At 49.6% G+C, this 143,709-nt stretch overlaps 6 protein-coding genes across 14 annotated transcripts in view; 3 read left to right on the top strand and 3 right to left on the bottom strand.

The window, feature by feature from the left end:
• LOC144719944 (uncharacterized) overlaps positions 1-13,445 on the top strand; it is a 20,518-nt gene extending 7,073 nt beyond the window's left edge. For 2 of the 5 annotated variants that reach the window (XM_078596310.1, XM_078596312.1), the window contains exons 2-8: positions 1,084-1,270; positions 2,635-2,663; positions 2,870-3,190; positions 3,844-3,910; positions 6,362-6,469; positions 7,560-7,643; positions 8,761-13,445. In XM_078596310.1, the coding sequence (XP_078452436.1) occupies positions 1,145-1,270; positions 2,635-2,663; positions 2,870-3,190; positions 3,844-3,910; positions 6,362-6,469; positions 7,560-7,643; positions 8,761-10,479 (2,454 nt within the window). In that variant the 5' untranslated portion in view covers positions 1,084-1,144 and the 3' untranslated portion in view covers positions 10,480-13,445. The other 3 variants (XM_078596311.1, XM_078596309.1, XM_078596308.1) reach the window with 3 other exon arrangements.
• Positions 13,446-19,902: 6,457 nt separating this feature from the next.
• On the top strand, positions 19,903-30,722 carry WARS1 (tryptophanyl-tRNA synthetase 1). The gene is made up of 11 exons (XM_078596307.1): positions 19,903-20,062; positions 21,288-21,421; positions 22,410-22,653; positions 22,994-23,102; positions 23,367-23,486; positions 24,434-24,616; positions 25,437-25,537; positions 25,975-26,087; positions 26,629-26,802; positions 27,582-27,722; positions 29,061-30,722. Exons 1-11 carry the CDS (start codon positions 19,918-19,920, stop codon positions 29,217-29,219), a joined length of 1,623 nt encoding a protein of 540 aa, XP_078452433.1. The 5' UTR covers positions 19,903-19,917; the 3' UTR covers positions 29,220-30,722.
• A 12,854-nt stretch (positions 30,723-43,576) lies between these two features.
• SLC25A29 (solute carrier family 25 member 29) lies at positions 43,577-56,985 on the top strand. 2 transcript variants are annotated; one of them, XM_078596305.1, is made up of 4 exons: positions 43,577-44,246; positions 51,758-51,801; positions 54,634-54,717; positions 56,159-56,985. In XM_078596305.1, the coding sequence occupies exons 1-4, from the start codon at positions 44,207-44,209 to the stop codon at positions 56,915-56,917; spliced, it is 927 nt and encodes a 308-aa protein (XP_078452431.1). In that variant the 5' UTR covers positions 43,577-44,206; the 3' UTR covers positions 56,918-56,985. The 2 variants fall into 2 exon arrangements, with proteins under 2 accessions (XP_078452431.1, XP_078452432.1); XM_078596306.1 differs by lacking the exons at positions 43,577-44,246; positions 51,758-51,801 and adding an exon at positions 51,808-52,365.
• Positions 56,986-71,730: 14,745 nt separating this feature from the next.
• Positions 71,731-101,397, bottom strand: CMTR1 (cap methyltransferase 1). Of its 3 annotated transcripts, none has more exons than XM_078596302.1 (23): positions 100,846-101,396; positions 98,157-98,305; positions 97,243-97,401; positions 95,545-95,637; positions 93,446-93,517; positions 92,409-92,503; positions 92,002-92,074; positions 91,579-91,777; positions 89,716-89,834; positions 87,883-87,979; positions 87,285-87,417; positions 86,685-86,864; positions 85,663-85,719; positions 84,880-84,937; positions 84,667-84,735; positions 81,911-82,045; positions 80,045-80,170; positions 78,285-78,376; positions 76,918-76,986; positions 75,631-75,678; positions 74,041-74,153; positions 73,441-73,549; positions 71,731-72,790 (listed from the first exon to the last, which is right to left on the bottom strand). In XM_078596302.1, the coding sequence occupies exons 1-23, from the start codon at positions 101,057-101,059 to the stop codon at positions 72,655-72,657; spliced, it is 2,595 nt and encodes an 864-aa protein (XP_078452428.1). In that variant the 5' UTR covers positions 101,060-101,396; the 3' UTR covers positions 71,731-72,654. The 3 variants fall into 3 exon arrangements, with proteins under 3 accessions (XP_078452428.1, XP_078452429.1, XP_078452430.1); XM_078596303.1 differs by having other exon boundaries at positions 81,911-82,042; positions 100,846-101,395; XM_078596304.1 differs by lacking the exon at positions 75,631-75,678 and having other exon boundaries at positions 100,846-101,397.
• A 2,280-nt stretch (positions 101,398-103,677) lies between these two features.
• LOC144719939 (alpha-1,6-mannosyl-glycoprotein 2-beta-N-acetylglucosaminyltransferase-like) lies at positions 103,678-109,855 on the bottom strand. 2 transcript variants are annotated; one of them, XM_078596301.1, is made up of 2 exons: positions 109,781-109,855; positions 103,678-105,671 (listed from the first exon to the last, which is right to left on the bottom strand). In XM_078596301.1, exon 2 carries the CDS (start codon positions 105,463-105,465, stop codon positions 104,140-104,142), a length of 1,326 nt encoding a protein of 441 aa, XP_078452427.1. In that variant the 5' UTR covers positions 105,466-105,671; positions 109,781-109,855; the 3' UTR covers positions 103,678-104,139. The 2 variants fall into 2 exon arrangements, with proteins under 2 accessions (XP_078452427.1, XP_078452426.1); XM_078596300.1 differs by having other exon boundaries at positions 109,698-109,840.
• Positions 109,856-120,744: 10,889 nt separating this feature from the next.
• Positions 120,745-141,028, bottom strand: LOC144719938 (cytosolic 5'-nucleotidase 1A-like). Its single transcript, XM_078596299.1, has 6 exons — positions 140,545-141,028; positions 133,752-133,919; positions 127,026-127,155; positions 124,015-124,137; positions 122,982-123,172; positions 120,745-122,594 (listed from the first exon to the last, which is right to left on the bottom strand). Exons 1-6 carry the CDS (start codon positions 140,755-140,757, stop codon positions 122,235-122,237), a joined length of 1,185 nt encoding a protein of 394 aa, XP_078452425.1. The 5' UTR covers positions 140,758-141,028; the 3' UTR covers positions 120,745-122,234.
• Positions 141,029-143,709: the final 2,681 nt, after the last annotated feature.

Here is a 143,709-nt window from a genome sequence, read left to right as displayed (position 1 = left end):
TTTAAAAAGAAACTGATGAAAATGAGACGAAAGGTGGGAGATAAGCGGATGGCTAAAACACACACGATCTCACGCTCACTAGAACGTCAGCACATGAATGCAAACATACTTATTTTTTTTTATAAAACAACCAGTGCCTTTAAATGCAGTGCCTGTAGAACATCCTCCACCAATACACTGTAAGACATTGAGGTTCCTCATCCCTTGGTCGAAACTGTAAACCTTTTGAGCAGTGGAAGAAACCACCCGAGCCATCTTGCACGGGTTGCCTTATTTTAATCACCCGGGTTTGCCCAGATGGGGTGTAAAGTTCACGAGAAGTTGACTTGTGGAATCTGTAGTCGTGTCTCTGTGCCAAAGGTCCTTTGACGTGTGCACAATTAGTGGGGCATTTGTGACCATACTACCGCAATCGCGCAGAGCAGAGCGCACCAGTCATCATCAGAACTCTAGACAGGCAGCCCGAAACTTAGACAGAACTTGCTTGTTGTAATTCCAGACTCATAACCAGATGCTTGGAAGGAATGGCCTTCTTGATCGTGGGATTTAATGCTCTTTTGTAAAGGTGGCGGGCATTGTGGCGTCTCTGAGTGACGTTTTTTTTACTGAGCGGAGTTTTTTTAATTTGCGGAGGTATTTACTTTCTTATCCTTGCTACGAAGATCACTGCATATATCAAAATATTGCGTTTCTAGGAATCGCTGACTTTAACGCAAGTGGAGAGTAAGGTAAGCTGTGGAGTTGTGCTTGCTGTTCACAAAAAATAAAAATGCTACTATTTTCATGTTCTGTAGTAGCACATTATATCAGAAGTTCGGCAAATACCCTGCAGTTAATCTCCTTTGCATGTTCTGTTTTATTCACAAAGGAATACAAATTTGAGGATAAATCTAAATCTGTTGACCGCGGTGACCGTTTGATGAAACTGGTTATTGGCAGGCCCAGTGAATTTGTGCGGATTTTGCGTATGCCTGGCTGGCTGGGAGCACGTCACGGGAAACTTATCATCGACCACACACTATTCCGGACGGATAATTGCTCAATGCGATTAATGTTACGAGTGCGCTTGTGCCCCGTGGGTAGGAACCACCGAATAACGCTGCCACCCACCGGGGGGCCACAGGAGCACTGGAGCGGACGGGCCATGGCTATGAATAGCGGTGTCGCGGCACGCAAGCCGTACAGGAAGGCGCCTCCCGAGCACCGCGAGTCGCGCCCGCCGGGAGCCAGGCACCTCGCTGAGCCCGCCATGACACGATATAAGTCAGAGGTAATCAAAGAGGTATCAGGGCAGATTCTGAGTTCAGTTCCGCAGACTGGTAATTTGTTGGGGAGGGAGGGCGTGGTGTCTGAGTTAGACAGCGGTGAGGGTACGACGACGTGGGAAAGGCAGTCTTCTTCAGGGGAGGACAGGGCGACCGGACGGAGGGGAGCCCGAGCGGGAGACCGAAGCTGGGGGCATATTTCAAGCAAGGATATGGCAGAATCGCATCTTGCCTCTGCACGGAAGCTGCTTGCAAACCGGAGAGCCAAGTCGGCTGACTTCAGAGACATTTCGAGCGCTACGACGTGCAGCGACAGCTCGTCCGATTGGAGTGCGGGAGCCAATACCAAGTCGGCAAAGCTTTACAGCCGGCAGCAAAAGTTGCACAAGCTGCAGAAGCAGATGGCTGGTTCAGACGCGGTCCTCTACAAGTCGTCCATCGGCGCTGGCTCGCAGATGCGACGGTCGAGGACGTTGCAGCCTCTAAAGTTTTCGGCGGTCGTAGATGAAATCTCATCGCAAGTTTTAAGTCCGGTGACACTGAACAGCTATGGCATACGCAGAGCTGCGAGGGAGGTGGTCGTAGAGGTGAGGAAAGCGTTAGGGGCGAGGGAGCGGGACGGGAAGCACGAAAGTGCGCAGGCGAGCGATCGGCAAGAGAGGCAAGACGGGCACGGGGTGCACGGCGCCGGCAAGGAAATGACGCACAGTTCACAAGCGACAAGCTCGCACGGTAGGAGGAAGTGTGCGGCCACCCCGCTCGGTCTTACGAAGGATAAGCTGGAGGGCATGGCCATCGCCAGTTCGTCGAGGCGTGAGTTCGCCCATCACTCGCCGCACGATGACACGCACACGGACACGGGTTCCCAGTGCAGCGAGGACATAGGCTGCAGCAGGAGCAGAAGCAGGGACAGGCGTCGCTGGGATGGCAGCCGCGCGGAGCAAGCGGCGCACACGCACGGGGGACGCAGCCAGGGCTGGGAGGGTGTGGGGACCGCTGATGCGGTGCGCCGAGAGGGAGCGAGTAGCGTTGAAAGCCCAAAGGTAATTTACGCCGAGGTGGTGCGGAAGGAGCGTGGCAGTGATGCGAAGAGAGCGCAGCAGACAAGAGCCTGCGAGGCTGCAGGAAGGGGGGATGGGGGGTGGCTTCAAGATGGTACCAACGTTTTCGGTGCAAGCTCTGTGGACCCACCGTTAACTCTGGGCCCGTCCAGGAACTTTCAACTCTTTCAGTCCAAAAAGGTATTGGACTAAATAGTTTTTTTACCCATATCGCTTATTGTTATTGCTGGTGTTTTGACCAGGACTGTGGGATTGTTCAGCGTTTGACATTGCAATAATGAATTGTTTTTGTGTTGCTTTCTGTGCAGGAGGTGCTTCCAGATTCTCATAAATCCAGGTACTCATTTACCTCCAGTTTCCACTAACAGCAAGTGTTTGCCGCACGCACTGTGCCACATGTTTGTTCAGCGGTGCACGCGCTGTTTTCACGAGTCAGGCTTGTTCAGCCGGCGCATGCACATCGTCACGTAGGCAGGACAGACATTCTTAGGAGAGAGCATGCATCACCCACCGCCTTCCCTGGCTGCTCTCGCGCCCCCACAGGCCACAGCACGAGGAGCACGTGAGCCTTCCGGTGCCTCACTCGGAGAGACCGGGCGACGGGCCACACCTCGCACAGAGCGCCGAACTCGGGAGGCCCGGAGAGTCGCATGGTCCAGAGAGGGCCGCTTTGCCGGGGCTGGGCCATCCGGGCCTGCCCGTCAGGGTCAGTCCCGACACCGCAGCAGTTTCGAGGGATGGGCTTGGCGGGGAGCAGACGGGGCCAAGGAGGGAGGCAGACAGACGGGCAGCACAGCCAGGCCTGGAGGCCGAGCTGGGTCAGGCATGGGAGGAGATCCGACGCCTCCAGGATATGTACGGCAGGTGTGTTGCACGGGCATTACAAGCACGCGTGTGGGCACGACACGCACCGATCCGTGCACAAAATCACAACGCTACAAAGTGCTATTAGCGAGCATCTTTTCAGACCAGGGCGGCACACAATGGGGAGGTATGGTAAGCACCATGCCCAGTCACCTAGATTTCCCCAGTGCTGATGTTTAACACATTGGTATCGGTGTATGAATGCAGGCAATGTTCGTGACATTGTTTTCCGCATATTGAGGCTTGCCTATTTTGATGTAACTGCTGTACAGAAATAAACTACTTGGTAATTTTACCGATAACGAATGTCTTAAGCCTCACATGTGTATGGGCAAGTGCTGTTAGTGACCGCCTACCACTAGCTGGGCTCAGTGCAAGAAGAGGCGCTGTAGTCGGCACAAAACATACCTGGCTGCTTTTGTCTCCCAATTATGATACTGACTACCTTACCGGGGATGATTTTGGGTTGAGGCCTCTGAGGATTGCCCAGACCAGATTTAGATTCCGATTGTCACTTGTGCCGTGTTCCGTGACCAAGGCTGGCGCTCAGGTTGCCATCATTGTAATGCAGTGCGTGAATCACTTCCGTCGTCATGTGAGGACCGACCGCACGCTCGTCCTCAAGAGGGTTGTGTTTTGTCCGTCTTTCTCAGAATGCAAAGCAGTTACTTGTTCTCCCAGAAGACTAACCAAGACCTGGAGGAAAAATTGCAAAAACTGGTGAGCTTCTCCTCTCTCCGTGTTCGTCAACTTGTATAAATGCACACACATGCACTAGGCTCTTGCTAAAAAGGGCATCATGTGTTATAAGGGGTGTCACAGTGGTGAGATGTTAACTACCTCGCCTGGTATACAGGAGGTCGTGGGTTCAATCCCAACCCTGATGCCTATTTGGAGTTTGCATGTTCTCCCCGTGGTCGAGTGGGTTTTTCTCCGGATCCTCCGATTTTTGCCTCCACATTGAGAACATGAGTCTTTAGCTGCTGTACATTTCCACGTGATACGCCTCTTTGTTAAGCTATCATTTATGGCCAAGTCGCTTAAAAAAGAGCTATACAGTATAGCGCAGTGGGCCTTACCTGGTAAAATTTAAAAAAATGTTTAGTTTAGTAACAAATAAACGAAACGTCATCTTCATTGTTACCATTCATGCATGCATTGATTGATAATGCTGCAATTAATATTTAACATGCATCTGTGCATCTCATCATGTCTGTTTCTTATGGGAGGTGCCACTAATTTCCTGATTTTACGGATGGTGTATTCACAAATGCATTTATAAATATTGTACAACTCCTAATGATAAAAAAAAAATCTTGTTAGCACGCTGCCAGCGCAGCAACAGACGGCGCCTCCCGCTCGTTGTGTGCCCACCTTAACGCACTGACAAGGGAACGGCAAATAAAGTTACGTGCGCAACAAGGGCAAGGCAAGTCGCTGCCTTGGCAGTTGAGCCCTCGCCATCCAATGTAAAGTGTCCCGATAGGACGGTGTGACCCATCAATTATTTAAAGCTGCCACTGTACACTTCATGGCAGAGTCATTCTTTTTTTATTTAGTTCCCCACGGTGATGAACAATCTGTGCCGTCTCTGCCTCTCTCCCCACCTCTGCTTCTCGGCAGGCTTCTCTCTGCTACAAGTGGTATAATGCAGCTGAGTGTTTTCTAACGTTCAACTTCACATTTCTCAAGCTATGCACCCCCACCCGCTTTTCCACCGCCAATCCCCCCCCTCCTCCTCCCCCTCCCCCGCCTATCCGCTCGCCCGGAGTGTCATGCGTGTACATTTGGACGCTCGAGCTGCAAGCTGCACTTTCACTCTGGGACGCTTTTGGTTTCCTTTTTAAATGGGCCACATCCTATGGGTGTTATTCCTGGTATATACGGAGGTAACGCCTGTAACGGGAGGCACATGACTGGAACGCGTATGCAGAGACGCAATTTGTCTGAGTAGAACAGCTTCCCAGCGACTCGCAGAACGCTCACGCTGAGGTGTTATATGTAAGAGAAAGCGAAGAGAGGAAGGTAATGTTACCCCTTGACTGCCCGATGTCACTCAATCCACCACCATGACTCTTGTTTCCCTACTGCAATATGCAGCAAGCTGACCAGGATCCTGTTGCAGCAAAAGACGGTTCAGGGGAATGGTTGGAATTTTTCCTTTTTTTCCCTTTGGACAAAAATGCACGCTTTTCCGGTTGAGCGAGTAGGGGTTGGGTTTAAGTTGGAGGACGTGTGCGCACCTTGTCGGGGAATGTTTCACACTCCCTGCCATCACATGTGTGACATCGTATTTGATAACTTGATGAAACGTTCACCACGCCCCCCATGCATGAGCTGAGCTGCGATCACGCTCCAGCATATGTGGGTTAAGTTGAATGGAGTACGAGCACAGCCAGAAAGCAGGTGCTCACCATGGCGCATGGCTTCCGACAGATGAAAGACCTCGCTTGAGATAAAAAAAATGCAACAACTATTATAATCGGTCTAATTCACGAACCTCCGTCATTCAAGGAAAATCTGTGGCTGAATCTGTCACTTGAATAATACGTTTTACAGTTACGTTATGTGACCGGCAAATTCTCCATTAACCCATGAGGTGTACTGCAGGTGCGCGCAATTTGTCGCTGGACAAGAATTCCCATTTGCATTGGCTTTGAGGGAGGAAGGCAACCCACAATAAGATGCGAGCACTGGTGACCTGAACCGCATGACATGAGACAAATTAAAATCAATGTGACCCGTGCTGCCCACGAGTGCACGTTCCATTTTGTTTCGGAGGCTCAATCGCAAATCCTCCCCTGACATGGACAGTGCGATGGTGAGGGGGGCTTGCCGTCCCGTGGCCTTAATCCCTGCAGCCGTTCGCACAGAACCACCCGCGGGCTTCGGGGCGACATCACAGCTGTGCTTTCACGAGGTCAGTGCCAGGGCTGTCTGGCTCACCAGCGAGTGCATACAATTATGCGAGTCAGAGCAGAGGGCTCCTGCCTGTGCCTGGCTTCCTTGCTCCTGCATCGTCCCCGCTTGGTCAACTGCTGCCATTACATTTCCGACGCTGCGTTGAACTCTTGTCACCACCTGGTTTCGGTCTTTGCTTGGGATGAGCACTGCCTGCCACCAGTCTTATAACTGCGTGCAACGTCTCGCCGGAAAATGTCCTGCTTTCAGGCTCAGGCGTTTGAGGAAGAGAAAACGAGCCTTAACGTGGAGATCGTGGCGCTCACGGGCAAGCTGATGGACGCCAAGACCACGATCAACAAGTTGGAGGAAGAAAACGTGGGCAATGCACAATGGTCACAGCCACTAAACAACCCCGGGCAATTTGAGTTTCCGCCGGACAGAAATGCTCTTAGCTATAGGTCATCCGGTCAACGGTAGAGCGAGCGGATCGCAATCAGAAGGTTGCGAGTTCAAATCCTGTTTGGGAGTTGACTTCGCCCTTCGTCCCATCGGGATTAATACATGAGTAAGTCAACAATGGTTGTCCTGTGGGAAGGCTTGTCCCTTTCATAGGAATGTGGAATTTCCACCACTCATTCAGGACTGTAGACTGGAGATGAGCACCGCCCCGGTGCTCACCATCTTGGTGGTTTGATTAAAATCAACATGTCTAACCGGATTGACCTTGGTTTCCAATTGTTATGCCGTTTTCATTGTACATTGTTATTTTTTGTAATTGTCGATTCAGATCCATTCTTGCATTCATGGTACAGGTATTGAATTGTGCAGCGGAGAATTGAGAAACAATACAAAACAAGTAGGGGCAGGGTTGGGGGGAGAACCAAGACAAAAAAGGATTCTTTATTTGAATCACGACTCTCAACTGTGTATTCATCGAATCAAGATGCATGGCGGTGAATCATTACATACCTAGCTATTCCATTTGTTCCTACACTGTCTCCACATTGCGATTTTCATAGCTCTGAATGTGAGCGCCACAGTGGTGAGATGTTAACTCTCTCACCTGGTATATAGGAGGTCATGTGTTCGATCCCGGCCCTGACGCCTGTATATTTGGAGTTTGCATGTTCTCTCCATGGACGCGTGGATTTTTCTCCGGGTCCTCCGTTTTTTTCCCTCTACATTTAGAAACATGCGTTTTAGAGTATTTGGCTGCTATAAATTTCCACGTGATAAGCCACTTCGTTGAGCTATCATTTCTGAAAAAGAGCTATTTAGCTCCTGGTAAAATAAAAAGTTAAAACAAAATTTACGTGCAAAATGAATATCTGAAACCGGATAGACGGGAGATGGAATTTATCGTCTCGTAAACTGTAGCGAAGAGCCACAAGTGTTAGCCCTGAACACAGGCCAGCACAGGGGTCGCAGCACGTTTATCCGACGTCGCATTGCGTTCCCGTTTCAGGAGCGCTTCAGGAAGGACTGTAACCTGGCCGTTCACCTCCTGCAGTGCAACAAGTCTCACTTCAGGAACCATAAGTACTCTGAGGTGACCACCACCGCAGCTGACGCCGGAAATAACGCTCGCATTTATTTCGTGAAACATAAAAGCAATGCTAATTTAAGGAAATGCACGTTAATATTAACGTTGTTATATATATTTACAAGCGTGTGTTTTAACATCCAAACGCACTTATGTAGTATTTCTTTGTTGAGACACAAATGATAAGTAAAATTATCCTAAAAGGTGTTAAATGTATATAAATGCCCCACAGCATGTGTCCCAAGGTATTGTATTGTGTATATATGTGTATATATGATTAATATTTTAAGTAATGTACAATTTTAGCAAATTATCATTAGACCTCCTTTGCCAGTACCAAAATATAATAATAGGGTTTTTCCCTTTTTTTTGGGAACAAAACTGAAACCTTTTTACAAGGATCCATGTATGCATTAACCACAATACTTGCAGTCAAATGCAAACAAAAACACACTATGATAGTTTGATAGTGCATCGTCTTTGAGCTGTACGCCTTTTGGTGTCCTCTGGTCGAGCACCAATTGGGTCGAGGCTCAAAAGAAAGCCGTTCCTTGGTGTGGACCAATCAGTTTCAAGGACAATGCATATATTATCATAGTATGTTTTTGTTTGCATTTAACTGCAAGTATTGTGGTTAATGCAGACATGAATTCTCGTAAAAAGGTTTCGGTTTTGTTGCCAGAAAAAAGGGGAAAACCCCTATTATTTTAGCAAATTACTTTTGTAGGAAGGTCAGACTTTAAGCCTCTTAAAGCATTCGCCGAATTCGAGCTGCTCTGCCCATCCTGCGTGCACCTTTTTGTCCTTGGTGATTTTTTTATTCCACCACATTTTATTATAAATCTGGGAAACGATTACGAGCAAAGAACTAATGTGACTGCCGCTTGAGTGCGTGGCACACGTTCAGCTGCAGGTGTCATGTAATTGTCCCGTTAGGCCGTTTTAATAGCTGGGGTAATGTAGTAGGTATGGTTGGGTATGGTGCAAAACACAAAACACGCCTTGTGCCTTTGTTTCCCCCAACTGTGATATTGACCTTGGCTATGAATTGCCACAATATTAATGAAAATGATGTTCAATATTGCCTGTGCTTAACGGTGACGATGCCCGCGCACACGCACAGCTGCCCCAGGAGCTGCAGGAGCTGGTGAGCAAGCACATGGGCGGGGAGGTTGGCGACGCTGCCAGGGCCTCGCCGTCCCACGGTCCCCCGTCGTCCGCTCACCCCAAGGACTCGGTCCCTACGAGCGTGATCGTACGCGTCCTTGAGAAGCCCGAGCCGCTCGGCCTGCAGTCGGCGAGCTCGCGCAGCGCCCCGCGGCCCCTGGCGGGCGACACCTTCGTCCACGTGGACATGAGCGCGGAGCATTACGAGCAGGACGAGGGCGACGACGCGGAGAACGGCACAGCCGCCGCCGTCGCGGACATGGTTTACGACGACGCGAGCGACACGTGGGTGCACAAGGGGTCGTCGTCGTCGTCGGCCAGCGGCAGCGCGTGCAGCCGCCAAAGCAGCGTGGACGGCGCTGGCGCCCCGCGGGACAACGGCTGCGAGAGGAGCGCGCCGTCCCTTCGTCGGCTCTCCCCGTACCCGACGCCGGCGCCCGCCGGCGCGCACGCCACGCCGCCATCGCTGCCGCCTTCCAGCACGTACGGCGGGCGCCGCGCGTTGGTGGAGTTCTCCGGCGACGATCACGTGAGGATCCCCAAGAACAGCCCACTCCCCAACTGTACGTACGCCACGCGGCAGGCCATCTCCCTTGGCATGGCCACCAAGGAGGACGCCGCGGCTGTCGGAAAAGCGGTGCCGCCGCCGCCGCCGGGCTCGCGTGCGGAGGGAAGTCGCTCGCCCCAAGGCCCCATCCAAAACAGCGCCGGGCACAACATTGTCGTCCCCGCAGAGCTCGATCACGGCTACGGCAAGACACGTGACGGTGTTCATCCTTGCATGGGCAGCCCCGGCGCGCATGAGCAACACTCGCGCCTTCCACCGCTGCCTCATCGTAGCCCACGCACCAGTGCGGAGCAGGATCTGATGCACTTGGCGCAAGGTGGAGGGGAGCGGCAGGGTCTGTATTACGAGCCTCCCACGTCGACGCCATATCCGGGGACGGTGGCATGGCTCGGTGGGCAGGGGCAACCGTGCGACAACGCTTGCTCAGACACGCACGACCGGCAGAGCTTCTGCAACTGGGAGACGGAGATGCTGGGCAGCTGGCGCCGCATGTTCGTGGACAAAGTGGCGCCAGACTCGGACAAGGAGATCTCCAGCCGCACTTCTTTCGACAGCGAGTCCGTGCAGCTGCTGTCCGAAGTTTTGGGTCAGAAGCGTGCGGGGGACGACGGGGGCAATGGCGAGTGCCGGGGGGCGGTCATGCGTCGCACCAGCGGGCCATACCACTCGGACGGGGAGGAGTCGTACACGGCGAGTCTGTCCGAGTCGCTTTTTTCGGGCCACGCGAGTCAGGATTCTGGCCCCGACACCGACCGCGTGGAGAGGAAGGCGGAGGAGCGGTGCGTGGGCGAGCGATCTGCGGAACGGGAGAAATCGGCCTGGCTCAGGGACGAGAGCGCCGTGGTCAGTCGCATGCAAGGACGCGCGCACGGGCTCGGTGCCTCCGACAAGCCAGGAGAGACGGTGCACAGTGTGGAGGAGGTGCGTGGAGGACAGGGCCATCTACTGAGCAGTGAGCTGGGGGACTTGCCTCCACCCAGGGCTCAAAAGACCCACAAACGCATGGGTGTGCATCACAACCTGCGCAGGAAAAACAGTTTCACCAAAGCACAGGAGGACGGAAGCATTCTGGACTTGGCAGCAGGCGAGGGAGCGCACGTGTTGTGATGTCGCATTTGTTCACACGTCAATGGTTGTTGGTTAGCGATGGCACTTGCCGATGAATTTCTTGGATCACGTGCCATTCGCTTAGTCGTCATTTAGTCACTGCCAGATTCAAACTGATTGTGAAATTGTATCAAACGGATGGCGTGTGAAATGTGCAAGAGTTGGTTTAATGATCTTTTTTTAAGTTAGCAAGAGGACTGTAGATTAAAAGCCACTGGCAACCAATGATGGGATGTTTCCTGTTTGGCTCATCAGTCCCGCTTAGGTGTGAACAATGTAAGGGATCTGTTTTGGTGTCACCACGATTGTTATCAGCGCAGCGCTAACACCGATCACACGTCTGCCAAACAGACCCTGAGACAACAGGCCCCACTCCTGCTTCTTCAGTTCTAACTTTCCTTATCGATCAACATCCGCAATAGGCAATGTTTTTTTAAATTACGAAAAATGGACGAAATTGATATTAACAGGATCCTGGACTGTTTTAGATGGCGAGGCCTTGGCATGTGAGGGTTTCCTAGCTGTAGAGTCTTTGGATTTAAAAAAGTCCCCTGTCTTCTCACGCCCTCTCACGGCTCATGGGTGCACGGGAAACTGCCAATGACGCGGTCTCTTTATATTTCAATTCAATAGACGTCATTGGAGCTGTTTGTTCGTTATCGGCTAGGTCAGAGGAGCAGTAATGCCGGAGACTTCAATCTGCAAGGGGGTACACGACCTCGAGTTTTAAATTGACTTTAAAATGTCAAGAAAACATGGCATGCTCTGAACAGGAGCAATGTCTAACTAGCTTTACCTGCCTATGTGTTAGAATGTTACTTATCGTTTATTCTTTGTGTCGTCATGCTTATCACTTTATTTGATTGTACTGTACTGTTAGCAAATTGTAGTGAGGCGGCACAGGAGACGGTTAATGAGATTCCACGGCGAGCTTCAACACTAGAAATGTTTGTCTTTTATATAACAAAAAAATGACACAGTACTCTATATTTGTATTCTTCGTATCGTGCTGCAATAATTACGGATGAAACTATTTTAATCATGAACTAATATTTTTTCCCTGATGTATACTTGCTAGTCTTGGTGCTGTCGCTTCGACTTATGGACTTAAAATATGCTGTTTACATGACTAAACACACAGGACCAATACAGCTGACAGTTGAGTTTCAAAGATAAAATAACAGTGTTGGCGCCATGCCTGGCTGGATGTGACATGCCGATGCAGTATAGTCACTTTCTATCTTACGGAAAGCGCTAAATTCGTCTTTTAGCCGCACCACTTTGCTTTCGCCTACAGTGGCACCTCTGATTTTGGTGGGAGATGGTGTTGTAAACGGCCGGGTTTCAAAACCCCTGCTCTCTACAACAGTTGCTGCAGAAAAGACGTTTTCTACTTCACTTATAGAGCTGCTTCTGTACACGAGGATTACACTTGAAACGTACGTGCATGATGCAAACGTCAAGTGTAAGGTGAGCTGCAAAAACAACTGCGTTGACTTGTGCAGTACATAACACCATGGCCTTGAGGGGATCTCCTTTTACTTAATGGACACGTGCTTTAGCAGTGGGAAATTAACGTCGTTATAAAAAAAACTAGAAAACGTCTCCAGCAACGTCCGCTTTCCACGATATGCAGCCGAGACTACCCGAATGTTTTGCTGGTGCAGGTATTTTCTAGCTATACCATATTTGGGATGAACAAGTAAACTTGTAAGTTTATTTATTCCAAATACATTTTAAATGTAAATGTTAAACTGACAACTTTTATTCCTGATCCGGTAAGCGCCAATTCCAATTGAGAACAGGACTCTGGTTTTTAAGGGGGACTTGTGTTTAAATACATATGGGAAAACAAAATATCTTGGACAACAAAAGGATGTTTTTGTCCCAAAAGTCAGGCGGCTGACATGGCGGAACCAGCAAGGCACAAGCGTTGACGTTACAGCGGTGTATGTTTTCTCTGAGCCTGCATCGCTGTCAGTGGTGGTGGTGAAACTCTTTAGGGAGGTTTTTACCGTTGCCTTCATTGCAGTGACCCAATGTTTCATGTTTGCCAGGTTATTGCTCGGAACCCAAATGGGAAGTCGCGAGGATGGAGCCATTCTTCCGAACACGCGAATGCATGCCGTTGCGGCAACTGCTGCTGCTGCCCACCCTTTTTTTGTGCGGTCGGTGGCTGGTTGGGCGGTTTGTGGCAGTGTGTCGCTCTGCCTTGCAGTGTGTCACTCTGCCTTGCAGTGTGTCGCTCTGCCTTGCAGTGTCGCTGCCAGGCCGTGTCCTCGTCAGAATCTATGCACCCGGCGTGGCAACCGGACTCACGGAGCCTGCTCTCGATACTGGCTGTGGGCGCAGCTGGTGCTGAAGACTGTACCTTGCAGTCGACTGCACAGCCACATGCAACGTTGGGCCAACGTTGGAATTTGGTTGGAACTGTTGGAACAACATTGACCCAACGATCCATGTTTACTCCATTTCCTCGATACATTTCGTCGATACATTTCGTCATAGTCATTATTAGTTAGTCGGTGTGTGTGTGTTCATTTTATTCTCCTACGAACCAACGTGTATACTCGGAGACCTTGTTGGCGTGACTGAAATGTCCTTTGGATTTTTTTAGAAATTTTGTTTATCGTACATTCATTGTCTTTCCATTAACACAGCAAAATCAACGGGCCTTGACTTATGAAATGCACCACCAGGGAGTATTCGCAAAGTAGACCGTGTTGTGCCCGTGCCGGTTGAATCGACTTGAAGTGTAATGTGCGAGTGTGGCCGCCAACCCTCCTCACGGCGCCTCGGCTCTCCCCCGCGCGTGCTATTCAGGGACACTTGTAAACGCAGTATTTATTTTTGTCCATGAAAATGTAGTAGGGGTGTTCTGGGTGCAAGCCTAATCCGGACAATCAGGGCGGCCTCTCTTTGCCTGCACTTGCTGAAACGCAATAATAAAGTATTTGATCTTCCTGCGTCCGTGAGCCTTGTCCGGTTTGTGTACAGGTTATTGTTACACGGCCTCAATGCACTCTTCCCCCTCACGCTTCCATCTTGCCATCTCCCTTGTACCATTTATTTAGCAAATGCTTTTACACGTGACTTTTACACAGTGCCATGATCCCTACCCATCACTTTCAACTACACTTAATCTACATTCACAACAATTCATGTGAGAATGCACATTGTTGCATTTTAGATATTCTTGGGTCTTTTGGTGAAGTCACGTAGATAGGATCAAATAAAATAACAAAAAAAACTACGACGTTTCGATCGCAACACAAGCAATCGTCATCAGGAGAAAAAATGGTGGGGAAGCAGTTGAGGCAGGATGTTTTAAAGGTTTGAAATGGGTGTAGCCCAACGGTCATAAACGAAGTGGGCGGGGCTAGTGATGTTAAAGGAAGAAATTAGCATGTAAATGTAAAATCGGAGAGCTACCTCCACGACGACGAAGCTACGGAGGTGGCCATTGTATTGTGGGAGATTAGCATGTCAATGTAAGATCGCAGATTCACCGCCACATCGAGGACATGAGCGACGGTGGCTGTGTTAGTGTGAGACATTTAACCTGTTCATGTAAAACCAGAGAGTTGAAAATAACTACTAACATCGGAAGGTAGTATGGAAACATCACAGCCAGTTATGACTAATAATGTCCTTCCAATGATTGCTCAGTTTGTACCCATCTTCTCTGTTGAAATTGTGTCTGTGTATATATATCTGGATGGCTTCATGAACAAATCTTTGTTGATAGCCAGTAGGCTTGCAAAGTACCTTTATCTTAGAGAAATCAATTTCGTGTGAGCCCATCGCATTAAAACAATTAGCAGCCACGGCCGAGGTATTGGTCCTACCGTGTTTCAGATTTGCCTTATGTTCACGAACATGGTCCGAGACATGTTGCTTAGTTTCCCCAATGTAACTACTGCCGCAGACAGCTTAGTTTGTAGACGCCGGGGTATTGCATGTCAAGGAACACATCCTTCACAGATGGGATCAGATCACGAATTTTATGTATTGTGTTCAATCTAACCTGCATCTTGTGTTTACTCATGATTTTGGAAATATCTTTCGTGACCCCTGCTATGTCTGGCAAGGTGATGGTTTTGATTGGGTCCTCAGATGGTTCTTTCCCAACGGTTGGGGTGATAGCTTTACGGATTGTGTGGTTTGAATATCCATTCATCTTGAGAGCTTGGTGTCCGTCTTCCAGTTCACTGGCTAGGTAATGACGGTCGGAAATACATCGAGCTCTATGGTGTAGAGTTTTGATTCTTCTGGGATGGATGGTGGTGGGAGTCAGGTTTTAGGTAGGCATCCGTATGGGTGGCTTTCCTGTAAACAGTGTCCCATTGAGCCATCTGGTCTCTTTTCAATTAAACATCCAAGAATGGTAAATTGCCATCCTTTTCCACCTCCATGGTGAATTTGATGGCTGGGTGTATGGAATTGATGTGGTTGAAGAATTGATTCAGAGCTGGTCGGCCATGTGGCCAGATGACGAACGTGTCATCTACGTACCTCTTCCACAAGGACAGATGTAGAGTGGATGCCTGGATGTCATCTGTCTCAAAATTTTCCATGAAAACATTGGCTACAACTGGAGATAAGGGAGAACCCATTGGGGTACTTTCAACTTGTTTGTAGAATGTTCCATTCCAGGTGAAGTAAGTGTTGGTGAGGCAGTGTTTCACCAGGGCCGGTACATCAGCATTCAGTCCTCGTTGGACCAAATCTTCAACGGCTGCAATGGTGTCCAATACAGGAACTTTGGTAAACAAAGAGGCCACATCGAAACTAACGAGCAAATCACCTGGAGATAGTGAGATATCCTTAATTAACAATACCAAGTGACCTGAGTTGAGTACAGCTGAGGTAGTCTTACCAGAGAATGGTTGTAAGGTCTCAGACAGAAATTGGGCCAGTTTGTAGGTGGGTGAGTCAATGGTGGAGACGATAGGACGAAAAGGTGTCCCTTCTTTATGGATGTTTGGTAAGCCATACAATTTGGGTGGTCTAGCAGCAAAGGGTTTTAAGGAAAACCGCTTGGTTGGTTCGACCAGAGATGTCGAATCAGTGATGATATTGTTGGTTTTCGTAACGAGGCAGTTGGTAGGATCATTAATTAGATGAATTTTGTTATTGTTTGTGGTTTTGTCCATGATGACTGTGGCATTGCCCTTGTCGGCTGAGAGGATAACGATGTCATCTCTCTTTTTTAGTTGAGAAAGCTCAAAGCGCTCATCTTTACTGATGTTGCTAAAAGGTGTCTTAGCGTTTTTGACGATTGCAGCGATTTCCGATCTTGCCACGTCTGCAGTAATGTGTCCCAAAACCTTAAGGGCTGCGACGACCAGGGCAATGATATCATCAACTTGGATGTACTTTTTCAATATTGTGATAATTCACCTTTTTTTTTTTAAAGCCGGCGCGATTGCTAAATTACAACGCTTTGCTGCCACTGTTGTCTGCCAGCCGAGTTGCCCTTGACAAAGCTGTACAGTTCAAGGGGCTATCCTTGGGCAGTAAACTTCTGACTTCCCATCCTATTCCTCTGACTCCGTCACCATCACACCCACTGCATCAGTCCTTTTCCCCGACACTTTTTCTCATCACTCCATCCTCTCCATATCACTCGTGCCCACTTCATCCCTCCTCTTCTCATTGCTGCCCTAGCCTACCCTTGTGGGGGCCGTTGGCCCCCGGGGTCCCTCCCGCCTGCATCACCTATTCCGTTTACGTTACCGCACCTCCCTATTACCCGCTACGGTTTCGCCGGCATTCGAACGCGACGCCCCTACTGTTACAGCCTCGCGCCGCGCTCCCACGCTGCGAGCATACGTGCGCACAGCATCATCAATCAAACGCCACACTCCCCCTCTTTACACCGCTACGTACAGCTCTCGCACACTGCGAGCGTGTGCCCGTCTATAGCCCTGTGCGGCACTCGCCTCCACGTCGAATAACCACGTTACCAATGCGCATCCGTATCCGACACGTAACGAACGCATGCGCACTCACGCACACAGCTCTCCGCGGCACTCACTCACCACCGAACACTCGCGTTATGATCGCGCACCTGTATCACACACGGAGTGAACACACGCGACACCCACTCTCGCACCGCTCTGCGCAGCGCTCCCCCGAGGCGAGCCGCAGCACTACAGAACCACTGTGTACACACGCTCACCCACGCGCTCAGCTCCGCGCAGCGCTCACTCACGTGGCGAACCACTGTGTACACACGCGCACCCGCGCGCTCAGCTCCGCGCAGCGCTCACTCACGTGGCGAACCACTGTGTACACCCGCGCACCCACACGCTCACACTGCTCGACAAGATCACGCGAGGCCACGCTTCGCTATTAATGATTTATTATCTGCTACCTGGTAATTGATGTTTGATCAGTATGAGTCGACGAGGCCGGCCTATTCTACCACCCCTGAATCTATTCTCTATTTATCGGTTTTGATTTCAATTCACCTTCGTACTCACTGTTAGGTGCTCACGGCGGTCCGTTGATCTCCTCCTCGCAGCGTACCGCGGTGCGTCTCACGGACGTCCGGGTCGTTGGGCTGGAGCTTGTGGTGTCGCCTGGTGCTGGAGTGAGCGCGATCTCTCCTTTGCCCCCCCTTTTTATCCTCCCTACATCAAAGGCTCCAAGCGGGATGGTGGCCCACAGCTTTTCCTTAACAATGGGCTCGCGCCCTCTAGCACGCGCACCGCGGTTCCGGGCGCCTGTGATATGCTAATCAATGTGCGGCGTTGCGCAGCGCGAATTCCAATCAATCCCTTTCTCACGCAGGCCCCCATTATTGAAGTTCATGCGGCGGTGTCCATCACAAAGGCCCGTCGTGGGAATCTGTGCACGGCTCCCCGCGCGCCTCCCCTCTCCCGATCTATTCATACCTTCAGCTTAATCATTTACCCTCCCCAACAATTGTGCCTGCGCGCTCAAGCGCAACCATCCCAACCTTCCGTGACTATGCGAGAGCCGCCGCATTCCTGCTAATTATGCCGTCCCGTCCCTGCTTGCCTCGTCGACACGTGGGGATGGGTGTGGGGGGTGCGCCTCAACCGCGGTGGCCGAATGCCCCTCGCCGCAACCATACCATCTTAAGGTCGGTCGCAGCGCCGCGGTGCAACGTAGCGTCGGGGGAGGTCATCCAACTCCCTGATCGCCGGAAACCATGAGAGTTAATCCCGATAAGGGTTTCTCGGATAAAAACCGGTCGATCAGGTGTCCTCCCCTTCCAGCTCTATGGGGGGGGGGGGGGAAATGCATGCGGGTGTGTTCATGTGAGGTGAGGTGAGGGGGACGAGGGGTCGGCTCCGTCCCTTGGTGGTGGCGAGGTCGGGGATGGGGCGCCTGCTGAACGGCTTCGTGGCGGCGGCATCACACCCTCAACAAGAACCAATCGGCATGGATAGATTATCTAAATGCAAACCGCATCTCAAGGCACTACCGCATCAACAACGAGCTACACACCCAGGAAATATGGAACGTTGGGCCAACATTGATCTAATGGTTCCAACCACATGCCATCGGCCCAACGTGCGTTTACAGCGTATACCATTACTATTACCCTTCCATCACGCCCACCCAATTGCTGCGATCCTTATAAGACCTTCCCCTATCACCCAATCACTTCATCTATTCCCCATCACCTTGCCTCTCATGGTGCTGCATCAATTCAGTGCTGACATGTGGCCAAGAACAATTAACTCTTTCTTCAGTCGAGTGACTAAGAACACTAAACATCTGATCTGGGCCTATGAACATGTTCTGGCCTCATGCTTCATACTTACGACTGATTTCGCTGCTGCACAAATATACACGCGCACAGGTGATTTGGATTGGAGGGAAATCGTTAATACAGTAAGCGGTTTGCAAATGTTTGTGTTTTTTTGCTTATGTAAACCTACATGTTTCAGATATCCGGCATACTATGGGTATATTTGTTTATGCACAGCTGGTGGTCGAGACTAATGACAGTGGCATCTAAACAAGGGAATGCCCAAGAGGATGCAACCGTGGATATAGAACGACGAAATTAACTCGTTAGAGGGTTTGCTACATTGAGGTCGCCAGCAGTAGACTTTACTGTAATTCATTAACGAATTTAATTGTATGGTGATTACACAACATCCAAGTACCGTTTTTTTTTATTTTGACACCGAACTCAAACACTGCGTCCTCTCTAACCACACTCGGGAGAGGCCTCCTTATTTCAGTCTGATGCATCGTTGGGGCAATTGCAGCAGTCATAGCACAGGAGAAGGGTGCATGGTGTGTGTGGTCAGCAGCAAATTCGGCCGACTGCCTTGGTCTTAAAATCGGCTTTTAAACATCAATCATTCTGCACAAAGTGCATATTTAATTTCTGGCTGAAGCACCCTTACACCAAGTCTCCTGGTTCCATACTCTTAGTTTTTTCGGTAAAGTCACGTAGGTAAAAAATGAAATTAAAATTAATTAAAATAAAATAATAATAAAAATCACGACGTTTCGGAGGCAACACAAGTGTCAGAAGGAGTCCTTCTAAGTTGTCACGGCAGGGGGCGATGATTGCCACGTAAGGTACAACATGTATGCTGGGTTCCAATGGGGGGATTTTCAGGAGCCGCGTGCGTGTACACGTGGCTGTTGCAGCAAGGGACACGCTGTGTTGCAGTAGCTGCCCATCTGGGAAATAGTGTTCTGGAGAAAAAACACCCCATTAGATGTATCAGAACATCTCTCGATGTATGTAAAATGTATCAACCTCAATTAGCTAGCCCAACAATGCACTGTTACTACACTGATAGTGCGATACAAAAAAACAACAATGCCACAACGTCTATAGCTAAATTGTGCTTTGCTCCAATGTCTACACACTCAGTCTTCACCAGCGTGGTGAGGTATGGTGGTGGATTTCCACACAGCTCTCTCTAAAATGTACCAGACTTGCTGGGTCTTTCTCTCCCCCTGCCACCGTGGGATGGATTTCCACACAACTCTCTCATTGAGATGCTCATTTCTCTGCTCCAGCAGACCCACCTCTCTCTCTGCCCCAACCCCCCCTCTCTCCATTTAAGGCCTCGACACAGAGGCGTTGGGTCTCTGTGTGTCTATGTTGTGTCTCTCTCTCTCTCTGTGTGTCTATGTTGTGTCTCTCTCTGCTTGTCTGTCTGTCTGTCTGTGTGTCCCCGTGTCTGTGTTTCGTCTCTCTCTCAAATTTAGCAATCTTTGGAAGAACGTAATCAACCAGGTAGGGTGTTGACTGTTGTGTTAGCAGACTCTCTGTGTTGTATTGCATTGTATTTCTAAGTTCACTATGTTTGCTCGTGTTGCAATCGAAACTTCGTATTCTATTACTTAATTTGTTTCCTTTCGACGCGACTTTACCGAAAGAACCAAAGAGTAACGAACGGAGTTGCCTGGGGGAGCCCGAGAATCGAATCGATGTTGGAGGTGTCCGTCCCACGCGATTCATCGAATCGATTCAACTCCGCTGACGCAAGCAGAGACAGACGCCGGCTTTGGCGTTCTGGGCCACAGCAGCAGCAGCAGCGCCGCCTTCAGAGTTCCTCCCGGGCGATCGAGAGCGGTGAGAGGCGACACGGGGACGCGGGGACGCGAAGTACACGGGGATTCACCCCGGGCCAAGGGCACAAAGATTCTCTCCCCGGGACCCCGGCACGGGGACCGACCTCGGCTAGTCCGACTGCCGGGTTTCAGCGCCCCAACCCCGGCAGCACTCCCATAACGACGCGCGTAGGCCGCGCCGGAGTCGGGGTTGTCGTGTCCTGGGTGTGTTGACTTAATTGTGTTAAGTGTTGACTTAAATGAATTACTAACTCGTTGGTTAAGTGTAACGTTAATGGTTGTCAATGAGAAATTGTTCCACGTGTCGGTTAAATGTTATTCGTATACAATGCCAATTCAAATCCACTGTACTCACGTGTCAATTATTCAGCACTGTTAACGCATTCTATTCAAAACATGTTCGTCCGCAAAATGAATAACTATTACTATGCCCACTCAATGCTATGTAATCAAATTCATGACCGTCCATAAATAATGTGAAGGCTGTTTGCGATATGACAACTTTGACACTGCATATGTTGAGTAATTGGCCGAAACATCAGCCAACTGTACAATTATTGATCGAGGGAATTTGCATCGCTACGCCACAGGGATAGAATCTCGCGTGACTGTACCATATGGTAACGCGGTGCAGGTAATGCAAAACAAAGCTGCCTGTGCTGGCTCATTAAATAAAGAAACGCGTGTCCTGTCGGTTCTAGAATAGTTAGGCAAGGTGACGGAATGGCAGTCGATAACCTTAAGCGACCCTTTTAGAAGTGTCGCAATGAATTGGTTGTGTGTCAGGTGCGAGTGACGTTTGGAATTGTACTTGGGTGTCGGTCATAAAAACTGATACCGACAGCAATGACCCACACATCTGGGCACGCCCTATAAAGACAAAGATTCCCCGTATAGCCTTACCAGACTTTTGGGGCGAGTGCTGTTAGCGAGCACCTTTGAAGGCCGGAACTGCACACGAGGGGGTGGGTGGCCAGCGCCACGCCTGGCCGTCTTTGTCTCTCTATTGGTGGCATTTACACACCGCACAAGGTACTACCTACAGGAGGCCCAGGACCGGTTCAGATATTCGTCACTGATGTTGGTCGTGAGCGGTAATCGAATTCTGGTAAATGAGTTCGTAGCACAGTGTGATACCCGCTACACTATCGCACACCCTACATACATACTAATGTGCACACGCATTCCAGCACACATTGACACATGCACTGTGTATATTCTGACAGGAGCTCCTAAGACGCAGCGATTCGTTTTGGCCGAGATGTCTGCGGCCCATGACTTGTCCCCGGGGGAGCTCTACGAGCGGGTGTCGGAGCAGGGAGAGGCCGTGAGAGCCCTCAAGGCACAGAATGCACAGAAGGTAAGGCAAGAGAAGAAGGATGGAAGGTACAAAAGGCTCCTCATCTTTCCAATGGGATGACTGCCTTGGCATTGGTTGACGAGGATGTGAAACCATGTTAAGGGAGGTAATACTAACTAATTTTACTGCATACTTAATATTAATGACAATTATTCACGCAGAAAATTATCACCGAGTCTTGAGGGTATTTTTCCAGGAGAGTCCTGCTGCAATGCGATGTTTGGCCAATTCCATTCATGCATGTTTGGTTTCGTGTAGGGGAAACCATGTATACAACAATACTTGAAAGTACTGGTTTTTACCCACACAAGTACTTACCAGAAATAAACCCAGCTTGGCTTTGCATGATTTGACATGGTGACATTTGAGAAGAGCAAGATGGAGTGTAAACGCCACAGTTTGAATGGATTATCAATTGGCTGCCCCAGGCATGGAAGAGCAGACTGCTTTTTCACCTTTTTCACCCTTAACCCCAGCCGTGTATCCTGTGGAAATGCGTGGGCAGTGCAAGATTATTTGTAAAATGCAGTTTGACCCGATTTCCCTCTTACATAAAATCAAACATTCAGAGTATGTTTTTACTCAAACCCTCGCATAAAGTTTAATTACTATGATACATATAGAAAAATGTTGGATATTGCAAACTACAACTCATATAAATAGTTTTTTGTTGTTGCAATTTTGTTAAAATAATTGCACTAAAATGTTTTCTTGACTTTAAGAGGGATGGCAATAATGCTAGTTGTGATTGTTGATCAACGAATTTAAGTAGATGTTAAATCAACAAAAAAAGTGTATTTGTTATGGTGGTTCCATTTTTAACATCATTAGTTCAGTGGTTTGGCTGTAGAGTGTGCTGGCTGTGCAACTGCACCCAAGCCCATTGATTGGAGGGGAAATTGAACAGGGGGCTTCATTCAATTCCTCCCAGTGTCAGTTCGACAAAACCCCAAGCTCTGTATCTGTTGCCACTATGGTTCACCACCAGGATGAGGTCAAGGGAGCAGTCCAGAAGCTGCTGGAGCTGAAGCTGGAGTATAAGCGAGCGTCGGGGCACGAGTACCAGGCTGGCGCTCCACCCGGCAAGGTGAACGAGGCTGCCAACGGGGCCGCACAGGCTCCCGACTGCGTCCCCAGCGACACCGCTGCACAGGAAGCGCAGACAGACCACGTGGACCCATGGAATGTGCAGACCTCCAGCGCCAAGGGCATCGACTACGACAAACTCATCGGTATGGCTCCCGGCGGTGGGGCAGAGGTGTGGCGGCACACCAGTGGTTTAATCACAGACGAAAGCTTGAAAAAAAAACACAAGCCTATAAGGAGATAGCACTCAGAGGTGCATACAAAGGTTCAAAAAGCTACTTGCTGTGAAACCATCTCTTAGTCACTTCACAGCCCAGCGGGTTTTGGAGATTCACAAATCTTTGTGATGGATCAAACTCTCTCTTTCAAAACGATCGAGCACGGGTGTACGCCACCACATCTGCGCACTACCACCATGCAAAAACTTTGCCCGTATTGGTTAAATGTTCGTTCTCTTACTGGACGTTGGTTGTATTCCACTGTCAGTCAACTTCGGGAGCAGTAAAATCGACCAGCACCTGATCGACCGGATCGAGCGGGTCACTGGAAAACAGGCGCATCACTTTCTGCGACGAGGCATCTTCTTTTCACACAGGTACTGGCGCTGTCATGATGGGGGTTCCAGCCCCTGTGCAGGCGCACCCATGACTTCTGCTTTACAGCCTCATTTTTATTAGACCTCGTAATATGATGCTTTGAAATTCAAGCCGTATTGTGAACCTCAATCGATCCGAATGTGCAGCGGTGCTGACACGGCTCGCAAATGAGAGCAGCAAAACAACGAAGTTTTCTGGCACAGAAAATATCCGAAATGGGTAACGCAGGTATTACCGCTGACCTCAGTCTTAACCCCTCGCAGGGACATGCACCAACTGCTGGACGCGTACGAGGCCAAGAAGCCGTTCTTCTTGTACACGGGGCGTGGGCCCTCGTCGGACGCCATGCACGTCGGCCACCTCATCTCCTTCATATTCACCCAGTACGTGACCGGGACTCTGCTTGGACACATCGCTTGATCCGTATGACCGCTGGCAGATGACGTGTATGCACACAAACAGAAACGAGATATTACTGTTAAAAAGAGGAACTGAGGTGGTTACACAGTAGGGAGCACTTTTCCACAAGCTCTACAACAACGATCACATAAAAAAATGATTGTTTGATCTGATAATAATAATAATAAACCACTGGGCAGGGGTGGCACATGCCTGTGATCACCACTTTGGAGGCGAGGGTTGGTGGATTGCACACATGTTGTAATACTCCTTTCCTGCGAGCCTTGAAGTGCTGTACCCTTGCTCTCCAGGAGAATGCAGTACAGCAAAAAATGTGGACTATACCTGTTCCGTCTATATGGGATAGTTCTTTTCCCCTCACACACGTGGGGTTTCTCCCACATGGAAATACTCATATTCTTTGAATTCCTGCAGTCACGAAAGCTTTAAGTCAAGATGGAAGCACTCGTTAAATGGCCGATTACACCTTAATATATAGAGGCAGTTGTTGGCACTGGCTCACTTTTGTCACTTCCTTCCTACGTGTTTGTGGTTCCTCCACGCACCTCTGAGTCGTTCTTTGTCTTCGAGAGTGAGTGAATACTGAGAATGTTACAAGTTGAAATTATTATATGATGGTTAGAAATCATGAAATCACCACCCTTGAGAAACTAACCTAGATCCAATTCTAGGATCTCGGCAGTGTCATTTGCAGACTGTCCTCTGAGCTTCCTTGGCCGTTTCAAAAATAGCAATTGTTTTTTAAAGAATAGTTTATTTTTCACATGTAACAAACCACAGTTCTTGACGAGCACTTTTGGTTCTTATCTCTCAGGACTTGCATAGCACTTGGGCGGGAGTAAAAGTAATGCTTTTTTTCTAAGAGCATTGCATGCCAATGAGTGAAGGCAACGGCGACTGTCCTTGGCAGGTGGCTGCAGGAAACGTTCAACGTTCCACTGGTCATCCAGCTGACGGACGACGAGAAATACCTGTGGAAGGAAATGGAGCTGGAGGAAGCGAACAGGCTCGCTCACGAGAACAGCCGAGACATCATCGCATGTGGCTTTGACATCAACAAGACCTTCATCTTCTCCGACCTGCAGTATATGGGGTGAGGCGATTTGCTGAACACGGTCTTAGCCAAGGGAAAGTTTGTTCCATTGTCAGTGTGTTCATCGGTTGAATTGCTGCTCCTAATGAAAATAACACTTTCCGCAGCAGCCGTAAAATGCCTATTTTGTTCACGGTGGTCACCCATAGAAGTAGTATCCGAGTTTCAAATCCTGCTTAGCTTCTTAAAATTTCGATCATTCTGGGTGATTTGGTCAGCAGAGAGCAGTACAGCAAAGTGTATGATTATACTCTCCTGCTTCAGTGTCTGTGCTCCCCACCTTCACCAAGCCACACTGAGCCGCGTGGTGACGTATGGTAAAGTAACCCCCATGACCTGCACCATATGAAGAGGCCCTCCACCAGAAGTACATGAAAGAGTGATGTGGCTAATTGGTAGCCCGAGCCTCAACATTAACCTCAACCTTATCTGTTACCTTTCTCCCACATGTGGTTATGGGCATTCCCATTAATTAACTTGCCCATTACCACTCCGCATGGGCAACTCTAAAATTCTGATGGGTGGAAATATTTTTCAGAGCAGTGTATTTTTTTGACTATAATGCTAAGCATGTTAGTTTTAGAGGCAACCATGGTTGTTTAGGGCTCTTTGGACTGTGTGAGAAATTGTTGAGCCTCAGAAAAGGTGGCCAAATATTCTTGAGCACACTTGTGACTGGTGAAGAATTGGCCATGTTCTGGAATAGGATATTATTTTATTCATTTGTAGGTTCCACTAATCAACGCAGACTATATCTCTTGATTGTGAATTGTGCGTTTATTTATTGTTGCTGTAAAATGCATGTGTGTTTCCTTTAAAGGCAATCGAAAGAGTTCTACATGAACGTGGTTAAGGTGCAGAAGCACGTGACGTTCAACCAAGTCAAGGGCATCTTCGGCTTCGGAGACAGCGACTGCATCGGTAAAGTGGGGTCAGCTGTCGTAATTTGCGAGTAGAAAAACTAACACTTCAGAACCCTACGCAAGTAAATCAGCTCCAGCAAAAACCCATATTGATATGCAGTCATGGTGGTAGTGGTGTTGTTACAGATGGTGGTTGTCTGACAGTGATCGTGGTATAGAGTGCTTGGTTATGCTGCTGTTGATGACAGCGATGGTGCCGTGTTAATCGTGCAGGAGTAATGATAGCGTGCCTGGTGATTATTTGATAATGATTGTCTCGAGAAGAAGTTGATACTTGGATGGTGGTATTGGTGATGGTGGTGTTTTGGTATTTATTATGCAAGTGCGGCGATACTGTGACGATGGTGGTGATGATCATCGGTTGATGGTGTCTGGTAATACTTTGTAATGGTGGTAGCGATGATGATGATGATGTTGGTGCTCATGTCTCCACAGGTAAGATCAGTTTCCCGGCTGTGCAGGCAGCTCCCTCCTTCAGCAGCTCCTTCCCTCACATCTTTGGTGGCCGGACTGACGTGCAGTGCCTCATCCCGTGCGGCATTGATCAGGTCGGGCAGATGGTCAAGGGATCAAGGGAGGGGTCTTATATAGGAACACAGCACGACTTCCACCAGCAGTGTCTTGGCACAAGGGATATACATGCAAACTTATGTAACAACGATGATTTTATCCAAGTTTATTGTAAAATAGATGATGAATCTCTTCGGCTTTTCACCTTGCTGAATATGAATGAAATGTCTGAGGCAGTGTACTACTGCTAACGCCGCCAATTCCAAAACTGCACTCAAGCTGTGTGTGTGCGCGCCGGGCATGGTGCTGGCCACCTACCCCCTCGTGTGCCGTGTAGGCCTTGACAGGTGCTCGCTAGCAGCACTTGCAACAATCTGTTTAGGCTATACAGCTGTACCGCATATGTATAGAGCTGTTTGAGACTTAGTGTTACAGAAGAATGGCAAGAATGATCTGACGTGTGACAAGAGTAATGAAACAGCGTTGAAGCACAGCAGCCACAAGCTGCATGCACAGTTGGTTGAGAAACGACTATACAGAGGATCTTTGTCTTTGTGCATGCATATGTGACTCCCACAGGACCCGTATTTCCGGATGACGCGTGATGTCGCTCCACGCATCGGCTACCCCAAACCCGCGCTGCTGCACTGCAGCTTCTTCCCCGCGCTACAGGGCGCGCAGACCAAGATGAGCGCCAGCGACCCCAACTCATCCATCTTCCTCACCGACACGGCCAAGCAGATCAAGAGCAAGGTCCGCGGGCTGCAGTTTGACAGAGCTGCCCGGCTAGATCCAGGCACCGGCCCTGAAACACGGGAATGCGGAATGCACCAAAAAAAACCACCACCACCACTACCACATTGGGGGCAGCTGCCTGTTTGCTAATCGCCGGGCTATGCATCCATTGTTGCGTGTTGCTCCTCGTGGGCGTACGCCCCGCAGGCATTGAAGAGGCTTGGTCTGTACACAGTGGAACGAAGGATACAGTAAGAGTATAAAGGGGCATTGTTTTCGACCAGTTGTCCATTTGCTCAGGAGGAAGAAAAAAAAGTCGGCACCAGGCATTGTAAGAATTCTATTATCTCCACGATTTGCTGACTTGTCACATTGTCCCGTGTCGTTTTTACTGTCTCGCTTAGATAATTTCTCATATGCTCCAGCTCGTTTTGTTAAGTTTTGCTCCATTGGCCTAAATGTAACAGCGTGTCATCTGCATAAACCGTGAACAATTAATGCACACCTGGGCGATTTGATGCGTGCATTGCGTATGCAGAAATGTATTGTAATTGACGCATGCTCGCATGCCTAGTGAGCAGAGGACAACGGCTGTCATCGTCGTTGATGATAATGAGGCAGTAAAAATGTGTCCATGCTTGTAAAACCAAAAAAATCACAGAGGTGAGCCCTGCCTCAAATAGCGTCACTCACTCCTGCAGTCACAGCAACGCACCTGGACAATGTGCCGTGGTGGGGTGACATAATCGTCGCGCGATGACTTGGGCTGGCAGTAACCCACGCCGCCGTGTGCGCAGGTGAACAAGCACGCGTTTTCCGGTGGCCGCGACACGATCGAAGAGCACCGGAAGCTGGGTGGGAACGTGGAGGTGGACGTGTGCTACATGTACCTCACCTTCTTCCTGGAGGATGACGAGCGGCTGGCGCAAATCCGCAAGGCGAGTTCAACCTTCCCACCCTGCACCGCCACCGCACCCCCCCACCCGCCCCCCCCACCGCACCCCCCACCCTGCACCGCCCCCACCCCCCCCCCGCCCCCCCCCACCGCACCCCCCATCGCCCCGCCGGCCGGTGCATCCTCTCCGTCGCCTGAGACGCTGCCCGTAGTGGAGATGTGAGAGCCCTCCACAACGAGATCTCGTGTGCTCTTCTGTATAATTACAGCAGGTGGAGCAAATGGCAAAGATTTTGGCCATGTTGGTATCGATTGAGATGTGGGCTCCCTGTGTTTCCTTGTCACCTGAAACCACAACTTCTGAATTACAACTGCCTACTCTTGCCAGTTTACCAATTACGTGTACACTGAATCTGAAAAACTGCTTTTAACACCCCATGTGGCAGCTTTGCTCAATGTATGGGGTTAACCCAGAGTTGAAATCTATGCACTGTGTATTGGAGGAAAAAAATATAAAGTGACTTCCAGGACCACAATTGTAGCACACGAGTGATATCACAGCTGGAAGTGCATGTGAGCCCTGGACACTCAGCCCAAATTTGTATATGCAAGAACTGTAAAAAAATTTGTTTGGTGTTTAGATAGTTTACTGCCGTTGAAGATTGTCATGGTTCTGCAGCTACCGCCATTCTGTTGACCTCAGCTCTTTTCTAGTGGGTGGGAGATCGATTATGTTGCCATAAAGATCAGCTGTAATTTCCTGGCTTCACCAACGTAGAGTCTCATTTCAGCATCGGCTGCCAGCGGGGTTCATACATTCGGTGCCAAATTCAGTGTTCCCTTTTTAGAGACACGAAAGGGAGCATTGTAAATTCAGCCATCTTTATTCCTAACTGTATCAGCCTGGCTCAAGTATCACCTCAGGCTTTCAGTCGTTTGAATAATGCTTGGCATTCCATTCCAAACTTGACACCATCAATCCCTTACAACCGTGCCACACGGCAAGCAGTAGGCAAACAGCCACAGCCATAGCCTCTGGTCCACATTTACGACACGTATCATGCAAGCCAAGCAGGGCGGCCATTGGTGCAGCTATCGAGTGTGCAGGTGCTGCAACTGCACTGGGGTCCATGTATCAGAGGGGACCTGTACCTGGGCTGTGAAAAGGGAAAGAAATTGATCAGGGCGCCCTATTTTATTCTTTCACCGAGGCACATGCCAACCACGCTACACCGCCGGGTCTGGCTCTCTTGTGAACGGTGCGGCATGATCGGTGGCGGCCGTTCCGTGTGCATGGCACCACGTTTTGAGGTAGCGTTGTTGTTGTTGTCGTCGTCACGCGTTGGGGCTGACGGCGGTGCCCACTGCGCTCGGGGTGCAGGACTACACGAGCGGCGCCATGCTCACGGGCGAGCTCAAGCAGCAGCTCATCGCTGTGCTGCAGCCGCTGGTGGCGGCGCACCAGGAGCGGCGGCGCAGCGTCACCGCCGAGATGGTCACGCGCTTTATGACGCCGCGGCCGCTCAACTACACGTGCTGACCGCTGCACGTGCGATCGCTCCGTCCCACAGTCCAGCGTGTGCACCGACCTACACTGACGAGCGCGCTCTCGAACACGCATTTAGAGACATTGGCACCCACGCTCTAGTTTAATTATCGGTATACTGAGCCGTTGACGGATCAAAAATCACATTTTGTCTCTCAAGATGCTGTCACGGGAGAGGACTTTTTATGAGACAAGGGAGCAAATCCGAACTAACCCCATCCCCAAGTATTATTGCAATCTCCCTTCCTGACCCTTATAAAAACGAAACAAATAATACATTTTGCACTCCCAGAATTAGCGTGGACAAGCTCATGACCCGGCTTTGGCGGCGATTGAGCCGTGATGCCAATAAATAACGGTGCAATGTCGTTGCTTCATGACAGCCCAAAAAGTAACAAATTAACGTGTAAGAATTTAAATATGGTTACAACCCCCCATACTTCACCTCCCTCACCCATCGGAACGTTTCCGCTCGCTGATGACAGGCGGCCGGAGTGGGCATCCTCCTCTATCCAGACTGCATCGCCGCGCTTCATGAAAGTCTCGGTGGCGATGGTACCTGTGTCGTCCACCGTGGCCATGATTGACCCCGCCTCGGCACTGAGTGGGGGGGGGGTACTGATTAGGGGTAATGTGTGGAACGTTCTGGCGGGGAGGTGAGATTGAGGGCTTTTTAACTGGAGGGGTCTTGTATGTATGTTGAACTTCTTTCGCACCATACGTAGCCAACCATACTAATTGAAGGTGCAGGGCAAGGCCAACAAACTAATCACAAAAAGCAGTTATAAAAACACGAGTTTTAAATCTAGATGATTTAAAAGTGCATAGCTCCAGTGGCTTCCTAATATCGGAAGGGAAGAGCATTCCAGACGGCCACAGAAGCGCATCTGAAAGCGTGCGATGCAGTGGCCGTCTTTGTTCGATGGGTATTGGAGGTTGTTGTTTTGGAGCGAAGGTAACTGCGTGTCTGATCGTCTTCGCCGCATGGCCCTCATCAACATATGTGTACCTAAGCGAGTTTATTAACAGTTCTGCCCGGTTGGGCCTCTGCAAGGTTTCTCTGTGTGGCGGTGACTGTTCTACGCCAGGGACTCGGGGGTGTCGTCCAGAGATGGCACCCTGGGCGAGGCACCGTCTCGTGTCTCATCTCCCTGCGCACGCACGTGTGTGCCACCCACACACACCGTCTAACTGCCACCCCACACTCCACCCCGCCAACACCCTGGGTCACAGGCCTTTGGGGATATGCTCTCCCCGCCCTCTGCCTGTTGCTAAATTCTCAAAGGGCGAAGAAATTGCACTTGTTGAATATGTCAGGTTCATCACATTTTTTTATCGGTTTTGTCAAGGTAACCAAAATCATTCGTTACTTGTTTTAGTTGTACACTTATACGAGAGTGCGATATGAGGGATTCGATTTGAACAGTTTGTGATGCGCTATATTTTGGATGTTACAAATTTTACTTGATTGGTGTTAAAAAAATTTCCGTGCGATAACAGCGCTTATCCGACAGTCTCTTTAAGGCTAAATGGGAGATCTTCGTCATGTGTGTGTGCATATATATGTGAGTGTATGTATCAGTGTGCATGCATGCATCTCTATATGTGTATACATCTACATGTACAGTGAGGGAAAACAGTATTTGATCCCCTGCTGATTTTGTACGTTTGCCCACTGACAAAGAAATGATCAGTCTATAATTTTAATGGTAGGTTTATTTGAACAGTGAGAGACAGAATAACAACAAAAATCCAGAAAAACGCATGTCAAAAATATAAATTGATTGGCATTTTAATGAGGGAAATAAGTATTTGACCCCCTCTCAATCAGAAAGATTTCTGGCTCCCAGGTGTCTTTTATACAGGTAACGAGCCGAGATTAGGAGCACACTCTTAAAGGGAGTGCTCCTAATCTCAGCTTGTTACCTGTATAAAAGACACCTGTTCACAGAAGCAATCAATCAGATTCCAAACTCTCCACCATGGCCAAGACCAAAGAGCTCTCCAAGGATGTCAGGGACAAGATTGTAGACCTACACAAGGCTGGAATGGGCTACAAGACCATCGCCAAGCAGCTTGGTGAGAAGGTGACAACAGTTGGTGTGATTATTCGCAAATGGAAGAAACACAAAAGAACTGGCAATCTCCCTCGGCCTGGGGCTCCATGCAAGATCTCACCTCGTGGAGTTGCAATTATCATGAGAACGTTGAGGAATCAGCCCAGAACTACACGGGAGGATCTTGTCAATGATCTCAAGGCAGCTGGGACCATAGTCACCAAGAAAACAGTTGGTAACACACTATGCCGTGAAGGACTGAAATCCTGCAGCGCCCGCAAGATCCCCCTGTGCAATAAAGCACATATACATGCCCGTCTGAAGTTTGCCAATGAACATCTGAATGATTCGGAGGACAACTGGGTGAAAGTGTTGTGGTCAGATGAGACCAAGATGGAGCTCTTTGGCATCAACTCAGCTCGCCGTGTTTGGAGGAGGAGGAATGCTGCCTATGACCCCAAGAACACCATCCCCACCGTCAAACATGGAGGTGGAAACATGCTTTGGGGGTGTTTTTCTGCTAAGGGGACAGGACAACTTCACCGCATCATAGGGACGATGGACGGAGCCATGTACCGTCAAATCTTGGGTGAGAACCTTCCCTCAGCCAGGGCATTGAAAATAGGTCGTGGATGGGTATTCCAGCATGACAATGACCCAAAACACGACCAAGGCAACAAAGGAGTGGCTCAAGAAGAAGCACATTTAGGTCCTGGATTGGCCTAGCCAGTCTCCAGATCTTAATCCCATAGAAAATCTGTGGAGGGAGCTGAAGGTTCGAGTTACCAAACGTCAGCCTCGAAACCTTAATGACTTGGAGAAGGTCTGCAAAGAGGAGTGGGACAAAATCCCTCCTGAGATGTGTGCAAACCTGGTGGCCAACTACAAGAATCGTCTGACCTCTGATTGCCAACAAGGGTTTTGCCACCAAGTACTAAGTCATGTTTTGCAGAGGGGTCAAATACTTATTTCCCTCATTAAAATGCCAATCAATTTATAACATTTTTGACATGCGTTTTTCTGGATTTTGTTGTTATTCTGTTTCTCACTGTTCAAATAAACCTACCATTAAAATTATAGACTGATCATTTCTTTGTCAGTGGGCAAACGTACAAAATCAGCAGGGGATCAAATATTTTTTTCCCTCACTGTATGTATCAGTGTGCATGCATGCATCTCTACATGTGTATACATCTACATGTATATGTCTGGGGCAGTTGTGGAAAGAAAATAGCAGTTTCCATATCTGGGCAGTGTACTTATGACCAGCCTCATTTTTGTATGGAGCTGAATCAGTCGAGTGGCGTTATCTTTGCACCAGCTGTGTAATGTGTGGAAGCTACCTGGGCTATCGCTCCATACAAAGCTCCAGGTCCTCTCAGCCACAGTTATGCCCTCCCTTCTTTGTATTTGCGAAACGTGGACCCTTTTGAAGGAACATCAACGTCGGTTTGAAACATTCAGGCTGACTTGCCCACGAGCCATCCTGAGTTTAACCTGACTGGATTGTGTGAGGGGCTCAGATCCTTGTAAGATCTGGCCTCAGTCCCATCTGTGAGCTCCTCCGGCAAGCAAGGCTGCGTTGCCTGGTTCATGTAGCCCGCATGGCCAGCCACCGCATGTTCAAGCAGGATTTGTTTGATCGGTTAGAGGGTGCTAAAGGGGCGTGACGCGAGCTGGAGTGGACATGGGCTGTTAAAGTACAGGAGAATGGAGCCGAATGGACTTGCTGAAGACTTGTACCAGTGGAGTCAAGATCGACCTCTATGGAGGAGGCAGTCTTCCTCCAGCAACAACAGAGGGCGGAGTGTCGGGCAATTAAAACGCAGAAAGATGGCAGAGGAGGGAGACAGCGCATCCGTTAGTCATTTCAGGCAACCCATGGTACCTGAGTCTGCCACGTGATCTGTCAGCGAGCCTTGACACTTCACTTGGCCCCAAAGTGTACCTATCCTGGCACCAGCGCCGTGATGACATCACCGCCACTTAGTGGTGAATGGTGGTTGTGCGTAATTGTATCTCTGTTTGCGTGTATATGTATGTAATGTGTTGGTGTGCATTTGGTTAATTTGGCTTAATCACTAAAAACACCCGAAAGGATTTTACGCATAGGAAATACAGTCCCTCGCAGATTAACAAAAGACCTAACAATTTATAAGTTAACGTATTTACCTTTTTGCGTTTTATCGGCACTGAGAATTTAGCAACTACCTATAAAGAGGCAAGATAAGACTTCGATGTTGCCCCCCACCCCCCTATCGCGGCGCCCCTCATGTCGGCCATGCCGGCACCAAGATCCCACAGTCCACTCCCACTCCCCACACTCACTGCCCACACTCACCTCACACACCATACCCACTGCCCACACTCACACCCCACTCCCCACACTCACTGCCCACACTCACTCCATACACTCACCTCACACACCATACCCACTCTCCACACTCACCTCACAGACCATACCCACTGCCCACACTCACACCCCACTCCCCATACCCTACAACCCACACTCACGCCCCAAACCCACTCCCCATCCCCACTCTCGCATCACATACCCACTCCCAGCAATCCACACTCACATCCCATTCATCCCATTCCCCACACCCCATACACCCCCACCCATACACCCCCACATCCCACGCCCCGCACCCAATAGTCCATCCTCCATACCCACTCCCCCACCCTCCAGTCACACCGCTTACCCACACCCGTGATGTGGCCACGGTGTCAATCACGACACTGCCACCTGTCCACGTGTGTAAACATGAATCAATTCAAGTTCTCGTGTCTCGCTGCTCATCCCAGTTGAGGGTTAACTCAGCCCATCGTCACCACCATCGCCACGCATCTGTGGTCAGTAAAATTGGTACCATTTGGTGGGAAGTAAAATGCGGGGCATCCTATGAAATACTGGCCATGCCATGGGAATGTGGAACTGCCACCGCTAGCTAAATGAACAGAAGTGCTGGCCCATCGCTAGTTTGAGCACACACGTGAGTGTGGGCACAGCAAGTGTACACCTCCCGTTAGGTCCGCGGCATCAAATAACCCTCACGACCCGGGGAGGCCCTCATCCATCAGTGGTTTGACAAAAAGGGCCGCGTGTTTACTCGATCAAGTGCACGCCCCTATTTGTACTGGCAATAGCGTTTGTTGTGTTCGTGCCAACCCCAATTTCTTTTATGCCTCTCCCACCTAAAGAAAAATAACCCTGGCAACCTCGCTAAAACCTTTAACAACCACCGCCTCCACACCTCCCCTGCACAACAGCAACCGACACGACAAGGACTGCTCACATTGAAGTTCCCTTCTCAACAAAACGGCATCCCTCATCGTCATTGCCACGGCGGTAGCCTCAGCCCGACTCATCTTCTTGGTTCTTTCGGTAAAGTCACGTAGAAGGGAAGTAATACAATAAATGAAAATAAAACATAATACAATAATTCTCACGACCAGGTCTGTCGAGGCGATAGACCTGGTTTTCACCTGAGGACGGCTACTTGCGTTGTGGCCGAAACGTCGTGAGAATTGTTTTATTATGTTTTATTTTTATTATTTTATTACTTCCCTTCTACGTGACTTTACCGAAAGAACCAAGAAGATGAATCCCTGCAGTCACGAAAGCTTTAAATCGAAATTTAACTCAGCCCGACTGTCGAGATGCAGGGGGCAGCGCGAGGCGCGTGCAGTTGATGCTGTCAGAGCTCGTAAATGATTAGTGACGCCCAGCAGAGGCAATTGGACCTGCACAGTTGGTGCGCCTCGTCCCCAACACCGTCACGGATCCCTAACGACCTTGCAAGGCCCACATTATCCCAGCAGCGCATGGAAGTGAAGTTGTCTGAGGATGAGCGGGAATGAGAGCTCGTGTCGATTAGCCAAGGGGGCCCATTGAAAGTGGTTTCACTGTAAACGCCGGGCGAGAAAAGGTGATGTCTGGCAATGGGAAGGAGCAGCACAAAACGTGTGGGTGGCGCACACTGGTCACCCAGACCACCAGCCATGGATGCTACCTCGCCCTAAGATAACCAACTTCAACTATCCGCGAGTACTTATTCACCCCCGAACTAACCAATCATCCCTACCAACCCTCCACTAGCCCTCATTCTGACTCGGTGGGAGGTCGCTCGTTCCCCTCTGCTCTCTGTTTCGTCTGCAACCCCCCCCCCAGCCATCCGTACGGTAATCTCTCTGCCCCTGTTCAAGTCCAGCCTCAAGCCCTCTTTTTATCCTCTGGCTAAGACCGCGACTGCCTTTATTCCCGCTTTCAAATGCACCCCGTGTGGCTGTACAATCTTGAGATGTGGTCACGTTTGTACACGATGTGAATCCACAATTGTATTGTACTCGTGTAGCGTAACCCTATACCCACACCCCACCTTGAGCGCTTGGACAGCCAATTCTCACTTTTTGTTCAGAGTTTTGGTGTTCACTGTGTCACCCAGTCAAGTTATTGAGGGGTACAACGTGAGGCTTGCTCTCTCCTACCCCCATCCGAAAGCTGTTGGGGGAAGATGCCCCAGCTGTCTTCTATTTTCCACGTTTCCAAGCCCATGCCAAGACTTTTGATCGTCTTACTTCCATAGCGAGTAGCGTTACGAGGTTTCCAATTCACTTTATTCACGGCAATAAGTGCTGCTCATTCAATCAACGATTGAATGACCTATGGGATGAATACACTTGTATACATCCTCCCCGCTGTGCATTCAGGTTGTACAGCGTGCGAAGCGAAACGTCGAACATCGAGCCGATCAACACGCGGCACGACCCGAAAACAGTGGAGAGCTTCACAACAGCTCAACCGTAAAACATGCATACGCAGCAGTGTCTGCGCCTTCAGAAACAAGAACGTGTCATCTTCGCAAGGTTAATCAATGGTTTATGCATTTAGGGTGCAGTGAATACAAATACGTTTGCCATATGCGATCAATCCATGCACTGAGGGAGACTTTTAAAAATGATTCTGTTGCGGAATACACCGATGCCATTGGCTGTGTCGGAAGAAACATTAATTTTGGACAAAGGGAAGTCACACTGTCAAGGTGTAAAAATGTGATGTTTTTAGATGATCTTTATTCACATTTTCGATGCGTGGTACACTCCAGCAATAAACACGTGACCTGACGTTACAGGCAGTGCGCATCCATGTTTACAGAGCTCATTGTGGCAATTTAGATTTTTGTTGTATAGTTTAATTATGTTGTATTATTAAAATAATGCTTTCGTCTTTTCTGTCAATTGCATAACAAAAATGGTGTTACCTGCATATCATGAGATGAATACATTGCCACATGGAACTCTTACATCACCTCGTGCTATATAAAAACGGCCCGCTGAATGAGATAACGCAGAACTATGTCTAAGATGGGGGTCGAGGTGCCATACTTTAGCTCGCTAGAAATCAGTACAGAAAGTTGACGAATCGCCATCTGTTTCCATCTGTACGGGAATATCGCGTTGCCCCCTCATGCGTGCGATTCCTCCCAATTGTATACTCATTAATTGTCGGAAAATATTTAAAAGTAAAAACCTAATTCAGGACTTTCCTGAAAAAAGTCAAACGACTGAGTGTGGCTTCCCTGGATAAATTCTTAATGTACCTTCAAGTGACCTCGTATCCAATTCAGGTGAGATGCCCTTTCCCACATATGCACTGCCATATTCACGTTTGTCACATGGCAGTCAACCCAATATTTGTACATTTAAGCTGAAATCTATCACTAAGAACCCCAATTCAGCATGCTCATTTGTTTTGGTGCCGTCATTGGTTATCAAACCTGAGACCATCAACTCACACCGCTTGAAAAATTCCAGTTTGACAACCGTTGCCCGACACCAGGATTGGAACCCAGGATGTCAGCGGTGCCGAATCGCGTCACCAACCTCCGAGCCACTCGGCCACCTCGCCTCGGCTCTCCTGCTTCTCAGTGGTGACCCAGTGTGTTGCGAGTCGGGGTTGTGGTTGCATCAGATTCGTGGCGTGTGGGAGGGAGGATCGGCTCGCTGCTATTTCGAGCTGGGAGATGTTTGTCGGGACCAGGGTCCATGTCCTGACCACGCCACGTGCCCATACATTAAAGGGGCGGTTTTTTTGACATTGCAGCAGAGTGATGGTGATATTTTAATGTATTTTTTTAAAAAAATGTCATTAGCAACGGAGTCGAAAGCTAATCTATATTATTTTTTCCAGGTAAGACCCACTGAGCTTTACTGTAGAGCTCTTTATTAGAAGCGACCTGGCCACAAATGAAAGCCCAACAAAAGTGGCTCATAGTGGAATTGATAGCAAATGCTATAAACGTATGTTGCTTCTAAATGTGGAGGGAAAAACTGGAGGACACGGAAAAACATCCTCGCGACCACAGGAAGAACATGCAAACTCCAAATATAAAGGCGTCAGGGCCGGTATCGAACCGTGGACTTCCTGTATAGCAGGCGAGGTAGCTAACATCTCGCCACCGTGGCGCCGCACTCATATGCAGGGCGGGTGCTGGTGTAACGATTCATCATCGGTTCATATCGATAATCGCATCAGAACCAATGTTTTTCAATCTGTATATGCTCTATGCAATGGGCGAACGTGACCCCTGTAGCAACTAGAGGCGTTACATCCACCGTAATGTAAATTAAATGATCGATTTTTCAGTCGAATCGCGATGCTTAATCACGAGAACTCATCTAATCGCGTCGCCGTGGGTTGGCGAATGAGTCCACCCCGAGTTAACATTCTCACTCGGGGTGGAACACGAAGGTACACGTAGCACGTGTGTGGCTGTGTGCACATGCCATACACATTTAGAGTGGCCAATATACATGGGACGGCACACCCCACCCCCATCCATGACAAAGAGAGCGTCGGGTGTTAAAAGGCCGATGAACGGTGTAACTGAGTAGGGGATGGCTGCTGGGGCATTGTGTAGCTTCGCATCCCTGGGTATTTACAACATTTGTATGCCAAAGGCAGACCCGCACAACGTGACGAGGCCCTCATCCAGCAGTGGATTGACAACAGGCTGTACACATGTTAGACATGATGTCACGCATCTCTGCACGTATGCACATAAAGGCAAAGATCACCCGTATAGCCTAAACATGCTGTTGGAGCAAGTGCTGTTCGCGAGGACCTATGAATGCACACGAGGAGATGGGTGGCCAGTACGACGCCCGGCCGCCTTTGTCTCCCCAGTGGTGATGCTCATTCCCGCACCAGGTAGTGATTTGAGGCTGAGTCGACTTAGAGGAAGGCCCATGACCGGTTCACACAATGTGACACGCACACGTGTTCCCGAGGATGTGAACGAATCACCCCCCCCCACCAAGATGAATTTGCCACGCTTTGAAATCGTAATGATTTTCAAGAATCGATTATTTTTGTCTACCGTTTGTATTGTCCGTCTCTTACATCCTGCGCGTGCCTCGTCGGTCACATTTTGTTTAAATTACGCGTAGCTTGTAAGGGAGCAGCCCTGCATGCAATGACCTGCAAATGCATTCTAAATACATCAACCAACCGAGGCAAAATGCCACCAACAACAACGAGTCAACTCTTTGCATCGGACAGCTGCTGCAACACGGGAAGGGGGATAAGCAGCCGAACTCGCACCAGCGGAGGGAAGTTGACGCCTCAGCAGTGATTGCGACGTCTCAATTCGCCCCGTTCAACACGTGGCGCAGGTATTCTGAAGAATTCTCAAGCAACGTAACCACCGACAACGCAACGATTCGTCCTGAGAGGCTCTCGTGATCGGGATACAGTATAGAGACGGTGGTGATGGTGGTGACGATGATGAAACGAATGCCGGCTGTAATGTGATGTGCACGTACAGCGATTTATTTTTTGTTGAGAACCTCCCCGCGCCGTGCCGGGTATTCTATCAAAGCGGGCGCTTTGCGGGGGGAGTTCACGAAAGGCACACGTGGAACCGTCAAGTCAAAAGTATGCAACCATTATCTTAAAATATTTCGTGTACAGTGTTTATGTAACGCAAGTTACACAACGATAGCATCGTCAGGCAAACGATGTAAACATATCTCTCTATGAAATTTATCAATGGTGCTAGTGTGCCACAGGCAACTGGGTGATCAGAGGCAGCATGAGAGAGTGACATTTGCATTCCCAATCGATGGTGGTGGTGATGGGGAGCGGTGACGCAGCGGTTCGCGTGCGGCGCTACGAACCCGGCGGCCCGAGTTCGATTCCCGGTCACGGTCAACGACCAACACCAGTGAGGCTCATCTGAAACGGTCCTGCGCCTCCCCCGAGGTCGACTCAGCCTTCAATGAGTGCCTGGTCCCATGTGTAAACATCGCCACTTGGGAGACAAAGGTGACCGGGCGTGGTGCTACCTCCTCGTGTTAATTGGTGCTCGCTAACAGTACTTTCCCCTACAGCCTATTGAGACGACGTTGAATATGGTGGTCGTGATGGCAGTGATTAGGATGCCCATCAAAATTGTGGTTTCCCAATAGCTGCACATTTGGAGGGCTTAGTGCGGTGATTTCAAAAGCCACTCCACCCCTTAGCTACCACACACCCCCAGCCACCAGCCAAGTCACCCCACAACCCCCTCACCCCAGCCACTCAATCCCCAGGCACCACAATCCCATATCCACCGCACTCCTGGGCCCTCGCATTAAAATAATATCCACCCAGGAAAGCCTCAGTGTCGAGATTGTTACACGAGGCTTCTGATGAATTGGGATTTTTGGACAATTCTCTCAACGGCTTTACACGGGAGGGTACCGGAGAAAACCCAACACGCATACGCGGGAACACAGCAGAAACGAGATGGCACAAATAACATCGACGATTGCAGTAATGTACAATAATACAAACGAGCCAAAATAGAATCCTTTCTCAAATCGAACAAATTATTCGGTGATGCTGCGTTGACAGTGGTGCCCAAGCACAAATAACAAAAACCTCAGCACATTCGCCAAAAAACACCGTGGCCTTAAATGGGAAAACAACATAAAATAGGCGCGACGTTTCTCCTCTTACATACAAAACGTCGCTTTCTACGCAGACAGCCATTATTAGACGAAGAAGGGCCATTGCCCGAAACGTCGCCTGTAAATTGAATAATCGACCATGACCCACCCCACCCCCCCTTATTAGTGACAATTCGTCTGCTGGAGGATGATGACCGCTGCCATTATTCGTGATCCTTGTTCCCCCCCCCACTCCGTGACCGCCCACGGCGACCTCAGAGTCGCGCCCGTCTTGCTCTCGCAAAGTGGTTTTCCTCCCGTCGACCTTAATGTGCCGTACAGTATGTTGAACTTCTTTCGCACCGTACGTAGCCGACCGTGCTCATCAGGAAATGTGTCATCCAGTTCACAGATCGTTTGCTGACAGGGTGAAACATATCGTTTCTTACCCTCCCGATGATCAGTGACACTCGGAAGTGAGCGTAATCCGTTGGATCTGTTTAATCGATTACGTAATGACGATTACTCGTTACGTGCCTCGTGCAGCCCTTTTTCAATCCACTGCTGGATGAAGGTCTCCCCCACGCCTCGTCTGTTATGGGGTTGTTTGGCCATACTTCACCACGCCGGTCAGTACACGTTGAAGGGGCGGAGGGGCAGGAGGGTGCCCAGAACCGTACTAATAGGGTTTTTTCCCCTTTTTTTTTCTGGCAACAAAACTGACACCTTTCGCAAGCAATCATGCTTACATTAACCACAATACTTGCAGTCAAATGCAAACAAAAAACAATACTCTGATAATTTATGCATTGTCCTTGAAACGGATTGGTCCACACCAGAGACAGCTTTCTTTAGAGCCTAGTCTCATATGGTGTTCGACCACATGACGCCAAAAGGCGCACAGTTCAAAGACAACGCACTGTATTTGACTGCAAGTATTGTGGTTAATGTAAGCATGATTCCTTGCAAAAGGTGTCAGTCTTGTTGTCAGAAAAAAAAGGGGAAAAACCCTATTAGTATATTTTGGTACTGGCAAATGAGGTCCCATGATGCCCAGAACCGGTTCAGGAAATCACTCGACACTGATGTTCGTCGTGGCCAGGAATCGAACTCGTCCGGGTTACCATTGCTCCAACGCTTGGTGGTGTGGCTCATACCACACCCGGCCGCCTTTGTCTCCCCAGTGCAGGCGTTCGCGAACCGCGCCAAGCACTCATTTAAAGCCGAGTCAACCATTGGGACATCGAGGTCAGGTTCTGACACCACTTGCGTTCGAAATTACCCAGTTGGGAGGAATGAAACCCATCCCAGTCAAGTTGGTACAACGTTGGCATCTGATTGCAACCGTTGGGCCAACGTTGGCTCAACGTTCAACATTTTAGGGGAATGCCCGGTTAGCATTTTAATACGCTAACCATTGCACCACCGTTCCACACACACACGTGGATGCATACAGAGACAACGACCCCGCGCGTAGCCAGCCTCCTTACAGAGTGCTGTTAGCGGGCGCCTATTATAGGGCAGGCACCGACACAGAGGGAAAGTGTGGCCACCTCTGTCTCATTGACGATACACGCAGAGAAATGTGCACACGTACACACGGATCGAAATGCGAGTGCACAAGCACAGGGACACTCGCACAAGACAATGACACCCCACCTCCAAGCAGCCGACCCTCTAAAGCCCGTGACAGATGACAATATTGGTGGCAAGCGCCGTTAGCGAGGAGCAGCACCCAGAAAAAGGTGGCACGTGCACACGTGGAACTCAGCTCGAGTCTCGGCTTGCTACGGTGCGGTCATCTGGACAAAGCATGCCTGGGGTTCATTTCCCAGAACGTGCTGAGGTCACCACCTTCCTGTGTGCATGCAGTCTATGTAAACTAAACTATTCTTGTTATTTTACCAGGTGAGGCTCTCTGAGCTATGTGGCTCTTTTTTCATAAACGCATGTTTCTACATGTGGAGGGAGGGCGAACAAAAAAACCCGCAAGGACCCGGAGAAAAATCCACGCGACCACGGGGAGAGAGCCCACGACCCCCTTGCATACCAGGCGAGGGAGTTAACATCTCCGAGCCACCGTGATGATGATGAGACGCGCAAACTCCCAAATATACAGCAGGGGTCAGGGTCGGGATCGAACCCACGACCCCCTTGCATACCAGGCGAGGGAGTTAACATCTCCGAGCCACCGTGGTACGCCTCATCAACAACGACTCGTCGCCTCTTTATGCATCGGGCAACGTCACCGCCGCGCTTGTGCCAGGCTAGGTCGCACGCCCAGAGCACGTGGAGACTCGCGGGCAGGTCACGTGTAAGCCGACCGAGTTGACTGGCATCTTGATGCGCCATGCGATGTCCCTTCCCTCCCTCCACACTGCGCCACGTTGCAGCGATTTATCCGCTCCCCCCCCGCCCCCCACGGCTATCTTGCTCGTCGTTGTGAGAGTTATTCTTTGTGAATAAATACAATAGACACCCTTCACCCGGAGCCGTCCCTAGAGGCGACCGCCCCGGGCCCCGCGCTTGGGGGGGGGGGGGGTAAGTGCGGGGGGGCACACGAACGGGGGAAGGGGGTTCGTGCGGCGAGCGCCACGCCTCGTCGGCCGCCCCGGTTTTCCGCACAGTTGCCGACGTTTTATTCCGCGCACACCGATTTACAGCCGAGTAGACCTAGGGGCGGAAGGCACGACCGCAGGCACCCCGCCGCCGCTCTTCACGCGTTTCGTCAGCGATGTTATGGCCCGCGAGGCTCGAATGGAACTCGGGTCACAGCAACAACAACAGCAACAAAATCCCGACCCACCCACCGCGTCGCCGCGTTTTATCCACCCCGCGCCCCTGCGTCCGTTGTTGTGAGCGTGCGTGGCGGGCACGGACGCGGCACCGCGCCTCTCGACTCGCCCCCTATGGGAAGTGACGCCAGAGCGGAATTTTCCTTTGCGCGGTGCCCCCGGGGGGGCTCGGGGTAGGCGGCTCCAAGCTCCGAGCTCCCCATTGGGTCGCCGCCTCACGCCCACGGGGCACCATTGGTCGGGGGCTCAGACGCCTTCTATTTCGAGGGGATGATCTCGGAATCTGTGAGCACGACCCCCCCCCCCATGCATCCACCACGCACCCCACCGTCCTCCCCCACCATCCTCCCGCTCGCCGGCGCTCACTCTGTGTGCGCGCCATCCGCCAACCCCAGCAAAGGCGATCCACTACAGCCACCCGCCCGCCCGCCCGTCCCCCGGCGATCTGAGATAGAATTACTGCTCCCCCAGCCACCCACCCCCCTACCCAGCTACCCACCCAGCCATCCATCCACCCACCCACCCACCCCCCTACCCAGCTACCCACCCAGCCATCTATCCACCCACCCACCCCCCTACCTCTGTGCTCCCGCTCGCCACCATCACCCCCCACCACCTCCATCAGCCACCTTCCTGCTGTACGCGTGGCTCCTCCTATCACTCGCGTGCAGTGCCGCCCGCGAAGCGCAGCTCAACGATTCACGTCCACGCGCCCACACGCAGAAGAGAGACGCAGAGAGAAGAGACACACAGAGAGAGAGACACACACAGAAGAGACACACACACAGAAGAGAGACAGAGAGACACATACAGAAGAGAGCCACAGAAGAGACATAGAGAGACACACACAAGAGAGACACACACAAGAGAGACACACACAAGAGAGACACACAGAAGAGAGACACACAGAAGAGACACACAGAAGACACACAGAAGAGACACGCGCAGAAGAGAGACACAGAGAAGAGACACGCAGAAGAGACACACACACAGAGAGACGCGGAGAGACCTAGCGAGGCGCGCGCACACGTGTACACGCGTCCACTCGGCCCATTCAACAGCAAGGACAGATCCGGCGAGCGAGACGTCTCATTGCACATCATCATCATCACCACCACCACCAGGAGCAGCTGCATCGTCAGGGCACAGGAGTGAAGGCTGAAGTTTGGAGCGCGTGGAGGGGTTTGCGGCACGAAGGATGGACATGGCTCTGGATTTCGCGGCTGGGTGCATGGGAGGTGCGTGAACTCAGCACCACCACCACAATCCCCGAGCAGCGCGGCGAGTTTGCACGACCCATTCATCCGCACACGAAGGGTCGCGGTCGTGGTGATTGTGACGATGATGTTTCTGGCGCGGTGGGAAGAGGGGGGGGGGTGTGAGAATGCTGCACTGCGTAGTGGGACGAGATGTGGAGAGATGGTGATGATGGAGAGCGAGAGAAGGAGAGGGGTGGGGTGAAACGGCGAGCCCAAGGCGCACGCAAACGCCGAGCAGCAGCTGAGCCGGCAACCACCGTCCTCAGCCCACGGGCTCCGCGTTCTCGAACAATCCAAACCGGAGCGCACGAACGGTCTCGCTTCTCGCGTATCCCAAGTCCCCGCATCGTTCACGGTTGCAAGTAGTGTACCTGCCCGGCGTTGAATGACAGCCCCCCCCACCCCACCGCCTCTCCTCCAACTTCTCCACCTCCTGCCCCCCCCCCTCGCCCCCCCCCAAACCCTCTCCCCCTCGGGCCCCCTCCGCGCACCCCCTCCACTGTTACGATTTTGACATTGATTTGGGAGTGGAGCGGTGGCGCAGTGGTTGGCGCACTGCGCTGCTAACCCGGCCGCCTTGAGTTCGATTCCCGGCTGCCGTTGCCAGCGAGGGGTATAGATTTGTATAAGCAGCCCCCCGTTCTGTGGCTCCACGTACACAACCGGCGTAGTTCTAGTCCAGCGGCCTATTACCAATGTTACCGAGCACCATCAATGGCCCGAGTGAACGCTAAACTGGGCACCCTCGCCCCGTCGCGAAGCCTCACTGACACAGTGTGGCGAAGTATGGTCAAACAACCCCCAATTGCCGACACGGCATTGAGAGGACCGTCGTCGCAGTGGTGGATGCACGAAGGGCTGTACATGATTCTCTTTCATTCTTACCTTGCCGGCTGTGAGCGGTGTGCGTGTGATCACTTTGTGAATAGGGTTGGAGGCTTCCTTTGTAGAGTAACCTGCATCGTATGAATTGCCAAAGAGGCACGCAAAGCCACTTATCTCAGACGACCTCGGCGAGTTTTGAAGACTTGTCTTTCAGGGGCGTCTTGCATTTGGATATTTGCCCAGTTCCCTAGCGACTTACAGCACTGTATATACAAGTTGCATTCCATGTTGCATAACGATGGCGACGATTGTATGGGTGTGTTGTGTATTTCTTACGTAGCATTATCAGGCATGATTTATCCACTGCTGGATGAAGGCCCTCACTCACACTGCTGTGACACAAGCCATCATTGCTCCTTCGCATGAGCTGATCACATTGCTCCTTCTTCCCTGTTGTCTGTCTCGGGAGCATTCTCTCATTTGGCTGCCATTCCATCAACAGTCGAGTCCGTCGGCCATCATCGCTTCTATCGATGACCTGCCCCAAGCCCATTGCCTGAACATTCGGCGCGATGTCTTTGAGCTTCCAATGCTGCTGCTGCAATGAAGCGCTCCTGGAGGGCCATGTGGCTCATGGGATGTGTTAAACATGCAAAGATAATTTACCTGGAGAGACATATGTGAAGGAGGCATATTGTCTATTTATTTAGCCACTATTGAGACATCACTTCAATGTTTTTCCTGCCAAGAGTGCAATTCATGGGTGATGCCACAAAGCACGAATACATTTTGCTTTGGTACAGAATGTATGATCCCAATATTGGAAAAATCTCCAGGGATGTATCCAATCCTCTTCCATAATTTGTAGGTATTGCACAGCATGTCAGCTACATTATCATTCGGGCTATGTGTCGGTGGCCACTTGTGAAATAGGCCTTCGGGCCTGCGATCAGCATCGGTATGCGCAGTGGTGGAAATGGGCTGGAACGCCACGGTGGTAGTGAACATTTTAACCCGACTGTGTTCCCGGTAGGAATCAAGAATTCATATTTTTATTTAATTTGTAAGTGACTCACAGACAGACCCCTCGGGTAACAGACACGCACAGAAACCCACAGACACGCTCAGAGACCCACACATGGAGCGAAACTCCTGCTCAGATTTAGTGGGGGTGGGGGGACTGATTTATGATATCCCGCAGTAATTTCTTCCCCTATCCAGCCCTGGGTATACAGCTGTGAGATGGTCAGGAGATGGCAGGACAGTCATGGATTCTTGATCAATCTGGTCAGAATATTGAGTGTCACCTCTTTTGCGTGGTGGGTTTTCTCCTGGTATTCCTGGGTCCCCCACCCCCCATGTATTATTATCAATACTCTGCTTGTTTTACCCAGGAAAGCCTCACTTAGTCTCAAGACTCTTCCAGGAGGGTCCTGTTAAGTTGTCACAATCGGGAGCGACTTTGCTGCTGTGTGTAATCCCAACTGAGTAATTTACAGATAATTCAATCTTGATTTGAAGCTTTCGTGACTGCAGGGATCCATACTCTTTGGTTCTGTCGGTAAAGTCACGTAGGTAGAAATAAAACAAAATAAATCATGACGTTTCGATAGCAACACAAGCCATCGTCTTCAGGTGAAAATCGCGATAGCCGCGATGTCTGCTGCCTTGTTTTATTTCTACCTGCGTTTCAGATAATTGTCCGGCATTGGGATGTTTGGCCAATACCAGTTACACTGTGCGTGTTTTTGCAGCTATGGGAGGTAATCAGAGAACCCGGAGTAAACGCACACATGTGCAACACGCCACACAGAAAGATGCTCGAGTAGGGGATCGAACCCAGGCCCTCCTTTCTGTGAGACACAAGTGCTACAATTGGGCCATTCTGCGGCCCACTTGATACCAAACATTCATGTAATTGGCAAAAAATTCCAATTTGGAACTCTTCCGAAAAACAGTCTTGATACTCCGTTATACTTTGCTGGGTAAATAAATGGCAGAGTGAGCGCAGATTGAAATTGACTCTTCATTGAACCACAATGAGACACGGTTCCATAAGTCAGCAACTCAACACAGTGGTTTCCAGATCATCCTACTGTGTCTACAGCCTTGTGTCAGTGGTGGAAATTCCACATTCATATGGCAGGTACAAATCGTACCAATACATCGGTTAGCCACTCCATTTGGGTCGTGGAGGGTTATTTGACCATGCTTCATCACGCTGGTCAGGGTGGCTTGGGGAATGTTGGGCGCATAGATGTTGGAGCATAGCACAATACAACAGTGAATTTTTATGGTGATACAAACCAGTGACTAGTGAATAATAAAACCCATTGATTGCTGCATACACAGCAATGCGTGTGTCGTTAGTTTCAAAAGCAATATGAATCGATACATTGCATCATTCTACCCCTCAATAAATAGTGCAGGTCCACAGCAAGGGTTCCGAACTGATTGATACGTATGAGGTGTACACTACATTCTGAAAAGTGTTACATTTTCACATTAACCCTAACTTGCACCTATGACCACATCGCCCGGAGTTAGCCTGATCTCGGCAGAGTTCGGAAACTAAGCAGGGTTCAGCCTGGGTAGTGAGTGGATGGGGGAGACTATGGTGCATAAAGCGAGTGCTGTGGGTGGATGCGGGGGCCACGTTATTAACAGAGGGCTGTGCAGCAAAATCCACTGCTTGTACTGTGCTCCAAATGTCTGCGTCCTGCCTTCACCAACCCGCACTGACCAGCATGGAAAAGTGCGGTCAAATAACCTCCACAACCTGCACGGAGCATCTCCAGTTTCGCCGCCCCTCCGATTAGCACAGTTGGCGACGTACGGTGTAAAAACAAGGTTCCGCATACACACGGAGCAGTTCTCCTATGGATTGGTACGATTTGTGCCTGCCATAGCTGTGTGAAATGTCCACCACTGAATCGAAGCTGAAGGCGGTAAGATGATCTGCATAACCACGTGGCATTTTTGAGTCGCTGACCCCGTGGATTTGTGCCTCATTGTGACTCAATGAGAAAATATAAGTGCCCCTCAGCTGTTCCCATGTCAGCAATAAGTTTAAATCTGCGCTCACTCCTGGTAAAGTCCGCATGTAGCCCACACACAATATGACAACCGTGATAATCATCCAAGCCGTCCAATAAAGCCTCACTGAGTCTCGAGACTCTTTGTTCACTAACGTTCGGCTACATTGGAATGTTTGGCCAGTTCTTTGTGTGAGTGTTTGGCTTTGTGTGGGGGTAAAACAAACTACAATACCCACAATGCATACGAGGAGGTGACACACTCAAAGTTCCAAACAGATGGATTCTTGAATCCATCTGTTTGGAATCAATTACCGTATTCCCATCTCATGCCCAGTTTTCAGCCATGATTTGAAATTATACTTGCTGATCACAGGTCCAAACGCCCATAACACAAAGCGGCCAACAACAAATGGCACTAACGATGTTGCCAATACAAATGCATTTATTTAATTGAACAGAATGCACAAAAGCACCGGGTTATTACATTGATGCATCGAGTCCGTGCATTGCAGGGGCAGTCGTGGTTTTTGCCGACCGCCCAAAACTTCTATCTGCCGAGTTTATTGATTGACAGTTTTTTGAGGTTTTTTTTTTCCCACAAAGCAAAGATTTGCGAGGGTCGCGCTGCCAAAAAGGATGGCAAAGTCCCTTCATCTCGTGCGTGCGTGCCGTGACCTTCTCGTCTCTCCCACTTCCCCCAGTCCTCAGTCCACCAGCCCCCCCCCACCCGACTTCCCAGCCCTAACCTCTCCACGGCAGGGGTGGGAGTAGGGGGGGTGCAATGGAAGGAACCAACCTGCCCTTTTAACCTGATGCTCAATGCGGAGCCCCTAAGAAATGGGTCTTGGCAGGCAGCCACCTGCCTCTCGCATTTTTCTCCGTCTCTGCCCTGCAGAACGTTCCTTGCCTGGACGTTTCATTTATTTCAGGTACAAGGAAGAGTTCGTTCCATGAATGAGCCCGGGGATACATTTTCAGGTTCAGCTTTTTGCAGAAACTGGTCTTTGAACGCAGGTGCATGCACGCAGAATGCTAGCAATGTCATGGTAATGATAGGGTAAGCAACTTTTAAGTTCATTGAATGGAACGTGGAAATGAAGGGTTATTAAGGCATTCGGGGAGAGGAGGTTGTAACGGGAGAGATGTGCAGAATGGACACGCATAGGGTAAGTGACTTGGAGGTGTTGAATGTAACGTAGCAAACAAGTAATTGTGGATGTGACGATAGGTGGGCTTCGTGTGCAGGGTGCAGCAGGGCAGATGACTCACACGGGCATTGGAATGGCACACAGAAGGTCGGTGACTAAGCGGAAGTGATAATGATTCACTGTGTAACAAACAAACAACGTTCCTGGGTAGTAAGTGTTATTTCCTAATTGCTTATGCCTCAAAAGTGCATAAAATGCCTATTATTCCCCAGAAATTTTGCTTTTGTGACCAGGACAGTGATATTTTGAAATGTACCTATTTTCAATGAGAAAACGTGGTGTGCATTTGTGTCATTCCTTCACTTAAAGTCCTGGTCACAAGAGCAAAGTTTGTGGGGAATAATAGCCATTTCCTATACTTTTGAGGCATAAGGTAGAAAACAACACTTACTACCCAGGAACAAAAATCGTGTTACATCGTATAATGAGAGTAAGAGAAGCCGTCCTTAAAAAAAAGTTTGTCTGATTTACCAGCGACGGGACCAAGCAGAACGAATGAGGCAAGAGCGAGGTGTATTGGCATCCTTGGCATGACCTGTCACAAACATTCCTCTTCGGGGATGCAGGGGAGGGAGAGAACGGGTTTTCTGCCACGGTTTACCTTCATATTTGCACCGCCCCGACCCCCACCCCCAGTCCCCGCCCTGCCTCCTCCTCCCACATGGCCCCCACGTGCCCGAGGCGCTCGGCATACATTTCATTGACAAGACCATGTGCCTGCCACGCGGTGCATGGGGCGTACGCTCTGCCCACTTGACCACAAGTTCAAACATTGAGATTATATTCCACTTGTGATATCGGCCTCATCTTTTCACGAGGGTGCAAGACAATTACGTCCAGGATTCCCGCAGAGCAGCGATGCTTCGTCACCCCACGTCAGAAAACGGCCTTTAGAAGCAGATGTTACACTATGAGACCTCCTTTACCAGTGGCAACATATAGTAGTAGGCTTTTACCCTTTAAACTGGTACAACACTGACACCTTTATATTGAAGTTGATTGGTCCACACCTGGACCAATCAACTTCAAGGACAGTGCATATTATTATCATTATCAGAGTTGTTTCTTTTTGTTTGCATTTTGACTGCTTGTGTTGTGGTTATTGCAAACATGATGCCTTGTATAAAGGTGTCAATTTTGTACCAGTTTAAAGGGTAAAAACCTACTACTAAGCAGATGTAACATCACTACTTCTGAGATCCCTTCAAGTGACCTCTTCTATACGCTTGATGTTGCTACACTTTCCCACAAACCTAGGACCATAGCGCAGTGCGCTAACATAACCTCCCCACAGTTTCCTTAACTTGCAGACGCTCTTATAAACTGTGGACAAAAAACGTTATTTTAAGTTTCCCTGATCGTGTTGGATCTCGGAAGTTAAGCAGCTTTGTGCCCGGTTAACACCTGGATGGGAGACTCGTTGTAAATACCACGTGTTGTAGGTGTGGGCTGAGGGGCGGTCAGTAGATGGCAGGGGTCAGTGCACCCCCAATCACCCCCCCCACCCACCCCCTAGTCTGCAGGTTCATAGCGTGACGCGCTAACCTCTGCACCACCTTTCCCACTCGTTCGCATACCTCAACTCGCACTTCGTCACGTACTGCTCCCAGAAAAGGCACGTGCGCCGCTGTTGTTGACTAAATCAGTGACTCGCCGTCAACTCCGTGAGGCTGGCGTCATCACCGCGTGTGCGGTGTTCCCGTGAAGAACATTCGCGAGGTACAATGCGTACATGATGCCCGTTGCTTTCACCGACAGCACAAAGTGCCACTGGTTATGAGCTTTGCTCTTGCAAGGGCCATTTTAACAACAATGCAACAACGTGGACGTCCAGAATAAACACCTCATTCGAGGCTCAAACATCATCGCGCCTCCTGGCTTTGGCATTGTTCAGAGACACCGTTTTAACTAGCTATCAGTCGCATCAGAACATCAACAGGCCAATGCACACATCTCCTTCATACATCGAAAATGAGAGATACGCTCCACAGATGTGTGATTGTGGCTATGCAGCCTAAACTTTGGTGCGTAGAGTAAACCACTGGACTTTAGCTCCTGAACATATTGCTGTTGCCATCATAAGAATAGAATAGCAATGCCCTTTACATGACTCAGGCAAACATTTAGTTTGAAAGTTTTTTTTTAGGAGGATCCTGCATTGTGACGATTGACACATTTCATAGACGAGTGTTTGGCTTCACGTGGAAGCAATCTGGGGTGTGAGCAGCTTTACGGACTGATTTGAGGGTGGAGAGCAGAGACGATTTGAGAGACAAGGAAAGGAGGGGGGGGGGCAGGAGGAGTTATTGGTGCTTGGGGAGAGTGAGGTTGAGAGTGGGGGCAGAGGAGATGGGGGGCACGCGATACCCCTCCTGGTCCTCTCGCACCTGACCCGGATGCGTGTGCCTCTCCCCGGCAGGTGCCGCCGGAGTGGTCGTGGGGCACCCCTTCGACACGGTGAAGGTGAGGGCCCAGAGAAGGTGGAGAGCGCGTGGGGAGCCACCACAACGCGGGCTCTCCCCCTCGAACCCCTCCCGATGCCGTGTTATACCATAAACAACACACAGTTACATACACACAGCCTGCAACATACACCAAACTGCATAGCAATGCATACACACTATGCAATATGCACATACCAAAGACACGACAGATACATACTCACAACAACAACCACCGTTGACCACTGAGTCGAGGTGACATCGCCACAGGGCTTATACCAGGCTCGACGCACTTTCACGAGCCTCTTCCACAGATATCGATCTCGACACCGCTGTCACCAGTCATTGGCAAGTCCAATCAGCTCTACATTCTTCTTCTGTACATCACTTTTCTTGCCAATGCCATGCCCGTTTAACCCCCCCCCCCCGCCAAACAGAAGCTGCTTGGTCCTGCGGTGGCTGGGCATATGAGCTACATGAATCAGCCTTGCCTGCTGGAGGAGCTCACTGATGCGACTGTGTCCGGATCTCTCAAGGATCTATGAGCTCCTCACAAAATCCAGTCGGGTTAAACTCGGGGTGGAACGTAGGCAAGCCACCCTGATTGTTTCAAAACCGTGAAACGTGGTCCATATTTTGCAAGCCTAGAGAAGGGAGGGCGTTACTGTGGCTGAGAAGACCCAGAGCTTCAAGCTTCCACACAGTGTTAGGCAGCCGATGAAAATAATGTTGCTCAACCAGGTACTCATTTAAGGCTCAGTTGACCTAGGAGAGGCTCAGGATCGGTTCAGATGATCGGCACACACTCATTCACACACATATACACTGCATGCACACTCGTACACTGTCTACCGTGTATACTCGATGACAAGAGTGGATTCCATTCGCAAAACATATGATGGGTAATCGGAGGCCAATTCCAGACGAATTAAACACCACCACTGGCACAGCACTCTGCTTGATCAGCGCCTTGGTGGTGAACGGTGAGTTGCTTTCACTCCGTGTGGACATTGGCATTTGGGCGATATCCAAGGGAAACTAAATAATGTAAATGTTATGTAACTATTCAGACGTTTGAGCTTCTGGCATTGATACATACACACCTACAAAGATAGATCCCCTGTATAGCCTAAACAAACTTTTTGTGTTGTTAGCAAGCAGCTATGAAGGTCAGCCATGGTACACGAGGGGGTGGGTGGCCAGTATCACGCCCGGCCGCCTTTGACTCCCCAGTGGGCACAATCACAACAACAACAACAACCGCCATTCACCACTAAGTGGCGGTGACGTCACCACGACGCTTTTGCCAGGCCATGTGCACCTTGAGGCCACGTGAAGTGTCGAACGCCCGCTGGCAGGAGGTCACGGGGCAGACCCAGGTGCCAGGGGTCGACTGACCGAGATGACCGAGATGAGTGGCTGATGCACCACCTGTGCCCCCTACTGTGCCAACTTGCTGTGCTTTAGCCACCCGGCGCTCAATCACACACACATACACACCTACACACCTACACATACAAAAATACACATATTCCCTATACATTCTTAACAGATACACGCACGGACACACATGCACACATGCAATAAGTTAAGCATGTTTTCTAAACAGGAGCCCTTCACAACAAAGTGCAAGGTGTGTGTGTTCACGTGGGGAGCGGTGGCGCAGTGATAAGTGGCCCTAGTTCGATTCCTGGCCACGACCAACATCAGCGGTGATTATCTGAGCCAGTCCTAGCTCTTCCCTTGGTTGACTCAGCCAAACATGAGTGCATGGTGTATACACATCATTAGCTAGGAAGACAAAGGTGTGGTGCTGGCCACATTACCCACAGGTGTGCTGTTCCAGCCTTCATTGGTGCTCGCAAACAGCACTTACCAGTACAGCCTGTGTAGGCTAGACGGGATGCTCGACTTCATTATGACATTAGAGTAATGAACGCCCTGTGTGAAGTTTAAATTAATATTTCCATCAATTGATGTAGAAAGCGGGTCATCAGTAGGCGAAATGTGCATGTTCAGGTTTGGGTACTCTTTCCACCTTGGTCACAGAATGCCTCAACGCCTGAAATTGATCGACTTACCACCACCCCAGGCAGCAAATGCAAAAGCACGGCTTGTCGATCGTCAGTAGATCTTTCCTGTAAACACGAACTGAACTAGCCAGTGATTCGGTATGTCACGTGTCCGTCGGGACGAATTTACCCGGGATATCCTCACTCATTCTCAGGATCCATTTTTTTCAGGAGGGTCCTTTCTACATACTGTGTGGCATGTTTGGCTGAATCCAGCGATGCGAGGAAACTGGAGCGCACCGGTAGAAAACTTGCCCTTCATGCGAGGGGATACACGTACAGCTTCACACAGATATATTATGTGCGGAAAGTTGTAAGTGGTTAGTACTTTGATGTCTCCTGTCCAAGCGCTAACCGTGCTCGACCCTGCTTAGGCTCTGAGACGTGACGAGGTGGGGCGCCTTCAGGGTGACTGGCGATATGCAGTGACATCGCTCACAGGCTCTTACCAAGAAGCTGACCGTGACTTAAAACTGTTCTTTTTAAATTATCGTGGGGAGCGGTGGCGCAGTGGTTAGCACGCTACCCTACCAACCCAGCAACCCGAGTTTGATTCCCCACTCATGGCCAACGCCAATGTCGATTATCTGAACTAGTCCTGGGCCTCTCCTAGGTAGACTCAGCCTAAAACGAGTACCTGGAGCGGTGTGTAAACGTCGCCACTGGTACTGGCTACTACCCTCACGTGTGCCGTGCCAGCCATCGTAGGTGCTCGCTAACAGCACTTGCCCCAACAGTCTGTTAAGGCTACACGGGAACTCTGTGTGTTTGTGTGAGTGCAGGTGAGGCTGCAGGTGCAGTCCGTGGAGAAGCCTCGGTACCGCGGAACATATCACTGCTTCTCATCCATTGTCAAGCAGGAGTCGGTGAGGCACACACCCACCAGCCTGGGTTCGATACCTGCTGTCCAACTTGTGCACTCCCTCGACAAGACTAAATGTGGCGGAGTAGCTAGCTAGCAGAGGGTGCAGGCGGTACAACTGCCCAGGTTGCCCACGGGCCAAAGGAGCCCAGTCGCCGGGCTACTAACTAACGTGGAGGAAATTGGACCGGAGGCCTCATTTCATTCCTTGCACCAGGGCCCATGCCAACAACGTGACTATGCCGCTGGACCAAAAGCTCAACAAAAATAATACTAATGAAAAGTGACAAGGGTCTGTGTCCACTACCAGCTCCATTAACCTCTCGGCCTTCTGGACCGACGTTTGCAGGCAAAACTCTAGACCGGTTTTGACTTCTCCGAATATCACCAGCAGTGTGGGGGTCTGTTTAAAAAAATGCTGCTGGGTTTTTCTGGTGCTGTAGGTAAGAGACCTCCAAGAACACCCTATTTAGGGCTGTTACAACAACATTGTACAAAGTGTCGTGGTGGATTGTGGGTAATGATAGATCTTGCTCCATCAGCTTGTGGACTTTGGGATAAGAGTTCAGGACGTTGCAACCACTGAGCCAGCACCGCTGAGATCACGGGGTCCGGCCGCCCGTGATCGAACCGCGTTGCGAAGCGAATTGCGTCGATGAGCTCCGCTCCGTTACCAGGGAGACATGTTATTTTATTCGGTAAATTCCTGGTATCTGGATGTTGCCGTCGTGTATAAGTACGTATGTATGTTAAATTTATTTCGTACCGTACGTAGCCATTTGCGCTAATCGGAGGTGCGGGGTAGGACAACAAACTAAACACAAAGAGCAGTTCTAAAGAAATTAGTTTTCAATCTAGATTTTTTAAAGCATAGCTCCAGTGGCTTGCTAATATCGTAATGAAGAGCGTTTAGTGGTTAACAAAATAGACCTGCAATTCAGAGGTTACCGGTTCAATTCCATCTCTCGGCACGGCATTCGACGCAATGGGCAAAGTTTCTTCAATACTCCTTCCTCTATCCACGCAGTGCTATAAATAGACCCACCACGGCTGATTGGCAGGTCACGTGTGGTGGAATAATCTGTGGGTACCCCCACCCTCTTCCAAGATGGCTGGCCAGTGTTGAGAAGTAGGTCACATCGAGGGCCTCTCCCAGAGGTCCCTCTACTCGGGGCCCTTCTGGACTGCCACGTGACAAACACCTCTGTGTCTAGGCATGGGAGGAGGGACTTCAGAAGTAGTTGCATGATGTCCTCTTTTAGAATCTGTCATCCGACACCTCTGGTGATTTTAAACTGCTCTCTCCGCGTTATGAATAGAAATGGTATGCTTGATTGCGAATGGTGTGGAAGAAATAACACAAATACCGAGACTCCCCTCCACTAATACCACCCCGACTCGTTCTTCCACCGCACACCTTCTCCCCCCTAACCCCACCCCCAAAGGCCATGGGTCTGTACAAGGGCATCGGCTCGCCCATGATGGGCCTCACCTTCATCAACGCCATCGTGTTCGGAGTCCAGGGCAACGCCATGCGCCGCCTGGGCCAGGACTCCCCGCGCAACCAGTTCCTGGCGGGCTCGGCGGCGGGCGTGATCCAGTGCGTGATCGCGTGCCCCATGGAGCTCGCCAAGACGCGCATGCAGCTGCAGGGCACGGGCGAGAAGGGCACCAAGAAGAGCTCGCGCCTTTACAAGAGCACGCTCGACTGCCTGCGCAAGATCTACCAGCGCGAGGGCGTGCGCGGCATCAACCGCGGCATGGTGTGCACGCTGCTGCGCGAGACACCCGCCTTCGGCTTCTACTTCCTCACGTACGACGTGCTCACGCGGCACCTGGGCTGCGAGCCCGACGACCCCGGGCTCATCCCCAAGCTGCTGTTTGCGGGCGGCATGTCGGGCATCGCGTCCTGGCTCTCCACGTACCCGTTCGACGTGGTGAAGTCGCGGCTGCAGGCGGACGGCGTGGGTGGGGAGAGCCGCTACGCCGGCATCACCGATTGCTTCCGGCAGAGCTACCGCCAGGAGGGGTGGCGCATGTTCACTCGCGGGCTCGTGTCCACGCTGCTGCGGGCCTTTCCCGTCAACGCCGCCACCTTCGCCACCGTGACTCTCTTCCTGAGCTACATGCGGGCGGGCGAGGGCAAGGCCGTCGACATGGTGCAGGGAGACCCGGCTGCCGTGGTCCAGCCGACCAACTTGTAAAGGGTGGAAACCGTGAATAAGGATGGCCGTGGTGGTGGTGGTGGTGATGATAACGATGGAGGTGGTGACGGTGGCGGTAATAGAATTAAGAACAGGAAGCCTCATGGCGACACAAGCTCTGGTTGTGGCCTCGTGAAACATAAGAGGAGGTGGAAAGGGATGCAAGAATGTTTGACCTCGAGTACTTGACCTTGTTATTGTTACTGTATTAGTATTATTATAACAGTGCGTGCATGTGTGCGCATGAGTGAATGAGCAGTTTGTCTGGGTTGGGTGAGCGATTTGTTGGGCGGTTGAGCGAACGGACACAACGGAGTAAGTGGGTTTTGTGCGTGTGTGTGACTCTGTGGATGCACATGTGGATGGATGTTTCACTCAGCGGAAGTTTACGCGTGGGCTACGTGTGGTCCAGAATGTGAGATGCATGGTCATAAGTTTTCTAACCACCCCCCCACCCGCCCCCATCTCATCGGAGCGAAACACGTGGTAGGCACTGCGCAAGGTGCCAACGTAAACATCTCCATGTCCTCGGAAAATCTTGTTCAGCACTTTGATCCTTTCACCGTCGTGGACACTGTGATGTCTCCGGGGCCGCGTCACTCGCGAACTCTGCGCGAGGTCCCGCAGGCGGTCGGGACTCACGCGCGTCGCGAGATCTGTGGCCGTGGAGCGGCCGAGGGAGCTTCACCAACCGTGGCCTCCGATTTAAGAATCTGGAAGCTCCATTTCCTACGTTAACAGGCACAGACATGTCCTCCAAAAAATAATAATTCATATATCCTGTACATATATAAAATATAACTAAGAGTAGACGTTTTGACTGTGTTCATAGGCGCACTCAGCGTGCATTGTTTTGTTGTTTTCTTGCCATTGCTGCTTTGTTGCTGTATAAATATAAAGGGTGCCTTAGCTGGGCCTTTGAAGCCCCTTTTTGACATTTCCTTGCGAGTGTTTCAATCAGCGGTCGCCACTGTGGTGGACAGAGAGTCCGGGTCACCAGGCCGGGTTCGTGCAGAGCACCACTTTGTGGGTTTGGCCTCACTAGCGCAGCCTGGTAGTTTTCTTGTGTGGATTTTACCAAAGCGCGCCCGTCTGCTGTCCAGCTGGATGTTAAAGACCCTGTGAGGTCACATGCGAGGGTACGATATCGTGTGCCGACATCAAAGCCAAACACCCGAATGTAAACATTAACTGCCGCTGAAATGTATTTGATTTACATTTTTTTTTATTCGGAATTGAGGCCTCCCTTTTACACGAGACCAAGAAGCCGACTTGACTCTTGCCTTGTTGAATGAAGGACATCGCCTTCGAATCCCGCCCCTCATGCACCTCATTGCTTATGCCTCAAAAGTACAGAAAATGGCTATTATTCCCCACAAACTATGCTTTTGTGACCAGGACAGTGATATTTTGATATTTACCTATTTTCATTGAGAAAACGAGTGAATTTGTGTCTTTTCAATCACATAAAGTCAGAAAAAACAACATGAATAAAAATTAACATGTATTTATACTGAAGTAATAATAAAAAAAATTACTACTAAAGATTTAGACACCAAGGCGCACTACCACAGGTGGGACAGGCCACAGCCGACCGAGTTATCTGTGGGGAGGAATAATCTCGAAAAACGACTCGCTTCTAAATCTTTTGTAGTCATTTTTGTATTACTTTAGTGTCCATTCATGTTAATTTTGATTCATATATTTTTTTTAACTTTTTCTGAACGAAAATACCCAAATTCGCCCGTTTTCTCATTGGAAATAGGTACATTTCAAAATATGACTGTCCTTTTACACTATGAGATCTCTTTTACCAGTGGCAAAATATAATGGAAGGTTTTTACCCTTTTAACTGGTACAAAACTGACACCTTTATTCAAGGCATCATGTTTGCAATGACCACAACACAAGTAGTCAATAAAGCAAACAAAAAGAAGCAACTCTGATAAGGATAATAATATGCACTGTCATTGAAGTTGATTGGCCCACACCCGAGACGGCTTTCTTTAGAGCCTAGTCCCCATTGGTGTAGGGCCAGATGACACCAGAAGGCGTACAACTCAAAAACAGTGCAATATCAGAGTATTGAGAGTTCGGGGTAAACATTTACACTATGAGATCTCTTTTACCAGTGGCAAAACCTTCCATTATATTTTGCCACTGGTAAAAGAGATCTCATAGTGTAAATGTTTACCCCGAACTCTCAAAACTCTGATATTGCACTGTTTTTGAGTTGTACGCCTTCTGGTGTCATCTGGCCCTACACCAATGGGGACTAGGCTCTAAAGAAAGCCATCTCGGGTGTGGGCCAATCAACTTCAATGACAGTGCATATTATTATCCTTATCAGAGTTGCTTATTTTTGTTTGCTTTATTGACTACTTGTGTTGTGGTCATTGCAAACATGATGCCTTGAATAAAGGTGTCAGTTTTGTACCAGTTAAAAGGGTAAAAACCTTCCATTATGACTGTCCTGTGTGAGGAATAGTAGCCATTTTCTATACCTTTTAGGCATAAGCAATTACGAAGTAACACTTCCTACCCAGGAACAAAAATCGTGTTACATCGTGTTATTATATCGCTGAGGCTGATGGCGACACGCTGGGGGAGGGGGAGAGCTTCGTCCAGCAGTGGATTGACCATGGCACGTGGCTGCTGCTGATGATGAAGAGGCTAGGGCACAGATTGAGGCCTTTGCAGCAGCTAGCCCGCCATGACAATCCGCTACCCAAATTCAGCTTCATGTTTCAAAATAACAGCAGAACTCCATTATATACCTCCATATATATGAACACAATTACTGTATGGTTTAGAGCAGTGGTTCTCAACCGGGGACCCCTGGGGACTACGTGGCAATGTCCCAGTGGGTACGCGATGTGATTTATAAATGTGTGAAGTTACATCATTCATGAGTCATTGGTGAATAATCACGTATGAATCTGCCAATATAAAATAACTACGATAAAATGTAATTCAATATGGTAATCTAGAACGATATGAAAGACCATAATAGAGGTGTTTTTTGGTGAGAGCGTGTAAATGTATAAATGTGTCATTAAACCCGCCATCACCCGACACAGCCAACTAGTAAGGGTTGTCACGTAAACAGAACGTGGCCAATTCGTCACTAGTACAGCACAATGGTGTGTTGGAGAGCCCAGCCACAACATTTGGCTGTGTCGTGGTGGCGGGTTTAATGACAAATTTATACATTTACGCGATCTAATCCAAAAAAACTGTTATGGATGATATTGGTCGTGAAAGCCTACGTGTTAAACGGACATCAAATACCTTTCTAAACTCATTGATTGAAAACAATGTTGGTTTCCAAGAGTAACCATCGATCACGAACAAATGACCTCACGCACGCAGAGGGTCCGCTCCATTTTTTTCTATTCGCTTGCAGTTGCTCGTTAGTTAGAATACCTCACAAAACGGACAATTGGTTAACACATTGATGCTCATCACTCATATATTTATTTTTCAGAACCATGTTGGGTCAGGCAAGAGGGTACACTCGGTCGAAACAACGTTCAACAAGGGGGTACAGTAGCCAAACTCGGTTGAGAACCACTGGTTTAGACCATCCTCTTGGCTGTCTAGACCCATTTGAAAATATCAACCCAATATCTCAATATCAATTCAAAGAGGAGTGTGGGCAAATTTCGATTTAAAGCTTTCGTGACTGCAGGGATTCATCTTCTTGGTTCTTTCGGTAAAGTCACGTAGAAGGGAAATAATAAAATAATAAAAATAAAACAATAAAAAATAATTCTCACGACGTTTCGGCCACAACGCAAGCAGCCATCCTCAGGTGAAGAATGAGAACCTGAGGACGGCTGCTTGCGTTGTGGCCGAAACGTCGTGAGAATTGTATTTTATTATGTTTTATTTTTATTATTTTATTATTTCCCTTCTACGTGACTTTACCGAAAGAACCAAGAACAAGAGTGTGGGCACTCTGTGGGGGCGAAGGGTTGTCGGTGGCGTCCTCTCTGTGCCGTTTGCCACGGGGGGAACCGCCCCGAGGTGACGGCACCCCGGCGGCGTGGCTCTCGGAGAGTGCAGGCGGTGCAGCTGCACCGGACTGAGAGTGGAGGGGGGGGGGCAATTGGATCGAAGGTCCCCCCCCCACCCCACCATTCCTTGTACGAGGGCCCATGCTGACCACGCTCCAAGGCCACTGCTGTGATATCACGGCCTGGGGTTCCCCATTGCTCCATGTTACCCATCGCGATGCACGGAGGTTGCCTGTGGTGGAAGGAGCGATATAAGAGGAGGCGAGTGTAGCCATGAGTGCCACTTGAGATTGCCTAGTGCCGGCGTGAGACCAGGAGGGTGGTTGCGAGTGGTTTTGACCTACGAATCATGTCACTGCAGCCAACAAGCAGCCTGGCTGCCGAACCGAGTAAATACAGAAGTTGCGTTGAGTGCAGCCATTTACTGATCGATGCAGACTTTTGTACTGGGTGACCAGAAGGCGAATTATCTGGGAGCCTTTAACAGAGGTCGGGGGGGAGGGGGGGGGAGATGTGTTGCGGAGGTGAAGGAGGGCGGGGGAAGTGGGGGGGGGGCATTCAATGTCACCACTGCAGGGACGTGCATCGTACCGCACCGGTGCACGTCTCTCCAAGCAATAAAACATTCGAGAAGGAAAACTGCCGTGAGAAAAAATGTCGTTATTAACGAAATGCGTTGCCGAGATTGGGGGGGGGGGGGGCAACGACAACAACAACAGCAGAGGGATTCTCCTGTTATTGCGGACGTCTCGCGCTGCGTCAAATTGTTGCTTTGTTCACTGCTGACAATCACGGGTGTATTTAAAAACATTCTGGTACCCGTTGTATTATCGCGCGACAATTTATTTTCAGCTCTCTCCTCCTCCTCTCCCTTCCCTCCGCGGTGTCCAGATTCACCAGTGAACCAGGCGCGGGCCACTTGACCCGCATTTGGTTGAGATCGGTCAGTGTGGGATAGAGGCCGACCGAAATTCGGTTTTAGATCGGCCACTATTCTGGCAAGTCCTGAACAGTCGTAGCTCATGGCGGTGAAGCCTCGGACGCGATCTTTCTCTGTGCACAGAGACGCACGCCACGAGGGAGACGCGGCCGCGATGGATGCTGACGGTGGACGCGCGAGCCACGCATCGAAACCCAATTTTGGTTCGACGCAACATTGTTACCAAAAACAACGCCGACTTGCGTCAATGTAGTTGATGGACTGGAACGTCGCGACTGCATTTCCGAGAAATTCGTGGCGCGCGCCGCTCTGGGTCAAGTGACCATTCGCCACCCCCACGCTGCCAGCGATTTGACGCGATTATGGGTTTTTTTGTTTCGCCTCTATCATTTCTCATTTGTTGTTTCATTTTGTAGCGCTTGAAATATCATTGGCATGACTTGTAAATGATGGGATCTAAAAAAAACACAGCAACTTGACGCGTGCATCTCAAGCGACAATTCGTGAAGAATGAGAACTTGAGGACGGCTGCTTGTGTTGTGGCCGAAACGTCGTGAGAATTATTTTATTATGTTTTATTTTTATTATTTTATTTTTTCCCTTCTACGTGACTTTACCGAAAGAACCAAGAAGATAAATCCCTGTAGTCACGAAAGCTTTAAATCGAAATTTTATCGGTGCGTTGTTGAATGTCCACTCCAATGGCAGAATACGTCTCTGTCGAAGTCGACCCAAGCGCTGCGATCACACCGAAGCGATGACACCAGGGCGGCACTACCGAGAGCCGCACTCACGTGACATTGAAATTCCTTTCGCTCGTTATGAACGTTCAACTCGCGTGGCACAGCACCGCACACGTGGGCTTATTGTGGGTTTTGTTTGTTTGTTTGGGGTCGAGTCTTTCTTCAACGACGAGGAACGTGCTGCGGAGGAATGCAGCTTTCGGAGTGCGCAGGTCACGCAACTGCACTGGCGCCCCACGGGCCACAGAGGGGAGGAGGGGGGGGGGGGTCCCAGGCGCCGGGCCACAACGAGGGACGTGAAATCGGACAGGGCCCCCCACTCCCCCCCCCCCCCCCCCCAATTTAATTATTTGCAACAGGAACCCACGCCAATCCCACCGAGGTCAGCGGAATGCGTCCGTAGTGACAAGCGTGTTTGACGGCGTGTCCGGGCTTAGCACCCCGTGTGATGGGGTGGGGGTGGGGGGGTACTTGAACCCTGTGGAGTTCGGGGACGAGATGGGGAGTGAGGCGTCAGCAAAGCCCACCCCCTCCCCACACTCCCGACCCCCCCCCTCCCCGAGGCGTGGAGCTTCGAACGCGGATGGCGGAGCGAGCACGAACCTCTCCCTGGGGTTTCAGCCGTGGCCGCTCTGTTTGACGCCGATTGACCGAACATTTTATAATATCAATAATGATGTAGCCTCGTCCGACCGAGACTTGGTGACGCACGAGTCAAGGTCACGCTGAACGCAGCAGACGGCACGCGCGTGACGAATAGGAGGAGTCGGGGGGGGGGGCGTGCCGAGTTGCCCTCCCGACTGACCGCGAACCGGCACAGCGCGGCCACCCGGTCGACACTGGCCTCGTATGACCCTGGGCACTCGTTACTACAGCCGTGCAACATCGTGGTGGGCAATAATTGGCCTTACCTGCCTATTTTAGAGCAGCCATTGACCAGGATTGTAGCTCAGTCCAGATCGCTCCGTCCCGACGGCAATGACAATGTGGGAATGTGTGTGGGTTTGGGCACGCAACTGGTCTTAAGCCTCCCCTAGGTCGACTCGGAATCAAATGAGTACCTGGTGCGGTGTGTAAACATCGTCACTGGGAGGCAAAGGCGGTCGGGCTTGGTGCTGGTCAGGCAGCCCCCTCGTGTGCCGTGCCACGGCTTTCAAAGGTGGTCGTTCACAGCACTTGCCCCAAAAGTATGTTAAGGCTATACGGGGGATCTTCGTCTTGTCACGCAGCAGTAATATACAAAATCCATCTCATACATTTACTGTGGTCAGCTGTACCGCACATGTATGGAGCTGTTTGAGACGTAGTGTTACATAAGAATGGCAAGAATGAGCTGACGTGACAGAATAACGAAAGGCCGTTGAAGCAAAGCCGCCACTCTGCGTGCAGTCGAAAGAGAAACGTGGCACAAATGTGGTCGCTGGACGCCAGAGCAAGTGAAGTTCACATCCTGGTTGAGAGGTTGACTCAGGTCATCATCCTTTTGAGGTGGATGAAAAAAAATTAGTACCACTTTGCGTGGAAGTCAACGGTGGTTGTCCTGTGCATAGATTCGCTCCCACCATAGCAATGTGTCCACCGCTGGCTCAGGGCTGTGGACATGGGATGAGTACCAATGCCTCAATGCTCATTTGAGCTGGAAATCACGACGGCGGCCAAAATATAGCGATATTGTGACGACTACTGGGTCAGATTCAAGTCTCGACGAAGCCGCCTTAAAGCACCGCGTCAACAATGTTGGCGATTTCCAAGATTTCGCTCAAAATCGGACGAGAATAAATATGTTAACTATTCACCACCGCCACGAGACACATGGGGCTCAACTTCACAAACCGCGTGGTTTCGCTGCTGTCCTATTCCCCACCCCCGGCGGCGTTCCTCAACTCCAGTTCCCACGACACCTCCCTCCTCGTGGTTACCAACCTCACCCGATAGACAATAAAGCAGTGCACACCGCACGTACCTGATAATTGTCGATTTAAAGCTTTCGTGACTGCAGCGATTTATCTTCTTGGTTCTTTCGGTAAAGTCACGTAGAAGACAGTTCTTCACCTGAGGACGGCTGCTTGCGTTGTGGCCGAAACGTCGTGAGAATTATTTAATGTTTTATTTTATTATTATTGTATTATTTCTCTTCTATGTGACTTTACTGAAAGAACCAAGAAGATGAACACCTGATAATTGGTAATCACTCGATTGATCTCATCCAGCAACAACATCAGACGCACACTCAGCATACTGTGTTGTCAAGCAACTCGCGTGCATGCCGCTGGTGAGCAAAGGTGCAGCAGCAAGACTTGAGGGTTCAAGTAAAAAGTCGACCCCAGCTCACGTTCAACGATTGCATTTGGACGCACGCGCACGCAAACACACGCGCGCACACACACACACACACGTCGTATGTTTGCAAGCGAGGCATGTTTGGCATGTTTACCGTTGCCAAGGTGGACAAGAGAGAAATGTGTCCAGCGCCGTGTCCCGTCCCACCACCGCCCGCGAGCTGAGGACACGTAGAGACGCATACAAAGCGCGCAGTGTTTCCAAATTGGTTGGAGAGATTAGTCAAGACTTGTGTCTTCCAACGGTACGTGTCCTCCCAGATAACCGCCCCCCTCCCCCGCGGCAAAATGCGCGCGTACCACAGCAGCGCAAGCGTTGCGGAAAATGTCGGTTCGTAATTCCAGAGGTGACGAGAACCAGGCGTGCCATCATCTTCCCGTGGCTGATATTCGTGTAGGGCGACGGCTGTCATCTTGCGTTTGAGGTGATACAGCCAGATCATTGCGTCCGGAGTGGCGGGGTGGTTGATTATTCGCTGTGTTTGTAAATCTCGGGCATTGAGTCGTTCTCCGTTCCGTGGTCTGTTCTGGGTGACCACAGTCGCAGTTTCAACGCGTCCAATGTTTATTCTAGATTTGAAGCTTTCGTGACTGCAAGGATGCATATTCTTAGGTTTTTTCGGTAAAGTCACGTAGGTAAAACATTAAAATTAATAAAAGTAAAATAAAATAAAAATCACGACGTTTCGGAGGCAACACAAGCTTCCACCTGAAGACGGAAGCTTGTGTTGCCTCCGAAACGTCGTGATTTTTTATTTTATTTTACTTTTATTAATTTTAATGTTTTACCTACGTGACTTTACCGAAAAACCTAAGAATATGCGTCCAATGTCTATATGATTTTACCGGGTGACAACTGCAGTGGCAAGGATAGTATCACTTGCAGGAGTGACCTGGCCATAACATTTTACTTTAGCGGCACAGAGTTTGCGACGGAGATATTCCGATATGGGGTTGCCAAAGGTTTTGAGTGCATATCCGTGTTGACTCTTCAACGCCACCATCCGTCCGTGAGAGCACGGGCCAAGCCCCCTGTCCCTGAATTGGCGAGCAGGCACGGGTTCATGCGGGTTGTCCTTGCGCACCGCAACGAACCTCGACCAGTTATCTGGATGACGCGCGTGGCTGGCGTCTCTAGCACGCACGGAGTGGGCACCGTTTGGTGGGACAGGAGAACGCGTGGAGGGCACCCGGGGGGTCAACGACCAACGGTCCTTCAGAATTTGGGTTCCTCGCCGGAAAAGGGGGGGGGGGGGGGAGCTGTCGACTCCGCAACCCATGGCGAGGCTTCTGCGTGACTCGATCGGCCAAATGTTGCTGCTGAACGCGACTAATTCAACGGACGGGACGAGTCCTTGTAAGGGTTACGTCGATGCGAAAGTATGTTCGCATACGTACAGGAACGGTATAGGCTTAGATTGGCGAGGTGATGCCACTTCCTCTATTGACGGAACACATTTCAGTGGGTTCACGCAAATGTGACGACCCACTGGCATGGCAACCAGTGGGCACATCATGTACATTTGACGAGAACAGTTGTAACAGGAGGAGGTGGGGGGGGCAGGACGGGACTTAGAGGGATCCAAAGGTTGAGGTGCCCACCTCTGTAAGTTGCCACCATGTGATGTGTTCTACGTGAGGCGAGTTAACGATTCAACGCGAATTTCATTCGTGAACATAAAATACATTTTGTAACATTTAAACCATCTCGGATGCAGTTTATTCCTCCCCCCCTGTCTCGTTTGTATCGTCGTTCTCCCCATTCCATTGGTCTAAATGTGACAGTAGGCATATTAATTAATGGTAAATCATAAACAGTCACGTGTCGTGAGCGTGACGGAACGATCGTCACTGCGCGCCTATCGGATGTCGATCAATTTGTGTTACTCCGCGTTTGCATTGCAATTTTAGCGAAGCTTCATATTGAATACAGTCGCCAAATAGTTGAAAGTGACACGCACATTAACCTACTTCTCGATTTAGTGTCAGCACACACACACACACGAGTCCTGCTGGGACATTGGGTCTTCTCTAACCAGCAGGTGCATCCAATTGGTTTGACCCCTTTCAGAAAGTCCCCCTTTGGCAACTGGCGGGCGAAGTTTTACGAGAGATGATGGCTGGTAGAGGTCTCGGTCTCATGAGAAGCTGGGTTTTTAAGTCGCAAACCTTTAAAAAATCGATTTGCCTTCAAAATAAAAATAACATGGCCCGAACTCAGGGGGCGCTCTCAAATTGCCAGTTGTCTAAATCTGCTCCGTTCAAATGTAACAAATAATCATCTGATGCCCCTGTTGCTGCGTCAGGCAAGCACACAAGAGCCGTTCACACTCAGCAGAGTCGTGAATGCAACCGCGTGACCTTAAAAAAAAGTCAAATAAGAGACGTTCTGGAGCAGTGGCATTTTAAGGAGTGTTATTGACGAATGATTCTCATTGAGCGATACGTTTTGTAAAGGGAAAGTTTGAACAACGGATACCAGAACAATGACCTATATAGGTCAATGTGCTCGCGTGGTCAGACCCACCCCCTCCACTCAACAGTGTTCGCAATAACGCCAATACGTTGGCATTATTGCATCAGCCAGAATAAAAATAACCACAGCCTCCATTCATTTGCCATTATTTTAATTTTGCTGATCTACGTGTTGGCTTTGAATTCGCAGTGCTTCCCTGACACATGTGTGTACAGTATATAGCTCATGCGTTTAAACAAGGCTATAAACTTTTACGAAATCACTCTCTTGCCAGATATCGAAATAAAAAATAACATGTTGCTGCTGCGTTGGCAGTGATTGCACAAGCAAAAAAAAACACTCATTGTGAAAAAGAGACATTGCCCAAAACGTCGACTGTTATATATGTCGAACCATAGTGTTGTTGGCGAATGTGTCGAGTTGTCTTTCCCCGATAAATCGTCATCGTTAAACCTGCTAGAGCGGCCGGGAGGAGGTGGTAAGGTTTGTACAACCGTCAGGCATGTAACGATTACATAATTGATTGTAAAACGTCGCTTAATATAGCTTATTGTGCCGACTACACACACGTTCATTTGTGTTGGTAAAAATAGCGTACTGGCATTGCCAAAGTACATATAAGCAGAGGTCAGTATTGCATCGAGTGAGACGAGCTGAGTGAGAAAGGAGACTGGAAGCTGGAGGCAATAAAACGCAAAAGGAGACACGGGACGAGCACCCCGGGGTGCAGCCAGGAACATGAATCGTGGCGTTCCGAGTCGAGCATCAAGGACCCAACGCCTTAATTCTAGATTTGAAGCTTTCGTGACTGCAAGGATTCATATTCTTAAGTTTTTTCGGTAAAGTCACGTAGGTAAAAAATTACAATTAATAAAAGTAAAATAAAAATCACGACGTTTCGGAGGCAACACAAGCTTCCTTCTTCAGGTGGAACCGTCACAGCCCGACAGATGTATCAAGTAATTTTTTACCTACGTGACTTTACCGAAAAAACCTAAGAATACGGACCCAACGCCTCTCTTCACCTCGGCCGGTGCCAGCGAGGGCTGCCGCTGGAGGACGCGGCATCTTCGGGATGTGTTCTGTACTCAAAACATGTAGCTCCAGTGCTGTTCCGGTAAAAAAAAAGTTTTACATTGAACAAACTAAAAAAAACATGTCAACAATGCATTCGTCAATAACACAGTGGCCTTAAAATAAAAATATATAGCAGGCGACGTTTCGGATAATGGCCCTTTTTCATAGCACATAGTGTACTGTAATGTTGTGAAAACATTTCATGCATCAAAACCGCCTTTAAAAAAATCTGCCACTGAACACCAAGAATTTGTTGACTGCTTTTTAATACGCATTGAATGAAAGGGAATAATTTGTATAGCGGTAAGTGGAGGCATTTCTCCAACTGAACTTCAATGTGGAAGCAGCGTCGAAGAGTGGTACCGCCACGGAACGTGTGAATTGCGTGCGGCAGCGACTGAAGGCGACTGCCGCACGCGCCACGCGCCCACTCGTCCACCCTCACTCGTCCACCCACGCGCCCACTCCTCCACCCACGCTCCTCCACCCTCACTCCTCCACCCACGCTCCTCCACCCTCACTCCTCCACCCTTGCTCCACCACCCACGCTCCTCCACCCTTGCGCCCACTCCTCCACCCTCGCTCCTCCACCCACGCGCCCACTCATCCACCCTCGCTCCTCCACCCTTGCTCCTCCACCCACGCTCCACCACCCTCACGCCCACTCATCCACCAACGTTCCTCCACCCTCACTCATCCACCCACGCTCCTCCACCCTCACTCCTCCACCCTCGCTCCACCACCCATGCTCCTCCACCCTCGCTCCACCACCCTCGCGCCCAATCCTCCACCCACGTTCCTCCACCGTCACTCCTCCACCCACACTCCTCCACCCTCGCTCCTCCAACCACGCGTCTGCTCCTCCACCCTCACTCCTCCACCCTCACTCCTCCACCCTCGCTCCACCACCCACGCGCCCGCCCTCCCGCCTGCCCCTCTGCACGCAACGCGGCACGGAGATGCTGGCATGAGCCCCGCGCTGTTTGCGCCAAGTCCAAGAATGGAAAGAGGCCGGCGCGGTCGTCAGGGGACGGGCACCTCGAGAGTGGAGCCAACCAACCACCCGAGCCTTCCCCACGACACACCCCTTCCCACACCAATCGACAGCCGCACACGTCCAACAATAGCGGCACACGCGCCGCGACACACGACCCAACACTCGACACGCCACTCCACTCAGTCATGTGACGCACACACACACACATACACACACATACACGCACGCACACACACACGCGCCCCCAAACAACCAATACGTGTCGCCCACCCTCCCCCCTAAAGAACAACGCCGATACGCCCCGGGACGCGTGACTAAGGTCCCTGCTCGACCGGTGCCACACGTGGCCTGCAAAGACGCGCAATCATCGACTCAGCAGCAGCAGCGGCGGCGGCAGCGGCGGTATTCACGCCAATCACGAGCGAAAACAAATACTCGTCGCACCATTGGAACCTCATTTGCCAGAAGAAAAAATATTGCTTTTTTTTAACCCTTTTATCTGGCAACCAAACTGACACATTTTTTTTTATAAGGAGTCATGTTTGCATAGACCACAATACCTGCAGTCGTAATGCAAACAAAAATCATAACTCTGATAATGTATGCACTGTCCTTGAAGCTGATTGGTCCACACCCGAGACAGCTTTCCTTAGAGCCTAGTCTCACACGGTGTTGGACCAGATGACGCCAAAAGGCGCACAACTCAAAGACAATGCACCATCAGAGTATGTCTTGCCTCACGGCAGATGGGGAGCGTACGTTCACAGGAAGGTCCTGTTTTTTTATGCTAATGTTGGTCACGTGACCAGGAAGTGACGATGTTAGATTTCCACTGTACCACGCGGGCGTCAGCCATTACACAGATAAGTCAAGATGGCGGCACGCATCGCATCTCAGTGAGACCACAGCCGCACTTGTCCATTGTGGGAGCTTAAGAAGCATTATCTTTTTACCTGTTACAATCAATAAATGACGATCGGAGTTGGACGGTCATCCTGGCTCCGAGGGTTTATTGAACACATGGTTATCTACTCGACTAGCGGTGCAACGCAGCGCATGGCGAGGCCGAGATAGAGTATGAGAGCTCGTGGTAAGCATTTACACCAGGTCCTGCGATCGTTCCTGCACTTCCATTTGCTTCCCTTTACTGCTCTCCCCACCTCCGTTTAGATTTGTTTTAATACTGATCGTTTTCTTTCTGTCCACTCTGTTAGCCATTCCACCATCGTGTACGTCATCTTCATATAGCATTATTTGGACATCGACATAACACTGTGTCCGAGTTTTGCATTGGTTTGACCATAAACTATAAGGTGCGTTCTGAAGCATGTCTCATGCGACCAAACGCTTCTGCAACCTTGCTCGATGCATAATACTGGTTGAATTCTACCCTGATGAACCTGAGCTCACAACAAGGAAGAAACACACTCGCACGGTCATACCCTGCCAACAAGCAGCTTACGTGCCCCAAAGGACTGCCACAATATTGACTGGCAGGACAGTGGGGAAAGGGGTTACACGCCAACTGGGTTGTGCTGAGTGGTGGCCGGTGGTTTAGTGACGGACTGCCGAGGCAGTGACGCGGCTGCACATTTTGCACCTTCACGATGGCTTGATGGGTCTACAGTTGGGGCATCGCAGCTAAGGACGACGGTGGCAGGCGGCTCCATCCAGGCAGTGGAGGCGTTAAACTCCACCTCACACCATTCCCACTCTCGGGTGACACGTGCAGGCGGTGTGATTTGTCATTGAAATGCAAAGGCATCTTGATGGCGGTGGTGGTGATGATGCACCACCGTGCTGGGCTCCACCAGACCGGTTCTCGTGGGAAGCTGCGTGCCGCTGCGAGAGTTCGTCTGGTGGAGAAAGCGCTGATGATGTCACTGCCAAATGGTTCCAGTCTCTTCATTAAAACACCGGCATGATCTCTCACCCGAGACTGGAAAACCAGAGGCAGAGTTTGGGTCTTCTTAAACTGCAGACACGAACCATCATTACATCATACATGTGTGATGCTTTAAGACACACACTCTTTTAAGGAAGAGTTTCCTCAGTATCTCGATTGAAAACACTTGTCGATTCCTGTAAACTTGTTGTGCACAAGTCTGCTTCGAAAGCTCCGGGACAGGCACGCATGGATCTCGCATACCAGAGGGAGCACAAGTGGGCGTTTGGTACGTGCATGTAGGTGAATAAGCCAGAAAAGAGCCATTAGACCAGGGTAAAATAAACAAAATGAATCGCAGTTTAATTAAATGCCACACGCATGCTGCCCCAATGACACTCCCAACACAGCGACTTCCAAATGCAAGGGGATTTAAAATCACGTGAATACATTTATAGAAACTATGTCGACGCAGTAAAAAAAAAATGTCACGTTCTTTCTAAAAGCAATTAAATTATGTACAAGAGGAACGGTTGTGATCAGCAAGCCAAGCAGCTGCCGACTCAGTGTTCAGGTTGCAGGGGTCCATGAAGACTGTGGCCATCACTAAGCCACGGTCCATCAGTAGTCACTTCCAATCTCTTCGACGGCAGTGAGTGCAGAGTGCAGAGCAGTCATTTCTTGAGTGCCTCCAGGGATCCAACTAAAGCTCCGTGCTTCGGCGTGCAACGCAATTAGAAAGTGCAGCCCACGAACACACAAGAAGTCCCTCGTGCGTTTGTGAGTTTGCCACGGACGAATGAAAATTTCAGTCATGCATGTTTATGGAATATACATCAACACCCTGACGCCGATATTAATTTCCACGCTTTACTCTCGGGATTGACAAGATACTTTTAAGATGGCGTCCTGCATTCGCCACAAGTCGCGGCTGCCCCTGGGAGACACAAACACTTCCGTGGAGATTACCGACTTCATTACCATGGCTACCCGGCGAGCAGGGCTGGGAACCGCAAGGTCGTCTCATGCACGATGCTCCCGCATACGCTTCGAACGCTCGCGCCCCCGCGCTACGGCGATGCTGGTGCTAGGCCGCGCCACCCGGCGGCTCCCGTTGGCCGCCGGGACGATACGTAAGAGAAGGCTGGATTGCCGTGGATGTTGACAGCGTGGTGGGGCTGGGCGAGTCGGCGGGCGCGGTGGAGACGGCACGGTCGAGACGTAGGGTGCCCGCGGGGGCGCGAGCGGACGCAAGGCCCCGTCAGGGGCGGTAGTGCTCGCGCACAAACTGGAGCACGTCCTCCTTGTTGAGGTGGTCGGGGTGCGGCGTGGCGGCCTGCGAGTCGTGCACCCGCGCGCCCGCCCAGCTCCACAGCAGCCGTGTCGCGTGGCAGTCGCTGTGCGAGACAGCGCGTGACAGCACGTGGCCCACGCACGCAACAACCAACGGTCGATTCCAATTCAACAACACATTCTCTGTATGAAAGTGACAATCGGCAAGTCCATTCCCTAGCCACTGTTAGATGAAACCTTTCCCTTACATTTTGGATTAAGCTGGCTCAAAGTGTGAATAATTTAAAAAATATATTTTCTTTCGCTTGTTAACCCATCAGCCCCATATTTATTGAGACAGGCATTGCAATGGGAGATTGCTGGGGAACATTTTGGTGTTATAGACTCGTTTTGATTCTTGATGCCCTGGTACACGCGGTGTTTTTCTCCATTCACTCCGGTTTCATCCCAAATGAAACAAAGCATTCACAAATAGAGCGGACCAAACTTTGAAATTCAGAACCCTGCAAATATGTCTCGGGACGATAATTATTACTGTTGCTATAATCAGGTTGATTTAAGTGGCAATCTCATCATAAGGTGCATGGAGAGGGGGGGGGGGTGAGAGGATGGGCTGTTATCTAAAGGTCACCGGCCTGTGCTAGGGTTTAAGATCTCGCGATGATTAACCCGGGGAATGTTCCCGTGTCACCGCTTGGGCGAGCACGTCTCGGGGTTGGCGGCGCACTTGATTGGCCTGTGCCGGCAGCCTCACCTGAAGGTGGCCACAGACTCGGGCGGAATCTCGAACGTGGACTGGTTCTTCTCTCGGTTGAAGAAGTATTTCATGCGAGAGTTCTTGCTGTACGCCATACACCAGGGGTCTGCGGTCACTCGCACAATGGAGGCATCATCATCATCGTCGACGTCGTCATCAGCATTACCACCATCAGCATTACCACCATCAGCATAAACGTCATTATCTTCACCACCACCATTATGATCATCTAAAGTAGATTCTTAGTCTTCATCAACATATTAATCGTAACCAAAAAATAAGAGACTCCAAATCTCTCATGCATATCACAGGTGCTCATGAGCCCCTGAGTTACACACACACGTAATCATTTTAAAAAAGCCTATAAAATAAATTAAATTAGCAAAATGACCTTCAGAGGAAACACTGAAACAAATATAGTGGAGGTCATTATACATTTTGGCGTGGTGACTTGAAAGCTCCATATTATTCAAGTATGGAGTCTTCAGTTCAAAGTGCTGTGCTTTGGCCGAGAAGGCGTCTTATGTTTGGCTTATATCCGACTTTCCTCCCGTCTTGGATAACCGTGGGCACGGGGGCCCCGTCTGCTCGACCCACCCCGCGTGGTGCGGACAAAGTAGAGTCCCGACGGCAGGAAGTGGCGGTCATCTTGTCCTGTGTACGACAGTTTTGGCATCCCGCCGGAACTCTTGGTCACCTTCATCTCCAGTCTGGACGTGCCCAAAAAGACAAAGTCCCCCCGTGTAGCCTTAACAGACTGTTGGGGCAAGTGCTGTTAGCAAGCACGAGGGGATGGATGGCCAACACCACGCCCAGCTGTTCTTTGTACCGTGTGATGTAAACACATATCAGGTACACATTTATGGCTGAGTCGACCTCAACCTTAAATTTTAATACCTGGTGTGTTCATAGTGCAGTGCCTTCTCCACTGCTCCCAAAGATAAAAAGACAAAGATCCCTGTATAGGTTTAACAGACTGTTGGGGCAAGTGCTGCCAGTGGGTACCCACTGCTCCTACGCACGCTAACAATACAAGCATGCTGCACACGCACACAACAAAGCCAAAGATCCCTCGTATAGCTTGTTGGGGCAAGTGCTGTGAGCGAGAATCTATGAAGGTGGTGGGTGGCCAGCACCATGCCCAGCTACCTTCGTCTCCCTAGTGGCGACATGTATACATCGCACCAGGTACTCATTTGAGACTGAGTCAACTTAGGGGAGGCCTAGGACCAGTTCAGATAATCGTCACTGGTGCTGGCTGTGAGCTGCAATCGAAGTCGAGTCACCGGGTCATAATGCAGCATGCTAACCACTACACTCCCACTCATTTACAGACGCGTATATGTCCACACACACACGAACCATGCAGGTCCAACCGCTATGATGATGATGATGAAGATTTCATAACCCTCATTTGAATTTCTAATAGTGGTGCTGGCAACAGTTGGTGGGGGAATTAAACCCCTCACCTAGAACAGGACAAGGAAGATACTTGGTATAATGAGAATAGACTTCGTGGGATCAGCAAATGGGTTCCGACTGTTCTAGATGGAGCCAGCAGTAAGAGCAAGGCTTGCTCGGGGGGATAGAATTAAGGTCATAAAATAATAAAATAGGAATTGTGTAAAAAGTCATGCCCAATAACAAAGTCACCACGTTCATCTATGACTTTGCCTTGCAATAGCAATATATACACATACATATATACAGTACGAAGATAAAGTTTCTGGCAATGCGCGTCAAGGAGAGGTCAAAGAGATTGACTAAGTCTCTGCTTTCTCTCCAAAGTTAATAGTCCGTTTGGCCGGGTTGGAAGTAAGGGTCAGCTTGGTTTCACACAGCAGCACTGGCGGCCTAATGAATGTACATTTGTTGAACTTCTTTTGCACCATACGTAGCCTACCGTGCTAATCGAAAGTGCGGGGGAAGAACACCAAACTAAACACAAAAAGCAGTTCTAAAGAAATGAGTTTTCAATCTTGATTATTTAAAAGTGCATAGCTCCAGTGGCTTCCTAATATCGAAAGGAAGAGCATTCCAGATGGTAGCAAAAGCGTGCTAGGCCACTGGTGCAGATACGTAATCCTGCGCCGTATCTCACAGTCTGCGCCAAGTCAGTCCCCTCCCCGAGGGAACGACTGCGCCAAGCCATGGCACACGAGATGCAGGCAGGCGAGCATCTCACACCTGAGGAACACGCGGTCGATCTCCTCCAGGCGGTATCGCTCCTTCACCCTGCACGCATCACACACAGCCAGCACTGCACCAACCTGTTCTCCAAGCCGACATCTGACTCGCAATGTGGCTAAGCGCTGCAGGTATGGGCGGGTGAAGGAGCCATGCGAGGCAATCTTCTCCGGCGACTCAGATCTGAGGGAGCTTCAGAAAGGGCTGAATAGGCCTCAAATGGAGGACCTAGAAAAGGACTGTCAGTCGCTCAACTGTCATTTTATACCAAGGCCACCAAAAACCTTTTGACGGCCCTGAGCCTGGTGCCCTTGTGGATTCAATGCTGTTACTGTGGCCAGGGCCTGGTTTGAGTCTTGCTCTAGTACTCTCGATGCAGTGGTGGGTGATGTCATCACTGCTGTTGATACTCGAGCATACGCCTGTCCTTAATTTATTGAGACACAAATGTAAGTGGCTTCGAGTCAGCCTGTGTGTCTGAATGCCCAGGCAGGCAGCCCATATATTCACAAATAACGAGGCAGGTACACAGCGAAGGAAACAGACTTTTCAGCAGGATAATGAAGGGGATTTCAGAAAAAGAATTACCGATGCAAGTTAAGGAGTGTTTAATTTGTTTAATGTGTTTCAGCTGTAACAGTCAGCAGGACCAACAGTTCACTGAAATGTTGTCTGCTGCTATTTATTATTGTACAGTAAGGTTTGATTTATTTCCATACCCAAGTGCATGCCACAAACACGATGATTAGCCTGATTGGCTGACAACATCGTGATGTGGGCCAGGACCACACCCAGTCACCTTTATGTCTCCACTGGTGATGCGGATAAACAAACAAAAAAGAACCAAAAACAGACATAAAAGCCAAACAAAGTGAACACACAACGATCTCCCATGTAGCCTTTAACAGAATGTTGGGGCAAGTGCTGTTAGTGAACACCTATAAAGGCTGGGACGACACACGAGGGGGGGTGGGGGGGTGGCCAGCACCATGCCAGGCCGCCTTTGTCTTTCCAGTGCTGATGTGTCCGCATAGCACCAGGTACTCATTTAAGGAGTCGACCTAGGCAAGGTGCAGGAGCCATTCAGATGTTTGTTACTGATATTGGTCGTAAGCAGAGATCGAACCCAGGTCGCTGGGTTCGTTGAACAGCTTGCTAACCGCTGCACTACCGCTAAAACCACCACATTACCACTCCCCATCACAAAAACACATACAAACATAACGACAGACACACCAGGGCAAGCAAAATCATACACACACACAAAGACGAACACATGTCACTCACCGTATTGGATTCATGTCCGAGCGGCTGGGTTTCGCGATGGCTTTGACAAACTTTTCAGCCATCTGCATTCTGCACACAAACATCCGCAGGGGGCAAGCAGGAAAGTCAAGTATGGTGAGAACCTGGACGGGAGACTGCCTGGGAATACCAGGTGCTGTAGCCTTTGGAAGCGATGTGGCGAGGAGATGGTTGTACAGCAATGAATTCTTGAATTCACCTGTACAAAACTTTTATGTGTGTTTTTTTTTCCACATGCCAAACACTTGTTCAAGGATACAAGTCTTGCGAGTCGTGAGGCTATCCTGGGTAAATTAATGGCATAAAATATTATTTTCCATATTGCTCTTCACCTCTAAGTTTACAACTGCAATGACACAACTGACCTTTGCAGTGGACCTGTCCATTTGTTTTGTATGTTAATGGAACGCAATTCATAACAATGTGCGCATATTTAGTGGGGCGTATCTGACAGGTTGTCAAATGTGTTGGGCTACGTGGTGGGCAGCAGGGGAAAGTGTGGCGATATCCACAGTTGTACTGTACTTCAATGCTACCACGTCTAATTATCCCTCACTGCCACCGACCCATATGAACCAGCATGGTGAAATCTGGTCAAATAACCTTCACAATCCGCACGGCGTATGGAAGCCGTCATCCAGCAGCTTTTTAAAGATTGTTTAAGTAACCCTGAATTGTACAGAAAGTACAACAACACACAGAAACAAGATGAAAGAAATGTGAAATACAATGACAAATTATGGGAAACTGATCTCGTGATAATCGTCACACCGTGAAGTGTGACACCGTATCATGTGAAGTGTAACATCATATCGTGTATATTGCAATATAATATCGTGTCATGGGCAGTGTAATATCGTATCATGTGAAGTGTGATATTAATCTTAGCTTCCTTATCTACTTCCGCCCCCGGCATCACAAAGCTTTAGTTTGAACTCTGTACGTTGCGCCCACCCCGTTCCTCACACCGCCCACACACTCACCATGGCCCCTCCCCTCCCTCATGACTATATAATTCCTCGTCACGGCCATCTCTTAGACACACTTAAGCGGTTGTGCTTTCGCTACGTTGTTCCCACCTGAAGAAGGACGCTTGTGTTGCGCCCGAAACGTCGTGATTTAAGTTAGTTCTTCTCATTTAATTTCTTTTATTTTTTACCTACGTGACTTTACCGAAAAAAAACAAAGAGTATTAATCCTTGCAGTCACGAAAGCTTCAAATCTAGAAGTGTAATATTGTATCGTGTGATGTGGTATCGTATCGTGTGATGTGCAGTACATCGTGTGAAGTGCGATATCATATTGTGAGAAGTGACATCGCAGAGTATGGGCCAGCCCGTCTCACGCACCGCATGTTGAAGTGCTCGCTCCGCACGTCTGTGCCGCACAGGATGAGCGCGTCCAGGATGTGAATAGCCGTTACTCTTCTCTGTGCTCTCCCCTGCAGAGGCAAAGTTCCTGTAAGTAGCCTACATCTATTGTTGGGGCGACTGCCGTTAGCGAGAAATATTAAGGTTGGCACGGTAAGAGAGGGGGTGGTATGGCTTGGTTGGCCGCCTACATTTCTCCAGTGCTGATGGTTAGACACCGCACCGCATCAGGTACTCGTATAAGGCTGAGTTGACCTCGGAAGAGGATTCAGGACCGGTTCTCATAGCACTTGCCACTGATGTTGGCAATGACCGGGAATCAAATGCACGCCGCATAAAATGACACACACATACACAAGTCACGCCATTGAGTGACGTTTATTTAAAGACTCAATCCAAACAAACAGCTCGTTATAGATACATGCCTAAGCCAGTGTGTCCTGAGCTGTCTGATATGAGTTGTAACTCTCATTAGTGAGAGAAAAAAATACTTAAAAGTAGTGGTCAAACATTATTATGACACTGTTAGTGATCTTCCTAATGACACCACTCCCCGATGTTTTAATGCAATGCCGATGCAGTGCATTACTCAAGTGCCCGTTTAGGCAACCGAATGATTTAAATCCATTCTCATTAACAAGCTTCAACCTCATGTTGGACAGAGTGTGGGTAGGCCTGGGTGCAGGTTTTAGTTGAACCTGTCGAGAGCTGCTGCAAACCGATCTCTCGTCTGCAAGAGGAATCTACGATCTTCTAGCTCGCACTGACTCACGGTCGGTCCACAGAATTTTTCCATCATTTATTGGGGGCTCGTTTTTTTCACAGGCGGGAAGTGGGGGTGCGGCGTACCGCAACAATGGCACGCAATAATGGCTTGCCGCTCCAAATGGCGTCACAAGCTCTGTAGCGTGCACCACAGCGCAGGGCTCTGAGCTGTGGCTGCCAAGGCTGTTGTTAGCCCATTGAAATGCACGCTTGCCAAATGGAAGCTCGAATAAAAAAAGGTTACTATATTGGGAACTCCAAACTTGGCCAACGGGTCATGAGGAGTACACACAGACCTACAGCCATATAGGCTGTTGGGGCACATGCTGTAAGTGAGCACCTACGAAATCTGGCATAGTGCCCAAGAGTGGGGTTGGCTGCCATTGTTTACACACAGCATAAGGTGTTCATTGAAGGCGGACTTGACCTAGGGGAGGAACAGGACTGGTTCAGATATATGTCACTGATGTTGGTCGTGAGTGGGAATCGATCTTGGGTCACTGTGTTCGAAGCACAGTATGCCAACCGGATACACCACCGCTCCCCACACACAAATACACATGCTCACACACGCATGTAGATATGCCCATACAGGAGTGCGCACACGCCCAAAAACAAAGATCCCCTTACAGCCGGAACAGATTGTTGGGGAAAGTGCTGTTAGTGTAGTGAGCACCTATGAAGGCTGACATGGCACACGAAGAGTGTGGGTAGCCAACACCATGCCCGGCCGCCTTTGTCTCTCTAGTTGCAATGTTTACACATGTTTACACATCGCCACCAGGTACTCTTTAAGGCTGAGTCAATTTTATGGCGAGGCACAGTTCAGATAATTGTCGCTTGTGTTGGCCGTGAGCGGGAATCGAACTCAGGTCGCCGGGTTCGTAGCGCAGCACACGCTAACAACTGCGCCACCGCTCCCCACACTACCCCACACGCAGACATGCGCGCGCGCACGCACAGGAGTCACGCACCTCTCCACGGAGCTCCTGCACCGTCTCGACGAGCAGCAGTGTGTCGCGCGGGAGCTCCGTGCGCAACCCCTCCGGCTTGCGCCACCGCACGGGCTGCCTCCCGTCCCAGCTGTAGATCTGGGTTTTCTGGGAGACACGAGTGCACGAGAAAACTTGACTCGGGTGACCGCAGACAATGCCGAGTTCACAGTGTTGCGTGTAGGTATGTTGAACGTCTTCCGCCAACTGTGCTAATGGGAGGTGCGGAGCGGCAGGGTGGCAACGCAGTGGTAACACTTGTACATCACGGCAAGAAGGTCCTGGGTTCGATTCACAACTCGGGAGCCTTTCTGCGTGGAGTTTGTATGTTCTCCCCTTGTTCTGCATGGGTTTCCTCCAGGTTCTCTGGTTTCATCCCATAGCTCAAAAACAAATCATTTAACCCTTTCCCATGTACGTACATGTACGTCATCAGTTTTTCTTCCGATTACGTTCCGACAACGTAGACGTACGTTTAACGTGTGAAAGACTATGCGGGAGGGCGTGTGGCATAGTTCGGCGCCGGTTGTCCAGTCGTGTCGCTACAGTTCTCTGCGGTGAGTAAAATGTCTATAAACACCACAGCGCTTTGCCTCTCTAAATACAATTAACGCTAAATGCTTGCGCGTTCCGAAATTCAGCGGTGAACGGGACACCCACCCTGCAACTTGCAGACGTCTCGGAAGGGGAAAGGGTTAACTGTTATTGGCCACACATCCCAATGCTGAAAAATGAACAACAAATTACTTAATGGGAAATTCAAGATAGCATAATTTACGATTTATATAAATTAGATCGAGGTAATACTAACATCAAACAAAATTATACAAACGAGACAGAATTGTTTTTTTCGTATCATAAATTGAACAATAAAAATTAGATAAGAAGTTATCGATTCTCAAATCACATCGTAACCTCTGCATAGTGAAGTCATATAATTACTGGGATAGATGAGAATCATTGTCTATATTAAACAAACATGGCACGTATTTGAACATAGCTATGCAAAAGTTCAACATATTTGTACATTTCATTTTGTAAAAATGCAGGATGTTCAAAAATGTTATGTAAATTTAGCAAATAAGTCATATATTTATCATTTATGGTCAGTACAAAATTAAAAAAAAGCACAATAACCCTTGGACCCCATTTCTTTTTAACTGTTGTTTAACCACAATGGCTCCATTCAGATGAATGGGTTCCATCCAAAAACGACATCTGCTGCACAATTATGTACAGTTCACAGAAAAATAAATGCATAAATGTAAAAACAACTGTCCCCATGCACTCCGTCTGTCTTACAGCTGATCTACGGGGCACGCAACGATCAACGAATTCCTCAAGTAAAATCGATTCTCACGCGAAATTGAATCGTGTGAGAATTTACGACTGACAACGGATGCTAATTATATACAAATTATATGCTAATGTTACATTCAGGCTAATGGATGGCGGGCAGGATTGGCAGAACATGCAGGTGTTGCTCTAGGCCTCAGAGCTGAGAGGGCCTTAAAAGGGGTCAACGGGGCCATCATTTTCCATTCGGCTCCGAGCCCCAAAAAAAACATTTTGTGGCCTCGCTTAAGGGAGTGAACAAAGCTGTATAAGACAGAAAAAAAGATATACAATGCCGATGGGTTAAAAAATATGGGACAAAAATTCCCTGGCAATTATAAAATTAAATTGTGAACTGAAATCGTGAAAACATTTAAATACTCAAGGCAGGGTGAACTGCTACTATCTGGCCAGAATTGGCATAAACACTTAGAGTGTCAGCAGCAAATCAATTGTGAACCCATGCTGAGCGAACCCCACGACCCCCACGTCAGTGCCAATGCCGCCACTGACCCCCAGGCCGATCAGGAAGATGTGCTCCCCTCCAGCCACCATGCAGCGGTAGTCAAGCACGGGCCGCAACTTTTCCATCGACTTGGACGTCAGTGCCAGTGGTTGACGCCCAAAACTCTCCACGTCCTTTTCCTGCTTTGGGAGGGAAGGGCACAGGGAAGGATAAGACCGGACAGGATGGTAGCAAACGGGCGGGAATGAAGCAAGGACATTTCTGTGTTTCCACACAAGGCATTCGCATACAAGTTGACAAGCTCCCACGTCACCTATTTATAGTCCACTAAGGCTATTTAAGCCAGTCTACAGAGTGATTTTCTTTGCTTCCTTGCAAATAAAATCACTCTGTCCCAGATGATGGTGGTCAACACCATTGAATGCCTTCTGCTCCATTTCATTTTGTTTGCGAGTGGTATTTTGCACGTGAATGTTAGTTACTATTTCGATTTAAAGCTTTCGTAACTGCAGGGATTCATCTTCTTGGTTACTAATTGAGAACCTCAGAACTGAGTTTGGCCAAATTAATTTCAAAAACAAAACTGCAGAAGATGCTACATCTGTCACTTGTGACTGATTGAGCTGACATCGGCTCCTAAGATTTGAGAAACTGGGTTCATGCCAGGTGACTACCTGTAATTGGAACCCAGGTCTTCCTGGCAAAAGAGACTTTTCCTTCATTGGGCTCTCACCTGCCATCGTTTGTCCCGGGGGGTGGGGGGCGTGTGGAGGAGGTGGTGGAGGGGCAAGAGAAGGGGCTGCACGGGTGCCAACACAAGGGATCACGCTGCGGGGAGGGGTGTGCTAGGGGAGAAGGGGGGAGAGTGGGTGAGGCCAAGGAAAGGGTGTGAAAGTTGGGGAGGGGCGGCTTTGGGGGTGCTGCTTGAGGGGGTGGAGCGCCTGGGGGTTGTCCCACACAAGGGAGGGGACCTGGGGGAGGGGGGATGGGGGTGTTGGGAGTGGGGATGTCGGTCAGCTCCTCATACTTTTTTCTATTACCCGTATAGTACAGTATGCAGATGTAATGCACGTAGCTACGCTGTATGAACCCAGAATCTCAGCTGTGCTGGCTCTGTGGTCTGAAATAGGCATAGCTAATGCACTCGGGATCCTCATTATAAAAATGTATCTTAAGATATTGAGATGGAGGTGACTGGGTAGCTCAGAGTTTTGATAACATAGTCAAGATTACTAAGATACGTTTTGTTCAAATATGGGTTTCAGCCGCCCGTGATTAACAAGTGCAGTGAGTTAACAGCCTTAGCCAGGTCAACAATTTATCAAAATAAAACACCACATTTAGTTTTTAAACGTTACTTTTTTTAACTTAATTTGGCAATATTCCAGCTCTGATAATTAAAAAAAAATATATTAGTCTTCAACTTTGGTTACTTGAAGCACTCTCAGATACAGTTCTGTGATATATCCTTCAATGGGCCGCTCTATGAACTCACAGGGTGATACACTACTCTCTGCGTGAGTCGTGAATGGGCACTTGTTCTCCTGACATGTTGCCGAGACCCGACAGCACAAGCAATAACATCGGCGAAAAGGCATGTCGAGACAGAGCAAGGTATCGAGGTACGAGGCAGGCCTGCAGCAGGGAGGCGCAATAATGGGTGAATTTGCGTTGCGTCTCGGCAGTAGTGTTGTTTCAGGCCACATGTTTGTTGTGCACAGGGGCAGCGAGGTCCAAGCACGGGCAATGCTTGAAGGTGACGGGGGTGGTCATGTGGTCAAACGAGTAGCCCGAGCAGGAGGGGCAAAGGGTTCCGAGAAGTGTTGGACATGTTGCTAAAAAAAACTCGCTGCAGACTAAATACTGCGCCTTTCGTAATTGCATGCCGTTCTCCTGCTGCTGTTGTTCATCTGTTTGACTCGGTGTTTTTTATTTCACGCGTTTAATTTCGTTAACAGCCCTCCGCTAACCAGTGTTACAAACACGTAATTGCACCAAAGCCGATAAATGTATTAATTGAATGTGATTATTTTATTACTTTATTTTTCACCTCTATATTTTAGAAAATTCATTTTAGATTATGTGTAGTGCTCCTGAATGAGTATTTTAGTTATTTGTGCCATCAATATCAGTGGCTGATTGTAAACAACACCTTATTTATTTCTTCCCATGAAATGTACTGCTTTATATGGCCATCAGCCACAGGGGTCAAGAGTGAAATGCACAATTCCTGTACCACTACTACTCTAGAGGTTAGTAGCTTCTGTAAGACCAGTATTCACATACAGGTCTGAATGTTGGACTCAGGATGGAGCAATGTTATCCACCACAGGAATGAGGATGACGAGATGGATCTCAAGATGCAAAATGAAGAGACGTGGAGAAGGCAAGAGGGGGGGAGGGGGGGTATCCAAGACGACTAAGCCATATCGTAAGAGACGAAAACCACATCGGAAGAAAGGTGATGAACATGGAAGCACTGGGGTCGAGACTGAGAGGCCTGGAGTAGGTGGTTCCAAGTGGTGAACCAGGATATGAATGGTTACGGAGTGGATGTGGAGATGGTGGCCCAGGACAGGAGTGAGTGGAGAAGACCATGAAGGCAAACTCCAAATTGCCAGGAGAGGTCATCTTTTTGGTTCTTTCGGTAAAGTCACGTAGAAGGGAAATAATAAAATAATAAAAATAAAACATGATAAAATAATTCTCACGACGTTTCAGCCATAACGCAAGCAGCCGTCCTCAGGTGAAGAACAGGTCTGTCGGAAAGGTTCAAAGTGTCCGCTAGTGAATGTCAACGAACCTCAATGAGTTCCGCAAACTTGGATTTGGGGTCGTTCATGGGGCGAGCGACTCGTGCTTTGTCCGGTATCTGGAACGAGAATGCGGTACACGGGGCAAGAGTGGAGAGGGGCAGGCACTGGCTTAGAAGCTGTGGAGAAGAATGTAGTTGATTAAGTCTTGTTTGGTGTATGCCGTGAGTTGGGAAAGGCTTGGCAAGGAGGTGGCAACTCACCCCCCAGCGCTCCAGGCAAGCCTTCCTCACCTCCGCCTGCCGTGGCTCGTAAAGGGTGCTGCACACACACACGTTTATACACGCGCAAGTGAACATGCTCATGAGGACACACAGAAGCGCACAAGTGCGCAGCAAATCAACAGGTGCATGGCCAAGTGCGGCTGTTTTCTGAGCAACTTCACGTGTGCATAGATAGTTCTAGATTGCCAGGAAAGCGTTTCAGATAGCACTCCCCACTTATGTTAAAACAAAACAAGGTCGCTGGATCTGTAGTGCAGTGCGCTAACTAATGTGCCATCACTCCCCACCCATGTACTTACACACAGAAACACTCCGCATGCACACAGACACACACGTATGCCTTGACTTAAAGCTTTCGTGACTGCAGGAATTCATATTCTTGGGTCTTTTGATAAAGTCACGTATATCGGTTCAAATAATTTTTTTTTATAAAAAAAAACTACGACGTTTCGACACACACGTATGCTTGTGTCTGGTTATCCCATACAAGGGGGCGGTAACCAAAATGACAAAAAAAAAAGAGCCTTTTTTTCCAATTTGGTAAAAAACTGAATATATCAATGCATGTGAATATAAGATGGTAGTCCTTAATAAATAACGTTACGGAGCAGTCCTTAAAAATCTGCATGTGGCTCCGGAGCCGCAGGTTGCTGACCCCTGTTCTATACCCTCCGCTATCGCACCCAAAACCCCTTGGTGCTTCCATCAAAACGAGCCCCGACCTCGTCCGGGTCGTGGACACTGCATAGCGGAGGTACTCACGGTTCTAGTGCGAAAGCGTGGATCTTCGCCAGCGCCAGCACCTGCACCTTGGCGTGGCTGGGTCAGAGAGGAAGGGAGAGTCAGAGAGAGGAAGGAGAGAGAGAGTGGGACCCACGTGAGGCCAAGGTATGGTGCGTCAGGCCCCCTGCTGGCCATCGCAAGCCGTCCATGACCACCCAAAATTTCAGAACGAACTCTGTTGACTCTTATAACGACATTCACCCTCTCAAAAATATGATGGAATTTGAGGATTTGGGGAGACGATTGGAATCACTAATTTCTGTTAAGTCCATGTGGCCCATGTTGAATTGTAGAGTGGTGTTATCATACAGATCAGGCTGCTTCTCAGCCATCCACTTGCTTACTCACCAACCTTGGCATGTTTCAAGTGCAAGTGTATTCATTTAACCAGGTGGGAACTCAAGACACCAGGATCGTGTCATTTGCAAGAGTGGTCTGGGGCATTATCCTGCCAGTAGGGGGGCGGTGATTCGAGATTAAACTTGTGTTTAAAATTGATTTTGTAATTAGCAACTAATTTTAGAATTTGGCAAATGTGTACCTTGTCGTTGGGCACACAATGGCTTACTCTTGAAAATGACATCAGGGGATCTTTAACATCCACTGTGAAGGAGGCGGCATGTAGTATTACCACGGTTGCTACATCGGCAGTAATAGAGGCCGCCGGATTAAACCGTGCACCGCCGTGGTTAACTACCCCGCCTGGTATACAGGAGGTCATGGGGTTGATCCCTACCCCGATGCCTGTCTATTTGGAGTTTGCATGTTCTCCCCGTGATCACGTGGATTTTTCTCCAGGTCCTCCGGTTTTTCTCTCCACATTTGGAAACATGCGTTTAGAGTATTTGGCTGCTTTACATTTCCACATGATAAGCCACTTCGTTGAGCTATCATTTGTGGCCAGGTCTCTTCTGAAAAAGCCCTATATAGCCGAGTGGTAAAAATAGTAGTAATAGTAACCTCTGCAACAAGCGGCGAACACGCTACACCACCGGCCATACCTCTCGTTGGATGAGCACACGTACGAGAAGAACTCCTGGTCGCCCTTGAGGGTGGACAGCGGCACGATCTCCAGCACCTCATCGTCGCCGCCCTTCAACCGGTTTATCTCGGCGTTCACCGCCAGCATGAACTCGCGCACGTGCTCCACGCCCCCTCGCAGGCCCCGGCACACCACGTACCTTGGTCAAAGTTACGTGGTCGTGAGGATGGTGGGGGTGAAGGACAATGAAGGGGGACAGAGGGAAGTGAACGGGACAGGGTCGTGTGAAGGTCACCCGTCATCGGGGTGGATAAAGTGGCAGTGTGCATGCTGTCAAGGTATGTTTGATGAATGCGGCCTTTTTTTTTCGGAACACAAAGTTTGGGTATTTTCAGTCAAAGCAGTGTCAGGCCCACATATATCTCTTAAACTCCTCATCTCCGCATCATAATTGCAAAATTAACTATTTTTTTTGCACGTATCGCGAGTCTGATCTGTGATAATGCAACAAATCGTCGTGGGGGTGAATTGTTCCTCCTCTAGTGGGCACAGCTGGAGCATAGACCCTGATTGTGCACTGAGCGTAAGTATAGTGCGTGTGGCGAGTGCGGTGCGCCACCTCTCTGAGTTGGCGGGGCGGCTGGTGACGGGCTTGAAGAGGCACACCCTGGAGAAGCAGCGGTACAGGAGGTAGATCACTCCGACGCTGAAGCGCGTGAACAGGTCAAAGGTCTTGCACACGAAGTGACCTCCTGCACCACCACCAGGCAGGCCACACCCAGGCATTACGAGTGTGCGGGCTCAAGTTAATGGCACCAGTACTTGACAGTGCCCATCAGCCCCATTCTGTCTGAGCTGTCCGATCCTCTGCTATCATTGGGGAGAGAGGTGCACCGGTGATGTAGCTATTGGGGATGCAGGTGGTGCAACTCAACTGGGGCCCATGAGCTGGAGGGGTCCAGGCTATGAAGAGGGGTGAAGAGTACTGGCGGTTGGCAGGGGGCCCTAGCAGTGTCAGCTTTAGGCGTAGGCATTTACCTGGAGTGGCTGCAGATTGTTGGGTCCCCAAAAGGAGGGGTGATTGGTGGGCGTTGTGTCATGTGAATTGCCTCCACCTACATTGTTGGGAGACGCGCTCGTGTAAAAAGGCGCCATCGGCACGGCGCGATGCGAGGTGCCCGCCTGCACCCTAACAAGGCCGCGTGCCACACACGCACCTTTGCGGAGGACGGAAAGCGCCACCAGTGCCTGGCAGAGTAGCAGCTGTTTGCTGAGGATCTCCTGCAAATTCTCCTGGCCCTCCACCGAGAAACCCTGTGCACACGGGCGCAGAGCCACGAATGAGGGTTGAATCTTAATTTTGGAGCTTTCGTGACTGCAGGAATTATTCTTTGGTTCTTTCGGTTAAGTCACGTCTAAAAATAAAATAATAAATTAAAATAATAGCGACGTTTCGATTGCAACACAAGCAATCATCATCAGGCATAAAAGAAATAGCAATAAAAATCTAACTAGAAAACTATAGACAGACATACAAGCAGACAGACATCACAAGGACACACAGAGAGAGGACACATATCGGCACAGAGAGAGGGGTCGTTTCTGTGACGGTCCCTTAAATATAGAGAGGGGGGGCGGGGACGGAGAGAGGGAGGGGGCAGAGAAAATTAGCATATCAATGAGTGGACGGCAACGTGCTGCTGCTGCGCAAGTAAGATGACGACGTTTCGATTGCAACACAAGCAATCATCATCAGGCATAAAAGAAATAGCAATAAAAATCTAACTAGAAAACTATAGACAGACATACAAGCAGACAGACAAAATTATTTTATTTTTTTATTTTTAGACGTGACTTAACCGAAAGAACCAAAGAATAATTCCTGCAGTCACGAAAGCTCCAAAATTAAGATTAAACCACTTCCACGGGGAAGTTTTAAGCTTATCTTTTTTCTCTCTCTGGCTATTTGTTCTCTCTGCCTGTGTCCTCTCTTTTGGAATTTTCACACTTAAATTCTAACTTAGCAATCTTTGAAATACGTAATCAACCAGGCTATGCGTTAATTTTGTGTTGACCGACTCTCTGTGTTGCATTACATCACATTTCAATATTTTGCGAGGTTATTTAATTTTAGTGTGCCTTTCTCCTAATTTTCAAGCTTGTGTGCCGTGCCACGTCGTCATCTTACTTGCGCAGCAGCAACACGTTGCCGTCAACTCATTGATATGCTAATTTTCTCTGCCCCCTCCCTCTCTCCGTCCCCGCCCCCCCTCTCTATATTTAAGGGACCGTCACAGAAACGACCCCTCTCTCTGTGCCGATATGTGTCCTCTCTCTGTGTGTCCTTGTGATGTCTGTCTGCTTGTATGTCTGTCTATAGTTTTCTAGTTAGATTTTTATTGCTATTTCTTTTATGCCTGATGATGATTGCTTGTGTTGCAATCGAAACGTCGCTATTATTTTAATTTATTATTTTATTTTTAGACGTGACTTAACCGAAAGAACCAAAGAAGAATGAGGGTTGGTCGCTGTAGTGTGCGGCGGGTGCGTGGAAATTTTAGCAATTCGCCCCCCTTGGCGATTCCATTCATTTTGATAATTACGGGTAGCGGTTCGATTCCCATTTGTACTCTCATCTGTATAGTTTTGCTTTCTCAATTTAGCCAAAACGTAACATTCGCATACCATTAGCATAACTTGAAAAGAATACGTTCTTACACGATTCGACACGTGTGTCGTGAGCATAATATCTGATGCACTGTTACACGCGTGATTTTGTGCCCGCTTCCTAGTGGCGTCAAAGCTACTGAGTGTGCAGGCGTACGACTTGCACTATGGGGGGGGGGGGTCCATGGTCCAGAGAGGCCCAGGTGGCGGAATACAAAGAGTGGGGGGAGGGCGGTGAATTGGACTGGGGGGGGCTCTTCTCATTCCTTGCACCAGGGTCCACGCTGACCACGCTACACCACTTGGTGGATGACCATGTGGAAGGCCAACCCGGCTCGCGCGATGCCGCCGCAATGCACCCGCCACTCGGCCGCGGCGCTCACCCCGTCGGCCATGAGGAAGTGCACGCCGCGGCCCTCGGTGCCGCACAGCACAAAGCGGCGGAACTCCTCGATGTTGTCGGAGCGCGTGATGTCACCGTCCCCGTCCACTCCGTTAACGCCTGCGGGCCGACGCACGACACCACAATGCACCACGGTGCCTGCCAACCACTACCCGGCGTCAAAGATGAACATCGCCCATCAGTGACATCTGCTAAGGGCGCACTTTTAAATAACCCTCTGAATAAATCGCAGTTGCTGCAAACAGGCCCGAAGGCCTATGACTAACAATAGACATAAAGAAGCATCAACGCAACCTTTAACCAAATATTATCAATTCTCACAATCGCAATATATGTGCATTGAATCGCACGTGTCAGATGTTTTTTTTTATTCGTACGTGTTGATTGCAGTGGGTTAATGTCACTCCTGCAGCCACAGAGGTGCTACCATTGACTGCAATGGTAAAATAAAGTAATAGATTTTTGAATTGAATCGTCACACTGAATGGTGACAATTCGTTGAATAACTAAGAGGGTAGAGTATGGGGGATTAATCCCACCTCCACTCTTTATGGACAAACTAATCAATGAGCGGCAGCGTAGACACAACCATCACTGCAGGGATCGTCACTCAGCTTCCACAGTGCTGACGTAAAGTGGGTCCAGCACGAGTAATTAAATATCGACACTTTTCTGTACTGAGTGTACTAAATCTATTACCGACACCTCAAAGTGGTGACTTTCAGAGAGTCCTCCTTCCAGGAAATCATTTAGTTCCCCGCTGGCCAGTAAACAGATAAGCACTTGCAGGATTCTAAAATTCCCAGTCCTTTGCGCAGCTCAACTATTACAAGTGCGAAACATTACACATTGGTACACGGTTATTACTTCTACCTGATTTACTCACTTATTATGCAATTAACCGAGCGGTTGAAAGCGTATTTTCAAGTGCTCGGCCAAATGTTATTAAAATGGTTGTATTTAACAACACAATGCTTCCTAAAATACTGAAAATGTTTACAACACTGCAATATATATACTCAAATTTACATATTGCAGAAACACATCATGAACACACACTGGGTGCACGCACACACGCAAACATTTGCGCATGCACTCATTCCAATTACTTAACTTCCTCCAATCAGTTCTTGCTATGTTGCTCGTGTTGTGTTGACGACACAACAGACCTGGGGTCAATTATAATTACAATACAATTACATTGCGATTGTAATTAGATGATTGCAGGATTTTGGGTGGTACATCTGTCACCCTGTGTCTGTGCACATGGATCGTTGTGTATCCCTGTGTCTGTGATGTCCTTCACTCATTATTTTATGGTGCATTGTTCATCGTTGTTTCCCCTCTTTCCATTACATTTTGGCCCTACTGTGTTCTATTTCGCTGTTCGTTTGGTACAGCACTTTGAGAATCCGCGGCATTTGGGCAAGTGCCACGGTGGCAAGATGTTAACTTCCTTGCCTGGTATACAGGAGGTCGTGGGTTCGATCCCAACCCTGATGCCTGTATATTTGGAGTTTGCATGTTCTTCTTATGGTCGTGTGGATTTTTCTCCGGGTCTTCCGGTTTTTCCCTCCACATTTAGAATCAACGTGCATTCAGAGTATTTGGCTGCTATAAATTTCCACGTGATAAACCACTTTGTTGAGCTATCATTTACAGCCAGGTAGCTTCTGAAAAAGAGCTATGTAGCTCAGTGGGCTTTACCTGGTAAAATAAAAATAGTTCACAGTTTAATAGTTTAGTTTAGTTTCAAGGACAAATCCTAAATCCTGCATTACAAATTACACAATTGAAATTGTTAATTCACCCAAGGTCTGCCACACCGTGGCGCAACGCCTACCGTAGTGCGCCTCGAACATCTCGCTGGGAGCCGCAAAGAAGTCCTCGAGCTTGAAGTCGTTGGGGCCGCGCAGGGTGAGGCCGAAGCCCTTGGCATGCCACGAACGGCGCCACAGCACGTACTCTGAGAATCCACCGGGGCCCGCGCACACGTCGGCAAAGTAGAGCAGCTCCCCGCCCTTATCGTTCACCAGTGGTTGCTGCAAAGGTCGCAAGCAAGCGCACGCGCACACACAGTGGTCACTACGGTCCGACACACTCGTGGTATCTGCCCTCCCGTGTGCCCGCCCTGGGCCTCTCTGCCACGCACGTTTAACGTCCACACGCGCCCACCCATCTGTGCACTAGTGCATCTCTCGCCCATGCCTTCTCGCCCATGCCTTGGAGTGAGTAGCATATAGATCCATGGCTGGCAGAGACTCACCCCATTTTTATCCTTTGGGTTGGTGAACATGAAGTCGAACACACAGTCCATGTTGGCCATCTTCACTGAAGCCCTGGTCATTGAAGAGAAGCAAATAGGGGCGATTTAGATAGACAGATTTGATCATTTACTATCATTTATGACCAGGCGAGAGCTCATTGAGTATAATTCTCTTCTTCGTGGAATACATCCATCTCCCTTGTTTGTATTGTTTAGTATTTTTTTGTCATGTACAGCACTTTGAGTACCTTGTAGAAAGGCCCTATATAAGCGTAATTCATTATTACAAATCTTATTACAAGTAAAACACAGACAATGCACACATGCAAGACGTATTGCTCCGGGTACTGCAACAAACAGGGTGTTCACAGGGTGTGCGGTGGTCACCACCGAGCCGCCCATTGCACCTGTTGAGGAAGATGACGCCGCGGATCGTCTCGTAAGGGTTGGAGCGCGTACGCGCCTTCCTCATTTCATCCCCGTCCAGCTCGTCGAAGACGCTCTGCAGCCACGGGCAGGCACGGACAGACACAGGAAGAGACCGTTCCAAGGATTGCTCATCGAGTGTTGTCAAGGCCCTGCCAATAGCGCTGTGCCATGTGGATCTTGTGCTTTCATCTTTTTCCAAACGGCAGGTCTTTGCCTCAAACTCTCTACCATATTTCGATTTAAAGCTTTCGTGACTGCAGGGAATCATCTTCTTGGTTCTTTCGGTAAAGTCACGTAGAAGGGAAGTAATAAAATAATAAAAATAAAACTTAATAAAATAATTATTTTTATTACTTCCCTTCTACGTGACTTTACCGAAAGAACCAAGAAGATCTTTACCATATCTTAAGCTTTAATCTGCATTTCACTGTATTGGATACCTTCCTTCAAGTCGTCTCTTTTGACTTTTTCGAAACATTCATGCGTCCATGTGCATCATCCTCCTGGTAAATGTGTACATTAAGCTCAAGGATGCAATGGTGGCATACCCTGCACTATTATATAGTGGCCGAGTCAGGTAGCCCTGTCCAAGCAGTCATCTATATCGGCTCACAAGACATGACTGCTTGATCCCATCATGTAACGAGATGGGAAACGTCTTGTATAGGGTCACGTAAGCAACGTTAACATGTATACTATAGACATCATGCCAGGTCCCTTGCAATTCCGTGTATTATGACAAAATTTTGCATCATGATTCAAGAACTGATTATCTTGAGTCTTAAGTCATTCTGCCTTGTTTATACCGGCTCGTTTGTACTGTGTCTCGCATGTTTTGCTTTCTCTGTACGGTCTTGTTTGCATCTAGTGTCTTGCATGCTTTGCTTTTTCCGTCTTGTTCTTAACATGATCCCGTGCTCTATGAAGCAACACACATTGTTCCACTCCTAGTTAAGTCACTCCCTAACAAACTCCGACGAGTCTACGTGGAAACATCTCTGTAGTGGCCCCTCACCTTACACCGCAGCACGTTGTGAATGGTTTGCAGGTCACAGAACTCCACTTCGTCTTCGGGAGCGTGCTTTTTCTGCAACAGAAATAGATTAAAAAAATTAGGCGTTTAACAATCCACTCATGTACTGACTAATTAATATCGAATATTACGCACAATATACGGTAATACCCTGATTTACGCCCCCCCGTTCTACATACTTTCACTGTAACACTCAAGTTATTGATACCCAATCGTGTTTTACGTACAGCGTGCCTCACCATAAAGTACTCGAGATTCACCAACTTTACCATTTAAACAAACATTTTTTACATTGCATGGCGACATTCATGGGCCAGATGGTGCCCAAGCGTTAGCGTTCCTGACTACAGCAGTCTCGTTCATGTGTGCATGTACTCTGTTAATATTTTTTTACCACATACCGTATTTATGGAGACTAGGTTTATACAAGTGTAAACTATTTGTATATGATGAACTAATAATAGAAATAGTGTAATTGACAACTTAATATATCAAAACTATACACTCACTTTTCACACCAATGGTTGTACAGTATAGTTGTGTAACGGGTTACTAAATATCCTCTAATCTTGATTTGAAGCTTTCGTGACTGCAGGAATCCATACTCTTTGGTTCCTTCGCTTGTGTTGCGATCGAAACGTCGTGATATATTAATTGTATTTTGTTTTATTTTTCTACCTACGTGACTTTAGCGAAAGAACCAAAGAGTAAGAATCCTCGGTTAAGGTTCTGGACCACATTACGATCTACCGTCTCATCTCTTTGCTTTTATTTAACTACTTTCAAGAGACGTTCTGATTTTCAGGGACGGATCCTGGGTTTGTCCTAACCATCAATTATATATTGTTTATACATATTGAATTCAAGTGTTGAACTTGAGATAATGGAGTGACGTAGAATGTACAAAGAGATCTCTTAAATTGATCTCTGTTCCACATAGTAGGGGGCAGCATTTCCCACCATGCCACTGACAGTAATGTTCTTTACCTGACAGTCAATCCAATATTATTCTCAGAGATAGAATTTTGGCAAATTAAATGCAAAACTAAATTGTATATTATTAAATAATACAAATTACAATTCCTTATAGGGGAAACACAAACTAATTAACTGATTACTAACGTAGCATATAATTACAATAACACACATTACAACTCCTTACTAATCATAACAATTGACTGATTACCAATATATTATATAATTACAATACCCCCCCACCCCGCTGATGACGTCACTCTGCTGCTCTATTTAAGACCGGGAGCAAGTGAGGGCTTAAACATTCTGGCGAATTGCCCAATGATGCTGGATGTAATTACCAGCGAAACGTCGTACTCAAAAACTGTAAATGTTGTGGATTCACTCTTCAACACACTGGTGGGCTAAAGTAGTGAACTATTTTGTCTTTTGTCAACGTGACACTTTTTTTGCCGATTGGCCATGTCGGGTGGAGGGTTACGACACATTTTTTTTATAAATAACGCGATCTAACCCAAAAACGTTTATTATGAATAATATTGGTCGCGAAAGCCCACGTGTTAAACTTGTATGTAATGTTTTTTTTTTCAAGTCAGTAGTGACCATACTGATACTATCATCTCTCGACTCTTGAGAACCAGGTTTAATCACAGGTGGCTGAAACCAGCTACTCAGAAAATCAGCGGTGCCAACTAAGCACTCTGACCCAGAGGTCACAACCGGGTACCCGATACCCGTACCCGATACCCGGCTACCCATTCCCGGCCGGGTACGGGTACCCGTTTGCGACCCTGGTGCGGCCGGGTACGGGTATGGGTAGACCGTGAGTCACTGGTGAGTAACTGTTTGTCACTCATTTCCCAACGTCTTGTCTCTTCTCACAATTCAAGTTCCTAGAATGAACCCACCCACGCCTGCAACATGGCTTCATCCCAGAGGTCGCAATCAGGCACCCGATACCCGTACCCGGCCGGGTACGGGTACGGGTACCCGTTTGCGACCCTGGTGCGGCTGGGTACGGGTGGTACGGGTAAGGAATCAAAACCCGTTTGCGACCTCTGCTCTGACCTCTCAGCCATCCGGCCACCTCACAACTGTGTCCTTACCGGCCCAAATTGCATCCACCGCTGCAGGTGCTCGGCGATGGGCGGAGGCTCGCTGCTCTCTGGAAGCCACTTCACCTGCTCGTCCGCACTGGGCTAAAGCAGACAATGCAGCCGTAAAACAACAACGACGATGACAATAGCCATCACGTCTGGCTACGGCCAATGAGGAAACATATGAACCCTTTCCCATTCCAATGACATACGTATACGTCCAATTCCAGAATCGCAATAAAAAAAATAACTATATCAGTACGTCTTCAGGTCGGAAGACGTACCGAGACTCGCACAAGGACATTCTAAAGGGCGTGGCACAGTTTGGCGCCAGTTATTATAGAGTGTGGTCGTGTCGCTACAGTTCTCTGCGGTGAGTACAGTACAATGTCTTTAAAAACATAGGTGCTATGCCTTTAAATAAAAAGTAACGCTAATTGCTTAAGTGTTCCAAGACAGTGAATGGGAACCAACCCTGCAATTTGCAGACGTCTCGGAATGGGACAGGGTGAAGAATACTGCTGCAACAGACTTCTGCAAATCCTCGCAGAAATTAATTGAATCCGGACCTCTCATCCTGGAATGCAAAAAGAATGCTGGGTAATGTAAATACACCAGTGGCACCTGATCGATGCGCAAATTAGCAGTGAAGAGAGATTTTGAGTCTAGTGAGGTCACATGCATTGACTATGCCCATTTTTTTTATTCTGTTCGTTTTTGTTTCCTATTTACATTCCAACTGTGCTAAAAGGCATCATGTCAAACTGAATTTTCTTTAAGAGAAATACATTCTCACAGAGAGCAATGTGAAGCCCTGTATCAAAGAAAGGCCCCAAAAGATGACATCACTATGTTCAAAGTAATTTCAATAGACCTCTTTATCCACACTAGGGACACACATTTTGATGCCCTGAGAAGATGAATCGTCACATCAATCGATTCTAAACATGTATGGCTTGAGATGGAACAAGCGTAATTAGTTGCAAAAATATATGTAATGTGATTGGTTCTTTTTTTCTTCAATTACTACGAATGGGGCTGAAACTATCAACTCGCTACAGCTGAGAATTGGTTTAATCATGGGCGGCTGTCCAAATTCGAACCCAGAATCTCAGCTGTGCCAGCTCACTGCTCTTACATTTTAGCCAACTGACCACCTTCACCTATGGCCACTTTTAATGCAGACGAATGCACGACAAGTGCACGGCCATCTCTACAGTAACACTGCCACACTATGGTGATGTATTAATACTTGTATACTACTAAAATAGCAGTAACTAAACCAGAGCTAACTTAGCATGACTTCTTTGGCATTTGATTTCCGTCAATAATTGTAATATCGTCAGGTGGCTTTACACGAAATGTAATATTGTGTAAAGCCACCGGACCACTTTCCCCTCATCTTCCAAACGATCAGTTGAACAGTTCCTCGTGCAGGCAAATCTAAGGCAATCCCTTCTGACAACCACTGTCTTTTTGGAAGCAACTCTTAGAAAACTAAATCAACAATGAATGGACCCCTTGATGGACTCAGGCATTGTTCCAGATAAGCGGCATACTGGGCATTTAATGCATACAAATTCTGAATCAAGCATACTATTTAAACATAATGTACCACAAAAATATGAATATTGCTATACAGCTAGTGTTTGTATGCAAGAATAGGCACTGACACATGCCGGAGAGAGGACGTTCGGTAATGCATACCTCAGGCTCACTCCTCCAGTCGATCTCTAGGCTTCCCTCGAAGCCGGGCAGCGTGAGGCCCAATCCACGTCGACCTCGCTGCGTGGACGCCTCGATGATTTCCTTGCGGCCCTGGCCATGCTTGCCCAGGCCCTCACCTTCACGGAAGCCCATCTTGGCCTAAAGCAACAGAATCACGATGACGACAACAGCACGGCATGGTGGCGGACGGGTGAGCACGCATTGAGAGTAAAGAAACCTCACCTAAGACGATGTTGCAATTGAGCTAGTGCATTGGAGCAATATTTCCCAAACCCCTCTCAATGACATTAAGACGTTTCCATCATGCAGAACTACTGCAACAAGCTAGGCACCAGCGAATTGCCTGGGAAGATGTCAGAGAACTACTTCAAGTCACTTCTATATACCTTTTTTCCACACTAGAGTACACCTTATATATATACCCTCCCATGTGTTTATAAAATGTCAAACTAAAAATTTTCAACATTCAGGAACAATGTAAAGATATCCGGTGAATATTGTGTTCAAGCATGCATGATATCAGGTAAACGTAAACAAACCAACTTTCACGTGGGTAAATTCAAATGTCATAAGTAGATGTAGTCAAATGTGTCAAACTGAATTAAATGTATCATACCTTGACCACTATACCTCTAGAGGTGCCTGAATTAAGATCAAACTCTTCAAGCCTAATTTTAATACAGAACCTAAAGAATAAATGGCCAGTGTATCTTGCCTAAACGATCTAATATTTATTTTATCATGGCACCACCAACATCACAGGCTTCTCATGTTTCTACGACGCAAGGTTTCCAGGTCACTCGGCATCACATGTCGTTTCGAGACACTGGGGCCCATGATCAGCAAGGTATAGCACAGAACGTGACCGAGCCCAGAGGCATCCTACGCCTCACCATGAGCCTCTGTGAGACGGAGTTGTAGATTGGTAACGCAGAGGTGGTGGGCCCGGTGCTGCTGCTGCTGCTGCTACCGCTGCCATCCCCACCGGCGCCCAACATGGGCCTCTCGTTCTCCTCATCCTCGTCACCGCTGCTCGTGGACTCTGCCAACACACCACCACCTCTCGTCAGATTTTCTCCCTCCAAAAATGTTCCTTATTGAAACAAAATATTGCGTCGTTAGTCTTGACCACCAGCCATCATTACAAAGTCATGTTCAAGCTCATTTACTTGTCGAATGAGTGCATTACCAAGCATGTACCTTTAAGACGGTTTCAATACGTGCGATATCCCTTCCTTGGTTAAATTAGTGAGATGCGAGGTCTCGATAGTGGTCCTGGCCCATTGGGGGTTTATGCAGAAATATGTTTTTGGAGATCTCTTTGGATTTATAACAGAAGAGACATAGACAACAGATAGAGATGTAGCGTGATGAGAGAAGAGTTAGATAACACATGGATTAGAAATGAACAAATTATCATTATTGCTGTTTGAGCTGATATGATCCTTAAATAGTTTTTCCCATGCATCAGGTGCGACTTGAAACTGCTTGAGGCCACATGCGTGTTCTTGTCTGCTTATTCCTTTTGAGCCACCACTGAGAAGAGGCAATGGAGAACCCCGGACCGATGCCTCAGCCAGAGGACTGCTGCAGACCTCTCATCTTGGGAGATGGGGCAATGCGTGACAGAGGCCAGTGGGAGGCATGAGTCTAGAAGACAGGCGACGTCGTGACTGACAGCGAGCATGGATGGAGAGGTAAACAAAACACGATGACTGCGCCTGCCATTCGGTACATTCTCGTGACATCCCAGCGGTTCGTACGATGGCAACTGCAGCCTCTACTACATTGTAGGGCTTTCGCCGCTGTGCCGCACGGATCTCCGATGTTGTTTGCGGGTTGCACACCGTGCGTGGTCGGCGCTACGTCCAACAGCGACAGGTCCTGAAGGTTTCTGGCGCGTGCAGCGAAACCTTCGGACATCGCGCCAATTTCCAGGACAAACCCTCGTCAACCCACACGGCAAGCCACCGTCGCGCCGTGGTGGCAACTCCACATTGGTGGTGGTGGGGGGGTGGCAACTCCACATTGGTGGTGGGGGGGGGTGGCAACTCCACATTGGTGGTGGTGGGGGGGTGGCAACTCCACATTGGTGGTGGGGGGGGGTGGCAACTCCACATTGGTGGTGGTGGGGGGTGGCAACTCCACATTGGTGGTGGGGGGGGGTGGCAACTCCACATTGGTGGTGGTGGGGGGTGGCAACTCCACATTGGTGGTGGGGGGGGGTGGCAACTCCACATTGGTGGTGGGGGGGTGGCAACTCCACATTGGTGGGGGGGGGTGGCAACTCCACATTGGTGGGGGGGGGGTGGCAACTCCACATTGGTGGTGGGGGGGGGTGGCAACTCCACATTGGTGGGGGGGGGGTGGCAACTCCACATTGGTGGTGGGGGGGGGGTGGCAACTCCACATTGGTGGGGGGGGGGGTGGCAACTCCACATTGGTGGTGGGGGGGGGTGGCAACTCCACATTGGTGGTGGGGGGGGGGGTGGCAACTCCACATTGGTGGGGGGGGGTGGCAACTCCACATTGGTGGTGGGGGGTGGCAACTCCACATTGGTGGGGGGGGGGGTGGAAACTCCACATTGGTGGTGGGGGGGGGTGGCAACTCCACATTGGTGGTGGGGGGGGGGGGTGGCAACTCCACATTGGTGGGGGGGGGGGTGGCAACTCCACATTGGTGGTGGGGGGGGGGTGGCAACTCCACATTGGTGGGGGGGGGGGTGGCAACTCCACATTGGTGGTGGGGGGGGTGGCAACTCCACATTGGTGGGGGGGGGGTGGCAACTCCACATTGGTGGTGGGGGGGGGTGGCAACTCCACATTGGTGGTGGGGGGGGGGTGGCAACTCCACATTGGTGGGGGGGGGGTGGCAACTCCACATTGGTGGGGGGGGGGGTGGCAACTCCACATTAGTGGTGGGGGGGGGGTGGCAACTCCACATTGGTGGTGGGGGGGGGGGGTGGCAACTCCACATTGGTGGTGGGGGGGGGGGTGGCAACTCCACATTGGTGGTGGGGGGGGGGTGGCAACTCCACATTGGTGGTGGGGGGGGGTGGCAACTCCACATTGGTGGTGGGGGGGGGGGTGGCAACTCCACATTGGTGGGGGGGGGGTGGCAACTCCACATTGGTGGTGGGGGGGGGGTGGCAACTCCACATTGGTGGGGGGGGGGGGGTGGCAACTCCACATTAGTGGTGGGGGGGGGGTGGCAACTCCACATTGGTGGTGGGGGGGGGGGTGGCAACTCCACATTGGTGGTGGGGGGGGGGTGGCAACTCCACATTGGTGGTGGGGGGGGGGTGGCAACTCCACATTGGTGGTGGGGGGGGGGGTGGCAACTCCACATTAGTGGTGGGGGGGGTGGCAACTCCACATTGGTGGTGGCTTTAGCAACTCCACGTTCCCGTGTCGGGCACACCACACCACACCAACCCCTCCTCCTCCATCACGTCTCACACGAGTTCTTGAGTCGACAACGAACATTGCTAGCGAGACTGGATCCTGTGGAGAGGAAGGACGAGGGAGGGAGAGAGGGAGTGGAGGGGAGAGGAGTGGAGGGGGTCGGTGTTTGACTCTCACCCGCCGCGCTGTTCAGGGGCTGCTGGGCTCGAAGTGACGGCGCCGTCGCCGCCACGGGGCCGCCGCCTCCGTCTCCCGCCGCCGTCCCGGGCGGCCCCGTGGCGCTCAACGCGACTCGCTTCGCCGCAGGCTCTCTCTCGTCCTCCTCATCCTCCTCCTCTTCATCACCACCACCACAACCACCCTGCCCCTCCTCCTTCAGGCGTCGCCTCATGGCGCCGTCTCGCCGTTATTTTTTCGGGCAAGTCGGGGAGGGAGGTAGGGAGGGAGGTAGAACGAGGACACGGACACGCACAGAACAAACACCGAGAAGCCCCCCGGCGTCTCCCGCCTAACCAGCCCCACAGGACAGGGCTCGTTTCTCTCCACCACCACCACAGCCACCACCACCACCACAAACCCCTTCCCGCCCGCCGCTTTCAACGCGGCGACGATCGCGCCTCCGTCGACACGGCGGCGAGCCCGCACGCCATCATACGTAGGGGCATTTGGCCGCGTGTCCACCGCCTGTGTTAAACAATCGACGAGGCCCTTGTGTTGTGTGTGGGATGGGGGTTGGGGGCGCTAGAGAGCCGCTGGCAAATTCGGTTGCTGCGTCATCGAAACGAGCAACTCGATAAGAGTTGCTTCGGCTCCCCTACCCCCACGTAATATGGCCGCCCGCGGTATCGGCTCGTTAACCCCCCACCCACCCCCCACCCACAACACCCACCCCCACCCACAACACCCCCCCCCCACAACACCCCCCACCCACCCCCACCCACAACACCCCCCACCCGCAACACCCCCACCCCCACCCACAACACACCCCCACCCCCACAACACACAACGCCTGCAATGATGTAGAGCAACAACAGTGGCCACTCGTTGTTTTCGTGTGGCCCGTGTCCCACTGTGAGGTTGTACCCCTCCCCCGGTTTCTTCGTCGTGGTTTTCGTTGGCATGAGCCAAGCTAGCGCCGGGGAGAGCATGTTTTGCATGTGGGGCATGACTCCACCACACACGTGGCTTCTACACATAGACTTCGCTGATGAGCCCCAATGAAAATGACACCGGTCCACAGTTATCTAGGCATCACTGCTGCTTGCAAGTGGTCACATTTGCTCAAATCGATTTTGATGGTGACCCAAGACAAGACAACCAACAGTGCAAGTTCTCCAGGAAACGCAACTGTTATTTGCACGAAATACACATTGTCCGTTTTTACTTTTTTTTTTACACAATTGTCACGTGTTGCATGAAACGAGTGAAAGGGATCTGCCACTTGTGGAAGATGTAACATTGTATAATCATTGTAGTGTCAGGTGGGGGCCCCATTTGGATGTATTTTGAAAAGGGAGACGTACAATTAAAAAAAAACCTAATTATTTTGTTTGTGTTTAATGTAATATTTGAATGACGAATTATAAAACCCAGAAATGAATTTGCAGGTACGCCGATTATAACAACATGCCTGGTTTATTCAAGCAAAGCCTCGCCAAGTGTCAAGACTTGTTTTCAGGAGGGACCTGCATTTGAGATGTTTAGACAATTGCATTATCGTGGCTTCTACGAGAAAGCCTGGAGAGACCCCACCACATACGAGGGCATAACCCAAAGCTCTGCACAGATTCAAGAGTCCAAATGTTGTATTGGCATCTCATGACCACCTCGCAGCCCAAGCCTAAAAACACATTGTAATGAACTATAGAGTATTTCCCATGGAAGTACTAACCAGGCTCAAACCTGCTGAACTTTTAGGATCTGATAACATCTGGCACACTCAGTGTGATGTGGTTATACGTTAGAGCCAAACACAACCAAATTATTTTTTGTAAAAGAGGTGGAAGCCTATTTAGGCTATTTGAAAGGGAACCTAGGGAACACTATACAATAGGGGCATTATTTAGTCGTTTTTTTTCATACGTTTGGATATTTGACGCCTTTTTTGAACGGAAGTCAAACTTGTTACATTCATGTCGAGACTTCACAGTTCCCTTCATAAGGAAAATAGTCTATTCAATACAACCTGTGTTCTAAACTGCAAAAGGCACAGTACAGAGTTTGTGCAATGTCTTGTTGCACACAGCCACGTGTCTCCTTAATAGCGACAATGTTCACACCTAAAAGGAAGTCAATGCAGTCTTAGAAGCAAGACATTTGCTATTGGTCAATTTCCCACTGCCACACAAAGCAGACATGTATACGAAGGAGTTACCTGCTCAGCAATCTCATTCCTGCCCAACTGGTTTAATATCTCCCAACACATATATGGTGCAGTCCTTTACAGGGGCGGATCAGTGACGCGGTGAGTTAGCACGCTGCGCTAGGAACCCTGCAAACAGTTTGAGTCCCGGGCACGGCTAACATCAGTGGCGAGTGTTATCCCTTTACAAACCGGCACTGACCCACGTGGTTAAGTATGATAACATAAAAACAGACATTCATGGGTAGGCCTTCATCTATTTGTGAATTAATAGGCTGGAATATTTTATTTTAATAACTTACGTAATGTATTTCCAGGCATGAGTATATACGCTTATAATGTAATCTCTTTGTTTCACCGTTTGTATTTACGAGCAAAGAGCATTTTAGGCTTCTTGCTATGGAGTACAAACTGACGGCCTCAAAACTGTACAGCCACCCATGAGGCACATACGTGCAGAAAGGATGCCAGCAAATACAGCCACCAACTGTTGAGATAGCTTTGTCGTGGACGTGCAACCGCCCGCGCATTGGAAAATGTCTTGGACCCCTGCCACATCCAAAAGAAGTCTGAATGATGTCCATCCGGCTCTTGCGAAGAGGAGGCAAATCCTTGCCAGAGGAGTCAATGACACAAACCTTGTGTACCACTTTCCAGTTCAAATTTATTTTGCTGGAATCACCTACATTATATAAGAACATACCAAAAAAATATTTAACACCAATCATTTGGCCATTACCTTATGCCACTTTACCTTTATACCCATTTACAACACACCATGTAATGTAGGAAAATGACAGCTGTCAATTTGAAAGTTTTTTTCATATAAAGAGAAAATCATTACTTGTGCTAACACCAATTAATGTATGTTTTACATTTTTCAGTTATAACAACACAGAATCAGGCAAAGGATGGATTTAAACTGTAACAAAACAATTGAAAAACAAAATAAGAATATTAAGGGTGGGGGGAGATGAGAATGGAGTAGTGGAACAACATTGGTCCCTCACACACATGAAAAATGTTTCTTTTTGTTCTCAATTGACACCCAGACATGGCTTTCCAGAACGGGAGAATTCAAGACAATTGCTCCTGCTCCTCTGTTCAACTCAGCGCAGCTGTCTGTAGCTCTGGCAGAGCGCGTGGTCTCGCTTGTCACCCCAGCCACCGTTGACAGTGTGGGGGTTGATGGGCGACACATAGTGCATCTGCAGGATTTGCAGGGCGGCTGGGTAAAGGTGCGGCGCATTGGCGGCCACGTGCTCCGCGAGGCGGCGGGCCTCCCCCTCGGCGTCGCACGGGCCCTGGTGGTGCATGCCGCAGCCGCCCGTGTGGCACACGCGCGGAGCCTGCAGCACCAGCGCCTTGAGCGGGTGCGGCAGGCAGGCCACCGTCAGGTGCTGCAGCGTCCAGTCCCAGTTGTAGTCGTCGTACGTGCAGAATTCCTGCGTGCAGGCCAGCAGGCGCTTGTACGTCAGCCGTCCGATGGCCATGCCCATGTTGTGCCGCGATGACTGCCAGGGCAGCCCCTCAAGCTTGTCGCTTTTGCCCTCAAAGTTGTCCACCATGTCGTAGGAGCCCAGGCTCAGTATGTCGCAGTCGGGGCACTCGCGCTTCTGCATGTCCCACATCTTCTGCAGGACGACGTAGAAGTCGGGCAGTAGATAGTGGTCCTCCTCGATGAGCAGCACGAGGCCGTCGTGGGCGTTGATGGCGTTCAAGCGGTCCCACACGAAGTGCAACTTCCACCACCAGTGGTGCTTGGTCTGCGTGAAGACGGCCTCGCGATAGTGGGCGTATTTATCTGGGAACTCGGCATTGTTGCACTTCAGCCGACGAGCTTCTTCCAGGGAGATGTCCCGGGGACAGTCATTGGGGTCCTGTCCCGGGAACTCGTTAGGGTAGACCTGCAGACTGAACGGGAAGAAGATCTGCAGCACGCGGCAGAAGTCAATGGTGCGCACGACCTCGTTCACCTCCTCTGATATGTAGTCGTGGCTCAGTACAAGCAGCACCTCCTCAATCCTCTGGGCTTTTCTCAGCGACTCCACTAGCAGCTTGAGGTGCTGTGGGCGGTTGTGAACTTGCACCAGGATGACCAGCCCATCCTTAGCTGGAGCCTTGATTTTTTCAGAGTTTCTGATGAACTGGTAAAAGTTTTGGTAGTATATGTACTTTTTCAGCTCCTTTGACGTATTTTTCACACCAATTTTCACGTCGAAAAAATTAGATGACACGTTGTCACGACCTCGGAAATAGTCATATTCATCTCGATCTTCGGATAAAATCCGGTTCTGCTCAGTCGCTACTGCATTTTTCGGACTTTCGCGAGGGGCCTGCTTCCGCGCTTTCGTGACGTTCCACGTAGCAATGCCGGCCACGGTTAGCAGCACAAACAAAATGGCCACCTTCCTCTTGTGTATTCGGAACCTCATTTCCAACAGGATTTGACCACCCTTGGCTGGGCCCTTCCGCTACTGAGCCCTGCTGCCACCGGGCCACGCGAGGCTCCGGGGTAACGCAAATAGTGCCGTTAGCCCTCGAGCTGGGTATACAGGAGCCGGGGGGACACCTGCATCACCGCACAGCTCAGGGGAGCACCCAGCTCTACATCAACCCAGGTCAGCATCCGGCCTCAGTTCTGAAACGTGAACACAAACAACAAACAGAATGTGTGATTATCAGGTGCTATAAGCATTGGCCCAAGAAAAATGCTTCGAGGGAAAACATTAAAAACAAGCAACATAAACAATAACCAGCGTGCTTGTTTAAAATTAAAAACAAGCACGCAGGACACACTTTACCACAGATCACTCAAGACATTAAAGGGCTCTGCAACTAATAAATATAAAGATAGCCCCTACAGGATATATTACAGGCCTCCTGTTACATCTATACAATTAAAAGTCTGTGGGCTTATTTTGGCCATTTCACGCACAGTATTGCATACCAGCTCGTACCAAGTATAATCAATAGCCATTGAGAATTACGATGGTTACTGTGCTGTTCTGGTATAGGCAGAGGGAAAATGTGTGCAGTCCCATATAGCTGGTGTGGAGAATGTGCACTTGTAGACTGTTCATTAACGTGATATAGCAGCTGTTTACACAGCACTTCCTAACAAATGTAGTCTTTGTTGATACTGATCAAGCAATAGAGGAAAAAAAAACGAGATATATCTGCACATATAGTTGGCAAATAATAAAGCATTGCTTCATTGATTAAATTAAATCGTCATGCTCATTATACTGTACATGCATCGAATTATGTGCAATGATTCATAACGAATTTTCTGAAATCCACAACGTTCATAACTGTGCATGTTGCACAAAGCCACGTAATAAAACAACTTGTGACTGCCACGTGCTGCCTTTTGAACTTGAATTTTACTCGCTTACCCTACCCCAAGCCCATCCTTCATACGTCAGTGTAAGCGCTATGATATATGCTGTATAATAAAACAAGAGTGGAGCAGAAGTGCAGTGGTTAGTGCATTGCACTACGAACCCAGCGAACTCGGTTCAATTCCAAGCCATAGCTAACATCAGTGACGAGTGATATCTCCTCCTTCACCAAGCCGCACTGGCCAGCATGGTGAAGTATGGTCAAACAACGTCCCTCACCCCGTCTCGGGCCAGGTGGCCTTCCATCCAGGAGTGGATTGACAAAGGGCTGTACATTATTCGGAGAACAACTTAAATTTTGGTAGAACATTGTGAACGACTCTTTCCCGTACCATTGGTATACTTAGCGGCATTGGTTTATCAGGGTACATCTTGCTGCTGAAACCCTGTTTGCATTGCATTCTAAACATGTGACAGGAAGGTGCGTGTGTCAATAGATTTAATATAATTTACTGTCCAGTATTTTATTTAAAAGATTTTAACAAACCCTTTACCTGTAAAATTATACATTTATAAGATTACACGTATAATTGTGGGTCGGGACTATTCCTACGGGATGCTTAACAACAATTTAAACATTAAACTTTCACGGCCAGCACCTTGACTTGCTAAAACAATCTCACGAGTGATCCTGTGACGCATTATAGACCAACCACACACACAGCTATCGAAAGGCTGATCACATTACTCCCGTGTGCAAATCTAGCACCAGATGCTGTCCTCTGTACCTACAGAGGGCCAGAAAAAGGACCTTTTACGACCAGTTCGGAGCCAAATGAAACTGATAGTCTTTTTTGAAAGGAGATCTGGATTTCAGTAAGTATTGTACAACGATGAGAATATCACAATAGTGCATTTAAACACAATGGGATACAGCGGCGTTGCAGAGTGAATGTCCTTGCCACAGCTACTACGTCAGTGGCTAGCGATGTACAGTATAACCGGTTCTCGCAACCACCTTCCCCAGCCTGTACTGACCTGTGTGATGAAGTATGGTTAAACCCCAACGACCGACGTGGCAAGGGGGAGGCCTTCAATCCCGAAGTGGTTTGACAAGAGGATCCCATTTTTGTTTAATTAAACAAAATTATATAACTAACGATGGACACGCACACACAAATTATATTTAAAACAATCATAACTACAGGTTTGATCACATAAACACCCTCATTGTGGGATAAGTTACTCTTCCCACTGCTTGTAATTCATGGCATTATTAGGATTCTGGGTCACAATTAAATCCACGAATCGTTTGAATGATAGTGCCTCTAATGGCTGGCATAATATACACCCATTAGATACCACAAGCGGTATCAAATGAAAAAACGTGGACACTCTCGCGCGATGCGATGCTTGATTATGAATGTAATCATCAATGTCGATCAACTGATCGATGCATTCCACCCGTCAACAGTAATCCAAAGTCGAAACAGCGGACAAAGTGGACCTTGGTATAGGAATGTTTACTCACCACCACTGTAAGCTATTTAATCAAGAATGGAGATTAACACCACCTAATATTCATGCAAGTGTTGGGCCTACAACCAAATGATCATAAATACACTGATATCATAAAATCTCTGAAGCTAAGCAGATTTGACCCTGGTCAGTACTTGGCTGGATGACCTGCCAGGGCTTGCCACGTGTTGTAGGCGTGTGGTTACAATGTGTATTGCAAGTGCTGAGTCTCTCCCGTCGTTTGTGTGGTGGGTATTCTCTGGGCACCCTGGTTTTATCCCACACGAAGCCATAAACGAACATGAATTTTACTGGCCAAGGATTTCAATGTCGCAGGAACCTCCTGAAAAAGTGTATTGAGACTCGACTGACACTTGTAATGCTACTTACCTACCTAGACTTTCCCAGGTACAATACAGTAATTGGCAATACAAATGTGTCGTGCACACTTTCACACTATGACAATGACGCCAGCACGAGATAATCACTCAAACCTTGTTCAACAGCGGAGTCATTAAACGAAAAAAGCAATCTTCGTTGCACTGTCACCGTATCTACTGATCTCGCCCCACCTTGCAACATTCTAACCACGCGTTAAGTGCTGTGCCAACAGCTGCTGCATTGACAAAGTTTCACTGCTTCGTTTTACAAGCACCACCACCATTACTGCGATTAATAAGCAAGCCCGACTGTTGATGACTCTGTGAATGTCAAATCCGGTCTGGACTTTGCTTGCATTTAACCAATGTTGCTGAAAATATTTACTCCCACTGGGCGGTGTGGCTAATGGGATGTGTACAAGAAGAAAACCCGACTTGATTTTTTATGTGGAGAGACGGATATGGAAAATAGGCGTATTTTAAAAAAATTTGGGGATTTATGTGACATTGGTAAGTCCAGGTTACTGATCTGATGGTTCACATCAAGGCCCACGCGGTAAGATCATGGGACCAATTTGACCCCATCAAATCAGTCGTACCCTTCCTTGCCTGAACTCCCTGATAATATTCAATAGAAAGCAATTAATTGACAGGCATGCACGCTCAGTTAACGCGATATATCGACACGCATCAGAACTGTAATGCCATGCATTATTTAAAAGACAATTTGTAACAAAGGGTATATGAGTTTGAAATGACATTGTAGCCTCAACGTCATCAACTAACGCATCACAACTACTGTATGAACTGTAGATCTAGCTATTGCCCAGATCGGGATAATACTAAAAGTGTGAGTTACGTGATTATGGTCATCATCATCATCAGTCTCAACATCATCACCACTAGAAATCGTTTTCATTACAATCCTCATGACTGTCACCATACAATATATCATCACTATGACAACTAAAACCCCATCATCATCATCATCATCAAGCGCGTTGGTAAGCATCCTCGAAGATCGATAACGATACGAACATCACCGTCAAGATCACTACGGACGTCACTGCCGTGATCACCAGCATCATTAACACCGCCGACAGCTTCAGCAGCATCAAAAAGCGCCCACATCACCAACACAACCAACGACCATCATCAACCATCCATCATCACACACGATCACCACCACCACTCCCCCCCCCCATTATCACCATCCTCACCACCACCCCCATCCTCACCCTCATCCTCACCATCAACACCAACCCACCACCATCAGGTGCACACCACCAAACTCGCCCATCGCGGGGCCGTCTACGCCCAGAAGCAGCGTCCGTCCGCGACTTCCACCACTCGCGTCGCGACCAAACCGCACTGACACAACACACACCACGACGACAACAACAACACACACACAGCCACACTTACCCGTGGTCACAATGCCGATCTTGAACGAGAGAACGAGACGAGAGAACGAGACGAGAGAGAGAGAGAGAGCGGCCCTCCCTCACCTGAGCGGGCTGCGGCTCGCGGAGGCGCCGAGCGTGCCAATGAATCGAGGCCGCGGCGGCTTCCGCCTACGTCACGAGTCAGAGGCCTCGCAGCGGGGGGAGGCGCGCACATGGCCCCCACCAAGACACCTTCAGTGTCAGCGGTGTGTGTCACACGCGTACAGAGGGCCCAGCAAGGCACCTTCAGTGTGCTCGGTGTGTCACGTGTACAGAGGGCCCAGCAAGGCACCTTCAGTGTCAGCGGTGTGTCACGTGTACAGAGGGCCCAGCAAGGCACCTTCAGTGTCAGCGGTGTGTGAACACGTGTACAGAGGGCCCAGCAAGGCACCTTCAGTGTGCTCGGTGTGTCACACGCACAGAGGGCCCACCAAGGCACCTTCAGTGTCAGCGGTGTGTCACACGTGTACAGAGGGCCCAGCAAGGCACCTTCAGTGTCAGCGGTGTGTCACACGTGTACAGAGGGCCCAGCAAGGCACCTTCAGTGTCAGCGGTGTGTCACGCGTGTACAGAGGGCCCAGCAAGGCACCTTCAGTGTCAGCGGTGTGTCACACGTACAGAGGGCCCAGCAAGGCACCTTCAGTGTCAGCGGTGTGTCACACGCGTACAGAGGGCCCACCAAGGCACCGTCAGCCTCAGCGGTGTGTCACACGCACATGATCCACTAAGGGATCGTAAGTTTGCTTGGAGTGTCACACGCACAGGACCCCCACCTAGGAAGGTACCGTCAGTCTGCTCGAGTCTCACGCACAGAGGGCCCACCAAGGCAACCATCAGTCTGCTCGGTGTGTCACGCGCACAGGGCCCACCAAGGCATCGTCGTTCTCGGCAGAGTGTCACACGCACATAGCCCACCAAGGCATCGTCAGTCTACTCGAGTCTCACACGCACATGGCCGACAAGGCATCGCGACATCTTCACAAGAGTCAAAATTCACAAGGGGCCCCAAGGCATCGGTGACTCTACTCGAGTCAAAATGCACAGGGACCACAAGGCATCGTGACTTTCCAAAAGTCAAAATGCACAAGGGCCACAATACATTGTGACTTTACTAGAGTCCACGCACAGAGCACACAAGGTGTCATGACTTCGGGAAAACAAAATACACGGGCTACAAGGCATCATGACTTTACCCTCAAAGCAGTGTGACATTAATAGAGTCCACTACATTGGGGCCACAAGTCACCGTAACGTTACTAGCCCAAGACACAGGTACCAATAATACCTGATTAGCGTCCAGAGAAACAAGGTCTACATAGCATCGAGATTTAAGTAATAGTAATACGAGGCATCGCAACTATTTAGTAAAATGCAGTAACACTTCAGTCAAAATACATCAGGGCTACAAGGCATCGTGACTATTCATACGGTACTGTACTTAAATACTAAGAGTCCAAAGACGCAGGGTAAATAAAAGAGTGAGGTTACTAGAGACGGGTAATGTATAGCACAAGTAGAGTTACAGCCACGGGGTTTAAAAGGCTTCAACAATGATTCATAGCAAGGAACCGTTTCAGAGCTATTCATGCGTTATAATAAAAATCAGAAAATAGTCAACTTCGTCAGCTCCAATTAATTGTTTTATTTTACAGTTCTGGGTCTGCTTGCTTGAAACAAATTCTGCGTGATAATATCGGGATGTAAGGCCCCATAGGCTGATGGACTAAAACACAAAATGTATTCATGTTGAGACTCAGGATGGGGTTCTGCAGGATGGGGTGTTAATGTTTTTGTACAGCCGAGGTCAAAGCCGCATTATTTTGGCAGTGATGTTGTAATCCCCTTACAATATTGAACTTGGACATTTGTTTTTGCTGAGCATGGGCGAAAATTCCCTATACCCCTTTCCATCCAGAGTCCATTCCAGACTTCAATACAAGGGTATACGGACTTCTCGCCCATCGTATTGATCGCACCTCCCAATAAAACACTTTTTTTATTGGCGAGGCTGCTGCTGCGTTGGCAGTGATGCACAAAGCACAAATAACAAAAATTCAACACATCCGTCAATACCACTGCCTTAAATAGGAATACAATATATAATGGGAGACGTTACAGCCAATACCCCTTTTTGATTATTCTGCATTTATCGGCAACTGTAATATACTTGGCACGTGGCCGGCCGACATCTCGAGCAGGGGCACGTTTGAAGTGGTTGGCATTGGATGAGGGCAGCAAATGTCCCCTTGACGAAGATGGCAACGAGAGGGACTTCACATCCCGTTGGACGCACAGCCCCAAAATCCACGGGCGCGTGTCGCGTTTGGTGCACACATCCATGCGCTCGAGCAGGCGACGCGATGATGGGTCAACGTGCGCGCCCTCTATTGGCGGCCACAAACACGTGGCTCGCTCTTCGCAATCGATGACTGCTGACACGCGAGAGTTATCAATCCAAATGTGTGGCAGGAAAATTCATAAAATGTTGTCTCGTGTTTTTTTTTGTACCGTCACGTTTATTTGGTTTAAAGTTTTTTTTCCTGTTTTTTTTTTACAAGTTTATCTTCTTTCATCGGTCTATGCATTTGCATGCAAGTTGCATTTCACGAGACAAACATCTAATCATTACACACGCGATTCGATTATTGTAAATGTGAGCCGTAGATAATTAATTACTGGCCAAATCGTTCTTCGCATGGCTGATCTTGATGTAGAGCAACAGATATCATATTACACTGACGTGGTTGAGCCAGATAATGGCATCAGTAGTAGCGAAGTGGTGAATCACTGTGATGCCTCTTTCGTCTTTATGAATCGGGCATTGAGTCGTGCTACTAGATTTGAAGCTTTCGTGACTGCAAGGATTCATACTCTTAGGTTTTTTCGGTAAAGTCACGTAGGTAAAAAAAAAAATCATAAAATAATAATAATAATAAATGAAAACTCAATCAAATCACGACGTTTCGGAGGCAACACAAGTCTCCGTCTCCAGGCGGGACTGTCACAGCTAAATTTATTGTATCAATTTCGATTTAAAGCTTTCGTGACTGCAGGGATTCATCTTCTTGGTTCTTTCGGTAAAGTCACGTAGAATGGAAATAATAAAATAATTAAAATAAAACATAATAAAATAAATTCTCACGACGTGACTTTACCGAAAGAACCAAGAAGATGAGCCAAATATACCCTGGATGTAGATTTGCTGGTGAGCCTCTATACCATGGGTGTAGTTTTGCTGGAGTTTCTCTATACAATGGGTGTAGTTTTGCTGGAGTTTCTCTATACAATGGGTGTAGTTTTTCTCTAGAGCCTTGGGTGCAGTTTTGCTGGAGGTTACACGCTTTGTGGACCACGTGTTTTTTTTTTACCCAACAAAATGCCAACAGATCGGGTCGGGACGCCGGCTGTGTGACGCGCCCGCCCGTGTGGCCGTGTTGGGGCTGACGGTAGGGGTCTCTCTACTCGTGGGAGCTCAAGCGAGGCCCTCAGCTGGAGCAGTGTTTACCCAAACCTTTGTTGGCACGCGGACTGTCACTGTCAGCCCACGACGTTACGTGGCGGTCCATCATGCATCAAGAACACATTTTTTGCATTTACAGTACGGTACTCTATAAGCCATGAAAACTATTCACTTGCTTCTTATTGTCGAATCTGAATAGGTGCGCTTTGGGCAGTGAATATATGATTTTGTAAAATGAAAAGCGCGGAGTTCCGAGGACCACTTCCCACGAACTTGTATCCATCAGTAGTCCGTGGACCGCAGATTCAGACCCACTGCTCTTGGAAGAGGTGGGAGAAACTCACGCTTTACTCCACCACACGACGTGGTGTACCCGTTAATACTGCTGGCTGGATAGATGTGGGGGGGGGGGGGGGGGGGCGTTAAGAAACGTGCCCATGTTATCCACTGCCATGCCGGGAGATCAAACTGATTTGATGAGCCACTACGAAAACAAAGCGATACAAACGATTGTATTGAGACTAAATCTCCTGTGTCTCTCGTAATATCACTGCTTTATTAACTCATTCAGACGCTGTCTTTCCGACAGACCTGTTCTTCACCTGAGGACGGCTGTTTGCGTTGTGGCCGAAACGTCGTGAGAAGTATTTTATTATGTTAAATTTTTATTATTGTATTATTTCCCTTCTACGTGACTTTACAGAAAGAACCAAGAAGATGAATCCCTACAGTCACGAAAGCTTTAAATCAAAATTTTACTCTGTGTTGTTTTACTCATAGTTTGTAGACAATACTACGTCGGTCTTCTCGTTTGTGCTGATGACTCTCTAATTCGTCTTCCGTATAATGGGAGAAGCATACAACGGGACGTCTGGTTTGCCGATCCACACAGTGGCTTCGGGGCTCCTTCGGAAACTAAACAATGAAGCTCCAGGAGGCGGAGCGAAACTACGAGCAGCGAATTTGTCAATACACTGCTGGAAGAGGGCCTTCCCATGGTAACTTCATAAACTCCCAGCACGTGGAGCGAAATATTGGAAATCGTGTCAAACAATAATCGGTGCAAGCTGAGCAGAAAGTCAAGAGACACACGGTCTATCGTTGGCGATGTGAATTTCAACCCGTGCATGGACTCGTCTATTACTATAGTAATAATGGCGTTTGTCATTCGATGGCATGCATACGTGAATTTATATCATCACGGCCATATAGCATCTTCATCAACATTAGCATCGTCGTCACTATCATCAAGCTGTAGGAGGGTTAATATCTCGTGAATAATTCCGGAGTCCATTAACCCCACCTCTTTCCACCGGGGAATATTTTTCACAGATTATCCCCGGACAGTTTTGGGTGAAAGGCAGTCATCGACATCATTGAAATGATGTTATTTGCCAGCCTGCTAAAAATGTAACAATGCCTTTGCCGTACGTGATATGTTCGCAAAAGAAATGACAACATGTGCAGTAAAACAATTTCAAGGCTTTACAACAAAGAACAATTTTAATTAACCGCAAATAAATAAGTCAACAAGCCACATCGCCTCGATTCGTCAAAGGTAGATTTGCGCTGGCTCTTCTGATTGCTGTGGCCAAACAACCACAACAGCAAGAGGCACACGTAGTATCCACCTACATGCACAGCAACATCAATATTCGCACGCGTCATTATACACACAGCGATGTCACGTAATAACCTTTCTATTTCCGCTTGTCATAGTTCAGAGGTGCAACCTATGAATTATTAAAGCTATGATGTCATACGTCATAATTCGTGTCTTTCACGCAAGCAGGACACGTGTGATAAGTACACAAGCTCGGCCATGCCCGTTGTGGGTCGAGTAAAAGTCGATTGGCTATGCGCACGCTGCTGTTCCTAGGCGCAGGGTCCCTAACAGAGGTCGCAACCGGGTACCCGATACCCGTACCCTACCCGATACCCGGCCGTTTGCGACCCTGGTGCGGCCGGGTACGGGTACGGGTAGGCCGTGAGTCACTGGTGAGTCACCGTTTGTCACTCATTTCGGGTAGGGTACGGGTAGGGAACGGCTACCCTGGTGTGGCCGGGTACGGGTAAGGAATCAAAACCCGTTTGCGACCTCTGGTCCCTAAGCTTCAGTCCTCTCGACCACCCCACGGTTGAGCCTTCAGAGTTTACCCAGCGCTCCAGTAAGCGAGTCTGAACATTCGTTACCGAGCACTCTTTGTATGATGGGTTCAGTCCATCACGAACGCGCCGCGCCGATCACACCCAGGGTCGGCTGTTAGGAGCTACAACGTTCTAAGTCTGTTGCAAGATTGTCTCAAACTCAAGGATGGATGCTGAACATCTGCGACGGGGGAATTGGGTCCAGGTATTGGGGCCAGAGACCCTGGAACTGCGTTTGCCGTACGGAAACAAGGATTACCCCCTTTCAAGTATTAATACAAATTAAAAAAAGTTATACGCTGCACGTGTCTGAGAATGTGCGTACACGTGTGTGTGTGTGCGTTCCACGTGGCATCTCCAGCATCCATTCAAACGAATCAAGAGCCATCCTCTGCGCCACGTGGGGCGCGTTTAACAATCATCGGGCGCGTGAAGCGTGTTACGACTTTGCATCGGAAAGGAGGGACATTTGGTTAACTTGGTATAGAAGACGCGCTGTGGTGGGAATGGAGTGTGAGAGGGAGCCGTTGTGGTGACACACCGAGCTGGTTATTTGAAGCAGCGTTTGGTGTAGGTCAGGGGTCGGCAACCTACGGCTCCGGAGCCGCATGCGGCTCTTTACGGGCTGCTTCTTGACGATATGTACGTATGTACAGTATATGTACATAGATGCATTGCGGCTCTTGAAATACTGAATTTTGTACCGAATTGGAAAGAAATGGCTCTTCTTGTTATTTTGGTTGCCGACCCCTGGTGTAGGTGATCGCAAACACGACACGATCGTGTACCCATTCATCCGTGTTCAAGATCGTGGGATTTGCACTGCTAAGCCAGACAAGTTACTGCTTGTCGCATGTCTTATATAGAGCATCTAAAAAAAACCTCATCAAGGAAATGAACGACAAACGCTGTGTAGAAGATGTTCCCATACAGGAGGAGCCGTGTTCTCTGATGATTAAAATTCGGCGTGGGAAGGCAGAAAGGTGGTGTTTTAATTAGTGTTAATGAAAATAGCAGGCACAGAGACAGTAGCAACACAGAGCCGTGCATGATAGCGCCTGTACGACCAAGTCCTCCTGAGTTGAATGCGCCACGATCTCATCACATCTTGGACGCTAAGCGGGGTTGAACCCGTTGAGTATTTTGATGGATGTGTGACTTGGTGGTGTAGGCCTGAGAAGCAAAGTGGCCATGAGATGGTGGTGGATTAATGAATCTGTCTGTGCGGAGCTTTTTACGTCGAAACGGCCAAACATCCCAACGCGTGGCAAGTCATTCCTGAAATTGAGTGACGGGTCTCTGTGAGGCTTTCCTGGATAAATAAACGACATTTATCATATGTATTATTAGATTCCATTGGGCAATGTGGCTAGACAGATGTGGGGCCGCGGGATGCAGGATTCATGGGTGTCCAGAGATTTCAAAAATACATCTCACCGTGGGATCATTACTTCCATAATTCACCACCGCATCGTAGATCAACAAAGCCACCAAACATTTTCAAAGGCGACCTCTACCCCATTCCCCATCGCTCCCCGCCCCCGAAATGAGAGGCGAGATACATACTGTATTGATGTTCACTCTGGCCCCATGAGTCGCCTGCAGAGACGGGTCACGCCACACCATCTGAACACCCCGTGGGGCTACCACGGCTAAGCCACCAGTGTTGTAGCCCAGTAAACAGGGGACCTTGGCATGTGGTTGGTTGCAACAGTTGGACCAACGTTCACCCAACGTTCCATCTTTAACTCGGTGAGCATCTCAGTCGTGATCTTGTGAAGATTACTGAAGACCAAACAACAACGAAATACACATTATTTTGTGATCTAATTAAGGCTTTAAAAATCTCGTCATCATCACCATCAACACGACCTTCTAACATAAATTTATCATAACTATTTAATGAAAGTACAAACGCTGTATGCGGTTATCTCGCTCTCAAATGAAATACTGTACACGTTTACCTATAGATGCAACAACAACAACCGCCATTCGCCACTAAGTGGCGGTGACGTCACCACGACGCTTGTGCCAGGCCATGTGCACCCTAAAGATGCACACACTTGAACACATACAGACATGAATTTGATACTTGTAGAACTCGGATTATGCATTGTAACTACTGTATAGTGTATACAGGCTATGACAATTTCAGGAAAAATTATCCACTACTATGGACAATGAAATAGCCTGACGTTTTGGGCAATGGCACTTCTTTAAAGCAAAAGCGGTTCATAGTTGGCGATCACACTTTACACTCTGACGCCTTTAAAGTAAAATAACAATAGTTACGTATTTTAATTGACATATGAACAGTTTTCCTTGAACATATACCGATTAACAAACACTCCAAGATAAATACCCACCTAGACTTGTATAAATAAAATATAAACAATGTACAGCCCTTTATCAATCCACTGCTGGATGAAGGCCTCCCTTCACCGAGTTATCCACACTTCATTGTAAGTGCTATTCTGTTAGTTTAACACCTAAGAGGCTTTCGCGACAAATATTATTCATTATAGAGGGTTTTTGGGTTAGATCGCGTAAATATAACTGTGTCCATATTCTTTGGGTCTTTCGGTAAAGTCACGTAGATAGGTTCAAATTAGGTTCAAATTAATAAAAATTAAATTAACAAAAAACTATGACGATCGCTTGTGTTGTGATCGAAACGTCGTAGTTTTTTGTTTATTTTATTTTTATTAATTTGAACCTATCTACGTGACTTTACCAAAAGACCCAAAGAATATGAATTCCTGCAGTCACGAAAGCTTTAAGTCAAGATTTATAAATGTGTCGTTAAACCCACCACCACCCGACATAGCCAATTAGTAAGGTTTGTCCCGTAAACAAAACATGCCAATTCGTTACTAGTTCAGCACACCGGTGTTGTGGTTTTACGCTTTTACAACCTACTACTCAAATTGTAAATGTTGTGGATTTACGCTCCAACACACCGGTGTGCTGATCTAGTAACGAATTGGCATGTTTTGTTACCGTGACACACCTTATACATTGGCTGTGTCGGGTGGAGGCGGGTTTAACGACACATTTATATTTACGAGATCTAACCCCAAAAAACCCTCGATTATTGATGCGATTGTGTTATTGTCGGTGTTCCACATCTCAGTTTACTCATGTAACTGTAACGCGTAGACACGGGGAGCCTTTCAATGACATTCCGGCGCAAGGCTATGCTTGCTCATGATTATACATTCCATATTTTAACATTCTATATTTCAACAATATATTTCACACGTGTGCCGCTGTTGAGTAACACCAATGTCACGTCTTCTTGGTTCTTTCGGTCACGGTGACATTCAGACAGGTGTCTTAGCCACGGCTGAAACGATGAAAATGTAAAACATCTATCCATCTAAAACCCTGTGTGAAAAAAAGGTGATGACCTTATTTTTGAAATCCATTTTACGTCACGTGACGACTGTTCCAACATTCACTTTGCAAATACGGTAAATACATTACCTTGCATTATAAAAACAATAAACTTGACTCAAAACTGGCAGTTTTTTGTGCCCTTAAAAAAAACTTGCATTCATGTACAAATGTGCGCTAGTTGACTGATGTGTTTGGCTGGTGGTGGAGGGTCTTGGCAACACAGATCATCACTGCCACTTTTTAACCAAAAATAATAATCAATGGTGAATCAACCTTTCCACTGTAAGTCATGTCCTCTCACCTCAGCAGATATTATTCAATGACGTGCCGCTATTAAAGCGGTGTTTCAAATAAGAATCGATTATTTATTTGTATTAACGTTATGAATAAAACACACCGCAAGTGGCTGCTGTTGGGGTCATTCGAACATGAACATCACGTACTGGCTCAAGAATCAGCGAATAGGAGCATCGTCACATCTATAGTTGTGACTGATGAGAGTTCCTACACTTGCGTGAATTGTGCACATTCACAATGTTTGTAAGCAAACGAGCACACCCACGTAGGCAACACAAAGAAAAACATTCCCCCTATAGCCTCAACAGACTGTTGGGGCAAGTGCTGTTCGCGAGCACCTATGAATGCCGGCACGAAACAAGAGGGGGTGAGTGGCCAACACCACACCTGGCCGCTTTTGTCTCCCCAGGGCTGATGTTTACATGCCGCATTAGGTAATGAGTCGACCTAGGGGAGGCCCAGGATCGGTTCAGATATTCGTCACCTATGTCGGCTGTCACCGGCAATTGAATACGGCTCACCGTAGTGTGCACGTGTGTGCCCTCGACGCGCACGCACGTGCATGTACTTGTATCCAGCAGCATAATGATTACAATAGGACACAGGTCCAAAAAGCCTCCCCATACCGTCTCCAACCCAGCTCCTATTCCCGAGATTCCACCCAGGGGATGCCAAATCTGTCATTGCTGTTCAAGTGCACTCCGACACAAAGACAAAGATCCCCCTTATAGACTTTCGCAGATTGCTGCAGCAAGTGCTGCTCGTGGGTGACACGCACACAATCACACGTGAGGTCAAAGAGTATCTGTACATTTAAATTATGAGACCTCCTTTGCCGGTAGCAAGATACAGCAATAGGGTTTTACCCTTTTATCTGGCACCAAAACTGACACCTTTATACAAGGGATCATGTTTGCAATAACCACAACACAAGCAGTCAAAATGCAAACAAAAAGAGACAACTCTGATAATGATATGCACTGTCCTTGAAATTGAGTGAATCCCTTGTATAAAGGTGTCAGTTCTGGTGCCAGATAAAAGGGTAAAAACCTATTACTATATCTTGCTACTGGTAAAGGAGGTCTCATAGTGTAATTGCTTACCCCGAGCTCTCAGTACTCTGATGGTGCATTGTCTTTGAGTTGTACGCCTTTTGGCGTCATCTGATCCAACACCAGTGGAGACGAGGCTCTAAGAAAAGCCGTCTCGGGTGTGGACCAATCAACTTCAAGGACAGTGCATATCATTATCAGAGTTGTCTCTTTTTGTTTGCATTTTGACTGCTTGTGTTGTGGTTATTGCAAACATGATCCCTTGTATAAAGGTGTCAGTTTTTGTGCCAAATAAAAGGGTAAAAACCGATTACAGTATCTGTAAAGCCATGTAGATTGTCTAGAGCAGGCTATGCCAGTGAGCACACGTTAAGACCAGGGAGGTGAACTGGAGATGGCAATATAGCAAGTTGGTTCACGTACGTGGGGCTTCTCCTGGCACTCGAGTAGCTCCTCACATGGACAAACACTGGCTGCACTACAATCGGCAAAACAATCCAATGCGGTGCGATACAGTGGGGCTCTCCAGCATAAACGTATTACAGTATTATTACATATTCATGGTTCTTTCGGTGAAGTCACGTAGATAGAAAATTATAAAATAAAATATAATTATAAATAATATATTGAAAACAATAAAAGCAAAAAAACCCACGACGTTTCGATCGCAACACAAGCAGTCTCCATCGAAACGTCGTGGGTTTTTTGCTTTCATTATTTTCAATATATTATTTGTATTTTTAATTGCATTGTATTATTTTATTCTTTATTTTTTAAATGTTATATCTACGTGACTTTACCAAAAGAACCAATAATTCCTGCAGTCACAAAAGTTTAAAGTCAGTATTATTACATCACAGTTCTAATATGCCAAGGCCCCAGATGAGATACAGTATATCATTGGTCTCGACCACCTGAAGCAGCAAATCCTTCGCAAATTAAATGTTTTTTTTTATAAGTCCAGTCACAGCGAATAATGTGAATACCATTTAAAATGCATACAGCTTGTTACATAATTAACTTTATCAGCCGTACTTTTGATAGTAAATCGGTACCAACTCATGCTTAAGCCACCTCAGGTGGTACCAATTTCACTTGGGCCCATGAACTAAATGTTTATTATCCTTGAGTTTAAAATTCACCGTGGGCCGATGAACATAACTCTAGTGTGGATGTAAGAGGCCCCCAGATGTGTGGGTGGCCGTGGAGTGCGTCCACCACACGCCTTGCCCATCCAAGACAACAAACAAAAACAAACTCACCACATCCCTCATCGTTCACATCCCTCATTGTCCACTGCCCTCTTAACTTTTCGGGTAATGGCCCTTCTTCGGAGTAGACAGAGAAAGAGGTAGGGCAGAGGGCTTTAAAGGACTTCCCACAGTTGTAGATCACACTCTACACTGCGGTGCAATTAAAGATGTTCTTAAGTTGACACTAGTACTTTTAAATTGATGAATAAGCATTAAAAAAACCATATCCATTCACAGATTTAAAGCAGCACAACGTATTTGCCGGCTGAATGAAGTCAGCATACACAACTGGAGCCCAACTCCAAGAACTGGCCTCTACCAGGCACGAGCCTGGTAGCTCGTTGGCCCAGTGCCGGCCTCTTTTTGTTTAGTTTCACACAGTGGGAGAGCGCAGGCCCAAAGGCCTGCACGTCAAGCGGCCAGCAACAACCGGCACCATTTAAGTTGTATTCGATGAGTGTAGCAAGTCTCTGAAACCAAGTAAGAGCTGGGGCGACAGAGACGTTGGGAGGGATTTCCAAAGTCGTTCAGTGCGAGGGAAGAAGCAGAAAGATACGTGTTGTGGCCTGCAGTGTTGTGAGTGGGTGGGTGAGTGAGTAGGTCATGGTACCAGTGAGTGGGTGGGTGAGTGAGTGGGTGAGTGAGTGGGTGAGTGGGTGGGTGAGTGGGTCAGTGTAACAGTGAGTGGGTGGTTGAGTGAGTGGGTGAGTGTGTGGGTGAGTGAGTGGGTGAGTCCGTGGGTTAGTCGGTGAGCGAGTGGGTGGGTGAATGAGTGATTGGGTGAGTGATTGGGTGAGTGTGTGGGTGAGTGGGTGAGGGTGAGTGAGTTGTTGTGACCTGCCATGCGGAGGCTGAACCACAGCATGGACGAGCACTGGGCCCGCTCCGCTGACCCTAATCCCTGACCCCTAGGCGGGATCTCGGGGTGGGGTGGCCTGGCGGCTCCTCCTCTGCGAGACGCCGAATGGGACGTGCGCCGCCACCGTGCCGTGCTCCTTGGCGCCCTCGATGTGGAACATCTGGTCGTCGAAGAAGATGTGCGGGCGGATCTTCTCGAGCAGCGGCCCCTTGGGCGCGCCGGCGAGGAAGAGCGCCTCGTCCAGCTCCAGGCCCCAGCTGCGCAGGGTCTTGAGCGCACGGCCGCCCGAACTGGCCGCACTGCGCGCCGTCACCAGGTACGTGCGGATCGGGCAGGTGAGGCGCTCGCCCTTAGCGTAGAACTTGCGCTGGATCCGCCCCAGGGCCTCCGCGAAGCCCTTGAAGGGGCCCTGCAGTGCGGAGGGCAGAGGGGACGGAGAGAGCGGCTGGGTGGGGCCGGCTCTGTGCGAGGGGAGCGCAAGCGGGAGCGCTCGTGTAGGCCACCTACAGCTGTTAATAAGCATGGTTTGAGGTTGTCTCCGAGTCTGTCTCTGCTCTGGGAAGAAGGTGGGGGCGAGTGCTGGTGGTTGGCTGGATGCCCATGCAGTGCTGGCTTTAGGCAATGTAGGCATTTGCCCAGGGTGGTGGCAGATTGCTTGGACTTGGGAGGGGTAGCAATGTCTAAATAGATGGGCAGCCCCTGCATGTGACGCGGGGGGGGGGGGGCGGCACCTGAGATTGTGACGCGGGTGAGGGGGCGGCACCTGAGATTGTGACGCGGGTGAGGGGGGTGGCACCTGCGAGAGGGGCTGGTCGACGTTCTTCTTCTCATGCTCGAAGAAGGAGTCGAGGCCGTGCTCCTTGACGATCCTCTCCGACTCATCCGAGAAGAGCACCGCGTCACCGTCAAACGCCACACGCAGCTGCTTTGTCCCGGGCGCCACCTGTATCCCCGCGCCGGGGCTGAACATTGTGGCCGCCGCGATGCCTGCCCACGCGGCACGGCCGGAGATTCGATTGTGCCATACCCAGCGCACCACATCCACCATGCCCCTCTCTCTCCGTACTTGTTGCCACTGGTCACTTGCCAATCTTATTGCTGGTCTTTACCAGCTACTTTTATATATTTTTTATATATTTGTATATATTTTTTTAATTTATACTTTATATATTTTTCAGACAGTGGTGAAGCCCTGGGCATGGGCAGTGAGGACACGTAGAGGTGTTTATGCAGGCGGCTGCGTGGGAGAAAGCAGGCCTGAGGAGTTGCTGTCATAGTCACCGTTGTCACCATCATACAGAGGTTAAGGATCAGCCCTGCGATTACTGCCACACACTGCTGCTGGTGGCTTAGAGAACTCCTCTTTAGGGTACCTGGCCTACCCGTCCATGCTGGCCCAGACATATTTACACCGCTGGGTGCCGGAAAGTCAAACAGGCCACCTCTGGATTGTAAGTCCAGGGTGCTAACCGTGACACCGCGACAGCTGTTAACTACCATGATTAACTTGGTCATCATTATCAATGTCATCTTCATCATGGCCACACCTACCCATCCTCAATCAACCAACAGACCCATATACCCATAATCCATGATCATAATCACCACCACCCTCAACACCACCATCATCATACACATGACAAATAATCACCGCATCTCCCAAAGCTCTTCTTGACCGGATTTGATAACTAAACATCAACCCAAAAACGATGCCTTTCCTCCATACGACATCACCACCACCAACATCAATGTTATACGGAACCAATTTGACACCATCATCACCACCATCGCCTGAGTGGTGGGCTAGAACCGGCGAGCGTTGCGCGCACCTTCCGCCAGGGCCTCTTGCACCTTCTCCTCGTCGGCCGACAGGTAGAGATTGGTGTTGTAGGCCTCCAGGTACCCGATGGGGCTGTTCCCTCCCGTCAGGCAGAAGCGCTCGATGTTGAGACCTGAGCGTCCAGCACCAGCAGCATGCCGTGCGCACACACACACGCTCTGGGTCAACCGGACTGTTCAGCCCCTGCTGTCTCATCGAACATTTCATCTCGCAACCTCCGATATGCCTCAAACAGGCCTCCACTTCCTCCTTGTCAAATCCCGAGTCTCTCGAATCAGACGAGGTGAGCGGTGCTTCCCTTTCACCACTCCGGTCGTCTGCAATTCACTCCCAACATAATTCCCATAGACGCACACAGAGACCCACAGACCCACACACAGATCCACAGACCCAGACAGAAACCCATAGACCCACACGGAGACTCATAAACTCATACAGAGACCCATAGACTCACATAGAGACCATTAGACCCACACAGAGACCCATAGGCCCACATAGAAACCCATAGACCACAGAAACCCATAGACCCACACAGAGACTCATAGACCCATACAGAGGCCCATAGACCCACACGGAGACCCACAAACTCACATAGGCACCCTGTTGTAGCTCCAGGCTTCTGTAATTCACTCCCTCCTCCTCTCTCACTGTGCCGCACATCGGTGTCTGTGCCATCCTTCTGTCAGAATCTGAATGCTTTTCTCTCTCTCTCTAATTTATTCTCCCGTGCCTCTGCATGCCCTTTTTTAAGTTCAATTTGTTCACGTTAAATATGTAACAATGAAAGAATGAATGAAGGAGAACGTTCACACAACGTCATTCGGCCCTCCTGGTTTCGTGACCGAAGGATGCTGGACGCAGTTTCTAGCCGAACGTCGTATTCTAATCGCTAAATTTGGCTGTGAGAATTGCTCTGAAACTCACCGTTGAGCGAGCTGAAACAATTACAACCAGCGCGTTAAACGCTTCTTAAGCGTGACAATTTACATTTTTGACTGTCAACAAAAAAACGTGGCCACATCATTACGTGGCCGAACTAAAAACACTTTTATGAATAATAGTGATAATAACGATAATATTTGGTATATTATGCTTTTGTACACAGGCAAGCCTCCGTGAGTCTCAAGACTGCGTTTCGGAAGTGTCTTGTTTGTACCGAGATGTTGGCCACTTCCAGTAACGAGCATTTGACTTTGTATGGAATCCCGAAGGAAACCAGAGAAATCTGGAGAAAACCCACCATGCATACGAGTGGGGTTTTACTGCACACATGGGTTCAGGAATGTGTTTCTGCACTGCTGGCCACCTCAAAGCACAAACCCACGACAATCGATATGCCCAGGCAACCTCTCCCCGAAGTGGTAATTAGGCTCAACCCTGCTTAAAGCCAGTGTGTTCATACAATGTTCCTGATTCTAACCTGGGATGGATGGAATATGTTCCATGTTGCTTGTGTTTACTTAAAACTTATTCACAGCATCCTAAATGTAATTATTCAGCACTGTGGAGGCAGAGAGGGGTGGTGGATCGCACGATTGTTGTGCAACTCCCTTTCCGTGGGCATTGAGGAGGAGCCGTACCCTGGCTCTGCCAGGGGATGGCGCCGGTATGGAAAACAACTGTGCACTCCACCTGTTCCGTCTGTATGGGATAGAGTGTTTCCCCCTCGCACGCGTGGGTTTTCTCCGGGTGCTCCGATTTCCTTCCACATGTGTAAACACCCATTAATCGGCCGATCACACAATCATATACAGAGGAACGGAGAGCTTGGGAACGTGTTGGTAGTGCCGAGCTCACAGCCTGGCTGCTGCCTACCTTTCCGCTCGTCTAAGGCTCCTCCTTGCGCCTCGGACTCGTCCTGTCTCTGCGAGAACGCCGTGCGGCGGCGCAGCGTTACACGTTGGCAGCGTTGTCATCATCATCATCGTGCCGTGTATCGTGTTTGCAACGGGGCACTTTGTTTTAAGAAGTCTGAATCACCTGCAGCCATCTGTCCCATCGAGTATTCGAACGACGGACTGAATGTGAGCAAACGCCGGGCGCGTGAGTGGAGATGTGAATAGTGGCGCTGGTAAAGTGGCATGGCAGGGTAGTGGCTATGCTTGCTCGTTGCTATTTACAGCACGGGGTCAGACGTCCGTGGATGTCGTGCGGGAAGCAACACGTCGCATTTATCTGTATGTACGCGAAGCAACAGTAGCAGGAGCAGCAAGAGCAGCGTCAATAGCAGAAGCAGTACCAGCAGCAGTGATAACAGTAATAGCAGCTGGAATAACAGCAGTGTTAGCGGCAGAATAGGAGCAGCAGAGGCAGTAACAGCAGAAGTAACGACAGTGAAAATATCAGCAGCTGCAGCAACAGCAGCTATGGTAGCAGCAACAGCAGCAAGCAGCAGCAAGAGTGATTTACTTAGAGCTTTAGTGGGAGGTGTGGCATTGGCAGTGCCAGGGTGGGTAGGGCAAGGTGGGTGGCACAGGCGTACGGCTGCATGGCAGTTGGTAGTGCACGGCAGTGGGTAGTGCACGGCAGTGGTGTAGCGAGTGGGGTGGGTGGTGTCGCGTTTCTGGCTGCGTGGTACACGCGGTGTGTTGTGATTCGGCGGTGCACAGCGGTGACGTGGTGGTGTTGCGGTGTGTGTGGGTGACGTGGTGGTGGTGTGTGTGGGTGACGTGGTGGTGGTGTGTGTGGGTGACGTGGTGGTGGTGTGTGTGACGTGGTGGTGGTGGTGTGTGTGGGTGATGTGGTGGTGTTGCTGTGTGTGTGGGTGGGGAGCGGTAGTGTAGCGGTGTGCTGCGCTACAAACCCGGCGGCCCGAATTAGATTCGCCACTAGGGAGACAAAGGCGGTCGGGCGTGGTTTCTGGCCACCCACCCCCTCGTGTGCCGTGCCGGCCTTCATAGGTGCTCGTTAACGGCACTTGCCCCAACAGTCTGTTCAGGCTACACGGGGGGGTCTTTGTCTTTGTTTTCGCGGCGGCGTGTGACGCGCCGGGGGTCGTACCGTAGTGGTTGATGGAGTTGATGAACCGCACGCCGACCTGCGCGTGGTTGTGCGAGATGAGGAGGATGTCGAAGAGCTCGTCGCTCTGCGGGTAGAGCTCCCGCAAGCGAACGTTCACGTTCTCCAGCGCCTGAGGGTGGGCGGAGGTGGTGAGGGGCAACCGAGGCAGAGGGGGCAGCAGACCGGTAGTGTCTCTGAGTCAGTCACTACATCTGTATGAAAAACGGTATGCACATTTAATGTTTCCGTATTTAGTAACGAAAGTTCTGGTCATCCTTCCCACGCACATGCAGAACGCGACCAGATCTCTCTCATGAACAACAACGGAGAGTGTCGTTGAGACTCCAGAGGGTTTTCCTGGAGAGTCAAGAATCGTAAAGTTTTGTCAAAAGTTCTGAACGTTTATTGTGCTGCATGTGTAGGGGTGTTAGAGAGAGAGCCGTTATGCAAGGCAGCTTATGGGAAACAAACACAGTGGGCGGGGCTACGTGAGTGCACGGGGGGGTGCTCTCAACGACGTCCGCACCAGGCAGCCCGGGGCCCCACCCCTCAGCGGGGGTTGAGTATAAAGGGGGATGTGTCAGAGGGCTCGGGGCAGAATGTTAAAGCTAAACCAGTGAAGACCGAAGATCGTCTAGCTAGAGCCCTGGACTCCCCTGGGACGCCGCCCTTGTCAGGGCCGCGCAGGACCGAGCCAGCGGCGTGGTCCCGAGAACCAGAGCTAGTGCTCTGGGACTCCGGGTACCGTAGCCCGACTTACCAGTGTCGGGCCAGACAGCCTCCCCTAGCCCGTTAGTGGAGGACTAGGAGGTAGGTCAGAGATAGCTAGCAGTGTATTCCCAGCTAGCCGGGTGAGGGGGCCGATACCCCCTCCAGTGTTGTATGTCCGCGGTTGTGACAACTGTTGCGGAATAAATACGTGTGCCTCAACCCCGGCGTCCAAGAGTCCTCAACGGTATTACACATGTGAGAGCAGCAAACACTATTCAGAAGTCCACAAGGACCGGTTCACGACCTCACTTGCTGCAACTGCCATCTCCTGTCCACCTTGCATAGAGAATCGATGTTAATGGATGATTTTAGTTTATGACGGCAGCCCAAATGTAATGTTTACACGGCAGAGCATTGCTCTCTGGAAAGTGCATTAACAGCATTTAATAATAATATTTTAAAGCACTCTGTCCATGCACTGCTGGATGAAGGCCTCTCTAAACTGTGTCAGTCATGGAGGTTGTTTGACCCTACGTCACCATGGACCGGGAAGAGAGCCCAATTTATATGCCACCGATGTAAGCCGTGGCCGGCATCAAACTCAGGCCACTGGCTTCATGGCACAGTGTGCAATCCACCGCACCACCACCACCACCGCTCCACCATTTCAACGTTGTTGCTGCCGCCGACACAATCCAATTCACACGATCTAACAGTCAAATCAGTCAGCGCTGTAGCAGGGGCATTCATTTCAGTCGCAATCTCTGGCTGCATCTAAATTTAGGCGGCCGTTCTAGCCGTGGTTGCGTCCCCGTGTTTCAACAGACAGCTGCACAGTTATACTGGTAGGAACGAAGTGGACCAGACCACCAATAGATTATATCGTCCGTCCGTCCGTCCGTGTATCAACATCGCCCCATACTGCAAACACTTGGCATGACCCTGTCCGACAAGATGGCCGCCCGCTCCCCCTGCGATCTGTGAATTAAACAAGATGGCCGTCGCTTCCGGCGCCTCACGGCGAAACTTTTTGATCGACTGACTATGGGCGAACTCATTTATTCTGGTGGGTGAACAGTGGCGGGGAGGGGTGGAGGAGGAATTGATGATAAAAACAAACTTGCACCATCGTTACAGCTGCCGCGACGAGAGATGTGGGAGGAGAAGCGGCGACCGCTGCCTTGCAGGTGAGAGGTGCGTGTTGTGTGTGTGCGCGTGTGTGCGCGTGCGTGCGTTTGTGTATGTGTGTGTTTGCGTGCGTGTGTGTGTGTGTGCGTGTGTATGCGCGTGTGTGTGCGTGTCTGTGTGTGCGTGACAGTCCTCTACTCGGGGCAGGAGACTGCCAAACAACAGGGTGTGGCTCTTCTTCTGAACAAAAGAATGAAGGGGGCGTGGGAGCGTGGCGGTGAGGTGTGGGAAGCTGTAAGCCCCAGGATACTTTGGGCTCGCCTTCCCATCAACCAGAGGCGAGGAGTGGTGGTCGTGGTTACTTACGCCCCCACCGAAGACGAACATCCGTGGAGGGATGCAGGCAAAGCCGATGAGTCAGACGCTTTCTATGACCTACTGTCACAGGTGCTGGCTAAAGTGGCCACTCGGGACAGAGTCATCTTGTTGGGTGACTTCAATGCCCGAGTTGGTCATGATGCTGGCACCTGGTCTGGAGTGATTGGAAGGCATGGGCCAGATCAGCTCAATAACAACGGTAGGAGGCTGCTAGATTTCTGTGCAGCCCATGGGCTTGTAATTACCAACACGCTCTTCCGGCATCGGCGCATCCACACAACATCATGGATGCATGCCGGGTCCAAGCAAGAACATCTGCTGGACTACGTAGTGACGGACCAGCGGATGCGAGCCCATGTCCTTGACACCAGGACCTACCGTGGAGCTGATCTGCCCTCTGACCATCGACTAGTCATCTGTAAGATGCGCCTGCCATTCTTCCACTCCGGTGGTGGGTGTACACCCAGGATCCCATTCCAACCAAAAGTGGCCTGGTCTAAGTTAGCTGATGAAAGTTGCAAGCGAGAATTTCATCATCGCTTGCAGCTGGGGTTGGCATCGTCCCCCACTCCACCTGATGTCGAGGGTAAATGGGCGAGGTTTAAGACTGTGACTCATGCAGCTGCAATGGCTGCTTTGGGTACGCGGTCCAGACCTCCCCGGGAACCCTGGCTGACGGAGGAGGTGTTCAGGTTAATTGAGAAAAAGCGACAGGCCCACTCTCATCGCCTACAGCATCCCACGTCAGAGAATGAGGAGGTTTACCGCAGCCTTCGCTCGGAGGTTCGGAGAGCCGTAAGGCGCTGTAAGGATGGGTGGTGGTCGCGGGTTGCTGAGGAGATGGAGTCTGCCTCAGTGGCCCGCGATCACAAATCACTATTTAACTCCATCAAAAAAGTAACCTGCAGCGCCACACCTATTACCATCATTAGAGGAAAAAACGGTGATCCAATCTCCGACCCCCAGGAACAGGTTTGCAGATTTGCTGAGCATTTCTGTGAGGTCCTGGGGGAGGGAAAATCTCTCAGCCAGGAAAACATCATGGCACAAAGTGGGGATAACCCTGCTGAGGCTGCGGTGCCTCAAATATTGGAAGAGGTCACCCCCTGTGAGTGGCTGGCTGAGGTACCGGCTGTTGAGGAAGTACTGAGGGCGATCCGGAGTCTGAGACCAGGGAAGGCACCGGGCAGAGATGATCTCCCAGGCGAAATGCTGAGGGAGGGTGGCGTTTGTGCACAGACTGCCCTATATGACATCATAACAACAGTCTGGACCACTGGACGGGTTCTGCAGGACTGGAAGGATGCCCTGGTGGTCCCCCTCTTTAAGAAGGGGGACCGCACAGACTGTAACAACTACAGGGGCATCTCACTCCTCAGTGTGCCGGGTAAGGTCCTGGCAAGGATTATTCAACATCGCCTTGCTAGGCATGCTGAGGAGAGGCTTGCGGAGCCCCAATGTGGTTTCAGGAAAGGGCGGTCCTGCACAGATGCCATATTTTCTGTCCGTCTGCTACAGCAGAGGTGTAGGGAATTCCAAAAAGACCTACATCTCTGCTTTATTGACCTGGTCAAGGCCTATGATACCATCAGTAGGACTGGGCTCTGGGTTGTTCTTCGTGCTTTCGGAGTCCCTGACCCTCTGCTCACGATCATTAAGGACCTTCATGATGGTGAGCGGGCCCGGGTAAAACTACGTGGCCGGGAGTCGGAGCCTTTCCCTGTACACCTTGGGGTGCGACAGGGATGTCCTCTGGCTCCCACATTATTTAACATCTATTTCGACTGCGTAGTTCGTGAAGCCTTCAATAGCTGTACCGGGGGAATTACCATTTGGTACAGATATAATGGGAGGCTGATCGACGCCCGGGTGCGATCAAGGGATGGCTCCCTATTGGTCAACCACGTTATGTATGCCGATGATTTGGTAATAGCTGCTCATTCAGAAGAGGAGTTGGAGACGCTGCTGCTGAGGCTGGAGTGTGCCACTAAGAGGTGGGGCCTTACCATCAGCCCCACCAAAACTAAGCACCTGCCTGGGTATTTTGTACCATCGGGCACTCCGCCCCCACAACTCCCAATCGGTGATGGGGCAGTTGTGGAGAGAGTAGAGAGTTTCCCATACCTGGGCAGTGTGCTCATGACCAGCTCCAGTTTATCAGCAGAGGTCTCACTCCGAATCAGTCGAGCGGCAATATCTTTTCATCGGTTGCGTAACGCTGTGTGGAAGCTACCTGGTCTGTCGCTCCGCACGAAGCTTCAGGTCTTCTCGGCCACGGTCATTCCCTCCCTTCTCTACGCTTGCGAAACGTGGACCCCCCTAGTGGAGCATCTTCGCCGGTTGGAAACATTTAGGCTGGCCTGCCTACGATCCATCCTGGGTTTGACCAGGCTGGATTGTGTGAGGAGCTCACAAGTCCTTGAAAGATCTGGGCAAAGTCCCATCAGTGAGCTCCTCCGGCAGGCAAGGCTGCGTTGGCTGGGTCATGTAGCCCGCATGCCCAGCCACCGCATGCCTAAACAGCTTTTGTTCGGCCGGATCGAGGGGGCTAAACGGGCGCGGCACGGGCTAGAGAAGAGATGGAGTGATGTGGTACAGGAGGACGTGGAGCTGAGTGGACTTGCCGATGACTGGTACCAGCGGTGTCAAGATCGGCCTCAGTGGAGGAGGCTCGTGAAGGACGCTACTGGGCAGTTGGAGGCAGTCGCCCTCCAACAACAACGGAGGGCGGAGGAGCGACGCTCACAACAACGAGCGGAGCGCCGGGTGGCTAAAGCACAGCAAGTTGGCACAGTAGGGGGCACAGGTGGTGCATCAGCCAGTCATCTCGGTCATCTCGGTCAGTCGACCCGTGGCACCTGGGTCTGCCCCGTGACCTCCTGCCAGCGGGCGTTCGACACTTCACGTGGCCTCAAGGTGCACATGGCCTGGCACAAGCGTCGTGGTGACGTCACCGCCACTTAGTGGCGAATGGCGGTTGTTGTTGTGTGTGCGTGTGTGCGTGCGTGTGTGTATATGCGTGACTGTGTGCGTGTGTGTGCGTGCGTGTGTGCGTGTCCGGCCCACTCGAGCGGCGTGATGAATGGGCGCTATTGGGCTTCGGATCGTTATTCACGGCGAACTGGAAGCGTAGCAACACAACTTCATTACGTGTGCGTGTGCGTGCGTGCATGTGTGTGTACGTGTGTGTGTGTGTGCGTGCGGTGTGTGTGCGTGTGTGTGTGCGTGTGTACGTGTATGTGCGTGTGTGCGCGTATGTGCGTGTGTGTGTGCGCGTGTGTGTGCGGTCGATATCCCTGTACCGGTATTAGTATTTTATTCCTACCAGCCCACCCCGCAGGGTCCTGTTTATACTAGTAGTATTAACAGTAAGAGTAGCAGTGGTAATAATCCGCTTTTATTGCGTGCAAATTCCGCGAACGGACATTATGTGTCGGTGCGCTATCCGGAGGCGTGGAGCCTTGCTCAGAGTTCCTCAAGAAGCTTCAAAAGATTTGAAGCTTTCGTGACTGCAAGGATTCATATTCTTAGGTTTTTTTCGGTAAAGTCACGTAGGTAAAAAATTAAAATTAATAAAAGTAATACAATTTGATACAGCTATCGTGCTGTGACGGTTCCACCTGAAGACGGAAGCTTGTGTTGTCTCCGAAACGTCGTGATTTTTATTTTATTTTACTTTTATTAATTTTAATTTTTTACCTACGTGACTTTACCGAAAAAACCTAAGAATAAGCTTCTAAAGCTCAAGAAGCTTGGAGAATCGGCGAGTGCGTCTGTGTCCGGGTGCTCGCTGACGGTGGAAGGAGACCGGTTGCTGCTGCTGCTGCGTACGTGAAGCAGGGATAGAGCTCAAAAGCTGCTGCTCTTGTTGCTGCATGAGAATGGGCGACCGCCTGTCACTCTCCCTGACCTGGAGATGGCTGTCTGGTTGGGGGACGGGCTGCTCAAGTCACGGTTAGGTGACAAGGGAGCTCGGCTTGGCCAGTTACAGACGCGGCCCCCGGCAAGGGGAGCACTTCTGTTGGTGATGACGATGATAGTGAGTGAAGTGGCAGCTGGAGGCGGTGGTCGTGTTGGTGATTAGGTTGTATTGTGTGTTGAGTGAGTGGATTTGGTGATGGTGGTGGTCGTGTTGGTGATTAGGTTGTATTGTGTGTTGAGCAAGTGCTTGTGGTGGTGATGTTGGGGGGCCGTGGTGGTGATTAGGGTGTATTATGTGTGGAGCGAGTGGTTGTAGTGGTGAAGCCGGATCGTGGTTTGGGTGGTGGAGGTGAGGCTCACTGTGAGTTCAGTGATGCTGGTATTGGGGGTGGGTAGTGTTTCGGATAGTCGTGTGGCTGGTTGTGCGTTTGCGTGCTGCTGCTGCTGTTGCGGTGGCGTGGCTGGTGGTGCGTTGTGGCGGTCGCGGGTTTGGCCGAGTGACGGCGAGGGTGCGTGAGTGGCGCTGGTGGTGGTGGTGACTATGGTTGGGTCCCCTTCTCCCCTCTGCCCTCCGTGGGGGGCCCGCACCTGCACGAAGGGGAAGGCGGGCCCCTTGGGGAGCGGCTCCTCCTCGTGCTCCGTCTGGTAGCGCACGTACTCCTCCACGCCCTGCGAGTCGAAGATGTCGCGCTCCAGGGACATGTCGAAGAGCGATCGGGACGACACGGCGATCGTGATGGCGTGCTGGGGCTTCGGCTGCACGCACGCGCAGAGTGCACGCGCGCAAAAGACAAAGGTGCCCCGTGTAGCCTTCGCAGGCTGGTTGCAACAAGTGCTGTTCGCGATTAGCACCGATCAAGGCCTGCATGGCACACGAGGGCGTGGGTGGCCAAACCTCCGCCTTTGTCTCCTGAGTGCTGATGTTTACACACTGCACCAGGTTCTCACTATTAAGGCTGAGTCGACAAAGGAAAGGCACCGGACTGGTTCAAATATATGCCACTGTTATTGGCCGTAAGTGGGAATCCATCTCAGGTGACTGGTTCATAGTGGTTAGAAAAGTGCACCAACCACTCCACTAAGGCTCCCAAACACGTGCATCCAGGGATTCATTTCTCATGGAATGTTTTCCAGGGACCTCCACCCCCTGGGCCCCGCTCGTCATCGTCATCACTATCATCAAGGTGAGCAGAAATGTTCTCCAGACCTCAGCCCCGGACAGCTCTGTTTTCAATGAATGAATCCTTGCATATGCCCTATGCCTCATTGCCATTACCATTTGACACCGTTCGGTACCAGGCTGCACTGGTCTGGGAATGATCGGGGTTCCACCAATGCTCCTGGGCTATCTGTCCCGATGACCGACATGCAATGGAAGCTCCATACAAAAATTAGGTAGTTTCGTTTTTTAGTCAACGGTATTCTGATCCATGTATGATTTCAAGGTTCTGTTTTTTTATCATGAGGACGGACACGCAACGCGGGTTTGGCCCTAAAACAGCCACAGGCCGGCATGTAAACACACGAACGCAGCCAAGCCAGGCGATCATGGCGCCATGGAAACAATTCATTAGAACCACATGGGAGTCCTGAGATAAAAAAAAAGTTTTTAAATTTGCTACGTGATACCAACTTTATGATGCCATGCTCTCACACGGGATAATGCACTGCACTCTGTGATAGTTCGAAGTTGACATATCTTTGTTTTATGACAACACAATGCTGAGAACTCAGTTGGAATAACAATGCTGAGAACCCAGTTGGAATAACATTCACGACGAGACTATGGTTTGTTTGTTTTTATCAAGGAAAATCTCTTTTGAATGGGGCATCACGAGCAAAAAAAAAGACGAAATAATATAATTTCGAAAAGAGCTGATAGTCATCTTAGGGTGTTCAGTGGTGGTGCAGCTCGGGTTAAGACACTCGATCAGCTCAAACTCCAGCCAATTATTGTTTGCTTACACGAACCCTCGCCACCTGTCTGTGCAACGAGACGACGAGAAGCCGTTATATAATACAGCGAATCAATTACATTGTCGGAAAATTGAGACACCCAGACACGAACCCTGCGCGGGGCATCGCCCGCCACGATAGCAGCTGCATCGGCACAGACTTTGTAAAGCCCAACTCCAGGCAGGGCGTGTCATCAGAGTCGGAATGACCCCCAGCGGTCGAGACGAACGACGGAGCGAGAGCCGGTGGGGTCAACACTCGCGAGATGGCATCTACAGAGGAGGTGGCGCGATGAAATGAGATCATACGCAGCAGATAGACAGATGGGATGGTGACGGCTTAAGGGAGGCCTTCGTCCAGCAGTGGATTGATCATGGCTCTCGATGATGGACTCCAAAGCGAGCGTTCGAATATGGCGTTTGAATGACATTTCTGTGTCCGATGGCCTTACGAAACATTCAGGTGTATATTTAGAGGGTGCGATCGAGTGAGCTATGCCGCCCTGTTGTTGCCCAGTTTGCTGTGCCAGCAGGTAATGGAAAGCCTAAAATTATCCCGATGCCAGTTGCTGTCGGCTGTCTGTGAGGGTTATGCATCGTGCTGTTTGTGAGCTGCTATACATAGCCAATATCGCCATGCACGCGAACCCGCGGTGGTGGAGGGGCGTGCTACGCGCGGTGAAATGCTAATGGGTTTCAACCGCAGGGGTGGGCCATCTCGAACTTGCAGGCCGCGTGTTTACTGCGATTGTTTGCCGGTGCTGTGATCGTGAAAATAACGGTGGTTTGAAAACACGACCGAGTCACCCGCAAAAGGGTCAGATCTCAGACGTTAAGCAGGGCTGAGCCTGGTTCGAGCAGTACTTTGGATGGGATGACAACCAAGGCGAAGCGTCAAGGCGTTGCAGATGTGGGGCTACTTGCGAGGTGTGGCCAGGAGAGGACAGTGCAGAGTGTCAACCCCTAAGCTCGTATCCAGCGCCCTGCTGGGTCAATTCTCCGATTTCCTACCGCGTGCCAAACACTCAACAATTGGGGTTTTGCCAAACATCTCAAATTAAAAAAAGAAACGGAGTATTGCATAGCTTAGAGACTTACGCTTTAACAAAGCAACTATAATGAAAGCTTCTGGCCTTTGAATGCAGGCGTTATGCAGGCGCTCGGAATCTCAAGGCAGAATAGGACACGAGCAACTTGGGGGTTCGGAAATCAACGTGGGAGGAGATATTTGTAGCGGTGATCAGCGAGGAGTAGGAGGTTTGTGATGGGTGAGACACCTGCACAGAATGTTGGAGGGGGACAGGTGACCGAGACAGACGGCATTGGAGTGGTGATCAGGAAGGACCTAAAGCCAGGCGGTGGTGACGATGGTGGTGGTGATTAGGATGGAGACGAAGTGTGGTCCTCAAAGGTATCGGGTGTCGACTCCGCAACTGCAGGGTCAATGGGAATGGTGGAACCCGTGGAGAGGGGTGATGGCATCAACGGAATTGACACCAATGGCCTCCTGACCTTGGTTCTGCGTGTGTGTTCATGTGAGCATATGTGAGCGTGCGCACGTGCCAGAAAGCACGTAAAGCCACCGCCACCGACGCATCCGCACCAACAGAGGTTGGTCAACAGAGTTATTCTAGGATTATGAAAAGACTTCACGTACACGCACGCACGCTACGTTGCAGCGTTACGCGCAATTACCCCGCGCCAGACGACACGTGTTGTTAACGAGCACCTATCAAGGACAACACGCACGCACGATAGGGCGGCTTGTGTTGCTTTCCCAGTGCTGGTGTAGGACAACAGCAGCAGGTGCTCGTTTAAGGTTGAGTCGAAGTAGGGGATCTATGGTAGGATGAGATCTAATACGAGCCTCTGCCATTCACCCAGATGGGTCGGGTTCGCGGTGCGCTAACCACTTCGCCACCGTTCCCCACAAATAAAAACACAAAGATACCCCGTATGGCCTTAAATACTGTCCGGGGAAACTGTTGTTTGCGAGCACTTATCAAGGCCGATAGGTATTTATGTTTAATTGGTTGAAAGCACTTTGGGTGGCATATTTGTGGCAGAAAGGTGCCATGTGTTCACCAAAAATGAATTCACTTGACTTCTTGGTGGTGTGGCTAGCACCACTCTTGGCCTTGTTTCTCTCCCAAAACGATGGTATTTATAAACCCGACTAAATACCCATTCAAGGCTGAGTCGAACGAGGGGAGGCCCAAGAATTGCCTCGACACTTCAAGTGCCGTGGCTGGGAATTGAACCCGGATGGCTGAGTCGAATCAGACGAAGACACATTTGTACTTTTTCTACTGTTATTATTGAGACCAGGAACGTGAAAGGGCCGAGCTGGAGCCGTGTTTGCCGCACGTGCTGGACATGCACCTGACCTCGCAATGTCACGAGGTCGTGGTAACGATGCGCATAGACTCGTCGATTCTTAACCTCACCACGCAGGTCTCGGAACAGGCTTCGGGAGAAGAGTCGATGTTTTTCTAGATTTGTCCACGTGGTGGCTTAGTAATGCGTGGCCAAGGGGGTTGTCTCAGCCAATCATCTGTCGCTGCGTGGAGAATAGCATTAGTACAGTAGCACTTTGTGTGGGGGGTCAATAGCGGTTATCCTATAGGACAGACTCGGCCCCGTAAAAGGAAGGTGGAATTTCCACCATTGGCTCAGGGCTGTAAACAGGCAGATAAGCACCATCGCTTCAAAGCTCATTTGACCCCGGGAGTAATCTTGACATTTACGAACTTTCTTTGGGTAACGTGACCCCTGCAACCACTAGAGGCCACTACACTCACTATTACACATTGTATAAAGGGTGACTTCTAACAAACCTGCACCTAACAAACCACGTTAATGCGTTTACGCATTTTAAAAGAGGGAATCGTGCGCGCGTTTACCGTATATCATCTCTGTGCTATATTTGGCCAGGCTAAACAAGGTCGGTTACCATATTCTCCGGATTGCAAGACGCTCCGGAAAGTAAGACGCCCTCCAAACGTGTTCCCGGTGTTAATAAAGTTAACCAAATGTGGTCTCGTACACAGAAAAAAAAAGGAACGCACACACCATCTCGTATTACGAGACGCACCTCCCTTAGATTTGCTTTAAAATAAAGGGGGAAGTGGGAGTAAGGGGGGGGGGCAGTACGTCTTGTAATCCTGGGAATACGGTAACCCTGTCACTCGCGATGATGGAGACGACCCCCTACAAGGCGTGTTCGTTTTGAGAGAGACACGCCGACTGCTTTCTCTCTGGAAAAGGGAGATAATGCGTTTGGAACCGATAATCGCGCGCAGTCGTGAACACGCTGGGCGTTACTACCTCGCGTGCTTGCGCGTTTCAATTCACTGCTGGATGATGATGGTGGCCCTCCATCCTCCCCACGCATTTATCGGTCATCGGAGTTGTTTGACCGTACTTCACCACTCTGGCCAGCGCGTGAAGGGAATCGTCGAATGCGTGGCGGTGCGTGATGTAAAGTCACCTGCCAGGCTTCGGAAAGGGAGGTGCGTTGTGAATATCGGACAAGCGCGGAATTCAGTCCTTACCCAGGGGGTGGGGGTGGAACGTTGGAGCCAGCGTTGGTCCAGCGGGTTGAACCGCACGCTAACGTTGGCGTGTCCACCTGGCTAGGTTGGACATCACGGCACCATACTAGACCCCGGGGTTACACTCACCACAGTACACACTCACACAGTACACACTCACACCGCCACACGTGCTTTGCGTGCGCTTCGTGTGCGCAAGCGAAGAGACAACCACGATCCTCCTAAACAGATCTCACTGGGGGCAAGTGCTGTGAGCGAGCAACCTGTGAAGGCCGCCACACACCCAAGTGGGTGGCCAACACCACGCCCGGCCGCCTTTGTCTCCCTCGTGGCGATGTTTATACATCGCACCGGGTGCTCATTTGAGGCTGAGTCGACCTAGGAGAGGAGGCCCAGGACCGGTTCAGATAATCGTCACCGGTGTTGGCCTTGAACAGGAATCGAACTGAGGACGCCGGGTTCGTAGTGCAGCGCGCTCACAGATAAACTACCGCTCCCTACACACACACACAGTGACACACACACACAGTGACCCACACAGTGACACACACACACAGTGACACACACACAGTGACACACACACACAGTGACACACACACAGTGACACACGTACATACACAGTGACACACACACACACAGTGACACACACAGTGACACACATACACAGTGACACACACACAGTGAAACACACACACAGTGACACACGTAAATAGTCACACAGACACACACACACAGTGACACACGTACATACACAGTGACACACACATACAGTGACACACACAGTGACACACACACAGTGACACACGTACATATAGTCACACAGATACACACAGTGACAGATACACATACAGTGACACACACACAGTGACACACACACACAGTGACCCACGTACATACACAGTCACACAGATACACACACACAGTGACAACAACAACAACCGCCATTCGCCACTAAGTGGCGGTGACGTCACCACGACGCTTGTGCCAGGCCATGTGCACCCTGAGGCCACGTGAAGTGTCGAACGCCCGCTGGCAGGAGGTCACGGGGCAGACCCAGCAGGTGCCACGGGTCGAAAGACCGAGATGACCGAGATGACTGGCTGATGCACCACCTGTGCCCCCTACTGTGCCAACTTGCTGTGCTTTAGCCACCCGGCGCTCCGCTCGTTGTTGTGAGCGTCGCTCCTCCGCCCTCCGTTGTTGTTGGAGGGCGACTGCCTTCAACTGCCCAGTAGCGTCCTTCACGAGCCTCCTCCACTGAGGCCGATCTTGACACCGCTGGTACCAGTCATCGGCAAGTCCACTCAGCTCCACACAGTGACACACACAGTGACACACACACAGTTACACAGACACAGTGACACACAGTGACACACGTACATACACAGTCACACAGACACACACACAGTGACACACACGCATACAGTAAAACAGTGACACACGCAAATATACAGTCGCACATACACAGATACACACACATAGAAACGCGCAATGACACACGTACATATAGTGACATACACAGCCACACAAACGCGCAGTGACAGTGACACAAACCACACCAGAGAGAGACACACACACGCACAGTGACACGTAATTATATATAATCACACACACACATACACACAAATGCGCAGTGACACAACCACACCAAAGAGACGCGCACACACGAACGCACAGTGACACGTGCATACACACACACACGTGCATATACACACACACGGACACACGCCACGCAAATTGCCTTTCTATCTCAAACCTATCTGCCTCCCCCCTTCTACCCCCCGTACGTGTTACATAATAAAACAATAAATACCGCCCCCCCCTCCTCCTCTCCTCCTCCAAATCAATCCCCGACCCCGATCGGCAGGTTACCGTGCGCGGACTGCGCGTCGGCGTGAGCGCATGGAAGCGCTTCTCCGCATCCCTCCATGCCGGCTCCACTTCCTCGGGGCCTCCGTTCCTAGCACCCCCTTCATCTCTGCCGCCTCCGCTGCTGCTGCTGATGATGCCGCTGCTGCTGATGATGCTGCTGCTGATGATGCCGGTGGTCGGCCCCGGATCTCCGCCTCCTCGTCCCTCGCTCATGATGATCGCACGGCCACGGTCATGGGCGCCTTTGCCGCAGATGAATAAATGTTGTTGTGGTTGGTGGGCGATTCGCCGCCACCCGCCTCTCCCTCCCTCTCTCCCACCTTCCTCACCCAACCCCTTCTCCTGCTGCTGCTGCTACTGCTGCTACTGCTGCTCCTCTGTCTCGGAAGGGCGATGGAGGTCGACACTGGGATGGAATTGAGAGTGGTGGGGGGGGGGATCAGAGAGCCGGGAGCCCGGGCGAGGCAGGTGCCGGCTCGGTTGGGATGTGACGGGGATGGATGTGCAGAGGGTGGGTGGGAGGGGGTGGGTGGTGCGCTCTCGTGTCCGGTCGTACCCCGCAAGCCGCTCCCTCACTCGCGTCCTCACTCACCAGCTCACCTCATCACTTCATGACCCAGCCACTCACTCGCCCACCCACCCAAGCAATCATTGCTTGACCCACACAGTCACGCTAAGTCACTCATCGAGTCAACCCGATCGCTCACTCACCGACTCACACTCACCGGTTTACCCATTCATTCATTCACACACCCATTCATTCACTTACTCACCCACTAATTCACTTACTCACCCACTCATTCACTTACTCATTAACTTACTCACCCACTCATTCACTTACCCACTCATTCACTCACCCACTCATTTACTTACTCACCCACTCATTCACTCACCCACTCATTCACACACCCACTCATTCACACACCCACTCATTCACACACCCACTCATTCACACACCCACTCATTCACTTACTCACCCACTCATTCACTCACTCACCCACTCATTCACTTACTCACCCACTCATTCACTCACTCATTCATTCACTCACTCACCCACTCATTCATTTACTCACCCACTCGGTCACTCACTCACCCACTCATTCACTCATTCACTCACCCACTCATTCACTCACTCACCCACTCATTCACTTACTCACCCACTCATTCACTCACCCACTATGCTAGCGTATGGCAGTATGTTCAGGAGCTGAATGCAATGTCGAGGCCTGCTAAGCCAAGATATTTGCTTGAGGAGAGAGTTCGTGTAGTTTTGCTGTTCCTCCGTTGAAGGAGGCTAAATTGGTTTACTATGTGGGTCCATAGTTTGGGTTATATGGCCACAAATCGCTCGATTGTGCCTCGTATTTTTCAATTTCTACTCGTGAAAGTGATGTGCGCATCGGCCTGTTGGTGTTCTTAAGCGGTTGATGGTTCCACCGGTGCCTTCGAGGAGGAGGAGGAATGTCAGTCACCCACTTTCCTTACTATAAGTCACCCAACTCGCTGACCCACCCATCCACCCAATCGCCCACCTCTAACTCGGCCGTGGTGAGGGGGCCACGTGGTGAGTGGCGTGGTGAGTGACTCTACGGCCCTCATTGGGGGGTACGGCGAGTGGACACTCACAAACTGTTCATTATGTCAACGCGCCGTCTGTGTGTACATTGTTTACATAACATACTAGGCACACACGCGGCGCTCGGGAGTCTGGTGTGGCCAACACTACGCCCGGTCGCCTTTGTATCCCCAGTGACAGTAAACTTAATTTTTGATTTAAAGCTTTCGTGACTGCAGGGATTCATCTTCTTGGTTCTTTCGGTAAAGTCACGTATTATTTCCCTTCTACGTGACTTTACCGAAAGAACCAAGAAGAGTAAACTTAATGTTTAATACAATCATTTCCAGTCCTCTCCCAACCACCAAACTTTGCAACTTCCCGCCCCCCCCCCCCCCTTCTTGCAAACAGACAGGAGGAGGAGATAATTTGTTTCCGGATCTCAGCCCCGGGCAGCTCCAGATATGATTGAGTCAAGCCCATTTCTTCAGCTATTATTTGCCACAGATGTTAGATGTGGCCGGGAAGGCCACCGGGGAGCTTAAAAAAATACTCAATGACAAATGAAGCCCCGTAAACATTATACACATGCACTGTATGCCCACGTACACACACCACAAGACAAATATCCTTAACAGACTGTAGGGGCAAGTGCTGTTAGCGAGCACCTATGAAGAGCGGAACGGTACACGAGGGGGTGGATGGCCAGCACCACGCCTGACCGCCTTTGTCTCCCCAGTGACGATGTTTGAACACCGCACCAGGTACTCATTTGAGGCTGAGTCGACCTAGGGGAGGCCCACGACAGGTTCAGATAATTGTCACCGGTTTTGGCCGTGAGCGGGAATTGAACCTGGGTCGCCTGGTTCATAGCGCAGCGCGCTAACCGCTGCGCCACCGCTCCCCACATGGACACACGAACGCACCCACGCGATGCCAGCTGCCTGAAAGTTACACGTGTCACAATTCTTATGAACGGATTCATTAAAACATCCATGCTGTACGTGTGTGCAGACTCGTTAATGATTGCTCACAAGCACTGAAAATTAGGGGGCCTATGCATATAGCCATATAACTCGTATTCTGGTTTATGGTTATTCCATACAGTGCCTCGATATGCGTCCAGGTACAAAGGTCATGCAAGAGTTACTTGTACTCTCTCAGAGAGAGAGAGAAACACTCAAAAGTGATTGTAACTTACGCACGTGTTCAGGCATTGCCCTGCTCCACGTACGCATGTCGCGTTGGTCGGTGTTCCAACGCCTCTGCGCTTCCGACATGGACACAGTTCTGCTCAGTGGCGTGGCTTATCGAGTGTGCAGGCGGTGCAACTGCGCCGTGGCCAATTGTCCGGGCTACCCTTTTTACTGCTACCTACCCAGTCGCAGTTTACACACTTGGCTCCAGTGTCAGCAGGCTGTCAGATCGAGTCTCATCTCCGTGAATTGTTTTTTTTTAAAGCTGGAGTTTCGGTAACTTTTAATGTAATTCCTTGCACCATGGAGCGTGTCACCAACCACTGACTCTGCTGAAATATGCATTCATATCTGTAGCAGTGGTGGTAGTGATTGGAGTAGAGGCTGTGGCGGTAGTCAAAGCCGGAGCTGGAT

The sequence above is a fragment of the Lampetra planeri genome, chromosome 7, assembly GCF_965212315.1.
Source record: "Lampetra planeri chromosome 7, kcLamPlan1.2.h2, whole genome shotgun sequence".
In the NCBI taxonomy this organism is placed as follows: Eukaryota; Metazoa; Chordata; class Hyperoartia; order Petromyzontiformes; family Petromyzontidae; genus Lampetra; species Lampetra planeri.
Note: the sequence above shows the minus strand (reverse complement) of the source record. Positions and strands in the feature narration are given on the sequence as shown.

Coding starts and splice junctions, on each gene's coding strand:
- LOC144719938 (XM_078596299.1), bottom strand. CDS start 140,757: ATGAGCGAGGGACGAGGAGGCGGAGATCCGGGGCCGACCACCGGCATC. Junction 127,156..133,751: donor CCGCCTTCCCCTTCGTGCAG/GTGCGGGCCCCC, acceptor GCCCACCCTCAG/GCGCTGGAGAACGTGAACGT. Junction 122,595..122,981: donor TCGACCAGCCCCTCTCGCAG/GTGCCACCCCCC, acceptor TCCGCACTGCAG/GGCCCCTTCAAGGGCTTCGC.
- LOC144719939 (XM_078596301.1), bottom strand. CDS start 105,465: ATGAGGTTCCGAATACACAAGAGGAAGGTGGCCATTTTGTTTGTGCTG.
- CMTR1 (XM_078596302.1), bottom strand. CDS start 101,059: ATGAGGCGACGCCTGAAGGAGGAGGGGCAGGGTGGTTGTGGTGGTGGT. Junction 98,306..100,845: donor GCCCCTGAACAGCGCGGCGG/GTGAGAGTCAAA, acceptor GTGTGTTGGCAG/AGTCCACGAGCAGCGGTGAC. Junction 91,778..92,001: donor ACCCAAAGGATAAAAATGGG/GTGAGTCTCTGC, acceptor CGACCTTTGCAG/CAACCACTGGTGAACGATAA.
- SLC25A29 (XM_078596305.1), top strand. CDS start 44,207: ATGGACATGGCTCTGGATTTCGCGGCTGGGTGCATGGGAG. Junction 44,247..51,757: donor CGCGGCTGGGTGCATGGGAG/GTGCGTGAACTC, acceptor TCTCCCCGGCAG/GTGCCGCCGGAGTGGTCGTG. Junction 51,802..54,633: donor ACCCCTTCGACACGGTGAAG/GTGAGGGCCCAG, acceptor GTGTGAGTGCAG/GTGAGGCTGCAGGTGCAGTC.
- WARS1 (XM_078596307.1), top strand. CDS start 19,918: ATGTTGGAGGTGTCCGTCCCACGCGATTCATCGAATCGATTCAACTCC. Junction 26,088..26,628: donor TCCCGTGCGGCATTGATCAG/GTCGGGCAGATG, acceptor TGACTCCCACAG/GACCCGTATTTCCGGATGAC. Junction 27,723..29,060: donor GGCTGGCGCAAATCCGCAAG/GCGAGTTCAACC, acceptor CTCGGGGTGCAG/GACTACACGAGCGGCGCCAT.